The sequence below is a fragment of the Caretta caretta genome, chromosome 21, assembly GCF_965140235.1.
Source record: "Caretta caretta isolate rCarCar2 chromosome 21, rCarCar1.hap1, whole genome shotgun sequence".
Lineage (NCBI taxonomy): Eukaryota > Metazoa > Chordata > Testudines > Cheloniidae > Caretta > Caretta caretta.
In genome coordinates, this window is record NC_134226.1 from 9219323 (window position 1) to 9349182 (window position 129860).

A 129860-nucleotide genomic window follows, 5' to 3' on the forward strand; every position below is an offset into this window, starting at 1 on the left:
CTATCTGAACTCAGGCCCCGCTGTGGGCCTCAGTTTACCCATCTGTTAACTGAAGACTACAGCTGGTCAGAAAAACTTCTGATTCAACAATTTGCTGATTCAGCAAAACTACAACATTTCACAAATCTGGCCTGATTTCACCAAAGAGCCAACGGAACCAGGAAGGTGGAACTTAAGGGAACCCGGCACATTTCAAAACCCTGGAATTGGGGGCTTATTGGCCCCTAATCTCCTGCTACAGAATCTGAGTTGATGTCAATGGGACATTGAACTCCTGGGCAGAAACATCTAGCTGCTCCTGATGAGCTACTCCAAGCATTGGCAAATCTAGGGGCCAAATTTTGCTCTCAGGTATAGTGCTCTCAGCTGCAATCAGTGGGAATCGCTCGTAACCTGTCTTGGGGTAACGGTGCCCCAGAATTTCAGTCCCGGCTCTACTGCTGACATTTGATGTGACAGAGGGCAAGTCACTTTCACTCTCTGCCATTTGGGGATAGGAACACTTTCCTCCTTACTTAATTTACCCTCACAGCCTCCTAGGGTTGCCAGTTTTGGCTGGACATCTTCCTGAACATAATCTTTACTTAAAGATTCATCTTTAATTCCTGGAAACTCTGGGATGATCCTGGAGGGTTGGCAAACCTGCCGCTTCCTCTTTTGACATTTGTGAAAGCACTTTGAACTCTGAAGAGAGGATTTTTATCTCCGCTACACCCACATAACCTAGAATAATTTAACACCAGGCTGCTCCTTGCTGGAAAATTAAGTCACATTGGAACATGACGGTTGTGTCTTTGCTCTCTTCACAATGTTAAGAATATGTGGAAACCACACAGCCCCAACTGGGTTCCGAAGAACCAGGTTTACTAACTGCATGCAGATAGACAAAGACAAGCTCCATGGGTATGGTGCTGCTCTGGCAGGATTCCAGTGGCTTCAGCAATAGAAGACAAGGATCCTGACTGCAGCTTTGCCTCCCCACCCAGCTCTGGGGCTGGAGGGGCAGAAAGCCTGGGTGCTCAGCCTCCATGCCCCCTCCAGCTGCAGGCAGGATGAAATAAAATTGACAAGAGTGTCCCAGCCTGCCTGCCTGCCGGGGAGCTGTCACTTTGATTTTCTTGACAGGGAGTTGACTTTTTTTTTTTTTTTTTTTTGGCAAAACCTGAAAATTTCCCATGATTTTGCAAAACAGGGCGTTTTGCTTGGGAAATGGTTCAGACAAATAATTTCCCACCAGCTTTAGTAAGAACCTATGGTACTAAATGACCAGGCCCCAGAAGGAATGTAACCACAGGGCATGTTTTGTGGCTGGGTCGTGCTAAGGACAGTTTCAGCTTTCTCTTGTGATTTATGTAATCCTTCTTGGTCAGTGGTGTGGCCACAAGATGTAAGTAACTCTTTGAAAAGTTCACATTTCCCCTTGTTTGCTCTAAGCCCCTGCACAGCCAACCTCACAAATACCTTTTGGAGAGTCTCAAAATGCTCTTCATAACTATTGCCAGGACTAGTATATCGTCTTAGTAAAACCGAGTGCCAGGAATGCCCTATCATACCCAGCCCACGGCTCACTGCCAAATGGCAGGTGCACAAACTATTCCAAACACTAGCCTGTTATATTGGAGTAAGCCTTTATGTGTGTGAATTTGGAGATAGGGGTGGGCGAGGTTGATCATGGAGAAATGCTCTTCCCAACCGATGAGGCAAAAATCATCTCTCTCCCATGTAAAGTACGCTGATCCACGTGCAATACTGGCTTTATGGGATCCTGGAAATGGCCATTCACTGCATTCACTCCAGTTAACCTTGGATAGATTTCCAGAGCCCGGTAAGTGTGTCTCTGTCCCCGGCTGTATTGCAAATGGTAGTGGATGAGCTTGAAAAAATGTAGGCATTGCCCCCTGGTGAAGTTTTACTTTCATGTGTGTTACCTTGAAATCACCATAAATACGGACAGCCCCATTCTTTTCCTACTGATGCTATAAGGGGGCTCCATTCACTGCAGTTAACCTTGGATACAATTTCAGCATCTTGTAGCTGCCGCAGCTCTTCCTCTACCTTTTGGCCGTATCACAAAAGGTTAGTGGATGAGCTCCCATTATTAAGCACCATTTTTGTCTTTGTCTTTTATATTTGCTTTCGGAAGCATTGAGGAGCAGTAACTTAACAGAATTTCCATGATCTCAGCAAATCTTTCATCGGTTGGCTTAACAGGAGTAAGGCTGGGCAGCAAGTTACGGGTTTTAGTTGCCATTACGCTCAGTAAAACCACCAACCTTTTTTTCTCCTGGATATCGTTGGCTCTGGTGCACTGTTCCGGTCTCGCACTATGGTTGGCTCAGCCCTCTACTGAACAATCAAACAAATAAATGTCCCCCAGACATCCAAACATTTTTAAACTAATTTTTTATCTCCATGAGCAGGTCACTACCAGTCCCTGTGTTGCAGGCACCCCAGGATGAGGGACCGATCTTCATCACCAGTTGTTGTGATTTGCTCACTTGAAAAGATGATATGTTCTTACCTCAGGTTAGCTAACACATGGTAACTAACATGAGGTACAGTCCTAGTGGAGACAAGGCAATGTGTGGTTTTCATGTGTGGGAGTGTGATGTTATCTAATTAAAATATGATCATGCAAATCATTGTTGCTACCACTGTTATTTAATTGCAACAAATCTTATACAAAGTGTGATGTATGCCCAGCATCCTGCAGGATAATTGACCCAGAGTCAACCATTAGAGAGATGTTAGAACAGTATGTAAATGGTAATTAAGGCCATTCCATGGTAGATAGGCTAGAACTTTGAAATGAAAACCTATATTGTTACAAATTACTAATTGTATGTGTGGACTCATATTTTGTTTGATGCTAGCATGTAAACAGACAGTTCCTGTCTGTCACTATAGCTATTGATTCAGAGATCAAAAGGATATATTAATATTTAGATGAATTGTAAACATAGTAACATCACCGTGTTTGTCTCTTTGAAATGTATAGCAAATCACCTGAGAATGATGGAAAACGGGCAATTGCCTTCTGTTAATCCATATAGCTAATTACTGGTGATGCTTAGGAAATGGATCTACTTCAAAAGTCCCCATAATTGTCTGTTGCTCACCAAAGGACTCGGAGCTGCCACAAGAAGGCCTGAAACTGTATAAAGATGCCTTGTGTCCTAATTCGTTTTATCTCAGATCTGCTTGATGTTTCATGCAGGGGAAGCTTAAGCCACAAGGCTGAGATCTCCAGTCCTTCACCCTGAATATGGACATTGGACTATAACCTATGGACTATTTCAGAAAGCACTCTTTTCAGCTACAAAGCTCTATGAATCTGAGCTCAGAACTGTACTCCTGTCTGTTTGTATACTGATCTTTTAACCAATACTCTTGCTCTTTTCTTTTAAAATAAATTTTAGTTTAGTTAATAAGGATTGGCTGTAAGCGTGTATTTGGGTAAGGTCTGGAATATTCATTAATCTGGGAGGTCATGTGTCCGATCCTTTGATTGGTAGAACTTTTTTATATGATGAATAAGATTTTCAGTAATCCTCATCATATTTGACTTGGGTGTCTGGGTGGAGGCTGAACGCTGGGTTACTTCAAGGGAACTGTGTTGCTGGCTTCTGGGTAACCAGTGGGGTATTATAGAAGCTGTTTTGGTAAATCTAAGTATTGGAATATCCACCAGCTTTGGGGATTGCCTGCCCCATTCGTTGCAGTTCACCCCAATTGAGTGATCTCAGGTGGCTCCCCTGAGACTCCGGTCACAGTGAGCAAGTCTCGAGGTGAAGGCTATGGGGGAGCCAAGGGTTAAAACTATTTTCACTGGGATTTTACCTCAGTTAGTCACCACGTGCTAGCTAGGATGAGCTAAGAACTCACCTTCTCTCCTAGCGAAGATCAGGGCTTCCCGTGAAGACAACATCTGTTACGCCAGACCAGAGCTGGTTGAAAATTTTTTATCTCTTGTTTTTTACTAATAACAAATGGTGGTTTGACAAAAATGGAAAACGTCTCCCTCAAACATTTGGATTTCTTTGAATTTTTTTTGTTTTAACCCCAAAACACCTTTAAATTGAAATATTTAAAAGTTTGGGTGTTTTTTTAAGAAAGTCGAAGAAATGTTGATGGAAATAAAATGTTTCCATGTACATGGAAATTTTTTACAGGAAAAAAAAATGAACCGACCAATTCTATTGTAGGGCTATGTCTATATGAAAGACTTTACAGCGGCAGAGCTGTACCAAGATTTCTTGTGTAGCTGCTCTATGCCAGCGCGAGAGAGCTTCCCCATCAACATAATTAAATCACCTCCAATGAGCGGCGGTAGCTATGTTGGTGGGACTACCATTCATGCCGGTGAAACGTATGTCACCAGGATTGTGTGCTTTTTTCACACCCCTGAGCAACGTAAGTTTTGCCGACATGTGGTAGCATCGAGATGGCCTAGATTTACACAAGTGAGAGCAGAATCTAGCTCATATAACTACTCAGCTCCACCATGAGGATTGCTATGGGTTGGGTTAAACCTCTTTGAAGCTGGTAGGCATAACAGCGGCCATTCATTCAGGATAAATGTAATTCAGGATGGAACTCCTTTAAGGCATAAATACTTGAAATAATAGAAGCGTCCACCCAAAGCAAAACCACAGGCAAGACTGGAGTAGGAGCCAGCTCTGAGGCCCAAAGGGAGTTCTGTTGCGATCACAGCAGGGCAGAATTTTTCGGCTGAAAATTTTCCAGGAAAAATGCAGATTTGTTTCAGCCAAAACGTTTTGAAAATTTGTTTCAAACTCACCAAATTGTTTCAGTTGAAAAAACAAACAAACGAGTGTTTAGTTATGACATTTTATAAATGAAACTTTCTGAGCGATTCACGACAAATTTTGTTTAGAAATGTACTCCTAGTTTGTTCGTTTGTTTTTTATTTATTAAAAAGCTCAAAAGCAAAACCAAAGGCTTTGTTTTGGGTTGAACAAGGCACTTTGGCCCAAAATATTTTTTTTTTGGTACTTCCAATGATTTAAAAAACAAATCAGTTATTCACACAGCTCTAACTGTGATCCGATAAATTCAGGACCAGGGGATCGATTGGACTGGAGCGGTGTGTCTATGCGTGTGAGGGAAGAAGAGAAACACCACAGAAACAAATTCAGAAAAGGCCTGGGAGCATGGCTCTGAGACAGAGCCTAGAAAGAGGGAGATTTTGGGGCTAAGTGCTAGCTAGAAAGGGGCTTGGAACTGTGAGCAAAGAAACCGTCTCCTGATGTTTGATTCCTGTTGTTTTCAGGGAAACAGGACTTTGTACAGTCTTTGTAAGTGAACCAGATTGCATCAAAGAACTACCTGACTCCAACGTGACTTTCTTCTCCTAAGCAAAACAATCAGCTAGGCCTTGAATTTTGGCTAACCACTAGGGTCAAAAAGAGATAACTGTATCAAATTTCCATTCATTGCAGCCAGCGGCGGATTTCTTCATTTTTGGCAAGGAAGTTTTGAAGAAAACAGATAACGCGCCAGTGTGGTGACATTTTGACAACACCTTTCTTTTGCTGTGAGCAGAGGTTTGCTTCTGAGCAGATCTTAATTGTTTGATCTTGCAGCCAACAGTGCTAATTGCTTTACAATCTCAGCACCCGACAAAAGAAACGAATGTCTTCATACTTCATGGAGAAATAAAATACACCAAGTGTAGACGCTGGGTGAGCTCTGTGATATGGAAATTTGGGTGCCAGCAGATAATGGAGCAGGGGGCAGTGCCCAGGATATAAAAATAGGGACTGTTGATCAGATGTGTCAGCCTAGTTTTGTGGCAGTGACCAACGTGTTAGGATCAGGAGCTAGTTGATGGAGAAATCAAGCACCAGAAAGTGGCTCATCCTGGCTCTCAGAAGGGCTGGTGAAGTGAGTAGAGTATTCCAGAACAGATATTGTAGTGAGAAGTGCGTAGAAGTACCCACATAGTAAATAGATCAGCATTTCTGTATTCTGTTAAGTCATGTCCTTATGTTCCTTACAAAGTACTACTAATTGTATGATATTTGTAAATCTATTTCTGCCTCTGCTCAGGCGTTCCCACTTTGTGTGGTAACACACTGAGCTGTATGAGGAAGGAACAGCATTATGGCAGGATACAGAGGGGAACAACATGAGAGATACTTGGGAGGACGAACCATTTCCTGAGCTGCTCTTTTTCTGTGCAGAGTCACTCTGAAGAAAGGAAAGTCTATGCGAGAGGTGATGAAGGAGAAGGGAGTTCTGGAGGATTTTCTGAAGCATCACAAAGTTGATCCTGCCAGGAAGTACCACTTCAATAATTACAATGTCGCCTATGTACCAATAGCCAACTATCTGGATGTGAGTATTAAGGCTTTCTCTCCGTCTGTCTTCTTTCTTTATGTAGTCTTGCTAGCCTTCTTTCCTACCTTATTACCTAGTCAGTCTGTGTACTTCTGTGGTCACAAGTCAATGGATCCCTCTTTTCAATCCTTGGAAATCTGTAACTATTTTGAAGTGGTTTGGATGAAAAAAATCTCACGGAATACAATGAACACACAAGTTCTGCTTCAAATTATATTTCTGTTTGGAGAAAAAGCAGAGTCTAGGTTGCCCTGTCCCCCCCCCCCCCCAATATCATTCCCAAATGTTTGCTGTGTATTCCCTGGGATACATCGTGTGTCTTCTCCAGAGACTGGGCTTATGGTTATAGTGCAGGACTGGGAGTCAAGAAGTCACAGTTCTGTTCCTGGCTCTGCGACTGACTTGCTGGGTGAATTGGGCAAGTCACTTCTCTTCTTCATACCTCGATTCCCCCGTATGCAAAATAATGGAACACCCCTGTGGAGCTTAATTCCTTAAAGGCTATAAAGACCTTTGGCATCTTCAAATGGAAGATGCTAGAGAAGTCAAACTGTTGGAAAATGATTAAGAACACAAAGGAATCCACCTGCCCACACATCTTCTCTCTTTTGCAGTCCTTCTACTTTGGAGAGATCAGCATTGGAACTCTGCCCCAGAACTTCCTGGTTCTCTTCGACACTGGCTCCTCCAACCTGTGGGTGCCCAAACCTGCAGTGAGTACTGCTCAGCTGTTTAATATTCAGTAGATGCATGTCCTGTGTGCATGGCTCCTGAGAAGCGGAGTCCAATTCCAACTAGGCAAGAAGATATAGCATCTTGCAAACCAAAAATGATCCTCTCAGACAATATTTGTGAATGTCATACTAAGGTATCGGCTAGTCTCCTAGAGCTCTTTTCTAAGCCCTGAATACGGTATGGATCACTCTTTCCTTATAAAAAGGTACTACAATATTGTAAAATAGTAGTCCAAAGCTCTACAGCTGAGATACTGCACTGTAGAATACTGTAGTGTGTATACTAAAGTTTAAGCAGTCATGCTGGGAGGCAACAAATGTTATGAATGGCAAAACTATTACCCAGAGCTTTAGCTGGTATAAATTGGCTTCAGTAGAGCGACACTTATTTACACCAGTTGAGGATCTGGCCCATAATTCTTAAAGGTTTTGGTTTCGGGTACAAGGTAGGTAAATAAAAAAGATGGGCATTAAAAAAAGTCATATCAAAACTCCCAGGCTGACTCTTGGCCCTGTTCTTTCTAGGGTGACCAGATGTCTCGATTTTATAGGGACAGTCCCGATTTTTGGGTCTTTTTCTTATACGGGCTTCTATTGCCCCCCCACCCCTTGTCCCGATTTTTCACATTTGCTGTCTGGTCATTTCACTCCACGGGAAGTCAGCTGTTGGGAGATGCTGCCTCGTCAGGGCACTCAGTCCTCAGTGGGACTGGCTCAAATCACATTGCAGCCACCAAAAAGAATGACCATGATGTTGCAATCTTGTTTTTAATCTAGCCAATCATGCAAGGTTCAACCCCAGCCAGTCATCCACCTTTCCCGACATTGGAGTGACCTACACCCTGGACTATGGGTTTGGAGACCTGACTGTGGTTTTAGGTTATGACACAGTGACAGTAAGTGAAATTTGCGCCACTCCCATCACGCGTTGTCATTAGAACTGTGTCTCTGGCATCACCGGACGTCACTGGGATTAATGGGGTTGTGGTTAGTAATGTCTTGTCTTGAATGCAACTTACTGCAGCGTGTACCCCACATAGCAGCAGGAATAGGTGATACATCTTTCTAGTTTAACTGCAGTGGGCTTGGAAACATTTATCTGAGGACACTTTATGAGGTAAATTCCACTGGCCTCAATGTTGTGACAGTAGCAGTGAATTTGGTCCTGTACATTTGATTTTTATGTTGTTAATTAGACCCTGTTAATACAGGACATAATAAGGGCTTGTGTACATGAGAAACTTGCACCAATTTTGACTTAAGGTGTGAATTTAAACCGATTAAGTTAAATCCGCGCAAACCCCCGTGTGGATGCCCTTGTGTTGTTTTGAGTGGCTTATTTTGGTGTCATTAAAGTTGATCGGGAACATAAGAGTGGGTTAGCTTTGTTAAGCAAAGTGACATAAAGCCACTCTTAAACCGAGAGAAAAACTTCTATACAGGAGTTTGCACCAGTTTAGCTGAACTGGTTTAAAAAGTGATTTAAGTTAAACTCGTGCACCTTTCTTGTGTAGACAAGCCTCGAGTTAACCAGTGCATAGGTCAGTTAGGAATAATGCTAGCTATACTGACCATTACTAGGCACAAATTCTATGGCTATGTTTTTTTTCCCGATTTTGCTGTGCCTTGAATTTTCTTCTCTGATTGAGACACTGTCCTCAACTGACTCCCACCCCATATGGAGCATATGCAGCTGCTTAGAGAAGCATCAGATCTAACCCTAATGATGTGCTTTATCAGACTGTCTTGAGCGTCAGCCACCCTTGAGAATGAAATGGTTACTTGTTTTCGTTGTCAACATTTAGGATAAAATTCTCGCCGCGGGCAATGATTTTCTTCCCTGGTAGATCCAGAACATCACCATTGAACACCAGGAATTTGGTCTGAGTCAGGATGAGCCTAGCAGCCCCTTCCATTACACATATTTCGATGGGATTTTGGGAATGGCTTATTCTCCTGTAGCCATACCGGGGTACAACCCACTTATTCAGGAGATGCTGCAGCAGGGCCAGCTTACTGAACCCACCTTCAGTTTCTATTTCTCACGGTAAGATCTCTCTCTCACCTCTCCTATATATTTTCGGTCTATATTTCCATCTCTCTCTCTCACCATATATTTACCCCTTAGTCTGGTTTCTTACTGTCGATCCATCTCCCGGCCCCCCATCCACATGTATTTTATGCCCCATGCTCCAGAGGTCAGAATCTGATATTTTAACTATTTGTGTTTCCAGGCAACCAACGTATGATTACGGAGGGGAAGTCATCTTGGGAGGCATTGACACCCAGCTGTTCTCTGGCCAGATTACCTGGGTTCCTGTTACCCAAGAAGTTTACTGGAAGATTGGTATTGAGGAGTAAGTTTTGTTTGCAATCTCCCCCTTTATTAACATGGGTGTGAGCCTTTCTTCCTGGTTGTCCATGGGCAGCCTTTCCAGCTATAATTAATGAAGTCAGCTGCCTTTTGTGAACTCAACTTTTCTGTGCCAGAGGCTGAAAAAAGAAGGAATTCTGTGTCCTTCTCTAGCTAGCCTAGAGAGATTATTACTTACACAAGATCTGATCTTGGCCCAGGATAAAGGTTGGGTCTGGATTTCAGACACTCTCTCAAAAGACTTTGGATCCAGGGTTTTGGTTCAAGTACTGCTAAAACTGCCTATTATAGGCCCCAATTCAGCAAAGGTCTTAAGCATTATCTTTAAACATGTCCTGAAGTCCTGATGCTTAAGTGCTTTGCTGAAGAGAGAGGGAGTTAAGCCCGCACTGAAAGTTAAGCGTGTGCTGCCGTCCTTTGCTGAATCGGGGCCAGTGGCAGAGCTTGGCTCTGTAGAATATGGGTCTCTGAACTGCACGTTACGGAATATCTGAAGCCTTGTGCTCTTGGTTCAGCCTGCATCAGAGGCATTCTCGTGGCTGACAGACATGCACAGTGAAGTCTCTTGGGCTTCCCTCCTTAGGTTTGCTATTGGACAGCAGGCGACTGGCTGGTGCAGCCAAGGCTGCCAGGGCATTGTGGACACCGGGACGTTTCTGCTCACCATCCAAGAGCAGTACATGGGGGACTTCCTGGAGGCTGTGGGTGCTCAGGAATCCAACGGAGAGGGTGGAGCAAGAGGTGCCTGGCCACACTGCCGAGGACATCTGTGAGGGATCTTGCAGTGCCTGACATGAGGAATCCAAGACATAAGATGAGACTGATGGGTTTTTGGGTGATCAGACAAGGATTCCTACAGGAGCTCAGCGGTTTAAACCAGAGGTGGTGACAGCACTAACTCCATCTGGGGAAACAGAAAGTCTCCCCTGAGTTTGGGGGGAGAGCTTCTGATCTCCCTTTCCCAGTGTAAATCAGAAGCAATTCTGCCCAAGTCAGTGGGCCAGATCATTAGTTGGTGTAAATGGGCGTAGCTCTGGAGCGACGTTGACTTACACACTCTGAAGAGCTGGCCCAGTGTAAAGTCAGCATGAGATTTGAAGCAGGCCGGTTGGGCGTAACCTTGCAAGTGGCCACACGTCAGACAGAAAAGCGTGTGTGAGGCTGGTGAATTGCTGCCCATGTAATGGCAGAGTGCTGCAGAGGGGTTTCTACTAGAGCTGTGTGACTTAACTGGTTTTGCAGTTTCTCCAGCCAACCAAAAATTCGGGGGAAATATTTGGTTCTGTTCCAAAAAAGGTTAATTTTTTCAGCAGATTGGAAGAGTTAATGTCAGGCCATCATACCTGGTGTGAGCGTTTCCCTTGATAAGCTATAGCCCCATGGTTAGGGAATGGGAGAGCCCCAGGTCTGAATCACTGCTCTGGAGTAGGGACTTGAATTCAGATCTTCCTTTCTCCCAGGGGAGTGCTCTAACCGCCAGGGTCAGGCTATTCTGGGCTGTTACCTGCAAAAATCTAGGGCGCTGCATCTATACGCTACTGAGGGCTCAAGACGTGACCCGGTTCATTTAGGTAGCCCACCTTTTCCCTACCAAGGGCTTAAGTTGTAAAGCACCTACCCTTACTCACGGGGCTCAAGGAAAACCTGGTCAATTTAAGTACCCGCCCTTACCCACGGTGCTCAGGGCCATACGGGTCCGCAGGATCTTTTCCCAGTGAAGAGCCTGACACAGCTGTGCTCTGAACATCTATTTATTAGCAACGTACAGAGAACACATACGCCAAACCAATCTCTTATGCTTACCACTCCCAATATACAGACAAACTTCACCCCTTCAGGGTTCCCTCGCCTGGGGGTGCCGGTTGATGCCTCTGCACGTCATGGTCATGCAGAGGGGTCCGAGTTCTAGCTCTGGAGATGGTTCCCAAAGATCATGGCTTTTTATTTGCATTATATAGGTAAAACTAGTGACCGCCTTTAACTTCACTAATCCTATTACATTATACGATCCCCCTAGGCAGAAAAATTTAACCTATTGTGCACTGGCGCCTATGTTTCCTCCTCCCTGCTCAAATCTTTTTGTGCTTTATCTTTCATACCCGAATTGTAACTTATTTATGACTTTCTTTGTTTGTGCAGATGGTCAGCATAAATTCTCTGGTCAGAGCTTTTCTGATCTATTTTACCATTTGTTGGGGTCTCTCTAAAACTTCCCAACACCTGGGTGTCTCTCTTTTACAGCCCTTGGTGTTATAACTCTGGTTAGGGGCATTCCTGAGGTGGGGATGCTTTAAGCACTGGAATAATTTTTTCTCAATTTTAGTGGTGAAATCCCTGAGTTTCACTCAAGGCTAGTTTAGTATAGGGGTGAGTCAAGTCACAGGCTGACAGGGCTGGGTTGCTCTCAATTGCTTCTGTTGAAGCTGTTCCACTTCGTATAAATGCTTAAATATTTATAGTGCCAAAGAGAGAGAGAGAGAGAGTGAATGAGTGCGAATCCTCTATTGACGCTCATCTGATGGGTAAGAAGTGTGGATTTAAATCATTCTCTGCGTGATTCTCATGTTGAAATGGAACAGCTTCAACAGGAGAGACTGAGAGAAACACACCTTGCAATAGACTAGTGGTTAGAGCACTCACTTGGCACAGGGGAGATCTGCGTTCAAGTCCCTGCTACAGGGTGGGGATCTTAATGTAGATTTCCCACCTCCCAGGAAAGGGCCCTCACCAAAGGTTATAAAGAGGGAACACATGTGTGATCACTGGCACATGGTTTCCTGGCCCTGAGAAAACTTTCCCCAGCTGAAACGATCAGATCAAGTTCATGAATAGTTTTGGTCCATTTTTCAGCAAAACAATTCTCCCAGCTCTAATTTCTGCCCTCAGTTGGGTGGAATGGTAGATGCTGTATAGTGGCCATTCTCCTCTGTTGGGAGCAGCCTCTGCTCTAGGTTGTAACTGTCTCAACCCCCTCTTGTTCTTTTCTTTCACAGTACATGGCTAGCGGCAGCAACGTCCAGAACGTGCCGACCACCACCTTCGTCATTAATGGATCCCAGTTCCCACTGCCTCCCTCCGTCTACGTCCTCAATGTATGTATCACTTTAAAGGCAAAACCAACTTCTATCTTACAGAGACAATGAACCATGCACGGGTGTCAGACAGGGAGTCAGAGCTTCTGTGCAAAGACAGAGACCTTTCCCGCTCCATCCCACCACATTGCAGCTCTGTTTGCCTGTCATTTCTAACAGCACTCAAAAACCGATGGGGTGTTTGTGTTCCCACAATGCGAGCTTATGGGGGCCTGCTCCTGCTCCCATCAGAACCATTGCAAAGCTCTTAAAAATGCCACTGGCGTGTCAGAGTGCAGCTTATACATCCCTATAGACGTATCTATCTCTTTTTCCCCCTTACAGAACAATGGCTACTGCAGAGTTATGGTTGAGACCACTTATGTATCTTCTCAGAATGAGCAGCCAGTCTGGATCCTGGGTAACATCTTCCTTAGGGAATATTATTCTGTCTTTGATATGGCTAACAACAGAGTGGGCTTTGCCCCATTAGCCTAGCCAAACCAGGCCTCACCAGAACCAGATGAAGGCATTCCCTTTCCTGTCTAAAGCTTCTCTCCCGGACACTGTTGGGATCAGACTGAGTTCATATGGACAGATTGAATCATTCTTAATGTACCTTGCATACAAGCGGGGGAGGGATAGCTCAGGGGTCTGAGCATTGGCCTGCTAAACCCAGGGTTGTGAGTTCAATCCTTGAGGGGTCCATTTAGGGATCTGGAGCAAAAATTGGGGATTGTTCTTGCTTTAAGCAGGGGGTTGGACTAGATGACCTCCTGTGGTCCCTTCCAACCGTGATATTCTATGATTCATACAGCCTTAGCTTGCTTTTGGCTTGTGGGTAACAATCAGTGCTCTCCAGATGTATTATTGTGAATAAACTGCAAAGAGTCAAATTGCTTTTTGTTGCCTTTGGAGTTTGTTGAGTGAAGAATGAGCCCAGCTGTTTGTTTGTGGTATCACAATCTTATTAACACACACCAATTGCTACCTAGGTATAAAGGAGGAAATTAACCTTTCAGTGATCCATTTCTGCCCCAATTTCAAAACAGCTAAGCACATAGCAGCTCCCATTGAGAACAATGGATTAAATCCCCCTTTTGTTTCTATTAGGAAATCTTCTGTAGCACAGAATGACCTTTTCTTTGCACAGCTGTAATGGAGATGCTGATGCTTGACTAGCTGGCAAGGGGATGTGGGCAGCTTCATCCCCTGATGTTGGCAATAAGCTTTGAGATTCTCAGATGGGATGGGGATAGCAGGCCAAAATGTGGTTGCTGTGAAGAAGGTAGAGATCCTGTTTGTGCTCTGTATTTACATGCTATTACCATCACATAGATGTCCTGAGGTGCTGGCTCTGTTCCTATCCAAGACTACCCTAACCAGTGGAATAGTACATGGTAGGGCTCTCAAGCAATTAAAAAATTAATTGTGATTAATGCTGCCCATTTCTTGTTTACAATGTCACCTGAAAATAAGAACAGGCATTCACATGGCACTGTTGTAGCCAGAGTCACAAGATATTTACATGCCAGATGTGCTAAAGATTCATATGTCCCTTCATGCTTCAACCACCATTGCAGGGGACATGCGTCCATGCTGATGACGGGGTTCTGCCTGATAACAATCCAAAGCAATGCGGACTGATGCATGTTCATTTTCATCATCTGAGTCAGATGCCACTTGCAGAGTGATTGATGTGACTTGATGTGCAAGTGACTTGATTTTCTTTTTTGGTGGTTCGGGTTCTGTAGTTTCCGCATCAGAGTGTTGCTCTTTTAAGACTTCTGAAAGCATGCTCCACACCTCATCCCTCTCAGATTTTGGAAGGCACTTCAGATTCTTAAAGCTTGGGTTGAGTGCTGTAGCTATCTTTAGAAATCTCACATTGGTGCCTTCTTTGCGTTTTGTCAGATCTGCAGGGGAAGTATTCTTAAAATGAACAATTTGTGCTGAATCATCATCTGAGACTGCTATAATATGAAATACGTGGCAGAGTGTGGTAAAATAGAGCTGGAGACATACAATTTTCCCCAAAGGAGTTCATTCACAAATTTAATTAATGCGTTATTTTTTTAATGAGCCTCATCAGCATGGAAGCATGTCCTCTTGAATGGTGGCCGAAGCAGGAAGGGACATATGAATGTTTAGCATATCTTGCACGTAAATACTTTGCAATGCTGTCTACAAAAGTCCCATGCAAATGCCTGTTCTCGCTTTCTGGCGACATTTTAAATGAGAAGTGAGCAGCATTATCTCCTGCAAATATAAACAAACTTGTTTGTCTTAGCAATTGACTGAACGAGAAGTAGGACTGAGTGGATTTGTAGGCTCTAAAGTTTTACATTGTTTTGTTTTTGAGTGCAGTTATGTAAGAAAAAAACCTACATTTGAAAGTTGCACTTTCATGATTAAGAGATTGCGCTACAGTACTTGTATGAGGTGAATTGAAAAATACTATTTCTTTTATCATTTTTACAGTGCAAATATTTGTAATAAAAATAATATAAAGTGAGCCGTGTACACTTTGTATTCTGTGCTGAAATTGAAACCAATATATTTGAAAATGTAGAAAAACATCCACTTTTTTATTAGTAAATTTCAAATGGTATTCTATTGTTTAACAATGTGGTTAAAACTGCGATTAACCGCAATTAATTTTTTTGAGTTAACCACATGAGTTAACTGCGATTAATCAACAGCCCTAGTACATGGAGTTCCTGATTTCCCATGACTGCACTTAAGTAGCTTTAGTTCTGCCAAAGGCTGGTTACTGTTTCACATGTTGCCAGTGCAGAACCTAATATGGAAACACAAACTCAGCCTTAGAGAGGTGATGGACTAGGAAAAAAACACAGACAGCAGCTGTGCGAAACCTGCTCCCACTGAAGTCTGTGGGAGTTCCGCCATCGACTTCAGTGGGATCAGGATTCGGAGGTGCAGCCCAGGCCGGCAGAAGAGCTGCCAGGATGGCTGAGGACTCAGGACGGATGGGGGTTCTCTCATGTGATGAAGCTGATGGGTGTGGGGAACTGTCCACTGAAATGCCATCGTCCACCAGAGGTTGCCTTGCTCGCGAATGCTGCGTTTGCAAATCAGCCTTTGTCTACCACTGGAGAAGGGGAATCTGGGCAGGAGAGCGTGAGAGAGATTAGATACTACAGTCCACAGCATAGTTCAGTTCGTGTCTAAACCATGTTGTTGCTTAGTGTGCTACTGGAAGGTGCTCTGATATTATGGTGATGAGCATGGTATAAGAACCTGTTTAGACTAGACTAGAATTTCCAGGAAGATGCAATGCAGCCCTTCCAGCATTGTGTGTGTGTTTTACTATGTCTGTGGGTCCATGAGATAAGACTTTATAATCCATAGTTATTGGATTCCAGAGCACTTTTGTAAGGTTAAGGATTTACCCTGGAGCACTTGCTTATTATCATTTAATATTTATATTACAGTAGCATCTAGAGGCCTCAATTGAAACTGAGGTCTTATTGTGCTAGGTGCTGTATGGACATAGAAGAGAGAGTCCCTGCCCCAAAGAGCTGACCATCTAAATACACAAAGGGGGGGAGGGGAAACAGAGGCACAGTGATTTTTACAGCAGATCAGTAGCAGAGCTGGGACAATAATGCAGAGGTCTCCTGAGTCCCAGCCTGGTGCACTAGCCACTGCCTCTTGATCAAAATATCCTCTTTCCTCATAGTTGTGTATTGTATTCTGTGCTAATTAGCTGCTGCCATCCACCCCAGAAGCAGCTGCATTCTAGTAGTGCTTTGGGAGTCTATCTATAAATGTTGCTTTCCCAGCCCATTCTTCTTCAGCCCATTCTGTCTGAAGGAAAGGAAGCACATGGTGACCTCAAAGCCTGCGGGCTTGAATGCAAACAGTCAGCATAAAGGACCCAAAGGGTCAAATCCTGCTTTCATTTACACTAGCATAAAACCAGCAACATTCCACTGATGTTAGTGGGCTTCCTTTACTCACAGTTTTCACAGATGCAAGAAAGCCCAATTTGGCCCCATCATTTTACCACTGAGAAATGTCCCGGAGCCTCTATATTTGGCACAAGGAAGGGAATGAAAAGCTTTTAGATGTAGAAATGTGCCAGGGCAAGAGCTGTGAGCTGTTTCTTTGTTTCAATTCCCAATGCCCCTCATTTCAGATCCAACCGTTTGCCACCAGGGAGCATCTTGGCCCGTTGTGCTGGCATGCTGAGGAGCATGTGTTGCTGTGGCAGTATCTATAGGGAGCAGAGAGTTGGAAACTCCCTTGTCTGAAGGCTGGGAAAGGAAAGTGCTTCATAAACTAGTCAGAGGGCATGAATGTGCCAAAGCAAAACTGAGAAAGAGTGCTAATGTTGCCCTGGATTTGAGGGCGGGGGAAGGAGTGTACCCCAGATTTTGGTCATGCAACCATATTGTGTGCATTCAGCCACCATGAATTAATAAAACAGAACACCACATAGTTAAGGGTTAATTTGAATAAGCAGAGCTCCTGGAAGCAAGGTCAAAGTTACCTGTAGGTTTGCAGTTTCTGCTAATTAGAATGGGAGGAGAGGAGAAAAGAGTCAACAAATTGAGCCTGAAAGAAAATAAGTGGATGAAAACCTTGAATTTGGGCGTCTTTGATAGAGAAGCTTATTATGACTAAGATGGTTGGGAATGTTTGTTGATAAGTAGTTTACTGAAGTTAGGAGAGGTGATGATCCAGTAGAGGGTCACTGTGTTTTGTTAAGTTATAAAAAGACTAGATAATAGACCGTACTTTGGAGCAGTTCTCTGAAGCTCTCCTGAGAGACTTTTTCCTGACACCTTACTCCCCACTGAGGAAGCAACCGGCCATCATGGCCCTGCTGCAAATTACTCAATACCATGTTAGAATATAGATATTTAGGCCTGCCTGTGAAAGCCTATACCTTAAAAACTTAGGTGTATTTTTATCACTTAGCTAGTTACAGGGGTGTAAAAACAAAGAATCAAAATCACAGTCTGCCTGTGTATGGGCCTTCTCTCACTAGGATAGTCTGAGGGTATGTCTACACTACAAAATTAGGTCGAATTTATAGAAGTCGGTTTTGTAGAAAGCCTTTTTATACAGTCGATTGTGTGTGTCCCCACACAAGTGCTCTAAGTGCATGTAGTCGGCGGAGTGTGTCCACAGTACCGAGGCAAGCGTCGACTTCCGGAGCGTTGCACTGTGGGTAGCTATCCCACAGTTCCCACAGTCTCTGCCGCCCATTTGAATTCTGGGTAGAAATCTCAGTGCCTGATGGGGCTAAAACATTGTCGCGGTTGGTTCTGGGTACATATCGTCAGGCCCCCGTTCCCTCCCTCCATCCGTGAAAGCCAGGGTAGGCAATCGTTTTGCGCCTTTTTTCTTGAGTTATCTGTGCAGACGCCATACCACGGCAAGTAGGGAGCCCACTCAGCTCACCATCACCGTACGTCTCCTGGGTGCGGGCAGATGTGGAACTGCATTGCTACACAGCAGCAGCTCATTGCCTTTTGGCAGCAGATGGTGCAGTATGACTGGTAGCCGTCATCGACATAGTCCTGGGTGCTCTTTTAACCGGGCGCCTGGGCAAACATGGGAGTTGACTCAGCCAGGTCATTTCCCTTGTTTCGTCTCATGGAGATTGAGTCCTACCGGCAGTGCACTGTCTTTTAATCAGCAGCCAGCAGAAGATGATGGCTAGTCGTCATACTGCACCGTCTTCTGCCGAGCACCCAGGAGATGACGATGGCTAGCGGTCGTACTGCACAGTCTGCTGCCGGCAAGATGTATAAAGATAGATGAAGTGGCTCAAAACAAGAAATAGACCAGATTTGTTTTGTATTAATTTTCTCCTCCCTCTGTGAAATCAATGGCTGGCTAAACCCAGTTTTGAGTTCTATCCTTGAGGGGGCCATTCGATTTCTCGCAAAGCCACCCCCTTTGTTGATTTTAATTCCCTGTAAGCCAACCCTGTAAGCCATGTCGTCAGTTGCCCCTCCCTCCGTCAGGGCAACGGCAGACAATCGTTCCGCGCCTTTTTTCCGTGCAGACGCCATACCACGGCAAGCATGGAGCCCGCTCAGATCACTTTGGCAATTAGGAGCACATTAAACACCACACACATTATCCAGCAGTATATGCAGCACCAGAACCTGGCAAAGCGATACTAGGCAAGTAGGCGACATCAGCACGGTGACGAGAGTGATGAGGACATGGACACAGACTTCTCTCAAAGCACGGGCCCTGGCAATGTGGGCATCATGGTGCTAATGGGGCAGGCTCATACGGTGGAACGCCAATTCTGGGCCCGGAAAAAAATCACAGGCTGGTGGGGTGTTGCAGGTCTGGGACGATTCCCAGTGCCTGCGAAACTTTCGCATGTGTAAGGGCACTTTCGTGGAACTTTGTGACTTGCTTTCCCCTGCCCTGAGGCGCAAGAATACCAAGATGAGAGCAGCCCTCACAGTGGAGAAGCGAGTGGCAATAGCCCTGTGGAAGCTTGCAATGCCAGACAGCTACCGGTCAGTCGGGAATCAATTTGGAGTGGGCAAATCTACTGTGGGGGCTGCTGTTATGCAAGTAGCCAACGCAATCAAAGATCTGCTGATATCAAGGGTAGTGACCCTGGGAAATGTGCAGGTCATAGTGGATGGCTTTGCTGCAATGGGATTCCCTAACTGTGGTGGGGCCATAGACGGAACCCATATCCCTATCTTGGCACCGGAGCACCAAGCCAGCGAGTACATAAACCGCAAGGGGTACTTTTCAATAGTGCTGCAAGCTCTGGTGGATCACAAGGGACGTTTCACCAACATCAACGTGGGATGGCCGGGAAAGGTACATGATGCTCGCATCTTCAGGAACTCTGGTCTGTTTCAAAAGCTGCAGGAAGGGACTTTATTTCCAGACCAGAAAATAACCATTGGGGATGTTGAAATGCCTATAGTTATCCTTGAGGACCCAGCCTACCCCTTAATGCCATGGCTCATGAAGCCATACACAGGCAGCCTGGACAGTAGTCAGGAGCTGTTCAACAACAGGCTGAGCAAGTGCAGAATGGTGGTAGAATGTGCATTTGGATGTTTAAAGGCGCGCTGGCGCAGTTTACTGACTCGCTTAGACCTCAGCGAAACCAATATTCCCACTGTTATTACTGCTTGCTGTGTGCTCCATAATATCTGTGAGAGTAAGGGGGAGACGTTTATGGCGGGATGGGAAGTTGATGCAAATCGCCTGGCTGCTGGTTACACACAGCCAGACACCAGGGAGGTTAGAAGAGCACAGGAGGGTGCGGTGCGCATCAGAGAAGCTTTGAAAACCAGTTTCATGACTGGCCAGACTACGGTGTGAAAGTTCTGTTTGTTTCTCCTTGATGAAACCCCCCGCCCCTTGGTTCACTCTACTTCCCTCTAAGCCAACCATCCTCCCCTCCTCCCTTCGATCACCGCTTGCAGAGGCAATAAAGTCATTGTTGCTCCACATTCATGCATTCTTTATTAATTCATCACACAAATAGGGGGATAACTACCAAGGTAGCCCAGGAGGGGTGGTGGAGGAGAGAAGCACCAGGAGGGGTGGTGGAGGAGGGAAGGACAAGGCTACACAGCACTTTAAAAGTTTAAAACTTTAAAACTTATTGAATGCCAGCCTTCTGTTGCTTGGGCAATCCTCTGGGGTGGAGTGGCTGGGTGGCCGGAGGCCCCCCCACTACGTTCTTGGGCGCCTAGGTGAAGAGGCTATGGAACTTGGGGAGGAGGGCGGTTGGTTACACAGGGGCTGTAGCGGCGGTCTGTGCTCCTGCTGTCTTTCCTGCAGCCTAACCATACGCTGGAGCATATTAGTTTGATCCTCCAGCAGCCTCAGCATTGAATCCTACCTCCTCTCATGACGCTGCCGCCACCTTTCAGCTTCAGCCCTCTCTTCAGCCCGCCACTTACTCTCTTCAGCCTGCCACCTCTCCTCTCGGTCATTTTGTGCTTTCCTGCACTCTGACATTATTTGCCTCCACGCATTCGTCTGTGCTCTGTCAGTGTGGGAGGACAGCATGAGCTCAGAGAACATTTCATCGCGAGTGCGTTTTTTCCGCCTTCTAATCTTTGCTAGCCTCTGCGAAGGAGAAGATCCTGTGATCCTTGAAACACATGCAGCTGGTGGAGAAAAAAAAAGGGACAGTGGTATTTAAAAAGACACGTTTTATAGAACAATGGGTACACTCTTTCACGGTAAACCTTGCTGTTAACATTACATACATATCACATGTGCTTTCGTTCCAAGGTCGCATTTTGCCTCCCCCCCCAGTGCATGGCTAGCCCCTTCCCCCTCCCTGTGGCTAACAGTGGGGAACATTTCTGTTCATCCACAGGCAAACAGCCCAGCAGGAACGGGCACCTTATTTCAACCAGGTGACCATGAATGATATCACTCTCCTGAGGATAACACAGAGAGATAAAGAACGATGTTGTTTGAATGCCAGCAAACATACACTGCAGTGCTTTGTTCTACAATGATTCCCGAGTACATGCTACTGGCCTGGAGTGGTAAAGTATCCTACCATGGTGGATGGAATAAGGCTGCCCTCCCCAGAAACCTTTTGCAAAGGCTTTGGGAGTATATCCAGGAGAGCCACGAATGCCAGGGCAAATTAATCATTAAACATGCTTGCTTTTAAACCATGTATAGTATTTTAAAAGGTACACTCACCAGAGGTCCCTTCTCTACCTGGCGGGTCCAGGACGCAGCCTTGGGTGGGTTCGGGGGGTACTGGCTCCAGGTCCAGGGTGAGAAACAGTTCCTGGCTGTTGGGAAAACCGGTTTCTCTGCTTGCTTGCTGTGAGCTATCTACAACTTCATCATCATCATCTTCCTCGTCCCCAAAACCTGCTTCCGTGTTGCCTCCATCTCCATTGAAGGAGTCAAACAACACGGCTGGGGTAGTGGTGGCTGAACCCCCTAAAATGGCATGCAGCTCATCATAGAAGCGGCATGTTTTGGGCTCTGACCCGGAGCAGCTGTTCGCCTATCTGGTTTTCTGGTAGGCTTGCCTCAGCTCCTTAAGTTTCACGCGTATTGCTTTGGGTCCCTGTTATGGCCTCTGTCCTTCATGCCCTGGGAGATTTTGACAAATGTTTTGGCATTTTGAAAACTGGTACGTAGCTCTGATAGCATGGATTCCTCTCCCCATACAGCGATCAGATCCTGTACCTCCCGTTTGGTCCATGCTGGAGCTCTTTTGCGATTCTGGGACTCCATCATGGTCACCTCTGCTGATGAGCTCTGCATGGTCACCTGCAGCTTGCCACACTGGCCAAACAGGAAATTGAAATTCAAAAGTTTGTGGGCCTTTTCCTGTCTACCTGGCCAGTGCATCTGTCTACCTTGAGAGTGCTGTCCAGAGCGGTCACTCTGGGATAGCTCCCGGAGGCCAATACCATCTAATTGCGTCCACAGTACCCCAAATTCGACCCAGCAAGGCCGATTTCAGTGCTAATCTCCTTGTCGGGGGTGGAGTAAGGAAATCGATTTTAAGAGCCCTTTAAGTCGAAAAAAGGGCTTCGTCGTGTGGACGGGTGCAGGGTTAAATCGATTTAACGTTGCTAAATTCGACCTCAACTCCTAGTGTAGACTAATAGCGATATCTTGGAGAGTTCCTGGAAGCCTTACCCTTCCTATTATTTCAATTGGCAAGAAGAGGAAAGCTTACACCACACACAGTCAACCTCTGGAACTCTTTGAACTAGATAAGTTCATGGAGGATAGGTCCATCAATGGTTATTAGCCAGGATGGACAGGACTGGTATCTCTAGCCTCTGTTTTCCAGAAGCTGGGAATGGGCAACAGGGGATGGATCCCTTGATGATTTGCCTGTTCTGTTCATTCCCTCTGGGGCACCTGGCATTGGCCACTGTCAGAAGACAGGATACTGGGCTAGATGGACCTTTGGTCTGACCCAGTATGGCTGTTCTTACGTTCTCACAATGAGCTTTGACCTGAGATCCTGTGCAGATCTAGGACTGTGGGACTTCTTGGCCCCTGAGTTCATGTTACAGAAGGTGAGTTGGTATCAATGGCACTTACCTGTGTTGAAGTAACTCCTGAGGAAGTTGGGGCCAGATTGTGTTGTCAGGCATGGTGCCCTCAGCTGCAATCAGTGGGAGTAGCTCATATCCTGTCCTGGGAAAACAGTTCCACAGAATTCTAAGCCTGGGTTTTCCTGCCTCGTGTTTGCTGACAGGTGGTAAAATCCTCACGATGACAAGACAGTTAGGAGTTTTCACGTGTTGGAGCAGCTCAAGATTAAGACTGTGGTTTTTGGGTGGAGCCTATGGTTTACCTTTTCCTGGTCATGTGTTAAAATCACACCACCTTTTCTTTGCTAGATTTTACCTGAATTTAGGGCTTATCTACGTGGTAAATTACTGCATAGCAAGCGAGGGTGTTGATCTGCAGTGAATCTTTCTGCCACGCAGTAATGGCCACTGCTACAGTGCACAGAAAGTCTCAGGGTTAGGCTTGGTGTACTATGCTTTCAAATAGTGCAACGCCACACCACACTCTCGCACTTTCAGTGTGCCGGAGCAGCGTCCACATGGGATGTTAGTGCATAGCAAGTTGGGGCCCTGTAGCATCATACCCTGGCTGGCTGCTCAGTAATTTGCCATGTACACAAGCCCTTAATCCCACGTGTCAGCTTTTCTGAGGTAAGAACACACCTTTTCCCTAGTGGCGACAAGGCCTTCCAGCGGTAAGTGGGTTGGAGTGACTTCAGAGTAGAGCTGGTTGAAAAGTTTTTGTCTTAAGTTTTTTTTTTTTTAACGAGCAAATGGTTTTTTCACAAAAATTGAAGCTTGCTCCAAATAAAATTCAGATTTTTTAATTTTTTTAAAAAAAATTAAGAAAAGAAAAGCAAACACTTTACACTGTTTTTCGTTTACGTTTTTGTTTTTTGATGGAAGGTCAAGAAATTTTGATGCAAATTAAAATTTTTCCCTTTCATTAACATTTTTTGTAGGAAAAAATAAATTTTATATAAATGTATGCACTTTATATAACTGCCCCTTCATTAGTATTATCAATTTCCATTCATTCTAAAGAACGTTTTCCTTTGTTTTTGAAAAGAATGAGCTGGTTTTGGAAGCAAACAGATAATATTCCAGTGTGTTGATTTTTTGATAAGACATTCCTTTGTCAGAAGCAGAAGTTTCCTTCTTATTGGACCTCAGTCATTTGATCTCGTTATCGAAGGCATTAATTGCTTTATAATCTCAGCACCCAAGAAAAGAAATGAATTTTTAAATACACAGAAGGTGTTGACGTTGGATTAGTGCGGTGCTATAGGAAATTGGGTGTCAGTAATTAATGGAACATGGGGCGGTATCCTGGGTACAATGCCCACGGTATTAAAGTAGCGACTCCGTATCACAGACTTCAGCCCACTTCTGCTCCGGAGACTGACACATTCTGTACAGGAGCCAGCTGGTGGAGAAATCAAGCACCATGAAGTGGTTCATCCTGGCCTTGGTTTGCCTCCATCTCTCAGAGGGGCTGGTGAGGTGAGTATCCCAGTGCCGGCACTGGAGTGATGAGGACATAGAAGTACCTAGATAGGTAATAGACAGACATCCGCATTTCTGTATTCAGTTAAGCCATGCCCTTATCTTTCTTTAAACCTTCTACTATTTCTGTGATATGGGCAAATATACTTATGCCTCTGCAAGGGCTTCCTCACTTTGGTGGTAAAACATTGACCAAGATGAGGGAACAGCATCATGGCAGGGACAACATGACAGGTGATGGAAAGATGAACGCTTTCCTTGCTGATTTCTGAGTTCTCTTCTTCACTCTGTGCAGAGTCACACTGAGGAAAGGCAAGTCTGCTCGAGAGGTGATGAAGGAGAAGGGAGTGCTGGAGGACTTCCTGAAGAACCACAAAGTTGATCCAGCCAGAAAGTACCACTTCAATAATTACAATGTTGCTGATGAACCAATAGCTAACTACCTGGATGTGAGTATTAAGGCTCTCTCTCTCTTCTCTTCCTATCAGAGGCTCGTTCACCTGCACATCTACCAATGTGATATATGCCATCATGTGCCAGCAATGCCCCTCTGCCATGTACATTGGCCAAACTGGACAGTCTCCTATGTAAAAGAATAAATGGACACAAATCAGACGTCAAGAATTATAACATTCAAAAACCAGTCGGAGAATGCTTCAATCTCTCTGGTCACTCGATCTCAGACCTAAAGGTCACAATATTAAAACAAAAAGACTTCAAAAACAGACTCCAATGAGAGACTGCTGAATTGGAATTAATTTGCAAACTGGATACAATTAACTTAGGCTTGAATAGAGACTGGGAATGGATGGGTCATTACACAAAGTAAAACTATTTCCCCATGTTTATCCCCCCCCCCCCCACTGCTCCTTGGACGTTCCTGTCAACTGCTGGAAATGGCCCACCTTGATTATCACTACAAAAGGTTTTCTCCCCCGCCCCCCCCCCCCAGCTCTCCTGCTAGTAATAGCTCGCCTGAAGTGATCACTCTCCTCACAGTGTGTATAACACCCATTTTTTCATGTTCTGTGTGTATATAAATCTCCTCACTGTATTTTCCACTGAATGCATCCGATGAAGTGAGCTGTAGCTCACGAAAGCTCATGCTCAAATAAATTGGTTAGTCTCTAAGGTGCCACAAGTCCTCCTTTTCTTTTTGCAGATACAGACTAACACGGCTGCTACTCTGAAATCTCTCTTCCTTCACTATTCTATAGTTCTAACTAGCTATTCCTTCCTTCTTACCTACCTACCCACATAATTACCTAATAAATCTATGTACTCGTCTGGTCCCATTGGAGTAGTACCTATTTCTTCTTCTTTATGGTGATAAGTCAATAGAAGGTTTTGATCCCTCTTCTCGGACCTTGGAAAACTGTAAGTATTTGTAGAAAAGGTGGCGCTTGGCTTCTGCTGTTTATTTTCTGCTTTGTTACTCTCAAGTATTTGCTGTATGTTCTCTGGGACCTTTCCAGAGAACGGTGTTAGGATTGTAGTATAGGGCTGGGAGTGAAGAAATCTGGGGTCTGTTCCTGGCTGTGCTACTGAATTCTGGGTGAGCTTGGGCAAGTCACTTCCCCTCTCCATGACTCCTTTGTCCAGTATGCAATAGGGGAATAATGGTAAACGTCTTCTCTCACCCCTTGTGAAGCTTAGCTCATTAAGGCGCTAAAAACCTTTTGGATCCTCAGCTGGAAGTAGTTAGAGAAGTGCAAAATGTTATTTAAAAATTATTAATAGTGCAAAGGAATCCACCTGGCCACACGTCTTCTCTGTTTTGCAGTCCTTCTATTTTGGACAGATCAGCATTGGAACTCCGCCCCAGAACTTCCTGGTTCTCTTCGACACCGGCTCCTCCAACCTGTGGGTGCCCTCTACATACTGCCAGAGCCAGGCCTGCAGTGAGTACTGCTTAGTTCCTGAGCGTTCGGTGGGTGCATGTCCTGGGTGCATTGTTCCTGAGAAGCATAGTCAAATTCCAACCAGGCAAGAAGAACTGGTCCTCTCAAACAGGCTTGGGAATGTCATCCACCCACATCTGCTAGTCCCTTTCTGGAGCTCTTCACTAAGCTATGGCGACAATATGGATCGCCCTTTCCTTATGAACAGGTATTATGGCATTCTAAAGACGTGGTCGTCAATGTCAGTGGCGATGCTGCAGTGTATTCTGAAGTTCAAGGAGTCACACTGGTAGACAACAACTGGTTTGAATGGCGTAACTATTGGCCAGCCTTCAGCAGATGTAAATTGACATAGGTGGGTTGATTTCAAAAGAGCTACTCTGATTTACAACAACAGAGGATCTTGCCCAAATTTCTTAGCTACTCTGGTGATGGGTGCAATAGAGATAATAAGATAGATAATGTCGGTGACGCGAGCAGAGGGGGTCAGGCCTAAAGGTTAGACGAGGAGGTGGTAGTCAGGAATTGGAGGTCAGGGTCTGAACCGGAGTTAGAGGCCCCATGAAAGAACCAAGGAGCTAGTCTGCTGTCTTAGGAGCTAGTTTACTGCCTCTTCTTAGGAGCTAGTTTGCTGCCTCTTTACAGCAATCAGGCCACCTACCATAGGCCAGCTGCGCTCTGCAGGCTGGCTCTGCTACAGGCCCTGGCTCCTGACAGATAGATAGGTACAGAAGACGGACCTTAAAAAATGCGGTGATGCAATTTGTATTAGTGCTCTTCTCTGTTGTGCAAAACCACCTGGCCTAACTCTTGGATCTGTGCTTCCACCCCACGGGAAGTCAGCTGTTGGGAGGTGCTGCCCTGTCAGGCTACTCAGTTACCAGCTGGATGGGAGGCGGCCAAATCCAAGAGAGTCACCATGATCTTGTTTTTAATCTAGCTAATCATGCCAGGTTCAACCCCAACCAGTCATCCACCTTTTCCAACAACGGACAGACCTACACCCTGAGCTACGGGAGTGGCAGCCTGACTGTGTGTTTGGGTTACGACACAGTGACAGTAAGTGAAATACGCACTGCCCTATCCTGCATCATCATTCACACAGTCCAAGACCAGAAGGCACCATTGCGATCATGGAGTCTGACTTCCTGTATAACACAGCCCCTAGCACGTTCCCAAAATATTTCTCAGAGCAGATCTTTTAGAAAAACGTCCTGTCTTGATTTCAAAATTGCCAGAATCCACCACAACCCTTGGTAACATATTACAATGGTTAATTACCCTCCTGGTTAAAAATGTATGTCTTATTTCCACTCTGAATTTGTCTATCTTCAATTTCCAGCCATTCGATCGTGTTAGACCTTCCTCTGTTAGCCTGAAGAGTCCATCATTAAATATTTGTTCCCGTGGAGATACTTTTAGGGTGTAATCAAGGCACCCCTTAACTTTCTCTTTGTTAAGCTAAACAGATGGATCTCTTTGAGTCTATTGCTATAAGGCATGTTTTCTAATCCATTTGAGCTGCATCTCTAAAATCATCAGACTGCATTAGTATTAAAAACAGCAGAGGTCATTGATAAAACTTTTCTCTAGAATATGTGACACGTTGCTCTAGTTTTACTGCATGGGACATTTATTTGAGGACACTTTATGAGCTAAATGAATCCATGATTGGATTCCATTGGTTTCAGTGTTGTGACGCCAGAGATGAAATTGGTCCTGTACATTTGATTTTTAAGTTGTTGATTGGGCCCTGTTAATACAGGACATAATAAGGGCTTGTGTACATGAGAAACTTGCACCAGTTTTAACTTAAGGTGTGAATTTAAACCGATTTAGTTAAATCCGTGCAAACCCCAGTGTCGACCGTCCTATGTCTGTTTAAGAGTGGCTTATTTGGGTGTAGCTGAATTGATCAGAAACATTAGATGGCACAGTCATCTGATTTCGTTACCGTAACTTTGTGTGAGATTCCAGGTGACAACAATTATTTTCTTCCCGGCTAGGTCCAGAACATTGCCATCACCAATCAGGAATTTGGTCTGAGTGAAGATGAACCTACCAGCCCCTTCTACTATGCTCATTTTGATGGGATTTTGGGAATGGCTTATCCTGCCATGGCAGTAGGGGGGTCCTATACACCTATGCAGGAGATGTTGAAGCAGGGCCTGCTTACTGAACCCATCTTCAGTTTCTATTTCTCCAGGTAAGATCTCTCTCTCTCAAAACCCATCTCTCTGAGTCTATTACCATATATAGCACTCTATTTTTCCATTTCTCTTTCACATTGTATCAGTCTGTCTGGCTGTCTCGCTCTATATCATATACCAACTTATCCACCCACTCTTTATCTGACTCTATTTATCTATACATCTGCTCGCACACCCACCCACCCACCGCTATGTCTCTTCACTCACTGGGTGACAGGGGATGGATCCCTTGATGATTACCTGTTCTGTTCATTCTCTCTGAAGCATCTGGCATTGGCCACTGTTGGGAGACAGGATACTGGGCTAGATGGATATTTGGTATGACCCAGTATGGCCGTTCTTATGTCCTATCTGTCTGTCTGTCTACTACCATAAGTACCCCTCTGTTTATTTTCTCTCTAACCATTGACCCCCCCACACACACCACACATACCATCTCACTCCCCATCCACATATATGTTACAGATCCTGCTCCATAGGAGGGTAGTTTCTGTGTAACATATGTCTGACATGTGTAACCATGCGTGTTTCCAGCCAACCAACATATAGTTATGGAGGAGAAATCATCTTTGGAGGCGTTGACACCCAGCTGTTCTCTGGCCAGATTACATGGGCACCTGTGACGCAAGAGGTTTACTGGCAGATTGGTATTCAGGAGTAAGTTTCGTTTGCAACCCCTCCTCCCGCCCTTTCCTTTCCTCCTTACGGTCTGTAGGAAGCCTTTCTGGCTATAATGAGTGGATTCAGTTGTCCTGTGTCAACTCAAGCTCTCTGTGGAGGAGGATGAATTTGGATCGGATCTGGATTTCAGGCACCCTCAAAAGGAGTTTGGATCCAGGTTTTTGATTCTAGTAATAATAAAAGCTCCTAACCTAGGCCTCTATTCTGCAAACCAATTTGAACTTTAAACACATGAGGAAATCCCATTCTTGTTAATGGGACTTAAGTGTTTACTTAAAGTGAGGCGTATGCTTAAGTGCTTTGATGAAAGAGATGGGCTTAAGCTTGTACTAAGAGTTAAGCATGTGCGTCTGTGCTTTGCTGAATCGGGGTCAGTGACAATGCTTGGCTGTATAGAATAAGGGTCCCTGGGCTGCAGGTTATCGTGTATCCAAAACCTTGTCTCATCCTGCATCAGAGGCAGTTCTTTTTGCAGACAAGTTGCTATAATGATGTTTCTTGTATTTCCTTCCTTAGGTTTGCTATCGGACAGCAGGTGACTGGCTGGTGCAGCCAAGGCTGCCAGGCTATTGTGGACACTGGGACATTTCTGCTCACCATCCCACAGCAGTACATGGGGTACTTCCTGCAGGCTGTGGGTGCTCAGGAATCCAATGGAGAGGTAGGAGCAACAGGTGCCTTGCCATGCTGCCGAGGAGGTTTGTGAGGGATTTTGCAATGCCTGACACGAGGAATTTAAGACACAAGAAGATGAGAATGATGGGCTTTTCGGTGATCAGACAAGGGTTCTGAGAGGAGCTCAGGGGCTGGAGTCTTAAAGCTAAACGCTAACTCCATCTGGGGAACAGAAAGTCTCTCCTGAGTTTGCGGGCAGAGCTTCTGATCTCTCTTTCCTCAGTGTAAATCAGAAGTAACTCTACCGATGTCTGTGGGCCAGATCCGGCTGGTGTAAATCAGCACAGCTCTGGAGTTACGCTGATTTACACCAATTGAGGAGCCGGCCCAGTGTAAAATCAGCAGGAGATCTGAAGCAGGCTTGGTGAACGTAACCTTGCTGGTGTTCCCATGCAAGGCAGGGGAGCGTGTGTGGGGCTGGTGAAGCTGCTGCCCAAGCGAGGGCGGAGTGCAGCGGGGTGGTTTCTCCCCTCTGTTGGATAGAAGGGTCAATACCTGGCAAAGCTACTCGCCTCTATTGGAGGCCCTGTAAGGGCAGCTTCTGCTCTCCGTTGTCACAGTCGTAACCCTCATTTGTCTTTCGTTTCCACAGTACTTAGTGAACTGCAACAATGTCCAGAACATGCCGACCGTCACCTTCGTCATCAGCGGATCCCAGTTCCCGCTGCCCCCCTCTGCCTATGTCTTCAACGTATGTATTATTTTAACAGCATAAAACACCTTTATCTCACCCAGACAGTGGCCCAGCAGGGAGTCAGAGTTTCTGCGCAAATGCCGAGGCCTTTCTCCTGCACTGCCCCTCTGTTTTCCTGTCGTTCCTACCATCGCTGTAAATGGTGGGGTGTTTGCATTCCAACAGTGTGAGCTTGTAGGGCAGAGGTGGGCAAACTACGGCCACATCCAGCCTGTGGGACCGTCCGGCCTGGCCCCTGAGTTTCTGGCCGGGGAGGCTAGCCCCTGGCCCCTCCCCTGCCGACCCCCCTCCCCCGCAGCCTCACCTCGCTGCGCTGCCGGTACTCTGGCCCACCGGTGGCGTGGCTGTGAGCTCCTGCCGCTCTGAGCAGCGCGGTAAGGGGGCGGGGAGCGGGGGGTCTGGATAGGGGGTGGGGTCCGGGGGGGGCGGTTTGGGGCGTGGGGTCCCGGGAAGGGGCGGTCAGAGGACAAGGAGCGGGGGGGGGAGGTTGGATGGGTTATGAGGGGGGCAGTCAGGGGGCGGGAAGTGGGAGGGGGCAGAGGGGCGGGGGCCAGGCTATTTGGGGAGGCACAGCCTTCCCTACCCGGCCCTCCATACAGTTTTGCACTCCGATGTGGCCCTCGGGCCAAAACATTTGCCCACCCCTGTTGTAAGGCCTGCCCCTGCTCCCATCAGTCATTGCAAAGCTGCCACTAATTCTGCTGGGGTTCCTGTGGCTAGCCTACAGAGCCCTCTGCCGTGTCAAACAACAGCCCTGATGCGACCTCTCTCTGTTTTTCCCTCTGATAGAATAATGGCTACTGCACAGTGGGGATTGAGCCCACGTACCTGCCCTCCCAGAATGGGCAGCCGCTCTGGATCCTGGGAGACGTCTTCCTCAAGGAATATTATTCTGTCTTTGACATGTCCAATAACAGAGTGGGCTTTGCCCCATCAGCCTAGACAAGCAGTTCATCGACTTGAACCAGACAAAGCCTTTCCCATTCCTCTTTTCCGCTGGACACTGATGGAATCAGACGACGCTCATATGGACAGATTGCATCCTTCTTAATTTGCCTTCCGCAGCTTTTCTTTGGCTTGCTTGCACCAAGTAGTGCTCTCCAAATGTATCGTTACAAATAAACTGCAGTGAATCAAATTGTCTTATGTCGTCTTTGGAGTTTGTGGAGTGAAGATTGAGCTCGGCTGTTTGTTTGTGGGTCCCACAACCTTATGATGGCACACAAACTACTCACTGGGGCACAAAGCAGCACGTTAACCTCTTTGGGTCCATCTACGCTGCCATAAAAACCCTGCAGCACCGAGTTTCAGAGCCCAGCTCCGCTGACTTGGGCTGGGGCTGCAGGGCTACAAATCACAGTGTCGAGGTTCAGGCTTGGGCTCTGAGACCCTCCCCACTCATACGGTCTCAGAGTCTGGGCTCCAGCCTCTGTTATCCACCCTGGGCCAGACTTTTGAAAGAGCTGGGCACTTAGGGTATGTCTACACTGCAATGCAAGCCTGGGCTCAGTCCCAGACTTGAGCCCAAACCCCTTTCTGTCTACACACAAATCCCTCAAACTCGGGCCTGGACTTAGGGTCCTATCATCAACTTTCCTATTATAAATCAACCTGGGTGGTCTATGAGGGCCTGCTTCCAGACAGTTATAGCAACCTGCTTCTGGACTGGCAAGGCTGCCCCCTTGCATGTATTGTTACACTGGAGGGTTAGGCCAAGCTGCTCACAAAGTTCCAGAAATGTAGATTTCTTCATATGCAAGTTCTGGACCCACTGCTGGTCATCTTAGGTCAGCATGACAATGTGATTCCCCCTGCACTGTGCTTGTGGCCCTGCTCCATAGGGGGGTCTACATAGGGGGCATCAGCGGCTATACTGGCTGTATTGAGCAGCATCAGCTAGTTCATGTCTGCTGTGTCTGTGTCCTCCTCCTCCTGATTCATCCATAAAGTTTGCCAGGTGCCTTTGGTGGGTCAGGAAACGCAGTCAAAATGCCCACAGGTGAGTCATGGAAGCTCTGCCTATTTCCTGACACAGGAGTGAAAGCGCAAGCCACAAAAGCTCTTGAAAAAGGCACCTCCTCCATGTTGCTGGCACCGCACAGACCAAAATGGTGGCTCAGCAGGCTGTCTTGGTGGGCTGTTCAAACTTCCTGTACCATGCTGGGCAGACAGGCAAGATTTCCCACTCTATGCCAGGGTCAAAGGGCTAGAGCAGGCACATTTCAGTAGGGTGCTGAAGGGTCCGGGGAATGGTTGATTTGACTCATATCTGTGTGCTGCAGCGTGGGCACCAGAGCCCCAGGTTTGCACCCAGATTAGAAAATCCTTAACGTAGGGTTAACCATCAGTGTAGATGCTCAAGACCTGGAGTTTTTAAGCCAAGGTGAGCTGAGGTCCACTAACCTTGGGCTTACACTGCAGTGTAGACAGACCCTTAGTGGCTCCCATTGAGAACAATGGAGAATTCTTCCTATATTCCTATTGGAAACCAAATTTCCGAATTCTCTTTCTTTGCACAGCTGTGATGGAGAGGCTGATAGTTACCTCGCTTACACAGGGGGCTGGGGAAGCTTCATTCACTGATGTTTGTGATATGTTTTGAGATTCGCAGATGGGAGAGGGCGTAACAGGACAAAATGTGGTTGCGGTGAAGGAGGGAAGGACCCACTATGTTCCTTACCCCCTTACCTACGTACAATATTTACATGCTGTGACGCTGCATGGACCTCCCAAGGCTCCGGTTCTGTTCCTAGCCAAGACTAGCCAAACCAGTGGAGTGGTACGTGGTGCCCCTGCCTTCTCATCTCGGCACCAGATTTGGTTTTGCCTGAGACTCATTACTGTTTCACACATTGCCAGTGCAGAACCTAATATGGAAACACATGCTCGGCCTTAGGTGATGGACTAGAACAGAGGTGGGCAAACTACAGCCCGTGGGCCACATTTGGCCCTCGGGACTGTCCTGCCTGGCCCTTGAGCTCCCGGCCAGGGAGGCAAGCCCCCGGCCTCTCCCCTGCAGCCGCAGTGCCACCAGAGCTCTGGGCAGCGGGGCTGCGAGCCCCTACTGGGCTGAGCGGCTGCGAGAGCCCCTGGTGTAGTGTATTAAATTGCTCCCTGGAGGAATGTGCTACTTACTTACGCCCAGGGCCAGATTAAGACCTTTAGAGGCCCTAAGCACTGAAAAGATTATGATGCACCCCCATAGGTAATTCAAAATAAAAACAATACTATAACTTAAAATAAAATTTTATTTTTCGAAATGACACAAAATTTACATGTATACTGAAATTAAAATAGCTGCTTTCTAGATTTTCTGATTGCAAAATTCTGGTTAAGTTCATCGAAGCTGATTCGACGAAGCATGTCCGCTTCCATACACAATAGGGAAAGTGAATCAAGTCTGTCCTGACACGTTGTTCTCTGAGGGTTTTTTATTCTTTTCAGCTGAGAAAAGATTTTTCCCATGATGACTACTTCGATGTTTTTTTTGAAATATCAAATATAAAATTTTTTTTAAAAAAAATCTAATTTTTTTTGGTGCCCCCTGCTTTGCTAGTGCCCTAAGCACGTGCTTAGTCTGCCTATTGAGTAATCTAGCCCTGCTGCCAGTCCTAGTGCTCTGAGTAGCATGGTAAGGGGGTGGGGGTGGGGAGGAGTTGGATAAGGGGCAGGGCGTCCTGGGGAGCAGTCAGGGGACAGGGAGCGGTTGGATAGGTGTGGGAGTCCTGGGGGGGCCTCTCAGGGGGCAGGGTTGTGGATAGGGGTCGCGGCAGTCAGGGGACAGGGTACAGGGCGGGTTGGATGGGTCGAGGGTTCTGGGGGGGCAGTCAGGGAATGGGGAACGGGGAGTTTGGATAGGTGTGGGAGTCCTGGGGGGCCTGTCAGGCAGTGGGGGTGTGGATAGGTGTCTGGGCAGTCATGGGACGGGGGGGCTGGTTAGGGGCGGGGGGTCCCGGGAGGGGGCAGTCAGGGGACAAGGAGTGGGGGGGGGGCGGTTGGATGGGTCAGGAGTTCTAAGGGGGGCAGTCAGTGGGAGGGGGCAGATAGGGGATGCGGGGCCAGGCTGTTTGGGGGAGGCACGGCCTTCCCTACCCTGCCCTCCATACAGTTTCGGAACCCCGGTGTGGCCCTTGGGCCAAAAAGTTTGCCCACCCCTGGACTAGAAGAACTCATGAGCAGCAGCTGTGCAAACCCTGTGCCCACTGAAATCTGTGTGAATTCTGCCATTGACTTTAATTCACTCGGGATTTGGGGGTGCAACGCGGACAGACAGAAGCAGACAGCTCCGGTGGCTGAGGATTCAGGACAGAGGAGGGTTCCGTTATGTGATGAAGCTGGTGGGGGGGAGCTGGCTACTAAAACCAGCGGATGGGCGAAAAAATTCCATCAGCCATGAATGCTGCATTAGTTAATTGGCCTTTGAGCACCAGTGAAAAGGGGCATCTGAGCTGGAGAAAGTGAGAGAGATTAGATACCAGAGTATACAACATGGTTCAGTCTGTGTCCAAAGCCTGTCATCACTTATTGCACTACTAGAAGGTGTTCAGACACTATATCAATGAACATGGGATAAGAACCTCTATAGAAAAGAAATTCCTAGAAGGTGCAATGTGGCTTTTCTGGTATTCTGTTCCATTCAATGTCCTTTGGAAGAGACCCAAAAATCAGGGTGGTTTGATTCCAGGGAACTTTCATAAGGTGAAGGATTTGTCCTAGAGACCTTGTTGACATTATCGTTACTTAATATTGATTTTACAGAAGCACTTAGAGGCCTGAATTGAAACTGAGGCTTATTGTGCTAGGTGCTGTACACATATATAAGGTACAGAGCAGCAATTTAGCCCCTCTGAAGCAAAGAGATAACACTCCAGTGGTCTGACATTTTGATAGCAGCTTGCTTTGTTGTAAGCAGCAGTTTGTATCGTAATCATTTGACCTCGCTATCTTAGAACCATAAGCCTGGCTTAATTTGCTTAAACTACATTGAAATAAAACTCACTGTAAATCAAAACAAGAGCATTCACAGAGGGGTTTGCAGTGGTTTAATTAAATAAGTTTTAAAAGCTTTATAAGTTAAACTAATGCAACCTTTTCATGTAGACAAGCTCTGAATTAACCAGGGTGTGGGTCGGTTAGGAATAATGTTGGCTACACTGACCATTACTAGGCATAAGTTCCACGGCTATATTTATATAGATTAGATTATAGATATTTATTTGCTGTTTTTCATCTATATAGTGGCCTTGAATTTTCTTCTCTGAGGCAGTGTTTTCTCCACTAACTCCAGCCCCAGATCAAGTATATGCCGCTATTAAGAAAGGCATCAGATCAGCATCTAACCTTTGTGAGGTGCTTTATCTCAATTTTTTGAGCATTGCTTACCCTTAATAATGATACAGTCATTTGCGAATACAGACTTACACGGCTGTTACTCTGAAACCAGTCATTTGATTAAATTACCATCATTTTGTGTAAAATTTGAGTGTGGAGCAATTATTTTCTTCCCCTTTAGATCCAGAACATTGTCCTCAAACACCAGGCATTTGGCCTGAATGAGGATGAGCCTACCAGCCCCTTCTGCTATTCTTATTTCAGTGGGATTTGGGGAATGGTTTATCCTGGTTTAGTGATGACAGGACACAACACAGTTCTGCAGGAGATGGTACAAAGCAGGGCCAGCTTACTGAACCCATCTAGAGATTCCATTTCTCCCGGTAAGATCTCTGTCTCTCTTTCTATAATTCTCTATATCACCAAATGTTGTTTTCCTGTCTTGTCTGTGTCTGTCCATTCCTCACACACATCCATCAACTAACCCTCCATCCCCATGTATTTTATGCTCCCTGCCTCACAGGAGGGTAGCTGGGTTGGGAAGGAATTTTCCTTCAGGGCAGATTGGAAGAGGCCCTGGAGGTTTTTCGCCTTCCTCTGTAGTATGGGGCATGGGTCACTTGCTGGAGGATTCTCTGCACCTTGAAGTCTTTAAACCATGATCTGAGGACTTCAATAGCTCAGACATAGGTGAGAGGTTTATCGCAGGAGTGGGTGGGTGAAATTCTGTGGCTGCATTGTGCAGGAGGTCAGACTAGATGATCATGATGGTCCCTTCTGACCTTTATATCTATGAATCTATCTGATCCTTGTCTGATATCTGTTACCATTCGTGTTTCCTGCCAGCCAACATATAATTATGGAGGGGACATCATGTTTGGATGTGTTGACCCTCAGCTGTTCCCTAGTCAGATTACATGGACATCCATTACTGGCAGTTCAGTATTGAGGAGTAAGTCCTGTTGGCAAACCTCTGTTATCAATGTGGGCATGAACTTTTCCTTCTTATTGTCCGTAGGGAGCCTCTCCAGATGTCATCAGTGGAGTCAGCTGCCCTGTTTAACTCATCCTCTCTGGGCAGGAGGCAGAACAAAGGAAGAAACCTCTGTGCTGTCCTCAAGATAAGATGGAGGGATTACTGCTTAAAGAGAGATCTGAATTTGGCCCAGGTGAGCTTGGCGTCCGGATCTGGATTTCAGACACTCTCAAAAGGCGCTTGGAGCCAGGGTTTTCATTCAAGTAATGATAAAGGCGTCTATCCTAGGCCCCAGTTCAACAAAGTTCTTCAGCATGTCCTAGACTTTAGATACATGAAAGCCCTTAAAGTTAGCTGCATGCTTTGATGAACGGAGAGGGAGCTGAGCATGCATTGAAAGTTAAGCGAGTGCTTCTGTCCTTTGCTGAATCGGGGCCAGCGACAGTGCTGGCTCTGTAGAATAAGGGTCTCTGAACTGCCGGTTATCGAGTATCAGAAGCCTTGTGCTCTTGGCTCAGCCTGCATCGGAGGCATTCTCTTGGCTGAGAGACGTACACAGTGAAGTCTCTTGGGCTTCCCTCCTTAGGTTTGCTATTGGACAGCAGCCAAGGCTGCCAGGGCATTGTGGACACTGGGACGTTTCTGCTCACCGTCCCAGAGCAGTACATGGGGGGCTTCCTGGAGGCTGTGAGTGCTCAGCAGAACAACCAGGATGTAGGTGCTACACAGGCTTTGCACAGATGCTGAAGATATCCTGTGAGGATTTTTGCAATGCATAATACAAGGACTCCAAGACCATAAAGTGGGCTGTGGTGTGTTCAGACAAAGATTCCTAGAGGAGCCCAGGGGCTGGAGGCTTAAAGCTGGTGACAGCATTAACTACATTTGCAAGTAAGTGCAGCAAGTCCTTCCCTGAGTTTAACTTTGGAGAGAGAGATCCTGACCTCCCTTACATCACTATAAATCGAAAATAAATCTGCTGAAGCCAGAGGGCCCTGTCACTGACTGGTATACATCGACATAGCTCTGCTGAAGTCAGAGGAGTTATGTTGACTAACCTCAGCTGGCCCAGTGTAAAATCAGCAGCAGATCTGAAGCAGGCATGGTGAATGTAACCTTGCTGCTGTTCCCATGCAAGGCAGGGGACAGGGGAGCAGGTGTGAGACTGAAGAAGCTGCTGCCTGTGTGATGGCAGAGTGCAGCAGGGTGGTTTCTCCCCTTTGTTGGACAGAAGGGTCGACACCTGGCAGTGCCATTCTCCTCTGTTGGTAGGCACTGCAAGGGCATCCTCTGCTCTCGTTTGTTACAGACTTAACCTCTCTGTTTCTTTGCTTCCAGAGAACATGGCTGACTGCAGCAATGTCCAAAATGTGCCGACCATCACCTTCATCATTAATGGATCCCAGTTCCCTCTGCCCCCCTGTGCCTATGTCTTTAATTTTTGACTTAATGACATAACCAACTTTTATCTTACTGAGACAGTGAACCAAGCATGGGTGTCAGAGTTTCTCTGCAGATTCAGAGACCTTTCCCCAACACTGCAGCTCTGCTAGACTGTCCTTTCTAACAGCACTCTAAATGATGGGGTTAGTTTTCTAGCAATGTGACTTTCTAGGTACCTGCTCCTGCTCCCATCAAAGCCACTGAAATCTCCCTGTGCTTCAGGATTTAGGCTATGTAGTCAAACAATAGCATTGAAGCTGCCTCTGTCTGTTTTCTCTTTTACAGAAACATGGCTGAGGTTGAGATCACTTACTTGCCTTTACAGAACAGACGACCCCTTTGGATCCTGGGTGATGTCCTCCTCAAGGAATACTATTCTGTCTATGACATGGCCATCAACAGAGCGGGCTTTGCCCCATCAGCCTAGTCAAACAAGGAGTCAGCTGGACAAAACCACGCCATTCCCTCTCCTGTCTAAATCTTCTCTCCTGGATGCTGATGGAATCAAACTAAGTTTATATGGACAGACTCTATCATTCTAAATGTACCATGGGCACTGTGTGAACCTGCCTTCTGCTTTTGTATGTTTATCAGTGCTCTCTACATCTATCGTTGCAAGAAAACAGCAATGAGTCAAATTGTCTCTTGTCTTCTTTGGCATTTGTTGAGTAAAGATTTAGCACAGCTGTTTATTTGTGGGTCTTGCAGCCTTCTTGTTACATACAAACTAGTAAGTGGGTATAAAGCAGCAAGTTAATCCCTCTGTCATACGTTTCTGGACAGGCTTTCAAAATAGCAGAGACCTCAGTAGCTTCCCAGAGAGAACAATGGAAAATCCCCACTATAATCCTGTTGGGAATAATGGGTACTAGTCTGTGCTGAGCACTTGTAAAACTCCTGCCATTTCATTTAAATGCTTAAATAGGAACTGAGCTTTATGGAAAATATGGTCCTTCCTAGTCGACTTTTAATTAAGGGCCACACTTGCCAAAGCAGCCTCTGAAATGGCACTAACAGATTTCCAGGTCTATGTTTCTACATGCACAGATATCGGGTTGGAGCTTCAGCTAGTGTAAATCAACCTAACTGCATTGACTTCAGTGGAGCTGTGCCACTTTACATCAGCTGAGGATCTGGCCCTTGCATCTTTGCACACAAACTGGATTGGGGAAAGGGAAACCTTGTGGTTGAGGCACAAGATTGGGGCTCAGGACAATTGGGCTGTAGTTCCCTGATCTGCTGCAGACTCCCTGTGTGACCTTTAGGAAGTCACTTGAGATCAGATCTTAAACCTGTTGAATACCTTGAATTCACATTGAATTCAATGGGAGTTGCAGGTGCTCAGCTCCTTTCAGGATTTGACCCATTACTTATCAGGGCTTCATTTTCCCTCCTGTAAAACAGGGATAACACTGACTGACCTCATGGGGGGATTGAGAGACCTAAATGAGTTAAAGTTTGTAGAAAGAAAAGGAGTACTTGTGGCACCTTAGAGACTAACCAATTTATTTGAGCATAAGCTTTCGTGAGCTTATGATGAAGTGATGAAGTGAGCTGTAGCTCACGAAAGCTCATGCTCCAATAAATTGGTTAGTCTCTAAGGTGCCACAAGTCCTCCTTTTCTTTTTGCGAATACAGACTAACACGGCTGTTACTCTGAAACCTGTCAATGTTTGTAGAGTGCATTGAGATGATCAGCTGGAAGGCGGCTGAAAAAATGTCAACTGTTATGATGTGACTGCTCCGATCTGGGTGCAACATACAGAACTGTTTGATTTTCATGTGTAAATGCAGTCTGCACACACAAGTCCAGGTGTTTGCATGCACACACACAAAAACGTAGAGGTGAAAATGTACGGATACAATTTTAGGGGTTGTCTGAAGGTCTTTTGAAAAACTTCATCCTGAACAGTTGCTCTCAGTTCAAGATGAGTCTGAATTGCGGGAAGGGGTGTGGAGTGGAAAGTTCTAACCCACCCAGACCTTGGGACAAGTTGGCTTTGCTTATGAACTGCTAGCCTCACTCCATGACTCATCTTCAGTCCTCATATTCTATCTCTTTATTACTAACATAGAATCACAGGGTGGGGTGCAGGGCTTTACGATCCCTGCCTGAGATTACACTGTGAATCAGTGACAAAATGGGGAACAGCGCCCAGGTGTCCTCCTATCCCTTCTGCTACTTCAGCGTGTTACGTGAGTGTAACTGAAAGCTGGCTTTGGCTCACTGAGCACGCTCCTTCGAGAGACATATCGTGCTCAAGGCACCAGGAACAGCCTAACTGTTTATTATGCATAACTTGTGATTGTTATTACCATGTACCGGAAGGTTTCATCTCACATTACTATAGGGGGGTTTCCCATGTGATGCAATTACAGACAAATTCAGTATTTGTCATTCCCCTGACCCCTTCCACATTCAGCCACTCGCCAACCCTTTCTGGATGTGTTCCCAGAATCCTTTGAACTGGTTCCCATGCCTAATCAATGGAGGTAGCTGGGGTATCAGGGAAAGATGGTTTAAGAGATGCTTTTGAGGTCTGAGCAGGACCCAGTTGCAGCCAATAGGGCAAACCTGTTTCAGGAATGGAGCTGGTTCATGAACTGCTGAGGTGAGCAAACATTGTACTTCTTTCTCTTCTCTCACCTTCTCTTCTCTTGACCAAACTTTTATACTGAAGAAGTGTGTTAGAAGTGGGGAGCCTGAAGACTGAATTCCCTTCAGGTGATTTAATCTATCACTTGTCACCAACACTGGGCAGGGGAACCTGCAAGTCCTCAGTCTGTCCCTGGAGCACCTGCCTTGGCAATCATCATAGGCCCATGGAAATAACTTAAGACATTTCTATTTTTCAATATTTGGGGAGTGGTCAGGTACTATAGCGTCGGAGACCATGTTGGGTGAAGAGATGCAAGCCAGCTCTTTAACATAAACATAATGAAATTCAATTGGTGGACTGGAACTAGATGAATTTAGATTAGCAATAAGGTGCACTTGTTTAAATGAGTGTTAAATGAACCACTGGGCTAATTTATCTAGGGACGTGGTGGGCGCTCCATTGCCTGAAGGGTTTAAATCAAGCCTGGATGTCTTTCTAAAAGACGTACAGTCTATGGCTTGGGTTATGGCGGAGGTCAAACTAGATGCTCATCGTGATCCCTTCTAGCCTTAAAAATCTGACCATGTAAGCAGTAATGCAGGTAGACAGGCAGGCTGAGAGGGTGAATGAAAGGGGACATGAAGAAGCAAGAGGGGAGGCTGAAATGAAAATAGCAAGTTACCACTTTTCTGTGCCTCAGGACACAAGGGTTTGTTGGGCCCTGTAGACTCCATACCTGCTGTTTTCTGTTTCATGAGCTCTTAAAAAGCCTTCTTGGATTTTTCTTAAGCAAAACATACCTGGTAAATCGAGGTGAACCTTTGCCACTGTTTATTCAATTTGTGACTGATAACTTTCCTTGGAGTGAGTAAGAGGACAAATCTTATCTGTCCGCTCCCACTGAATAGCAGGGGACTGATAAACACAATTTCCAAAACTGCCTTTAAAAACTTAGTGTGGATTAAAATGTGTTAGTAGAATGCTGACAAACCCTGGTCATCAGCGGGCAGGATTGAACCTGGGGCCTCTGGAGCTTAGTGAATGAGTCTACAGCATAAGCTAAAGTCTGTTAGCTAAGGTTGTAGAGTAGACTCATTTTACCGCTCTCTCTTAAGTGGTCTTGGTGCCACTAAGTCAGTCAGAACACCACACCCAGAAGGTGTGCGGGTTACATTAGGATAACCCTTCTCCATGCTGAGAGCATGCAAACTCAACTATACTGGCCCAGATGGGATTAACAATGCGTGGACCCTGGTATATCGGCCTGGACACAGCAATGCACCCAAATACAATTGAATTGAATGCTTGTGCATTCAAATTACAAAACCATATATACATGTAAAGCATTGGACATTCAAATGAATATGTCAGTCACCTTATTTGTATGTGAAATCAGATGACAGGCGTTGGGTTGACTTTCTAGTTTAGAAACGCATGCTCTGTATGGCATTGTGGGATTGCCTTGGAGGACTGACTAAGACAGTCCTGTAAAGCCTAGACCATATTGTTTCTAACCCTACTTTAACCTTGTTCAGTCAAATCAAGATCAAGACCAGCAGAGGTCAGAGATGTTTCTTTAACAGTATTTAGAATCTGGAAACTTCAGCACCAAAGTACATACCCCGACCACTACTTGAGCTAAAGGAGTAACTTTGTGAGCAAATGACAGAAGTAGGCTGTTATCCTATACGTAAACCAGCCACTAGAAGAGGGCATAATACTTTACAAAAATTTTACATTAACACGTTAAAAAACATGTTATTTTCATTTAAATGGTTTAAAAGCCACAGGAGCTGAATGCTCTGATTGAGGTTGTAAATCTGGTTGTAATGCCGTTGACTTCAGTGGCGTTATTCCAGACTCATTTTGGTTTAAATCAGAGCAGAATTCACCTCACAGCATGGACAAGGACTGAAATATTTAAACTCTGGTGAAGTGTCTCATAAATGAAATCCATTTTGCTTAATTTTATAAACACACCCACCATCTAATGGACGTTTTATTTTCTGAAAGAAACTTTAGACTGAGGTGACTAAAATAACTGAGTCTTTTGACTTCTTGATCACCCCAATTTTCTTCCTAATCTATCGGCAAGTTTGTTCCTCCTTATCAGATCCTAATCACCTCATGCTACTGTAACTGGCTATACTTGCTTTTACTGAAAGGTCAGTGGAGCTGTAAGGACTTTCTTAGCATACTTAAGGCAAGAAAACACACAGAAAGTTTTGACCTTGGGTGAGTGCAGTGATATGGGAAACTGAAGTATAAACAGATAGGGCACCATGGGGCAGTGCCCCGGGTATAAAAGTAGGGATGCTAGACTTCAACTCACTTCTGCTGCAGTGCCCAACGTGTATAGGAGCTGGTTGGTGGAGAAACCAGGAACTATGAAGTGGCTCATCCTGGCCCTGGCTTTCCTCCAGCTCTCAGAGGGCTGGTGAGGTGAGTATCTCAGCTTAGAGGCTACGGTGGTGATTGTGGTCAGAGTAGCTCACTAGCCAGCTAGATAGCTGGAGCAATGCACAAGTATGCGGCAAGGCCATACCTGGCTTTATCACTAGCAGAGTAGGTCGTGTTAGAACTCACCCTCGAAGAGCCGCGGTAACTAATACTATGTTAAACGCTCAGTGAAGTCAAGGACATTCCAACAGCTAGTCATGCTTAACCCTAGGGCAAACTCTACAATTAACCATCAGCAGCTGACATGCTGCTAAACACAACAGTCCCTGTCTATAGTGAGTGCTAGTTCAGGGCTAACCTTTAATTGCCACAGCTTCTCAAGCTCAGTGAGTGGCAACATAATTAGCTGTGGGGGGACCTAAGTTTAGGGAACAGCATCATGGTTGGGTCCTTAGATGAGCAAATGCTTGAAGGATGAGCAATTTCCCTGCTGAGTCCCTGGCTTCTTCTCTTCATTCTGTGCAGACTGACTCTCAAGAAAGGCAAGACTATCCGAGAGGTAATGAAGGAGAAGGGAGTGCTGGTGGACTATCTGAAGCACCACAAACCCGATCCAGCCAGCAAGTACCGTTTCAATCAGTACAATGTTGCTTTTGAACCAATGGCGTATATGGATGTGAGTAATGGTCTTTCTTTCTTTCTTTCTTTCTTTCTTTCTTTCTTTCTTTCTTTCTTTCTTTCTTTCTTTCTTTCTTTCTTTCTTTCTTTCTTTCTACCAACACAAATCACTCTCTGTTCATCTCTCTTCCATGGACCCTGTCACCACAGGATACATTATCTTTAAGGGACATGGCTTATCCCATGTGCCAAAGGAGATGCCCCCAACTTGCAAGATCTTTGACGGGCTTCTCATCACATTTCATGTTCATTTGGCCAAGGGGTGCGTCTGGAACTCAAATGTCCCATTCCCTTTGTGAGCGCCCAGCCATCAGTGACCATCCTGAAGAATTAGGAAATTGATCTGATTTGGGGATTACTGTCTGTTCTCCAGAGTGTACAAGGGACCAGCGTTATTCCTGGTGTAACTCTCAGGCTGCATGGGGAGTTACACCACAGCTCAGACTGGCTCACTGTCAGAACCTCTGTTGGAATTCATATTGCAATATGCCCTTTCTAGGCATCCTACTTCAGGGAGATCGGTATTAGAACCACGCCCCAGAACTTCCTGGTTCTCTTCGACACCGGCTCCTCCAACCTGTGGGTGCCCTCTACGTACTGCCAGAGCCAGGCCTGCAGTGAGTAATCCATCCCGGCTGGCTGTTAAAGAATTTTGCTTCTAGGTGATTAGAGCCTGCAGTTAATGCACAGAGATACGTCCTCAGGACAGCTCGATTCCTAAGAAACTGAATTCATACCGAATTTTCATCAGTCAAGAAGCCACAGCCAACTGGATTCTGAAGGCCGATCTACATATAAAATAGCCCCTATAACGAATCATGAATACCTGGCCCTTCTGTTGAGCCTTTCACCAGATGATTGCAACTCACTTTCCAGGCATCATTTAGGCCTCACAAACTCCGTGGTTATTCAGGAAGTGTTACTGTCTCCAATTTACAGATGGGTAACCGGAGGGATGGAGCCAGAGATAGAACCCAGGAGTCAGGGATCCTAGCTCCCCGACTTCAGCTAGGGTGTCCAGGTGTCTGGTTTTCGCTCGAAAAGGGACCCTTGTGGCTCCAGTCAGCACTGCCAACCGGGCCATTAAAAGTCTGGTTGGCGGTGCTGTGGGTCTGAGGCAGGCTAGTCCCTATGTGTCCTGGCACCCACTGCGCCCCGACCTGACCACTGGCTCCACACTCCCATTGGCTGGGAACCACGGACAATGGGAGCTGGGGGAGGCAGTACCTGTGCGCGAGAGCAGCAGTCGGAGCCTCCTGGCTCCCCCGCCTAGGAGCTGGACCTGCTGGCTGCTTCCGGGGTGCAGCATGGAGCCAGGACAGGCAGGGAGCTGTGTTGCTGACTGGGAGCCCTCCGAGGTAAGCCTGTGCCCCAACCCCGAGTCCCAACCCCTGCCCTAACCCCCTGTTCCAGCCCTGAGCCCTCCCCCCAAACCCGGAACCCCCTCCTGTACCCCAAACCCCTCATCCATGGCCCCATCACAGAGACTGCACCCCCCATCCCAAAGCCCTCCCCGCCACATACCCCAACCCCCTGCCTCAACCTGCAGCCCCCACCTGCATGCCAAAATCCCTCAGCCCCACTCCCCAGCTTGGAGCCCCCTCCTGCATCCCAAACCCTCATTCCCAGAGCCCACACCCCAGCCGGAGCCCTCATCCCCTCCTGCACCCTAACTCCCTGCCCCAGCCCGGAGCCCCCACCCACACCCTGAACCCCTCATTTCTGGCCCCACCCCAGAGCCTGCACCCCCAGTTAGAGCCCTCACCCCATCCTGCACCCCAACCCTCTGCCCCAGCCCAGTGAAAGTGAGTGAGGGTGGAGGAGAGCGAGCCATCAAGGGAAGGGGAATGTAGTGAGTGGGGGCGGGGCCTCTGAGCAGGGGCGGGGCCAGGCTGTTTGGTTTTGTGCGATTAGAAAGTTGGCAACCCTAACTTCGGCCCTTCAGAGGTGGGACTCAAACCCAGGACTCTGGTTTCCCACTCCCATCCGCTAACTCTGAGACCACAGAATATGTGAATACATATTTATATGGAAAGCAAGATGGGGGGACAACTATTGGTAAAATTGCATTGTATTTCTAGGCAACCACGCAAGATTCAACCCCAGCCATTCCTCCACCTACTCATCCAACGGGCAGACCTTCTCGTTGCAGTACGGCAGTGGCAGTCTCACCGGGTTTTCGGCTATGACACCATGACAGTAAGTGTTGTCAGTCTAGTGATAACTAACAATCATTAGGATCTTTCTGGCCAAAACCTACTGACACAGAGCCCTGGGGCGACACTCTGCCACAAATCCCTAAGCCCTGCCTCCCCTCTCACAATGGAGTTGTTCTGAGTGAGAGGAGAACCAGGCCCTGGGGCAGATTGTGGCTACTAATCCGAGGCCTTTCACGGTCCCTTAATACTGGTGTGAGTCACCGCTGAGGAAGCTTCCCTTCACCTTGAGGGCTGTGGTAGCTGCTCAGCTCCCTGTGCCCCCGCCCCCCACTCGTGGAAAGGGTGACAAGGAGACCCTTGAATGGCATAAGTGATGCCACTCGGCCATATGACAGCCATGAAGCATTCTACCTCTCCATGCCTCAGAGGTTGTATCAGTGGGACAAGGTGGGTGAGGTGAGATCTGGTGTTAGATCAACTTCTGTTGGTGAGAGAGACAAGCTTTCAGCCTACCCAAGGCTCTTGTGTAGCTCGGAAGCGTGTCTCTCTCACCAACAGAAGTTGGTCCAGTAAAAGCTATTCCCTCCCCTACCAGGTCTCTCTCATATTCTGGGACTGACACGGCTACACCACTGCTGCAAACAGGCTTAGTGACACTTTCCCGCCCTCTCTTTAGCTCCAGAACATCGCCGTCACCAACCAGGAGTTCGGTCTGAGTGAAAACGAGCCTGGCACCAACTTCATTTATGCTCATTTTGATGGCATTCTGGGTATGGCTTACCCTAGCCTGGCGGTAGGAGGCGTTACCACGGCTTTGCAAGGGATGCTGCAGAAAAACCTGCTTTCTCAGCCAATCTTCAGTTTCTATCTGAGCAGGTAACGGAGCAATGGATCCATCCATCGATCCTATTATTTATTTCAGTGCCACGAAATAAAGGCAGTCCAGGCCCCAAAGAGCTCACACTGGCTCCTCTCTCTCTGTTTTCTCACGTCTCTCTCCCTGCTTTATCTTTGCTTTTCTTTATCTTTCTTTCCCCCTCTTTTTCTCTCTGCCTCAACTATCCACACTCTCTGTGTGTCTCCTTTCTCTTCTCACTGGTAACATAATCAGCTGTAGAAATTCTAGCTGAGGACGCCATCACTTTTGATAGGTTTCAGAGTAGCAGCCATGTTAGTCTGTATTCGCAAAAAGAAAAGGAGGACTTGTGGCACCTTAGAGACTAACCAATTTATTTGAGCATAAGCTTTCGTGAGCTACAGCTCACTTCATCGAATGCATTCAGTGGAAAATCACTTTTGATGTAACCACTGTCGGTTGTGATGGCCCGTGTGGTGCTCCCTTCCTTGCACTCCACTGGTCTTGGCTGTATTGTGTTGTGAATGTAGGTAATGTCAAGAGCCAGAGGGACACGCTTCCTTTGTTTGCGTGTTTACATTTAATTTACCTTGAGTTAAAACCCCAACCCTCACCCTGTGTTAACTGTCCATCTGTCTCAGACCCATGTGCTTTGTTGAGAAACCAAAGACAATCAAGAAGGGGCTTTTCTGTATGCTGACAAATCCTCATCACAAGGCAGGGAACGATGTTCTTGACTTTTTAAGTCTGGAGAGCTACTGAAAGTCTCTAATCCTGCCGGATATACAGTGTCTTTGGTAGATCATTTAGAGATTACTGTGTGTAGCTGATACTTTCCCTTTGTGCTCACAGCCAGCCAAGCTCTCAGTACGGTGGGGAGGTCGTTTTTGGAGGAGTAGACAGCAGATTTTATTCCGGACAGATCCACTGGGCTCCTGTCACTCAAGAGCTGTACTGGCAGATCGGCATTGATGAGTGAGTTGAGTTTTCGATCCCTGATTTCGAAATCATTCATTGTCTGTAGTGGGCTTCTGCAATTGAACATGTGGGGCCATATCGCTGGGTCTGACCCTTGCACGCAGCTCAGGAGCGGGCTTTATCATCCTCACTATAAAATGCATTGATGCCCCCATGAGCAAGGAAAACTCATGGCTCTAGGGGTTCAAAGTAAGGACCTGAATTCTGCCCTTATTTTGACTCATACTTCCCCACAGAGCTCAGTGGGATTGCAGGGGTGCAACACAAGGCATAACTTGGCCCAAGAGCTAGCACTGAAGCCTGGCTTCCTCGCAGGTAGGCAATGCTGAGTAAGGATCCTTAAGCCATTCGTTTATACGGGGAGCCTCGCACCCTTGGCTCAATGTGCAGCAAAGAGAGTGCATACCACGTTTTCACCGTGAGCCCTGCTGCATTTATCTCCTCCTTAGGTTCATTATCGGTGGACAGGCAACAGGCTGGTGCAGCCAGGGCTGTCAGGCCATCGTGGACACCGGAACCTCCCTCCTCACCATCCCACAGCAGTTCATGAACTACTTCCTGCAGGGTGTAGGTGCTCAGGAAAATGAGTACGGCGAGGTAGGTGGAGCAGCTGCACTACAGAGTCGCTGATGATATCTCTATGCCAGTGGTTCTCAACCCGTGGTCCACGGGCTGCTGGCAGCTCAATCAGCACACAACTGTGGCCCTTGTGACGTCCTCTGGGTCATAGAGGTAGTATATATATTGTGTGGATGATACCCACATAACACACAGAGAGCTGCGTATGCGGCCCACAATGGTAAAGAGGTTGAGAACCACTGCTCTATGCTCATGGAATGCCAGGAATTGAGAAGCACGGCACAGTGGGCCTGGTGAGGCTGAGTACGGCCCCCTAGGGTTTATGAGAGCCTGGGTGGAGGAAGGAATGAGGCTGATAATCAGCTTTTCTATCTGCTGAAAGTGCCGAGTGCACTGCGGAGGCCGGGGAACCTCCTCATGGTCAGTGCTACAGCATCCCTCCCAGAGTCCCAGCTCTCTGCTGGTACAGGAAGTTCATGTGACCCTGCCTTTCCTTTCACAGTATGTGGTTGACTGCAGCCGTGTCCAGAGCTTGCCCACCATTTCCTTCACCATCAATGGAGTTTCATTTCCTCTGCCTCCCTCGGCCTACATCCTCAGCGTATGTATTATGGGTTTGGAAGGGATGAGCTCCTCTGACGTCTCTTTATAATCTGATCGGCAGAGAGGAGAGCCAGGATTCTTAGCCAGTAGTGGGACTGTGTGGAAATATTTCTGATGATATGATATCGTACAGTGCAGTGCACTGCAGTGCCACATAGCTAATCACTAGGAGAGGGAGAAAAATGAGCAGATACAGGCAAAAGAGAAAAGGGATGTTTCCAGTTGAGACTGGGCTTGAGATGGAGAATCAGTGAAGAGCAGGCACAAAGAGTTAGTTCCAGACTACAGGACTCGGGGCTGCAAAGAATCATGACAGGTGGAACAGAAGAGTAAGAATAACAGATTTCTTTGCACCCGATCCTCCGCTGGTGTAAACTGGTATAGCTGAATGGACTGCAATAGAGACTTTAGATAAGCTATTACCAGCAGGACAGTGGGGTGGGAGGAGGTATTGTTTCATGGTCTCTGTGTGTATATAATGTCTACTGCAGTTTCCACGGTATGCATTCGATGAAGTGAGCTGTAGCTCACGAAAGCTCATGCTCAAATAAATTGGTTAGTCTCTAAGGTGCCACAAGTACTCCTTTTCTTTTTGCAATAGAGACTCTGACTCCTTGTTTATATAAAATAGACATTTGTGGGCAGTTCAGATAAAGCAATGGTGAGTGTGGTATAAATACCTAGATTGAGAGATACTTGCACTTTTGCCAACCGCAAGCATATAAAGATCATGTGTGAGGCTGTAAATATAATGAAATGCACTTACAAATCCTGAGATCTTTAAACCAATACATTTTGGGTGCTTTTTATTTGCCTTTGAATTCTGAGCCTTTAAGACACATTTGCTTCACTTTTTCAAGCTTTTCTTTGCAACCAGGAGAACTAGAAATGTACTTTAGAAAAAAAAAAAGCTTAGACTCTCATGTTTTCTCCAGATTCCAGCAGCTGAGGCTTTAAAATCCCCCACCCATATTGAGAGAGTTAGTTAGTTACGGTGCTAGATGGCTGGAAGGATGGATACAAGTGGCCAGGTTGTATGAATAGCTAGAGAGGAGGCTGATGCTATGCAAACAGTGGGTATAAAGAAGGCAGAAGTTTGAGATCTTCTCCCCTTGTGTGTTTGGAGTATGTGGAGCCCCTTGTAGGTGCTGTGGCAATATAATAAATAAATAACTTGTCAGGCTGGCAGCAACAAGCCTGTGGCGCATTTTACAGATGAGGGGGGCAGCTTTGAGCTGGCTCCTGCAACGAAGCGGGTGTCAGCAGAGCTGTATGGGCCTGGGGACGCTGCAGTCCCGTTTTTCTTCTCCTTACCCATTGTGTAACAGCCCAGCCTGTCACTTGCATTCTCACAATCCCCACAGAGGGCGCTGAAGTAGGGGGGTGTTTACGCGGGTTGGATGTAATTTGTTCAGTTTCCCATCCACCTTGTGCTCATGATGCCCCAACCCTTCTGAGCCTCATTCATCATGTCCTACCTCCTTGGTTCACAGAACAATGGCTACTGCTCCGCTGGGGTTATGCCCACATACCTGCCCTCCCAGAACGGGCAGTCCCTCTGGATCCTGGGAGACGTCTTCCTCAGGCAGTACTGCTCCGTCTACAACATCGGCAACAACAGGATCGGTTTTGCCACCGTTGCTTAGACACCCTGACCATCACTTGAGCTGGGCTGGGCAGCTTGTCTGTTTTTTCCACATGCTTCTGTTCCTTTCAGTTCCTGTGGACGGATTCTTCTGAACTAACCTTCCTCTGGGCTCTCTTTTTCTTTCTTTCAATCAGTAATAATAACCTTTGCTGCAATAAATTGTTAAAATCAATGTATACCTCGAAGTCTGTCTTGATGTTCCTGCCCAGGGAGTGCGAGAGAGCAACACCTATTGCTACAATGCTCAGGGTCTACCTGTAATGGTCCTGCAAGGTCAGATAACAGCAACCAAGCTGACACCCTGCATCTGCCACAAAGCCTTTGGGGGAGGTTATTGGGGTCTCTATAGCTTCAGTCTCTCCATGCTGCAAGCTCCCCTTCCTTTCCCTTTCATGCTCTGCCTCAATGTACCATCTTCTCCCCACCCCGTGGATCTTTGCCACCCCGTTGTCTGGAGGAAGGAGACTCTGCTGCCAGGGTCTCATCAGGAGGCCAGTGAAGAGTACAGAAACCTTTGCTTTGCTATCACAGATCAATGATCACTTCGCTGAGGCAGCAGTATGACGCACAGAATTGCTTTAAGACCCCCTGCAAACAGCAAAGTGTTCAAGCCCATGCTAAAGTCCCACTGAGGTCCATGTTCACGCCTGGGCTTAAATACATAGCAGAATTGGGACCTCAATGCAGAATTGAGCTGCAAACAGCTTGCACAGCCTCCTCGAACACCTGAACAGTCGCTGATTGTTCACTAGCCTACGGGAGTGTCTGTTGCTTTTTCACAAATACACAGGAATAATCACGAGCTGTTCCTGAACATTTCACTAACTGTGCCCAAAGCACACCCCATTCGAGCGCACGCATGAATGTTTTCATGAATCATTCATGTATATTTGCAAATAAATTGGAGAGCAGAGCGGGGCAGAGCTTCATGACTTGACTCTGGATTCGAACGTTCCCCAAAGTTTGGAGGTATTGGAATCCATCCCAACCTGCAACCCCACATCTAGATGTTGCAATGTCCAGATTTTGTCCTATAGAACAAATGGAGATGGTGATAGTTGTAGGCAATGCCTTATGTAAGGTGACATCAGTGCTGCTATATTGCCATCTAGCGGTCTAACTGATACTCTAGAAGTAAGAGAGACAAGGTGGGTGAGGAATTATCTTTTTATTGGGCCAACTTCTGTTGATGAGAGAGTAAAAAATATCCCCCCGCTCCTTGTCATTGTAATATCCTGGGACCAACAAGGGTGCAACAACACTGCATACAACCTAGTGGCTGACGAGAAGTAATCCGGACAGCAAAGACTGCAATACCAACCTGGGGAAGCTGCAGACAGTTGCAGTGAGATCTGGCCCTGTAGTCATAGCAATATTTAGGGTAAAGATAAGACAAAAATTCCTTTAATTTCACTGGGGTGTGAAACTGAATCAGGTGACCAGAAATCCAACACCTGATGCTTCACATGATGGGGAACTCTCCCAAACTGCTCTCGGCCAGGGTTACACGTGGGAGGAGGAACGTCCTTCCAGCACCCTGCAGTGATCAGTTTAAAATGAGATCTTATCTGCATAATGATACACATTAATATTGGTCATAAAAGTAGCCCAGCCTTTAAAAAAAAATCTAACCACTGGTATTTGACTCTATTACCTCCTATGGCATGGAGTTCCAGAGGCCAACTACACATTATAGACCAGATTTCATAGTCAAAGAATCAAAAGTCTGGGAAGGAACCATCAGTTCATGTTGTTTGACCTCCTAGATAGCACAGGCCACCATTGGGTGACCAGATGCCCCGCTATTAGGTGCTTTGTCTTATATAGGACCCTGTTACCCCCTGCCCAATTTTTCACACTTGCAAGCGGTTCTCAAACTTCATTGCATCGTGACCCCCCCCTTCTGACAATAAGATTACTACATGACCCCCCAGGAGCAGAGACCAAAGACCGAGTCCGCCCGAGCCCCACCACTCCGGGCATGGAGGGGGGGTAAAGCTGAAGCCCAAGGGGGCATGTATCCTTAGCCCTGGGCATTGGAACTTGGGCTCGAGACTTGCTGGGGCCCAGGGCCAACACCAGCCTTGGCGATCCCATTAAAATGGGGTCCCGACCCACAGTTTGAGAACCCCTGCCATAGGCCACCAACACCACCCACCCACTGAAATTAGACCACACGTGCTGCAGGTAGGGAACAGGAGGGACTGAGGTGCGCCCATGTCCGAGGCTCTGCAACGGCAGGGAAACGATTCGAAAGAGCTCAGCACCCACTTAGACACCTAATAAAATACTCAGGCCAGGGCTACACTACAGACCTATATCAATATAAGAGCAGCCGCCAGCCTGTGTCTCTGCCCCCCAAGGCACGCTGCTGCTGGTGGGACCCAGGAGCGGGGACTCCAGTCCGGCCTCCTGACGCCTTCCCGGGGGCTGCAGACACGCTCTATGGGGAGAGGAGGCCCTGCCCTGGCTGGGAGGCAGTGGGGAGCCCCAGGAAGGTCACAGGCAGCAAGGAGCTGGACAGGGAGGGCTTTTCCAGCACAGTTCCCACTGCTACTGTCCCAGCCTTAGCAGCCACCGTGCTCTGCCCAGGCTCGCTCAGTGTGTGCACCCGGCTTCTGGCCGCCCACTGCCAGGCTGCCCCCCCACCAGGTCCCTCCTGCTCTGGGTGACAGGCTGCCCTCACTGCCGGATGCATACTGTGGAAACAGCCTTTAAGTTGCCACCAGACTCCTCGTTGTTGTTATTAAGTGTTATTATTATTATTTTATTTCATACTGCGGTCGCACCTAGGAGCCCCGGTCTCAGATCCGACCCCCCCCTCTGTGCTCGGTGCTGTACAAACCCCGAACAACAAGAGGCCTAAATACCTCTTTAAACTTTCCCTGTATAAATCAATCAGGGGTGGGGGGGAAATATAGTAACGATGAAACATTTAAAAGAAAAGCGATGTGTGGGTGTGGGTGTGTGTGGAATGAAATAAATAATTAACAAGTCAGGCCTCTATGCTGCGGGGTGGGAGGGAAGAAAAAAAATGCCAGGGGACAAGGACAAAACTACAAGTCCCAGCATGCAACGGGCGCGGGGGGTTTGCTCTGGGAGGGCCAACCCCACCCCCGCCGGCCCCGCGGGGGGGAACTACACGCCCCGGCATGCCCCGCGGCCGCGGCGTGGGGGGGAAAACTACACGCCCCGGCATGCCCCGCGGCCGCGGGGTAGGGGAAAACTACACGCCCCGGCATGCCCCGCGGCCGCGGAGTGCTGCCCTCTTTTGGGTGCCGCGAGGAAGCGGGCGAGAAGGTGCCTGACAGCGGGAGGGGGGAGCGCTGCCCGCCCGGGGTCCCAGGGGTGACGAGCCCGGCCGGAGGCGGCAGCGCGGGCGGCGCGGGGCGGGCGGCAGCGGCCGGAGCGGGCCCCCCCGGGGGAAGCGGCCGGGTGCCCGGCCAGGCGCGCGGGGCCGCCGGGACTTGGAGCAAGTTGGGGAAAGTCTGCGGCGGGCGCTGACCTTCACGGGAGGGTAAGTGCCGGGGCGGGGGCGGCTGCGGGAGCAACACAGCCCGGGGGGCGAACGCAGCTGGGGCGGGGGGGGACACTGCCCCCCCCCCCCGAGTGGGGCTGGAGAGCGGCCCTGGACCCACAACCGGCAGGGGGGGCTCCCTGCTCGGGGAGGGGGCGCAGCCGGTGGGGGGGGGGGTGCGCATGGGTCTGTAGCCGCTCAGGGAGAGAGGGGGCAGGCTGGACTCCGGGGCCAGCCCCAGGCACGAATGGGCAGATGGGGGGGCACACACTGGACCCGGTACCAGAACCGGGGGCTGGGAGCTGAGCGCAGCCGGGGGGGGGCGTTGCCCCTTTCCCCCAGCACACCCCATGGCTGTGGGAGCGGGGAAAGCAGGAGGGGGGTGTGTGTGTGTGTGGGCGGGGGGGGGTGTCTGCTTTCGCAGCCGCGCACAAAGCCGATTAAAAGTGAGCCTCCTGCATCTTATGTAACTGGTTACGGTGGGAAGCCAGCGCTGGTGCGCGCGCGCCGGGCCGGGCCGGGCCGGGCCAGCCGAGCTTTGTGCTGGTTCCTTTCGCCCTCTGGAAATAACTCCCCGGGGCTTTCTTTAAAGACGGACTCAACTTTGGAAAGTCCTGCCCGGTGCTTGAAACCAGCTCGCGAAGCCCTGCAGGGAGGAGCTTCCAGCTGTGATTGATCCTGGCCAGTGTTTGGGGCATATTGGGTGGCCAACTCCCTGGGGCGGGGTGGGGGGGGGGGGTTGGCGTGTGATGGCAAGTGGGGCGTTTAGACTGAATCATGACTCAAGACTCAGTGCTCATCGGAGAGCCCGGCTGGCAGCGGGCGCAGGATGGGTGCAACAGCACGGCGTGCCTTGAACGCACTCTGCAACCAGGGCCTGTGCTTTGTTATTTACGATCTAAGGACCGAGCGCGGGCGTTTGGTGCTGCAGGCTCGACACCAGATGTTTATAATCTGAGGCCCTGATCCTGCCCTTGTATCTGGGAGGCGAGCGATGCCCGTGCAGATCCCGTTTCAAGATTAGAACCTTGAACACACGCCCCAAACCAGAGCCAAGGGGCTGTTAGAGCTGTTTTTTAAACCCGTGAGTTCATTATTAATAGCATTCATAATCCTAATTTAGCACTGCTATTACCCTACTGTTTTATTCACATTGTGGTAGCTGCAGGCACTTTCCGGGCACAAAGGAAGATACACTGTCAGCCTTAATCTGCCTGCAGTATTAACATGTTTTCAAAACATGTTGCGAACCTTAACTAGCTAGTACTCACCAACCCCTTCTGAAGTAGAAGGCCCCAGTTCTGCTTTGGGATCCATTAGTGTGAGCCCCTATGTTTGTACTAAGAAAAGGAGTACTTGTGGCACCTTAGAGACTTAACAAATTTATAAGCTTCCGATGCATCCGATGAAGTGAGCTGTAGCTCGCGAAAGTTTATGCTCAGATAAATTTGTTCGTCTCTAAGGTGCCACAAGTACTCCTTTTCTTTTTGAGAATACAGACTAACATTAGGGACCGAATGGCTAGGCAGCAGTTCTGCGGAAAAGGACCTAGGGGTGACAGTGGACGAGAAGCTGGATATGAGTCAGCAGTGTGCCCTTGTTGCCAAGAAGGCCAATGGCATTTTGGGATGTATAAGTAGGGGCATAGCGAGCAGATCGAGGGACGTGATCGTTCCCCTCTATTCGACATTGGTGAGGCCTCATCTGGAGTACTGTGTCCAGTTTTGGGCCCCACACTACAAGAAGGATGTGGAGAAATTGGAGAGAGTCCAGCGAAGGGCAACAAAAATGATTAGGGGTCTAGAACACATGACTTATGAGGAGAGGCTGAGGGAACTGGGATTGTTTAGCCTGCAGAAGAGAAGAATGAGGGGGGATTTGATAGCTGCTTTCAATTACCTGAAAGGGGGTTCCAAAGAGGATGGCTCTAGACTGTTCTCAATGGTAGCAGATGACAGAACGAGGAGTAATGGTCTCAAGTTGCAGTGGGGGAGGTTTAGATTGGATATTAGGAAAAACTTTTTCACTAAGAGGGTGGTGAAACACTGGAATGCGTTGCCTAGGGAGGTGGTAGAATCTCCTTCCTTAGAGGTTTTTAAGGTCAGGCTTGACAAAGCCCTGGCTGGGATGATTTAACTGGGAATTGGTCCTGCTTCGAGCAGGGGGTTGGACTAGATGACCTTCAGGGGTCCCTTCCAACCCTGATATTCTATGATTCTATGGCTGCTACTCTGAAACCTTTGCTTGTACTGATTGTCATTGACTTCAAGGGTTGTTAATCCCCATTTTATTGGTGGGGAAACTGAGGCAGGGAATCCATATTTGCTGTTGCTGCACCTTGCTGTTTACACCAGTGTAGAGTGGATGTAAAATGCTGCCCTTTTGATTTGGTGTGGTTTTCATATCCATGATGCGCTGGTGTAAATGACTCCACAAAGTACAGGTCAGCCGTGAGTTGGACCCAGGTCACTCGATAAGCAATTCATTGTGTTAGTGTCAGAGATAAAACGCAGGGATGCCTGGCTTCCAGTCTTGCGCTCTTAGTGGTGAGAACGCACTGTGCCAAATTCAGATTGGGTGCAACTACAGCCTCTGATTAATTCATTGTGAAGCAGGAAGGATTGCAACAACCCTCCGGCATGTTTCCTGATTCCACTGAACCTCAGCAAGTCAGATGATGGGGAAATTTCCCTTTAAAAAAATGTGTTTTTTTTTATTACTGTTTCTTTTAAAATGCAACAGATTCTTCATGTGACCAGGGTGCTTCTCCTTGAATTGTTTGCAGTGATTTTGGGTTGCTTCTTGCCTCTCTGAGGGCCTGGAGACTTTATTGAAGAGAGTTGAACAGATGGTAGATGGTTAGCTTTTTTGCCTTTTAATTTCCTCTGCCTTGTTTATTTGAGTTCATGCCACAAGGCTCCTGTGCGTGGGGGCTTGGAATGGGGATGCGTGGAAAGATCCCTGCTCAGTGCTTCTCTTTGCACTTTTTGTTTATGGTTGCTGGATCTACACCTAAACATGACGCACGTGCGTGCTCTCTCTCTCTCAGGTGGGTGGATCTAGGAAATAGCAGTAGTGGCTTGCTTTATTTCCAGAGCATTTGCCTCTCAGATTCAAAGACATTTAGAACAGGACCACTAAGGCCCGGATCCTGCAATCAGATCCATGTGGGCTGGACTTCCATGCTTAGGGCTCTGGCTGAGTGGATCCAACTGCAGGATCAGGGACTTACTGGTCAACTGATTACTTGTACGTATGTAGAGTTCATGTCGGTGAAAGGGGCTGGATTGACAGCCCTGCAGGCTAACCACAGAGCAGGCAGCAGGGGAAAGCCCTATACTTGTAGGGCTATGGAGTGACCATTGTTGAAAGCGCTTTAGGTTTTGGGAATAATCCAATTGGACAGCAGAAACCATGTGACTTAGGTGACCAATCGTGCAGGACCAAAAGCAAGCGATGAATCCCAAGTGCTTGAAGCAGTAGTCGGGGCGCAATCCTTAGCAAGCGGTTCAGTGACGTGTTTAGTGGTGAATAATCTGCAAACGCAAAAAAGGGGCTGAGCTCTTGCAATGAATTGTTAAGAACATAAGAATGATGAGACTGGGTCAGACCAATGGTCCATCAAGCCCATAGTCTGTCTTCTGACAGTGGCCAGTGCCAGATGCATAGAGGGAATGAACAGAACAGGACAATTTGTCGAGTTTCCCATCGTCCAGTCCCAGCTTCAGGCAGTCGGAGCAGAGACAACCAGAGCATGGGGTTGCACCCCTGACCATCTTGGCTAATAGCCATTGATAGACCTATCCTCCATAAACTTATCTAATTCTCTTTTGAACCCGGTTATACTTTTAGCTTTCACAACATCCTCTGGCAATGAGTTCCGCAGGTTGTGTGCTGTGTGAATAACTATTTTTGTTTGTTTTAAATCTGCTGCCTATTAATTTCACTGAGTGACCCCTAGTTTCTCGTGTTACATGAAGGGGTAAATAACACTCCATGCCATTCATGGTTTTATAGATCTCTGTCCTGTTCCCCCTTAGTCATCTCTTTTGTAAGATGGAGAGTCCCAGTCCTTTTTAATCTCTCATTGTATGGAAGTTGGCCCATAGACCTAATCGCTTTTGTTGCCCTTTTCTGTGCTTTTTCCAATTCTAACATATCTTTTTTTGAGATGGGGTCACCAGATCTGCATGCTGTATTCAAACTGTGGGCATGCCATGGATTTATATAGAGGCATTATGATATTTTCTGTTTTATTATCTCTCCCTTTCCTAATGGTTCCTAATATTCTGTTAGCATTTTTGGGTTCTGCTGCACACTGAGCGAATGTTTTTCAGAGAACTATCCACATTGACTCCAAAATCTTTCTTGAGTGATAACAGCTAATTTACACCCCATCATTTTGTATGGATAGCTGGGATTGTGTTTTCCAATGTGCATCACTTTGCATTTATCAACATTGAATTTTATCTGCCATTTTGTTGTCCAGTCCTCCTCTTTTGTGAGATCCCTTTGTCACTCTTCACAGTCAGCTTTTTGAACTTATCCTGGGTAATTTTGTATTATCTGCACACTTCGTCATCTCACTGTTCACCACTTTTTCCGGATCATTTTATGATTATGTTGAACAGCACTGGTCCCAGTACAGATCCTTTGGGGACCCTGTTATTTACCTCACTCCACTGTGAAAACTGACCATTTATTCCTACCCTTTGTTTCCTGTCTGTAAGGACCTTCCCTCTTATCCCATGACTGCTCTCTTAGCTTAAGAGCCTTTGGTGAGGGACTTTGTCAAAGGCTTTCGGAAAGCCAAAGTACACTATATCCACTTAATCACCCTCCTCCACATGGTTGTTGACCACCTCAAAGAATTGTGATAGATTGGTGAGGCATGAAGAAAAGGAGTACTTGTGGCACCTTAGAGACTAACCAATTTATTTGAGCATAAGCTTGATCGAGGCATGATTTCCCTTTACAAAAGCCGTGTTGACTCTTCCCCAACATATTGGGTTCATTCATGTGTCTGATTGTTCACTACAAATGGCTTGCCCATCTCTAGTGCATGTACTCAAGGAACTTGTTGCATTTATACCCGTCTCTGTATTCGCACGCAGAAATGTATGTGTGGATCTTTCTACTTTATTATTATTTAATTATAGTACAGAAAAGACATTCTCTGCCCCAGAGAGTTCCTCCTCTCCAATCATCCCATGATGATTGCTGTGGTATCTGAACATTGTCACTGCTGCTTGAGCTCTTTCTGTAGAGGGTCCTGCTGTATTAGGGACCAGTGTGTGTGCTGTGGGCCAGTCACCTTTTGAGAGGGTGAGCAAAAGGGCAGCAGGTCAGCTTGTGTGTCTATAGACACACAACTGCAAAGCGCACACTCTAACATCAGGGGTATTTGCAGAGGAGGTCAGGGATGTTTTCAAAGGGACACTGGGCTTGCCTGATTCCAGGGTTTGCCCTTATCAGTAGGAAATTGCACCAAGGTGTGGCTTGTGGGACAGCGTGAGTCCAGTTTCCGGGTGCTTTGTTTGAAGCCTCCGTTTTTCGATCCAGAGCAGCAGGTCCACTGCGCACGTGTCCCAGCGATTGAAATCGGGCTCCGTCTCCTACCCTGCAATGAGCTTTGCAAAGCTGGCCAGGGGAGACAGCAAACTCTCTGAAACGCTGTCTGGAAAGGGAAGAGAGAGCCCTGCATTTCCTAGGAACTGAAGTGATTAGTCATAGTGTGTGTGTTTGGGGGTGGAGGTCAGCCGCAGTGCTTGGAGGATGTAATGGTAAAGCCTGACCTGCACCGGCAGCAAAACCTATTGTATAATTTAACACCGAGAGGCTGTGGAGGCAATGCAAGGGACTTCCCCAGCGGGTTGAAGGGCCACTCTTGTAAATGCCCTTCTGCTTCCCTTGCAACCTTTCCCCACCTGCCGAGAAGTACCCTGCTGGGGCTCAGCCTGGGAAACCCGGTGCTCTCCTGTCATGGCTTTGGCTGTGGCATGTGTTGGTTGACCTCTTGTCTCGTGGCATGACTGTGTGTGGTGTGCTGGGAAGCTCTGTGCAGCGTTGTGGTGCCTTGGCCTGGCTCGTTGAGTCATGTGGTGTGATGCCAGCCCTGGGCTGTGCGTGGTGCTGGGGGTGCTCTGACAGTTAAGATGCATTCAGCTCTTTGCGGCTCTCTGGAGCGCTGGCTCAGCATGGCTTTCCCAGGGGTTTTGTTATTGCTTTAATGACATGATTAGCTGAGGTTTATAGCGTCTCTCAGTACCTGTAGCCGACAGGGAGGCTCTGGAGAGGAGCCTAGGTGGTGAACTGCAGACTGATGTGTTCTCTTATTTCTTGTAAGCTAATTTAGTCCTAGTGAAAGTTGCTAGAATGACAGCCCTGGAGAACAACCACTTCTAGTTCAGAGTACAGCCCGGGCCGTGGCAGGGCAAGCTTCTCCATCATGATGCATCAACTGGCTTTTAAGGGGGCCCCTAGAGAGCATGGCCTATTTTGTTGTTTTCCCTGCTGACGAGGCCAGGTACAGGGGTGGAACAAACTCCCACAGGAACAAAGGATGGTCACAGACCTCACCATCTTCCTCTTCCACTGCAAGATGCGTTTCTTCAGCCTGCCTTCTCTGATGTGAACACAAAGCAGGGCAGAGGTTTAAAAAAGCTCATCCTTCCCCAAAACAAAACTCTCCACTCTAGGCACAGTTCTCCCTATTGGGTAAGGATAAGAGAGTGAGCGAACCACACCTGTTAGTCATGTCATTTAATGCCCAGCTGGAAGGCGCCCACACACTGCTGTGAGGAGGGCAATAAAGGAACCTGTTTGGAATAGAATTGGAAGGGGGCCCGCAAGGCACTGGACTGACACCACCAAACTCATTCCCTCTCAGGGCCATCCAGCTCCCCCTTTCCATCAGTGTCTGTGTTGCTAGCTCTTGGTCACTTTCTCCTTGTTTCCATCCAGAGATAGGGCTTATTTGTAAACCCTCCTCCCCACCCCCCGAGACTAGCTGAGGGGCAAAGGCCTCCATTAAACACAGAAAACTAGGGTGAGTCTGACTTTCTTCATATAGATTTCCTTCAGCAACGCTGACAATCCCGATTTTGGTCTATCTTGGTGCTTATATGGCCAACGTTTGGACAGCATCTGAGTGTTCCCCAAGTGTGTTTAGAAATAATACTGAAAATCTTCCTTCTTCCCTCCTGGCCTGTGGGAGAAATAGCCTGATTAATTGTGTGTCTGAAAGTGGGTGTGTTGCATGTTCTTGTGGTTGTGTTGTGTCTGTCTTTGTGTGTGTGTGAGATATGTGCATGAGATGATTACTAAGAGGAAGCTGAGTCTTAGAGCCGAGTTTTGCATTTAGTTCTGAGCACAGTGAGGCCTGTGTGTCTAATCTCACTATTCTATATTATCTATATACTGTGGTAGTACCTAGGAGCCTGAGTCATTGCTCAGGACCCAGTTATACTAGGCACTGTCCAGGTGCAACAAGAAGATGGTCCCTGCCTCAAAGAGCTTACAGTAAAGTATAAGGCAAGAGACGACAGGTGGATACAGACCGACAGAGAGATTGGGGGAGTGCAAGGAATGAGGCAGTGAGTTCCACAGTCTAGGTTAATCTCTTGTGAAAGTTCTGTCTCCTGCGTTCATGAGCCTGTGGGTCAATCGTTGCATTGTTCTGATGGGATGTAGCCATTCTGGGCACTGGGGGTTCCAGCGAGAAAGAGACGACCTCTCAGGTACTCAGGACCAATCCAGCTGGAGTTCTCCACCAGTAATTTTTTTGGCCTCTTAGACTTAACAGCTCTCAGGCTTTTGATACCCTGCAACATGCTGCTGATAATTCATCAAAGGGTTCCCACAGAAATTCCCCCTCGAGAACCTACGGCTGCTCCCCCAGAAATTAAAAATCAATGGGAGTTTTGATATTGAAGGGCCAAGTCCTTAGTCTTTAACAAACCCCCTGTCCTGGGTAAGTGTGTTTCCCAGACAGGAGGCATCAGGGACTGGAGCATCCATCCCTTTGTTTCCTCACTTAACCAATAATGCTTTCTCATATTCGAGAAAGGAGGCAGTACCAGTTGGCAGAAAGAGTCTGCTGAGGGCACTTGCTGGCATTGATCCTGAGGAGGATCTGGATTATACTGGTAGGAGAGAATGTGGGCAATTGGAAGTCATGTCAGTGGGAGTGAAGACTCTAGGGTATCCTGGCCTATTCTTAATGCAGAGGCTTCCTTGTCATGGGTATATGAGCCCCAAGGGTAAGTTTTCTGTGGGTGGGGTAATCTAGCTGTATCCAGGGGGCAGAGATCTACTGTAATGTTTGTTATTGTTACACATATCTATTGTGGCAGCACCTAGAGGGAAAAGGGTGGGAGAGGAAACAGAGGGGAAGTGACCTGCCGGAGATCAGACAGCAGGTTATTGGCAGAATTGGGGGTAGAGCCTCGCTCTCCTCAGTCCCAGTTTGGTGCCTGAGCCACTAGCCGATGCTGCCTGTCAATGATACTGGTTACTTCATTATTTCAAGTCTGGCAAGGTGTCAGGAACTGTGATTTTTTTTTTTCCATGGCAGGACGCCTCTCTTTGTTGCAATCCCCAGTGCAAAAAGGCAAGGCTGGCTGGAGAAAGCATGGGATTGTGTTTTCCTGGGTCTGATTCATGTTGGCTCAGGGTCACTGTTTCCGGTCAGGGCCTGCCATGGCGCTGTATTTGCTTTTGGAAATTTACAAGGAAATTTATAGCTGCAGAAGCTGATATACTCCGTGTTTTACGGTATTGTAAAAGAGTGCCTGGTTTGAGGATTGGAGCACATCTAGCATAGCACTGCATTGCTGCTGGGCTATACAGCAGGCAAGCAGACGTGCCGGGGTACCAGCTCTTGAAGCTGTGGATGGTGTAGTTAGACAACACAATTGTCCCTGTACTCATGGTCGATATTGGTAAAGCACACTATGTCGGGGAGGGGAGAACCTAGGCTTGCATGAGCAACTGGATTTCTCTTGTGTCAGGTGTGGACAGTCCGCTCAGGTCATAGTTTAAGCCTGGTGTCATGTTGGGGGAAACAACATGGTTTCAGTGGAAGCCCAAGACTGGATGAATATGGAGACTGCATTTCCCCATGATGACAACAAGAGATGGCTCTGTTGCAGTTGGGGCCTCTCTGAATGGCACACCAGCCTCTGGAAGGCAACTGATGCCTACAGGGCTCTGTGCCAGCATGGGAAACCACGGTACCCCAACCGTACCGTATTAGCACCTTCTAGGTTAGGATTGTGTTGCATCAGCATGGAGAAGCTTGTTAGCACTTCTTCCCACTTTTGGAAATCACCAGAAGGCGATTCCCACTGCCTTGTCCCACTTCCCAGTTGGCTGAGGGCTGTTTCCCAGGAAATGTTTCTGGTGAGCCATGTAGTGACTGAGAGGAAGATGAAAGCTGGAGGGGGGCCATGCTAGAGAGTCCAAATTTGCTGTTCTTATTTTAATAGCAGGACATGCTTTCTGAAGTGCAGAAAGAGAGGTTTGGGCTTTAATGCGCTGGAAGACAAAGGGATTTTTTTTTCCTGATGTATCACAGTGACAAGAAGTATGAGTTAGCTTTTTTTTCTCCATGTATCTTCCTCAGTAAGATCTCCGGAAGATCCCCTGTGATTTATAATAATGTCATGCCTCTGCCTCCTGACAGATTTTGAGGCCTTGCAGGTTTCCTTTTGGAGGAGAAATCAGTGAGACAGAGACAGCGCGTTTTCATAATGTGACTTGTTTATTTACATATACACACACACTAGTCTGGGAACCCAGGTGGTCACAAACGGCATAAAGGCAATCCCTTCTTTCAGAAATCTCAGACCAAACACCTATGTCCTGTTCTCCAGAAGTAACCCTGCACTGAGAATTAACTCTAGAAAGAGAGAGATCAAAGCAGAGACCAATCCTCCTTGCTGTTTGCAACAGCTCCCTCCAGGTAATTTGCCTCAAAAAGCTAGTACAAATATAGCATATCTTCAAAGACACTGCACCCACACTAAGAACCCCCCACCCCACGTTACACAGTTTTACATTGCCATCTGCTGAGTGCCCCATAGCAACGATATCTCATGTTTATATAGCGCCCGTCTCCTTGAAAAATGCCAAAGTTCTTTACAAACTTCTTTGAATTTTTTGCATTTCAACATTGCTTTTGCTGATGTAAACAAGTAATGCACCTATAGATAGTACATTATAAAGAAAGAAAAATGCCACACAGTTTCCCCGTGAATAGAGGAAGAGAGAGAGAGAAAGAACCACATGTGATAGATGTTAGTCATATTGCTTAGTGCATGTCTGGGAAGCACTTGTATTATGGTGGTGATAATTATGCTAATTAAGTGCTCGTATTATGGCGATGATTGCCCGTACAAGAAGTTCAGTAGAATGTAACTTCAGAAAAGTTTAAGAGAATTTAGCATTGGCCACAGGTGCTGTCTTTGCAAAAAGAAAAGGAGTACTTGTGGCACCTTAGAGACTAACCAATTTATTTGAGCATGAGCTTTCGTGAGCTACAGCTGAGCTCACGAAAGCTCATGCTCAAATAAATTGGTTAGTCTCTAAGGTGCCACAAGTACTCCTTTTCTTTTTGCAAAGACAGACTAACACGGCTGTTACTCTGAAAGGTGCTGAATTGACTCCTGAATTCTTTTCCAGATTCTGTCATTAACTTGCTCTGTTTCTAACTACAAGACCATTAGAAATAAGGCATGCATTTTTAATGATGGTGATGATTCACAATTGGAACAAATTAGTGGTGAGTCTCCATTTTTTGGTGTCTTCAGATCCAGACCGGATGCTTTTCTGGAAGATGTGCTTTAATCAGACACACATTCTTTGAAGCCAGCCAGAGATTATGGGTCTACTACAGGAGTGAGTGGGCAAAGTTTTGTGGCCTGCAATGTGCAGGAAGTCAGATGGATGATCATGATGGTCCCTTCTGACCTTAAAGTCTATGAGTCTGTGTTACAGAAGTGTAATTCTGTGGCCTGTGTTATACTGGAGGTCAGATTAGGTGATCACAAATGCCTTCTGATTTAAAAAAAAAATCTGTGAATCTAGACCATAGTCCAGCCTTGAAATATATTTTGGGGAGGCCTTCATAGGCTGGGTAGGTTAACTCCAGGATAGTGCTCCTCCTTCTCTGTTCTGTCAGTTCCTCGGTTTTCTTAAGTGGGATAATAATACCATCTAAATAAGGATGGTAATACGTAACTGCGTCCCAGGGAACGTGTGAGATTTCATTACTATTTTTAAAGTGACTTGAGGATCTTGGCTAAAAGTTACTCTCGAGGTATTATTATTTATTATCAGCTTTCATCATATATATGATTAACAAGGGCAAAATCCAGCAGGTTTTGGGGGGTTATTAGATATGCTTACGCTTTAACTCAGGTTATGTAGTATAAAGCCTTACTTTTATGGACTTAAATGGTGTAGCAAACTTGGCACGAGGCTTTGGAGTAATTTTATTCTGTTTTAATTTTGGAAGCAAAACACCTGGTGTAGTAATTCAGTGATTTGTGGTTTTCCCCTTTTTTAAAAGCTTTTTTTAAAAATATATACTTAAGAAATTCGAACAATTTAGGGCCAAATGCAGTGCTGGTGCAGTGCCTACGGACATTGCTGTGGTCCCACGGTTGTAATGGAGAACTGCATGTAGGCGCCCAGGATTTAAAAAGACTTTGCCAGGGTAGCGTGTCCAATAGAAGAAGAAAGGTGGGCTCAAACCTAATGGAAATGCTCATGAAATGGATTTCATTGCATTTCTCTGCATCTCTCTATCCATGCCTTTCAAATGTCCCTCCTCTTGGGTCTTGTCTACATGGGAACATTGCACTGGTTTAACTTAAATCGGTTTTTAAACTACTATACATAACTCGTGTGAATGCCCTGGTTGATGGTCTTGTTTTGGTTTGAGTGGCTGAGCCTGATTTGTGTGAAACCTATTCCCAGTTGATGGAAGTGAAACTGAAAAAGTCACTTTTTTATTGGAATAAGCGTATTCACACAGGGGTGTGACCAATTGAACTAAATTATTATTTTTTGTATTGCGGGAGCAGCTGGGAGTCTGAGTCTGGGACCCAGCTCCCATTGTTCTAGGCACTGCACGGACACAGAACAAAAAGACAGCCCCTGCCCCAAAGATCTTACAGTCTAATCTGTTTAAGTTCATACCTTAAATTAAGCTGATGCAACTTTCTTGTCTAGATAAATCCCAAGACCCAGGGTCACTAATGTTTCATGCAGATTAAGTGTCTTCCCACTTTTATTATTGAAAATTTGCTTCAGTTATAAAGAATCCTGAAACTGAAGTTATAGGTAGTCATTTATGCTAAAGGAAGGAATCCCAGACTATTTCAGGATTCCTAAACAAAGATTTTATTGTATTGCATGCATCTAATCTATCCGTCGTCCTCCCCCATCACTGTGATGTGTGGGGAGCTCTGTTTTGGATTTAAATTGCCCCCCTAGAGTGCTGAAAGCTGAAACAAGGGTGCAGTTGTTGCATGAGAACCAGGAAGGGAAACTTAGCAGAAACAGAAAGTGAAACTGACCAGGCTGGCTTCACCATTGTACCTGGGGCTAGCTCCATAGATTTTACTGCCAGTACTTGTGCCATCGGTGGTGAAAAATGAGCCAATCAAGTGTTTAATGTGGGTGAGTTTTCGCTTGGGGAGGGAATTGCTGATTCATCCTTTGTACTTCTGAGAGCAGGGTGCCTCGCTGGTGCCTGCTGGAATCAGAGCAGCCAGTCACCTGACTGATTTGTCAGATTCCCTAGCAGCCTGGTGGGAACTCTCAGAAAGGCCTCAAAGCTGCAACAAGACTGAGGTAAACAGTGTGTTGCAATATTAGCAGATGATGATGCAAAACCACAGGCAAGCCAAAGGGCGGGGTGGGAGGGAGGGAAAAGGAACTGATATGCTCCCCTCCTGTGGCTGGAAGGACATGTTTACAGCCAGAGAACAGAGAGAGGACTTTTCGGAAAAGTGGGAGGGAATGAGAAGAGATTCCTCTAGTTTCCTGAGTCACTGAGAACAGCACTAGCTTTAGAGCATTTCCTCCTAGCATGAAGGCTGCTTTCCCCCGTCCTTTGAGGGAAGAGATTGGGTGTATGATGGGTGAGGTTTGGTGTCAGCATGGAGTGCCGGGCGGGGGGGCGCGGGACGCAGTGAGAGGAGACCCACACCCTGTCCATGGGGTGAGGCTCTCAGAAGATGCCCAATGAATCGGGACCGCAGAGTTGTGTAACCCAGTGCGGAGGGAGGTGTCCCATGCTATTGCCCTGCAGAGCTCTAGCTCAGGCCAGAGGGACGTGGGAAGAATGGTGCGAGCCACCCTGGGTCAGTCAAATTGCCAGATATTTCTCCAAGCCACTAAATGTATTTAATAGCCACTAATGTGGGAAATACAGCCCTATCACCTCATCTCTTTCCTCGTCTGAAACAGGTTCAGGGCACAGGGGCCTGATCCATCTTCTCCGTGCAAAGGCCCTTCTCCATTGTCTTTCAGGACTCCAACCTGTGGCCTTCTGTTCCTCTGGATTGTCCCTTTCATTGGCTCCGTCCCTTCATCCCCCAACCCTCTCCTCACCATACGCTCCTTGAGGAAGCTAAGCGACACAATGTGCTGACGATCAGACACAGGTGCTTGGGCCAGAATCGCTCAGCTCGCTAGTGATTTGAGTTGGCACCTGATGGTCGGAGCCTTGTGGTAGTTCCCAACCCCACCGTTGAGAACCTGGCTGAGAGGGTGCCCCGTTAGGGCTAGATCCCAATCTTGGTTGTGCCAGCATCACTTCATAGTTTTCCATGGGATTACTCTGAGGTCAGACTCAAACGTAACCTTCAATAAACTCTAAAATGCGGGGCTCGCACTGAGTTCAGGGGAGGGGGAAGCAGCAAAGCTGGTGTTGCTGATTTCTCCATTGTCACATTTACACTTTTACAGCTCAGAAATGAACACGCCTGAGAAGTGGGCTCGGGGCTGGGACAAAGGTAGATCCGGGTGTGAAAGCAGAGACAGTTGTGAGGGCTATTTGGGAAGTCAAATCACACTCTGTCCCTTTGACTTGTTTATTATTGGGTCTGAGCAACAGCTGCAGCTCCTGTGTCCAGAGAGGCCGAGAACTCATGGGGCGACGCAGGCACGGTACAATTACATGCAATCCACCGGTGGCCCAGTGGGGGCTGACTGATGCACGTTTATAAATACTACCTGCTTCCCAGCACTGCGGTGCATCTTCCAAAACAGCCAAGGTGAGGGGAGACGAGGGGGATGGATGGAGGTTTCATGTAGCTCCACCTCCCTTAGGAAGGGGTTCAGGGTCCCTTCAACGACTGGATGCTTTGTCCCTTTCGTTTGAGATCACCAGGAGCTTACAGGTATATCTACACTTTGAGCTGGAGCTGTAATTCCCAGCGCAAGGAGTCATAATGTGAGCTCAGAACTAGTGTATTGATCTGATTCTGATCCCCATTACCTCTAGTTTACATTGCTGTATCTCCTTTAACCTGTCTGAGTTGGAGCAGAATCAGATTTTGCTTGAGTACTGGTCTTCTGTGCTAACTACTGGACCATGATCCTTCTTCTTTTTCTTTTTTTTTAAGTTCCGCTGCCCCCACCCCCCAGCTCTCATGATCTGTACGGGGATCATCCCTACAGGGGTAGCCATTAGAAAGTGCGGCCCTTGCTGAAATTAATCTGAAGAGCTGCCATTTCCCCCATGTATGTGGGGAGAGCCTTTCCCAAGGGTTTGGCCAAGGTCATTCTGATTTTCCCTTTGCCCCTTTGCTCAAGGGTAAAAAGGATGGGGGTGGGTGGGAGTGTTTTTAAACACTCAGTCCCTGGGTGTTGCTGGGTTCCCTTTGCCTCGTTTACTGGGTCACTGAGCTCGAGTTGATTTATCTTAAATGAAGGATTGATCTCTTGCTGTCTCCAGAGTGTGTGGTCTTGTGACTTGGTTAGGACAGAGTTTTAGTGAGCTTTGCTCACTTGTCCCCTTCCCTCCCCCTCCCCTGTTGCCTGGCTTGTGATGTTTAATTCTGGCGGGGGATTGCCTCCCCTCCTTGTGAGCGCACCGCGGGCCAGGTGCACTAGGGAGCAGTTCTCTCTTTGCTCTGAAGCATTGTCTGTCGGTGTCCGGATCCCCAGTCAGAGCAGAATGCTGGGTTGATCTCCTACGGTGATCCCTGTCTGTCTTTTCCATACCCCCTTCCTGCTCCCAGCAACTTGCGTCTGATTTGCCTTGAGTGTGTACCCAAAATCCTTTGCAGCAATTGCAAGGTTTCTAAGTCAAGGGGTGAGGGGACTGAGTGCAAAGGCACCCAGTGTTTGAGGAGGACCAGATGCCACGGACAGGCCTGGGACCAAGCTGATCATACTCCTTCCCCCTCCCACATACCCGTACCTTAGAGGCCACGACCTCCAGCTGGGCTGGGGGCCATGCTTTGAAGTGTGGTTGATCATTGATCTCTCTGCCCGGGATTTGCTTTCCCTCACCTAAGATGAGGGTGAGGGCACTGGCAGGTTTAGAGAGCTGCTCTTATTAACCCTGTCACTGCTGCCACAGACAGCAGCCAGGGGCATGGCGGTTTGTCCAAGGGGATGGATGTACCTGGCACCGTGGGTCAGAACCAGATCCTACTGTGTGCTTGGCAACACCAGTCCAGTTCAGATGGTTACAGATGCTCCGGTAACCCTGGCACAAGTGGAAGGGCACCCGGGATAAATGGGGGGCTTGCGTGTCCCCCTCAGCCCAGGTCCTGCTGTTGCACAGGTTTTGCTGCCTGCCTGCCTGGAGGGGTAATGTTTTCACTGTGCTAAATGTCTGGGCTGCTTCTGACTGTGGTATTTAAAGTAAGGAAGGGAAAACATTTGGCCTCTGACCCAAGTGCCTGTTAACAACACAGCGGTCCACGTTGCTGAGATGCCAGAGCTAAAAACAGGCCCTGTGATTCAGTCTCTCATTGGCCTCCTGCCCTTATTTGCTAAGGTTTCCCCTCCTGGGGGGCTCCGGGGGGGCCTGCCATGCCTATTAAAGGACCTCTTCTCCCTTTCAAGGCTGCATGTCCCCGGTGACATGAAGGGGGCCCAGCCCAGGATGCCGTCCATGCGGCTGTGGGTGGTTGTCTTCCGTCCATCTGCCTAATCGATCTGTCCGCCCCTGCCTGCTTCAGCTGTGAGGTAGCGAGGGCAGAATTTCACAGTTTTCCACCGGGCTTACGCAGCCAGGTGCCAAGGATGTTTGGAAAAGACGACGTCAATTAGCTCTCCCCCTTGGTCTCCGTCCCCCTTCACAAAGCCAAGTGAATGGTTGGCAGGTTTCGTGCCTGTTCCATCTACGGGCGAGCAGCAGGGCCTTGTTTCCACATAGGTGTGTCGCCCATACTGTGCCCACATCGCTTAGTCTTGGGGCCTGCACTAGATGGGATTGGATTGAACCGTCCGGTAGTGCCCACCATGAAATGTCATGAGTGTGACAATAATAATATGTTGGTGGTGAACCAGGAATGCACAGTGAGTGTGCAAGTGGTGCAGAGCTCGGACAACAGTAATATACTACCAGTGCACAACTGGTTTGCCAGTACACGGCTAGTACCTCTGCGGTGCACAGCTAGTGAGCCAGTAGTGAACTGGTGGTACATAAATAGCATACTAAGGCTACCCTGCCAATTCACAACCTGTATTCCAGAAATATGCCGCCGCTGCTCCTCCAGTGCACCAGCAGTCGTCTCTTTCACTATTAGTGTGCCCAAACTACGCTGCTGGCTCCCCAGCATGCCACTAGCTCGCGAGAGGGACCCCAGCGATGTGCGAGTGCAAACCCCTGGCCTTTCTGGGGTTATGGAGGGCTTTCCCGTGACTGAGAAGCACCATAAAGATGGCAGGCGCTATGGAGAAGATACTAAGGATCAGTCCTAGAGTTTAAGGCCAGAAGGGACCGTTAGATCATCTAATCTCACCTCCTGTGTCTCACAGGCAGCCCTCCCTTCAGTGTTCAATGTGTGAAGAGACATAGCCTCGCGGGAAGCTGCCTGAACCACAGAGATGGCTTTCTGATGATACAGCCTCCCAAGGCCTGCCAAGGGCTGTAAATAACCCGAGCGTCAGCAGCTAGCCATCATCTCAGTGTGGGCTCATGGGATATGTCTCCTCAGGTTTGCCCTATGCGCCCCCACATAAAACAAGACTTCCAGTCCTTCGGGGACACTAGCCTCTTCTTCATAGTGCCCCTTTTGTGCCTGCCTGGGGTGGGACATACCTCTGGTGCTATCTATTTTGACCCTTCTGTTTCAGAGGGCTTGGGCGAGGAGGCTTTCGGCAGATTTTGGTCTCTTCTCTCTGCTCATTTTGTGCCTGATCCTGGAAATTGCAGGGCATGGCTGTTGGGAATCGGTCAGGATCAGGCTTTTGGAGAGGTGGCAGGATTAGCTGGATCAGCCCCTTCATTGCCAGGTGCACTGAGAGATGTGTGTTGCGGCAAACCAACTGGCTTGGGGATGAGCTACGAAGCCTGGCACTGGTTCTAATCCCACCTGGGTCAGGAGGGACCGGAGTTGTTCCCGTCTGGCCATTCGACGTGATCGAGGTGGGAGTCGGTCTGTTGGGTAGCAGACAGGTGCCCAGGTCACATAGGTCACCATCACGTGGCTGGGGGCAGGGAGGGGGAAGTGTCGCCCCTTGCGTCAGTCTAACAGGAGGGGCAAGGACTGCAAGGGCTGTGGACACTGAACTCCTCACTCTTGCCCCACAGGGTCCCACCAGGGGAAGGCTGGGGCCAGTGCGGGAAGCTTGCCTTGAGGCTGCTGGTGCTGTCCTTGCTCTGTGTGCACAGCGGGGGACTCCATTCTCCAGAACCGTCAGTCTGGCGCCTTTCACCAGCACTAAACCAACTTCAAATCAATAAGGTGTATCTGATTTCCCTGACCCTGCAGGCGACTTTGGGGCTGCTGCCATCACCCAGCTAAACCCTAGGAGGCCCCCCAGCCGAGGGGGGCATAGGATGCCTGGGAGATCTGTGCCCCATACGCACGGGGAGAGAGCTAGCCCCTGGCATGTGGTTGTACGTGCCCAGTTCTGATCTGTTTGAACGGGACCTAGGAGGAGTACTGGTGAGAAGGGTGCTCAGCTCCGCACCCCCCTCCAGCAGTGTGTAGACAAGGTCTGTACGCATTAACTGGTAAATAAACAGAGGCCTTCCGCCCTCCTAGCTATTTAAATCCACAGACAAGTGAAAAGATAAAGATAGGCCCTTCAGTTCAGCTGGCCTGGGAATACTGGCAGCCGGAACCCTGCCGTAGGGGCCTCTCTGGCCCCAAACACAAAGGGGGGAGGTGGTAAATAGACTCTCCACAAGGGAGGGTGTGTACTGGAGCCCCGGGCAGTGGAGCCAGCTGTGTGAGCCTTCACACAGAGTCCTTGTCGATGTCCCCCTCTGAATCGGACTCTCGCTCCGGGGGTTCCCGCCAGTGCCAGCTCGGAGTGAGAGGCTCCTCGAGTCAATGCCGCATCTGTCTGAGCTACCGTTGTGTGTCTGGAGTGTTCCAAAGGCACCGATGGCCACAGGGAGCGGGAGGCTCCTGCTATTGAAGCCTGGGCGGTGGCAGATATTATTGAGAGTGTAGCGGGGGGTTGGAGGAAAAGGGGAAGGAACAGCTGGCTGTGTGAGTGCAAGAGCCATCATCCCTCTTCCTGAGTATGGGAGCCAGCTGTGAATGTCCTGCACCATTACCTGGTCACTGTCCGCTGTGGATGTGCCAAGGGGCAGGGGAAATGCTGCAAATCACAAATGGTGGGTGGGTAGGAGAACACCAGGCCCAGGGAGACCAAAACATCAGAGACAACCTATAGGCTTGTGTGTTCAGAATGGACAGGGGCTTGGATTGTTAGGAGCAGAGATGAGGCGAAGCCAACGCCCTCCCACGTCACGGCACCCTGAACTTGGGGGCCAGTTTGGACCCGAATCCAGACATTGTACCTGTCAGGTTGGGAGCTGACAGCCGTGCCACTGTAAATTCTAGGATCTGATTCTCCGTGATCCCAGCACCTTGTGCACTCAGTCACTCCAGTGCAAAAGGGAGCGTAAAACACTACTGAGTGGGAGTGGCAAGGATTTACACCTGCTCTGTCCTGGTAGAAATGACTCCCCAAGGTGTAGGGAGAATCAGGCCCCTGGTGTGGTCACTGACACCTGTGCAAGGTGAGCGTAAAACTCTAGCATATCTGAGCAACAGTCAATGTCCTCTTTGCGCAAGTGGCTTTGAGTCTGAAAGCTGCAAAGCAGGGCTTGGCTCGGGGTGTTGGCTTGGCTCTACGTTAGCTCCTAACCACCTCGCCGGGGACCCAGCTCATGTCCTGATCCTCAGCCGGTGTAAATAAGCACTGCTCCCTTGAAAGTAGTGGAACTATGCTGACTTACACTTGCTCAGGATCTGACCAAATATGCCCAGCCACTGAACTAGAATGCGATTAATTTGCAAGGGCAGACGCAAATAGCAGAGCTCACTCATCTCTGAAATGTACCTTGTTTCCCTTTGAATTCCCCAGCAGGTCTGCCGGGAGCATCGCTATGACTGTGTGCATATTAGCTGTCTTTCCCTACTGCTTCCCCATCATTGCTCCCACTGGTGGTAGGACAATCAAGGGTAGACAGGACTCTGGTTGGCAGCTCAGAGCAGGTCTAGGTGACGCACGCGTTAAAATGCTGTCACCGTGTCTACTATAGGGCCCCGCTGGTGATAGCAAGGGGGAGTTGTAGGGGGAAATCAGGGGAGTTTTACCCGAGAAGGTAGCGTAAGCAAGGTCTGTGTGAGAGAGGAATTGGTCCCATGGCTTTTTACCGGTTGTTGCCATGTGAGCTGAAACCAGCAGCCTCCGTTTCATTAACCCTGTCACTGACCTACTCTACCCAGAGTAACAACACTTGATTGCATCATATCAGAGGCTTCTCTGCTGCCAGAAGTGCCATCTTTGGGGTGAGCTGTGAAATCAAGGCCCTGACCCTCGTGGTCAATAAGGATCACATGGCATTTTTCGCAAGAATAAAGGTGTTAGTCTCAGAGTCCTGGGCAAATTCCAACTTGGGAGACTGGATCCTTCCTATTAAAATTCCACCCTCTCCCCTGCAGTTTCGGTTAGAGCCACGGTTCTTCCTGTTGCTGCTCGGAATTGCTATGCAGCTGTTAAACAAGTCTCTCCTTCCCCAGAGGCAGCTGCATTTCAGCTGTGGGAACTCCAAATTCATAAAGCGCTTTGTGTGCCGTTTGGACAAAGGGCAAGTCTAGTGCCAAAAGTACAGGTGTACGGGCCGGTATCCCACAGACTCCCCCTGGCCTTGGGTAAGTCACATCACATCTTTGCCTCAGTTTCCCTGTCAGTAAAATGTAGCTGATAATTCCTGCCACGCATGGGTGTTGCATGCCTGGGTTAATAAATGTCTGTGCAGTGCTTTGATATCAGTGGGTAGAAGTTGCAAAGGAAGGGCGGAGTATTATTCACTGAAGGCTCTTTAGCCTCTAGGGGAGGTGTGTGGGCCTAGTGGTTAGAGCAGAGGACTGGGCATCAGGCCTTGGGTCTGTTCTTGGCTCTGCCACTGACTTCTTGTGTGGCCTTGGGCAATTTCTATAGCTTTGCTTCATGTCTTGGTTTGCATATCTGTAAAAGGAGGAAAAGGACCCATCTTGTGGGCTGGGTTGTGAAGCTTAATTAATTGATTTTATGACTGCAAAGCACTGAGAGATCCTTGGATAATACAGTGTAATAGTTCCTGGCCGTTACGAGTGCCGTGATAAGACTATGCCCGGGTTGAACAGAGCTCCTGAAACCTTACGTGTTGGCAGAGAGGAACTATAGACATGCGCCCTCAAACTCCTGTTCCCATGCAAGGGTCATCTGAGTGTGACTGCAGAAGCTCTGCCCCTTCCTACACATCACAGGTGGCTGCTCCCCTCCCCTCCAGCTAGCGGGCAGCAGTTAGGAGGTGCTGGAAATGTGCGTATCTTCTTGGAGAGGTCACGGACCGTGCGGTAGGGGGACTGGAGATGTGGTGACGCCTCGTGGCCGTTGGGGCTATTTATTTATTTATTTTAGCTTGGCTTAGTAATTTCTTCGTCACGTTAAGGGAATGAGACAAGCAGTCCCGGGGGCTTTTTGCAACTTCCTCTCCCCCGCTGCTGCCGGGCGCTACATTAAAAGCGGGGCCCTGGGGAAATGAGGAAATGCAGGAGCGGTGTAAGAGTCAGACAGATTTACCCGGACAGTGAGGGAGGGATGCTGCTGGGTGTCCCCGTCCTAGTGAGGATCTGATCTCATCTCTCTACTATTCCTGGCTACGGGGAGCCACGCTCGGCATTCAGGTAATGAGAATCGTGAGCAGCGTGCGTGTTGCACGTTCCTCCGTCCCCACGCCCAGTGGGTACCAGATAGAGCAAAGCAAGTGGCTGTCCTTGCAAGACAGGAGGGGGGGCGCGGGTGAAGAGGGCAGCTGTGGGGCTATGTTATGACAGAGCTTGTTGGTTCTCCCATGCTGGAAGCAGGGCTGGAAGCGGGTGTGGTGTTCTGGGCTGTATTTAAAGTGCCAGGGGGCTCTGTTCTTGGGATGCCTTGTAGGAGAGTAGCCAGCTCTGGATGGGGAGGGAAAAGGCTCTGCAACTTGGTGATGCCCCCAGAGACCACTGTGATTGTGGGACTGGGGTTCAGAGGGCAGGGGGAGCTGTCCGGAGGAAGCTGGATGTCCGAGCTTTCGGCTATATATTGTCATTACAACTTCATAGTGGGGAAAACCAGAACAAACCAAAGCCACTGGTCACGGAGGGGTGAGGACAGGAAAGGCCTGGCACCTGTCGGAGCAAATCTCAACACAGAGTAAGCATCTCTGCTCTGCGCCCTGTCTCAGTTGCTGGTTCTTAGCTGCTCTGCATTCTGAACCAGACAGGCAGGCATTCGATTCAGAAGGGAACAGGGGCAATTTTGTCACGCCCACGTCTGCGTGCCTCCCTCGTTGCTGCTCCCCGTCCATCCCCGTGGTGCACCCCAGCACCACTGCAGTGCCCCCTGGGCACCCGCTGGGTGGTGCGGGGGTGCAGCTGGGAGCCCAGCCTACACCTGCTGTGCAGTGCGGCCTTCGCCGTGTGACGAGCGCAGCGTGAGTGCCTCCCTGGGTTAGAACGCGCCATGCCACCTGCGGCGCTTGGTCTGGGCTGGCTGGAGAGCGCCAGCTGGGAGGCGGTGCAGGGCCCGTTTGTTACAGCTCTGCAGCATGGCAGTGAGCTCGGTTTGGAATAACCAGCTGAGAGATGCAGCGGTGCAGTAACGTCTGTGCCCGCTGTGGGTGGAGCCCCCTCCTTGACTCTTCCTGGCTCCGGGATCCCAGGCGCCCATCGCTGGTGGCGCAAACCTAGAGCAGGGACGCTCGGATTGCCCTCTCCCACCCCGTCAGCCTGTGATGTGACCCCCCCCCCCAACTTTTAAACCTTGAGCTGGGGCCTGTGTCACTGGGCCCCGGAGTCTCCATGGGCCATCCCTATGTTTTAAACTCGAGGATGGTGGTGATCGCCTGTGCTTTGCTTTTTTTAGGGCCCTGCAAACAGGGTGTGGCTCTGAGCCAGTAGCAGCAGCTGCTTGGTTGGGCTGAGTTTGGGTGCCCCTGTTTTTTAGGCATGTCTGTATGTCTCTTGGGTCTGCTTCCTGGGCCTCTGCCAAAATCGTGTGAAGCTTTTGGTGCCGAGCTGAGCCAGGCCACCTCTTGGTGGGCACTGCCCTTTCCTTCCCTTAGTGGCATTCAGAAAAGAGAAACAAGGAAGGAAGATTGCTTTTTTTTTTTTTTTTTGGTAGTATAAAGAAACAGTCATTTTCATTTCTTTCTTTTTCTGTTTCCTTTCCTAAACACTTGTGTTTATCAGTGAAGCAGCATAAACTGAGTGTCAAAGGTCCGATCTCCCCCCACCCACTGGGCCTTCCCCACTCCCCGTTGGCTCCCAGTAACAACCTTTCCACTGCTTGGGGAGTCAATATTCTAATTGATCTTTCCATTCCTGAAATGCCATGATCAGTCACAGCTGGGTAGCTCAGGGGATTAGCAATGGGCCATTGAGCCTCCTCCTTCTTGGCCTCCAGTTCATATCTGTTTAGTGGGCCTGTGTGGAATGAGTTTTGTGGCTTGTAGTTCAGCTGAAAGGTGTCGAAGGCACCACAGTTAGTCCCTTGGGTTGGGGGTCTGAGCAGAGAGGCTTCCCTCTGCTCCCTAGAGATCCTTTGAGAGCAGGTTTGTGGGGCAGTATGTAGGAAGCTTGCCCTGCTGTACATGGCGCTGTGGATCAGTCTGTGGGGCGGGCACTCTGGCTCCCTGTGCTCTGTAATGCTGGAACAGGTTTGTATAGTGTGGGGGCTGAGAGCCATTGAACCAAACTGTAAACCTTGCATATGATGGAAACCACTTCAAGCCAGGGGGTGCAACAGCACCCCTAGTTCCCGCGCCTGTGCTCTAGGACTGTGGGACACTCCAGGCAAATCGGTTACTCCATAGGGGATCCTGTCCGCCTCTGCGTAGCATCCAGTGCCTGATGCCAAGGGATGTAGGTCAGAGAGACTCCTTATAAAGCTGATGTATCAGTGATACCAGATCACACAGCCTCACCTCCTTGTAACGGTGCAGCCGCTCTGCCCTGGGCACTCAGACTGTGCACTGAAAGAATGGTGCTGAGCGTCTGCCTTGGCAGCTGGACATATATTATCCATGGCAGGGACAGGCAGCCGTGCCCAGGATATTGCATCCAGGGGCCCTGTCACCAAGTGACTGCTTGGCCCATCTGCCTTACAGCTTTTCTCGGTGGTCCTTCTATGCATATATTATTTACAGTGCATTAAATGTGTCTTGTATGGTGAGGCCCAGTTTCTCCTCTGCTGTGCAGGACGGTGTTCCTGCCTGTGTACATCTCTGTCAGTCACTCACCAGAAGCGTAGATTGGGTTTGGAGAGGCATCATCCCCTCCTTCTCTCCCATCTGTCTGGAACGCCGTGCGCACAGAGTGAAATTCAGAGCAGAGGGGCCAGCACGAAGAACTGCTGAAGTCTCATATAAGCCTTGAAATTCACCCCCATGCAGGGAAACCCTGCATGAGGCCTACAGGGGTGCCTGTCATACCTCCTTTTCAGCCTCCTTTGAGTACCACGATAAGGCTGGCAGTTGGTTCCCCTTGGCTAGGGTGGCGGCCTGTAACCTGAGCCATCCTGTGTGCTTTGCATGTGCTATATCTGGAACCTGGCTCATTACGAGCTTTATTTTTAGCCCTGATTTTTATTTTGTTTGCTTCCACTGACTGTGGCTTAGACTTTCTTCAGAGTCATTCAGTGGCAAGGAGGGTCCCAGTGCATGGGAGATCTGGATGGTAGGAGACTGGGGGCGTCGGTAGATCAAAACGGCAGCACCTTGCTTTGTGAAGGAGAAGCTGAGCCATAAGTAGCGCTGAGTGTTAGGCTGCCATTCCTTCTGTATAAATAACTGCGGGGCATATTTTATAATGGCATGGGGCGTACTGAGCCAACTGAGCGATAATTAGCTTCTGGGCAAGCGCAGCGGTGCCTGGTAACAGGCAGCTCCACAAACCCGGTCAGTCGCTGAGCTATGGCTGTGTGCAACTTTGGAAAATACAACTTGTTGCCAAGCAACTGCCCTGATGCACTGGGAGTTGCTGTCCGTTGGTAGATACGTGAACAGTCAGTAAAAACGACTCCAGGGGTCTGATTCTCTGGTGCTTTCACAACAAGTGTCATTTGCACCTGTGCGTAAGGAGTGCAAAGTCCTCCCAAAGCACAGCCTTCCACTCTCACCACTGGTAACGTTTTTGTACCTACTTTGTATTCACTTTGCACAGGTGCAAGTGACAGCTCAGGTGGGGAATCAGACCCTGTGGGCTTTCGTCCCATGGTGATGTGCGCTGGATAAAACCGATCATAGACGGGTTCCAGTTCTGTCCTTGGTTACACCAGTTCTGTTCTTGGTGGAATTACTCCAGATGGACACTGGTGCAAATGAGAGAACAATAAGATTACGACCCCAGTGAAAATGAAAAAGATCCATCAACAAAATGTGCGTCAGTAAATAACAGTGAGATACTTTTAAGGAAGCTTAATTCTTCATTCTGGCACCAGCCGTTGTATTTCAGTCCATTAATTTAATTTACTGTGGATATCCGAAATAAGCTGTGAGCTCCCATGCTACAAACTTCCTCTCCCCACAAATCATAGTGGGCGTGATTGTCTCATTTACTCTGGTATAAAATGGATGAGATTGGAATTAAGTCTAGTAGTTTATGTCTACACAGCAACTTTCCCCCAAAGGATCCCAGAGCACTTCACAAACTTAAGGCATGGTCCTGCAAACCAGTAAGACTAGGGGCTGGTCTACACTACAAAGTTAGGTTGGCTTAGCTACATTGCTCAGGGCTGCGAAAAATTTCACGCCCTGTGCGATATAATTAAGCCGCCATAGAACCCAGTGTGGACGTTGCTAGGAGAGGTGGATTTACTACATCCGTGGACGAATCCCTTCCATCGCTGTAGTAAGTATCTATGCTGCAGCTGTGCTGCTGTCGTGTTTCTAGCATCCGTATACCCTAGATTTTCCAAAGAGCTGAAGGCCAGATTTACAAGTGCTCAGCACCCAGGATTGGGGCCAGGTTTTCCAAAGGGCTTAGCACCTAAATATGCTGTGTCTTTTGGAAAATATGGTCATTTATTATGCTACCTAAATGGGAGCACAGCTCTTCAGAAAAACTGACCCTTAGTGTAGCTGATCTCCAACTGTGATCCATGCTATATAAATCCAAGCTGTTGCTTTTTGTGTGTTTTCTTTTCTCTTTACTCTGGAAATAGGTCCTAAAGTGCTAAATTTGGATCTGAATCCAAATTCAGAACCATACAGATATTATATAAACCTTCCCTTGTGTGCGCTGTTTAAGAGTTGCAGCCTTCCACCCCAGAGACAGCTGCATTCGAGTGGTAAGTGAGGAGACCCCATGTAGAATTTAAAGATCAACTTGTTAAGCTCACTGGGATCCTTTTGGATTAATGGATTTTAAATGCAATGGGCCTGAGTCTGATTGTCCTTTAAATTATCCCTGTGTAAATCTGGAGTAATCACATTAGTATCGGGGTAAGTGAGGAGAATCGGAGAAATAAGTAAGATTCTCTCCTGCCATAACTCTGTTGGCCCAACGTGTTGTTCCTAGTGTCCCACCTGCCAGAGGGCAAATGCCATCATGGTATCAACGTGGAAATTCCCCAACAGGTGATAACAGCAACCTCCCTGCACCTTGGCTCAGGCAAGGAATATACCCCAGATTCTGCAGGGAACTAATCTTCCTCTCTTGGTCCGTGGCTGGCACCCAGTGGGTGATCAGCACTCTGTTAGCGTGAGGTATGAATCAGCCAGTCCCCACCCCGATGTGGCCGATACAGGCCCTGCATGCCGGGGAGGAGCAGCTCTCTGCACTGTCGAATTCCTGGCTTGACCCCCAGCTGTGGCTCTGCGAGGCTCCCGTTTGTAGCTCAAGGCTGCACACACAGTGCCTTTGTTAGCCTGAGCTCTAGCCAGTGGGGTTGGGACGCAGAGCACGTCGACTGCAGAGCATCGCTTCTGAGTGGGCCACTCCATCCCCCAGGCAGGGAGCAAATTCATGGATGCCATTGGAGACTGCGTAGGGGAGTGAGCAGCCCTTTAGCTCAGGGACATCTAGCACCCTGATGCAAGGGGTTAAGATACCAGCCCTCAGCAGCGTAGTTAGGGACCAGGCCCTGGGTGTCGAGTTCCTAGTGCACATTTGGCCCACTCCTGCTGGTCAGGACTCTTTTCCTCCTCCATCTCCCTTACCGCTCTGCACCTGCTTCCCGTCATCCTCCACTGCCCATGCTGCTCTGGACCCATCTGAGTTTAGGATCCACCCTCTGGTCACCGTTCGCAGGCTGTACAGTGTCTGTAGGGGTGAGTGAACAAGACTCCAGCTTTCGAGATCCCAACAGGACTCCAGTGCAGGTATTCCAGCCCCACAGCTGACCAGACCTCTCCGTCTCCCGTCCCTACTGCTTGCCCTCTGCATGACTCCATGCTTCCCTGAGGCATAGGCTACCTACCGGACGCCTGTGAGGCTGAGCCCTGTGAAACAGCTCGAATGCAGTCTGGCTGGGACAGCTGTGAGGTAATCTGCAGAATCTGATGCAAATCCCCCACCCCTATTGAAAGCTGCTTGTGCTGTCTCATCACCAGGTGTAAATCGGCATTGCTCGATTGACTAGAATCTACATCCGCTGAGGATCTGGTCTTCTGTGAAACACAGACCGTACACCTGCATGATGGGCTCCTGGCCCCTGACTCTCTCCCTTCTCTCTATTTTCTTCTTCCATTCCTAGGTGCTGTTGTAATACCCACAATAAATAATAATTCATCGTGGTGCAAGAGATGCAGTGAAGCTAGGGGAAAGGGGAAGTTATCCTGTGTCTGGCGTGGGGTCAGACCAGACATAGCAACACATGCTATCTAGCAAAGTTCACAGACCGCATGGGTGTGGGTGTATGTCCGGTAATAGAATTGCCCTGCCAGTATGGGACAGATCAGTGACTGTAAGGACCAACCCACAGGTAGTGACCCTAACAGGACAGGAATAGGGTGTTAACCCCTTAGTGCCTGCCGTGTAACCAAGAATGTGTTTGGTGGTAAGTTAAAGGCACCAGGAAGAATGTTTCCCTGTAAGCAGCATTGTCAGCCTTCCCCTCCCTTTAAAGTGGTCTCCCATCCTGGGGCCAGAGGTACCTGATAATGGGGAGGGGAGTGGTACTGGTTGATCCAGCCCCAGGTACCTCTACCACTGTGTGGGTGAGTGTTCTTGGGGGCCCTCATATGACCTCCTTCCAGCCCTGGCTGCCTCTCCCTCGCCCCACTGTTGACATGAAATCCAATGTCTTCCTAAATAGAAGCCTGGAACCCAGGGAAGGGTCATCCAGGGGCACAGCACGAGCCGAGTGATTTATAGAAGGCACCTGGGCTGTTTGCTTTGGTCGCAGCTCCCCATTTGTGCCATTCGGGCTCCAGCAGTGCAGTGGCAGATGCTGCTGCAGGGAGAAAGCATCTCTCCCAGAAGCATGGTGGGTCCCTGCCTCTCCTCCTCCACTCTCTTCTCTGCCCCTGGAGCCCACAGCCTTTAGAGCTTCCCCAGCTCTCCCACCCTGGGGCAGCCACAGGACTCCTGGAGGCTGACCCCTCTGAGTTCCTTCCTCTCCGATTCTCAGCCCCAGGTCAGCAGCACCAGCCCAGGGTCACTGAGACCCAGTGTAATCTGAGAACATGATCCTTGCCAGGGTGGTGGAGAAACTGCCCAGCTTGCTGGAGCCTCCTGCCCTGAGCTTCCAGCAGGGAGGGTGGCTTCTGGGGTGGGTGTCCAGAGCTCTGTTTAAGATGATCCTGTCCTGGATTCTGGGGCAAAGGGCAAAGAAATTCTGTTCTCTTCCTCCTTTTTCTCTTCCTTTCTTTCCTTCTCCACTCCCCATTTGTTCTCTTTTGTCCCCTCCCTTCCCTCTCTCCCTTCTCTCTATTTTCTTCTTCCATTCCTTTCTCTCCTCCGTTGCCTAGACACTCACTCTCTCCTTCCTGCCTGCATTCCCCCCTCCCCCCATTCCCCTCTTTTGTTTTGCGAGTCCTCTGCCCTTACCTCCCTGTGACTGACAGGAGGCACTGTTCCAAGTGGGGCCAGTGGGAACAGGTGCTCCGGTCGCAGGGCTGGAAGGAAACCCAATCCCATTGGCAGGGCTGCCTTGCTGGCTGACTGCTGATGCACCTTACCAGCCCCGAGGACGGGCCTGGGGGCTCCTGCCCGAGACAGAGCAGCCAAGTGGTGCCTTTCTGTTGGGGACTTGGCTTGGTTGGGAGGCGCATTTGCTTAGAGTCATGTCAGGCCCTGTCTAACCGGGATGGGCCCTCCCCCTGGCCCTTGTCCAGGTTTAATCTGGATTTAGACTAGGATGCGGTTACGGTAGTGCAGGTGAGACCTTGCACGAGGAAGGGCCCTTTTTCTCTCCGCCTTGCCAGGGGCCTGCACCTCTGCGAGTCACTTGTTTCCTGCTCCGGGGTAGGAGCCAGTCAATGAGATGGGCATGGGCTCTGCCCTCTGGTATCACATGGTAGCTGCAGGGAGAGGTGGAGCTAATAGAGATAGGGAAGGGGTTACAGAAGTGGGGAATTTGGCTGGAGTGGTGGAGTGAATGGGGCAAGGTGGCTGGGTGAGAGCTGGCACCTGAGAATGGTCTGAGCTGTAATCTACCTTGTCTCTCTATACTTCGATCTAGTTTGTCCATGGCTATTTGTCTCTAGATCTAATCTCTCTCTTATCTCTGTATCCTGCATCCGTCTGGGCCAGGCCCCCAGCTGGCATAAATGGCAAAGCCAATGGGACTATGCCAACTGTCTCCATCAGAGGATCTGACCAATACCATTTGGATTACGATAGCACTCCGAGTCCCCAGTCAGGATCGGGACCCCATTGTGCTGGGTGCTCTATGCACGCAGTGTCCCTGCCAGGAGACTTTCTGTTCTAAGTTAGTGGGTTCCCTAATGGGGCCTGCTTTTCCATTTCCCTGGGATCCCGTTCCCATTTAGCCGCATGTTGCATTACCCTAGCACCTATTCATGATCCTCAGGGGCTGAGATCTCATGATCGAGGGCGGTACAAGATGCAAGGTGTAGCAGAGGTTACATAGACTGGTTTTGTGCCAGATTTACAGGTCTCTCTCTGAGGAATGTAGGGAGCCAGACGGTACTTGCTGTGGATGTTACTGGATGACCCTGAGGCTAATGCCTCTCATCTTGCAAAGAATCACAAGAATCTTTAATGGTCCACAGCTCGTGGGGACCTCACTTGTGCGTCTGGCCTGAAAGAAAGCACTGCTATGGGCCAGTGGTTTGGTTCACTCTCGGAGGGAAGAGCGCCCCCTAGTGAATCACCATCACCACATCCTGCAGCACCCTGGGAAAGACCCCCCCCTTTTCCCCCCGCTTAGTTCAGGATTGTTCATGAGAGCCCAGTCTGTGGTGGCCATTCTCCAGGCTGAGCTTGCTGCCTTCAGTTTTCATGGCCCTTGTGACTCCAGTGGTTTTCATTCTCCTTCTGTCAGACCTGTTAGCCTCCCCCCACACTGCGGGTGAGTCAGAGCGAAAGCAGAAGCTGCTGAGCATTACCGAGGGTGAAGCCAAGCAGAACCGGCTGGGCTATTTTAAAACAGGCCTAATTTCCCCCTCCCCATTTCGCATCAGGGGCCTGCCCTCACTTTGGCTTCCCTTTTCCCCTCACCCTCACCTCTCCCTCTCTTCAGGTGATTGGCTGAGGAATTTCCTAAGGGGAAATAGCAGAATTCTCTGCTCACCGCCACCCCCTGTTTCTTGTAAAGCAAGTTCACAGTTAGGGGAAGGAGGGAGGCACTGTGTGGTGCAGATTTCTTGGTTGTCCTAGGCCGTCTCTGTGCTCACAGACAGCCCCACTGAGAGACCAGTGGCCAGCGATCACAGTCATAGAATCATAGAAGATCAGGGTTGGAGGAGACCTCAGTAGGTCATCTAGTCCAATCCCCTGCTCAAAGCAGGACCAACCCCAACATTGTTTGACTCTTGCTTGTTGTCTCTTATCTTGTATGTAGAGTGCAAGCTCTGAAGTGTCCACAGTCAGCCTCATTTTATTAGCTCTTTGGGGCTGGGGCTGCCTGTTTGCTCTGCGGAAGTACAGCCCCCAGCACAGTGCAGCTCTGACCTTAGTATAGGGCCTCTAGGCGCTGCTGGCGGAGAAATAATGAACAATGATGGTGACCTCTTAGGTGTCAAGACGGATATGCAGGAGTTTGCACCCACTGAGCTAATCAAGATCCATACCTGGTTAGCTCACTAGATGCAAACCCCAGCTTGCACTTGGGGGGGGGAGGGTGGATGGCCTGTGATATGCAGGAGGTCAGACTGGTGGATCTGGTGGTCTCTTCTGGGCTTAAACTCTGTTTATTTACTTGGCGTATGCAATCCAGTCATGCCAAGCTACAGCATTCTTATCAACATCGTTCAAGGCACGACTTGCCTAAGCATAGGGGTCAGCCCTGGCCCAACTACACCGACTGCTAGGCATTGATGGCTGACTCCGGGCTATTCCAGCATGTAAATAAGGTTCTCAGTCAAGATACGCAATGGATGGTTTTCCTGTCCCCTAGCATATTTTACAGTGGTGTGAGGTAACCGCCGTGCTACCTGCTCATCTGTGCATTGGTCGCCTGTGTCCGTGCATGTTTCTGTGTAGACTCCCCAGTGCTTCCAGTTGTCTTTGATCTGCCGATATTTCAGATGCTTTCATGGCAATCCCAAGCTGGATCCTGAAAGGCACTGAGTACCATCAGCCCCCCAAAGGGATGTAAAGGCACTCGGCACCTGACAGAGTTCATTCCCCCCCCCCCCCCTTGTCCTCTCTCTCTTTCATCTCTTGGTTGCTTCAGCAAGGAGGGAGAAATGCAAACCTGACCAGAAACCTGGAGTCAGGAAGAGCGGCTCCCTTGGGCATCACGTGGCAGTGTGAGGAGGCAAACGTTGCTGGGGGCTCTGATACTATGGCGACGAAGGGGCCGTGTGAGACCGTGGATGGAGAGGGGCCGCATTGTGCTCTGTTGCGATGCCATGAATCTGGAGTAACTCCACTGAAGTCAGCGCAGCTATTCCACATTTACATCAGCGTCGCTGAAAGCAGGGTCTGGACTGGATGGATGGCCACGTTGCTGGGCATGGGGACTGATGCCATCATTCTGTCTGCACTGCCTGGATCTGCTCCCGCGGGAGTGTGGACTTTGGGCTGCAGCGACATACAGCCTCTGCCTGGGGCAGGAAGGGAAGCAGGTTCTGGTTTACAGTGACTGTCAGGGACAAGCCTGTGTTGTAATTTGAGATGGGTGGTCATGGCTCGGCGCACATCACATGACCCCCTCCTCCCCAGCAGATAGCCTGTTCTGACTCTGAAGGGCCCAGAGTGGGCTACCGGCATCCTGTAGGACCGGGCCTCTGTTTCGGCAGAGAGAGGCAGACTCATCCTGGAGCGGAAGCAGAGCTTACTCAATGCCCTAGGCTGAGAGCCGTTCTGTGCTTTCATTTCCTACTCCTCCCTCTCCCATCCTGCTCATCTCTAGGTTTGTCCCTACAGCTTCCCCCTCTTTGGGCACTTCCAGCCCCTGCTGGCCTTGGACATGAGCTGGGGATGCAAATTCAGAGCCTCCAATGGCAGCTCTAACTCCTCCTATTCCCTGACACAAGGGGGCCACCTGTGCATGTGAGAAGGGAGTTGGGCCTCTCTGGTCCAGGCAGTCCTTGGCCTGGTTGCTGCTAGCGAGTGCTGGTGGGTTCTGTGCTGCGGATACCGGTTTGCAAGGAAATGGACCGAGGCCTACTCTCATCACAAAGTTGAGCAAGCAGCTTCACAAGGGCTGGATTTGAAATCCCTCACCTGCACAGCTGTTCTCCACTCAGCCTCCCCAAGCCACCCTGTCCTCAGTGGAAGGGATTATTAACCACTTCACTGCCAAAGCGTGCCCCGGGTATATTCATGAAATGTGCTCCTCCAGTTCAGGGTTTCATTTTCACTTGGTCTCCTGGCTGTGTAGAGTTGCGGAGTGGCTTTTAAACAGCTGCTGTTTAATAGAGAAGCAATTTCAAGACCGTTTACAAAGTGCTTTTGGGTGCCTCCAATATGGGCACATACGATTTGTTGTCATTGCTGCTTTACAAGGCTTTTCCTCTCACTGGACACTTGATGTTTATGATTATTACTCGTCACTTGCATTAGCTGGGACGTGTCCACAGTCAGCCTCATTTTATTAGTTCCAGGCCACTCTATCATCTCTCCATCCCTGTGGCGTTTATTTCTGCACTTCCCTTGACTCTCCTTCGCCTCAAGGCTTAGCATCATCTTACACATTTCACCATGTCCTCTGCTGTGTCTTCTAGCAAGTTTGCAAAAGTCATCTAACCAAAATGACACTTAATACCCCTCCCAGTGGGACCCCATGGGCACCTCTCACCACTCCCCCTCCCAGTGAGATGAGCCACCACGTATAATTAATTACCTTCCTCTTGCCGTTCAATAGCCAGCTTTTGATCCATGTAATCGTATTTCTGTCCAAGCCAGCTTGATTTAATTTCCCCCTTAGGATATCGCATGGCACTGTGCATCAGATGCCTCATTGAAATCCAGATATATTGTATCCACCACATCTCTTCTGTCTAACGTTATGTATTTTGTTTAAATAGGAAAAACCCTTCAGATTTGTCTGGCTACATTTATTCCTAAGTAAACCCGGGTTGTTTGGCTTCTATGTTTCCCCTTTAAATATTTCCTCATTCCTTTTGGTAGAGGATGTGAGTTAACTTACAAAGAGGGTCTTTACCCTCATTGTTCTTTGTTCCCTCTTTAAAAATTGGTATCAAGCTGGTACAGGTTGTGCCCTGGAATGAATGGAAAAAAGACCAAATAAGCTACTAGCTGGTGCGATTTTTTTTCCCTGTGGACCTTGGCCTCGATTTTTCAAACTGAGTTGTGCTTTTGGATGCCTAGTTAGAGACACCGTAAAGGGGCAGAGGGAGTTCAGCGCTGTCTGATAATCAGGCCCCTTTAAGAGGTCTCAAGTTGGGCCCCCCCAAAGCTCTAGTGCTGGTTCTCAACCAGAGGTAGGCAGAGATCTTCCAGGGGGTACACCAATTCATCTAGATATTTGCCTGGTTTTACAACAGGCTACATAAAAAGCACTAGTGAAGTCAGTACAAGCTAAAATTTCCTACAGACAATGACTTGTTTATACTGCTCTGTATACTATACACTGCAATGTAAGTACAATATTTATATTCCAGTCGATTTGTTTTATAACTACATGGCAAAAATAAGAATAAGTAATTTTTCAGCACTAGCGTGCTGTGACCCTTTTTGTATTTTTATGTCTGATTTTGTAAGCACGTAATTTTTAAGTGGGGTGAAACTTGGGGGTAGGCAAGACCAAGCAGACTTCTGAAATGATTATAGTAGTATGGAAAGGTTGAGAGCCATTGCGCTTCTGAAACTCTTGGACTGTGTCTTTTGCCTGATATGTAAGACTCAGGCCCTGCCCACCTGTAGGTCATGAGAGAGGGAGGATGGCCCAGTGGTTAGGGTACTGAACCGGGACTTGGGAGACCTTGGTTCTGTTTTCTCCTCTGCCACAGGAAACTCCTGTGAGAGTTTGGGCAAGTCACCTAGCATCTCTGTGCTTCAGTTTACCCATCTGCACTGCCCTGCCTCACGGAGGGTTGTGAGGAGAAATGCTTTAAAAAAAAGATTCTGAGGTGCTTAGATACTGCCCCGCTGAGGGCCATATAAGAGCCAAGGATAGATGATGATGATGATGCATCTCTCTCTTCCCCCATAGATCTCGGGTTTCTTATAACAGTGGGTCAGTATCATTGTTCCTATTTTACCAGTGGGAGACACTGAGGCACGAAGTGGGGCTGTGACTTGCCTGGCTGAGGTCACACCATAAGTCAGTGGCTGTGCCAGGCCCAGGCCCTAGAACTTGATTCTCAGTTACTCCATTTTCATGCTGGAGGGAAGGGGGGTTTAAGCCACTTCTGCGCTGCCTGGATTCTGGAACCGTGCACGGATCTGCCCAGTCCCATACAGACCACGGGAAGCAAAGAATAATTATAGCACAGTACACTCGGCCCATGCCTCTGACCCCCATGCCAGGGGCTGGGAGCAGCGTCCACCATATGGAGCCCCTTTCACTAACTCACACTTGGGCGTGCAGTGTCTTTTCTCAGGGGCCCTTTCCACACACGTAAAGCCCCTCTATGCTGGCAGAGTAGCACAGAAGGGCCTTGACGTCGCTGAGAATGTCCCACTGTCTCTTGATTTGTAGTCCAGTGCCCTATCGCCCCCGGGGCGTGTATGGCTCTTTTTGCAAGTGTTGTGATGTTAGTGCAGGTCTCCTGGACAAATTCCCTTTGAGCTAATTGCCTCCTGCCTCCACGAATACTCTTTGCAGTTTTCACTGGACCCATTTTCTCCCAAATGCAGTGCTGTTATTGGGCATACTTAAACAGCACCCTGTATTTTGCCTCAGAGGTGACTGCATTTTAGTGGTGTGAGAATTGATTGCTAATACAGCAGCAACCCTGTAGTGAAAGGGATGAGGCAGTTTCCATCCTGAGCCCAGTTTTGAGGTGATCCCACCCACTAGAATATTAAAATGCTTTGGGACCTTTCTGAATGAAAAAAACACTCAGTAAATGTAAGTCATTGTCTGGGCCTCTAGACTGGATTATTATCCAGAGCTGTTGACTGGTTTGTGTCTGTGTGTGCGTGTGTGTATGTATTGGGGAGTAAAGGTATGGTATTTAAAAACAATACATCTGTTCAGACAGTGTCTCCATGTACCCCACACCTTCCACATCAGATAGGTAACAATAGCCTCGCTTTGCAAACAGGGAGACTGAGACGCAGAGAACTTAGGGGACTTGCTCATGGTCCGAAAGCCACGGATGGAGCTCAGGAGTCTTGGTTCTGAGGCCTGTGCCTTAAACACAAGATCATCCTTCCTCTTGCTTCCTTGTTTATCAACATCATGGGTTCCCAGGTGTCTGAGTGTGCAAACCTTGGAGAAGAGAGAGAGAGGCCAAGGGTCAGAAGTGAATCGCTAACAGGACTGTGCGGGATGGGAGTTAGACAAGTCCTTTCCCCCTGCTGCACTTTTCTGCTCTGGATTGACCTCTGTAGGACACTTTGTAGTGTCACAATTCATGGGAGTGGCATGTCTTGACTGAGTGGGAAAGGTAACCCGGTCCCCCTGATCACTCTCAGTTCCCTAAATATACAAGGAAACATCCCTTCCCTGCATTGCCAGATTCACTGCTCCTGCTGCTCAATTGTGTACCTCCTGCCTTCTTCATCTCGAATATCTCTCCTTCCCCCCCACATGTCTTCAGACACAGCAGTCTGGAGAAAAAATTCTGCTTTGAACCACCTGCCATCTTCCCCAAGTTACGGATGATGGGCTATCCCAGTATGAGCTAGCAATTAGAGTAGTGGACCGGGAGCCAAGACCCCTGGGTTCAGTTCCACAGTCTGCATGGGCGGGTGGTTCCCAAACCTTTTCCTAAGGTGAATCGCCAACTGCATTTTGTCTTATTTATTTTTGCGACCCACCATTATGTATATGCACCCTCTGCCCCGGCACTGCAACCCTAACCCCCGTGAGCCTTGCCTGTACTGACCAAGCAGCTCCTATCCCGCAGGGCTGGGCCCAGCTCTGGGCTCATGGTGGGCTCACCCCACCCCTGCAGGAACTCCCTTCTGTCTCGGGCCAGGGGAAGTGTGTGTTTGCTTAGGCAAAGGACCCGTGATGGGTTAATGTGGCCCTAGATGTGGTGACCCACTTAGAACCTTCCTGCGACCCATCATTTGGGCAACACTTGTCCAGAGGATAGAGCAGATGGTCACAAGTCAGGACTCCTGGGTTCTATTCGCACTGACTCCCTGTCCCCATCTGTAAAAAGGGGCATCATGACACTGAGCTGTACCTGCCTCGCAGGATGGATGAGTCCGTAACACTCAGTACTTTAGAAACGGTATGTCCCAGGTAGGGCGGCTTCCTCTGGAGCCCCCTCGTCTCTGCAGGCTTCTTTAGCGCTGCTTCACTGCACCTGAATGGGCTCCCATCCCCTTTGTATGGACAAACAAGAGCCCTGTCTGTGTCTGGCTGCGTCGCTCTCCGTCACCTCGTGCTGCTTCTCTCGCCTCCAGACTCTTGTATGCAGGCTCGTGGGACAGAAGGGGCATTGTTTGCATTGTTCGAGAGTTAAGGTTTCACTCTGGCTTTGGGTTTAATGACTCCTGACAGTCTCCCCACCACCAGGCTATGGGGAGCACCTATAGGTTTAGGGGACAAGGGAGACTGGGTGTGGGTCATGCTAGGTAAGTTAAGAGACAGTTAAACCGTGTCATTCCACTTCCTGTGCAAGGCTCTTTTCTTTCTTCCTCTTTCTCTCTCTGGCTGTCTCTTTTTTTTTTTTAACATGTTCTTTCTCTTCACAGATCTTTCTTTTGGCTCCCACCAGCAGCACATCAGTGGGATTTCCCTTGAAATCCAGGAATAACTAACTGGCTATTACCCTCTTTCTTCTCTATCTGGCCTATTCTCTTGTCTTTCCCTTTGTGCTCCCATCTCTGTCCACAGCTGGGTTCCTGGCCCTTGGGTTTCTCTTGTAGCAATAGAGACATCACCTGGAAGCTCTCCATGGAAATAAGAGGCAGTCTTGGGTCTGGGTGGGTGGCAGAATGTCTGGAACCCTGACTGGTCCCTTGTCTCAGAGCTGGGAAGTGCCTCAATCCAGGGCATCGATTTCCAGCTTCCAGGAGAAACCAGCACATAAAGGTCAGTGAGCGCTGGGGTCTGGATTCGCCTCACTGCACAGATTCCATGCATTGCTGGTTTTCCTCACCCACCTGCTTTCTCTCCCTCTTATCGGGTTCTGGCACTGATTTAGGAGCTCTCTCTCCTTCTGCCAACTGGCCCTGGTTTGACAGCAAGGCAGAGCAAGTTTGTCATGAAAGAGCCTGGCATCCGAGTACAGGCAGGGTCCAGACCTGAATCATTTCCTCTCCCAGAGCAGGGACAGCAGCTAGTCCAGGCACAGCAGGACCAGAGAGACGAAGGCGAAGATTGAAAAGAAATGGAGGGGCCTGAACTGAGGCTCCTTGGCTCCAATTAGATACATGGCTGTGTGCAACTGCTATACCCACAGGACCTTCTGGTACCTGGCATTTCTGAAAATCAGGCCTTGCTTATCTAGGTGCCAAAACATCGACCAGGGCACCCCATTTTAGACCCCCTATTTTTGAAAATCTTGGCTGAATTTCCAGTCCCTCAGCAGAAGATGGCCTACTGAGGTCTGTGGGGTGGAGAACATCAGGCCTGAATCACTGGAAACTCATCTTGCCCCCTTCCCTAACAGAGGGTTGTGCCTTTAGTCCCTTGATATGGCAGCATGCCTGGGAAAGGGGTTTGGCTCAATGAATGGGGAGTGTGCAGCATGGCCTAGTGGTTAGAGGACTGGGCGAGGACTCAGGAGACTTGGTTCTATTTCCAACTCTACCACTGGCCTGCTGGGTGAGTTTGGGCAAAGTCTCATCCTTGCCCAGTGCCTCGGTTTTCCCATCTGTTCAGTGACCTCCTTTATAAAGTGCTTTGAGCTCTCCCGATGAAAAGTGCCAGATAAGAGCTAGGGATGATTATTTTTTCCGAGTGCCTGCAGTGGGTCATTCCAGATCAGTGGCTGAAGGTGGAAAGATGAAGTCTTTGAAGCTGTCATGGGAAACAGTTGATGGCTTTTTTGTGTATCCTTTCTTTTGGGGGTTGGTTTATTGCTGTGGCTGTTTTTGTGGTGGGGCCCAAAGATCAAAGCCCTGTTCTGCTCGGTGTTGACTGGGATTCAGAGGGTCTTTCCCTGACTCGGGGAGGCAGTTTGACTTACTGGTTAGAGAACTGACTTCCCACACTTCAGTTCTTTGCACGACCACAGGCTGGCTGCAGGTCACTCAGCCTTTCTGTGCTGCAGTTCCCCAGGTATAAAGCAGGGATAATAATCCTTTCTTTGCCTCCTGTATTTCGATTGTAAGCTCTTCCGGGCAGGGACTTCATTACATGTACGTACAGCACCTAATCGCCTCATAGTTAACCCTTATATCATGCTTTTCAGAGTGATCGCCCAGGAAATAATCACAGGCTGGTGCTGCCTTGGTAGGACTGGTCTTGCCATCCTTACGGCATGCTGGGGCCCTGATATTGGCTGGGAGGCCACTGGTGGTAGAGGTCACTTGGCTATGGATGCAGCTGTCATACAGAGAAAATACTCTGTGTGGCCACGGGCAAGCCCCTTTGCCACCCTGTGCCTCCATTTCCCCATCTGTAAAATGGGGATAACGTTACTGACCCTCCCCACATGAAGCATGTTGAGATAGCGAGGTGGCGGGCACTCCCCAACAGTGCTGCCATTAGAGCCAGGGCCCTCGGGCTTGACTTAATCCTGTTGCAGCCTTTGCTATGGTCCAACCCATCCCATGTCTCTCAGGAGAAGCTGTGACCCGCCCCACGCGAGCGCCATGGCATCGCGCATCGGCCTGCGGATGCAGCTTATGCGGGAGCAAGCGCAGCAGGAGGAGCAGAGGGAGCGGCTGCAGCAGCAAGCGGTGATGCATTACATGCAGCAGCAGATGCCGCTGGCCCCCACGCCTGCCATCAACACTCCAGTCCAATTCCAGTCCGCGCCGTCCGTGCCGGGAGAGGTCTTAAAGGTACAGTACAGATTAGTTTGTTTTCTTCTCTCCTTGGGAGGCGGGGGGAGGGGGCGGGGAGGGAGTCTTGGTCGTGTTGAGAGCTCTAATAGTTTTTCCCTGCCTGGGGGTTGTGTGGATTTTTAGGTTCAGTCGTACCTGGAGAACCCCACCACGTATCATCTGCAGAAGTCACGGGACAAGAAGGTCCAGGAGTATATCTCTGAAACCTACGGGAATAAGTTTGCTTCTCACATCAGCCCCGTCCGGCACTCTCCAAAGCCTCCCCCGGCTGCCTCCCCGGGCGTCCGGCCCGGCCATGTCATGTCCTCTTCAGCTGGCAACAGCGCTCCCAACAGCCCCATGGCCATGCTCAACATCAGCTCCAACCCGGAGAGGGAGGTAAGGAAATTGCTTGGCTTTATAGAGCAGCAGGATGGAATAGGGGAGAGGAAGTGAAGGATTTAAAAGTGGCATGTGATCAGGATCTCTCCAGTCCTGGCTTCTCTCAGCAGGAGGCGCTATAAGGAGCAGAGCGGAGAGCTGGGATTTCCCAGCAGGAGGCACGGTGGGACATAGGATATAAATATTTAGCTAGATGTAGCGCATTTCATGGACAAGGCAGCTCATAGCATCAAAAATGAAACCATGGAACTGAGGAAACCCTCAGCTGTCTTGTTTTTGCCCAGTGACCCTGCATCTCCAGCCGTGTGCTTTGTCAGAATGCAACTTTCTCTTCCAGATAGACGAGGTCATTGATGACATCATGCGTCTGGATGATGTTTTGGGCTATATTAACCCGGAAATGCACATGCCCAACACCGTGAGTGTCTCTGATTGACTTCTGGCCTGTTATCCTGACTGTGGAGGGAGAGGAGGAGCCTGCATTTGACATGTGCTGGCCAGGGAACTGTTAGAGTATATGTGCTCGAGGGTATGGGGAAACTGAGCTCTTCCAGCAAAGGGTAGCCGCAGGGAGAGGGTGACTGTGCTATCCATACCCTCTGGGCTGGATTGTCCGTGGCTCTCCGCCCCTTCCATTGATGGCCGAGAGCCAGGGTAACCGCTGTACGCTAGTGCGGTCTAGCCTCGGGGCTGTGGGGAGCAGAGTGTAAGCTAGAGCAGCTACTGAGGCTGCTCTAACTCACACTGGGGGTCAGACAGGCTTTTGGCTGGTCTCAAAATATAGGGAGGCTCACTGGAGGCATGAAGCCACCTTTACCACCTGCCCCCTCAATTCCTGCCCTGAGCGGAGTTCGGCTGGAACTGAGAAGCTGGCAACTGGGGTGTCCCTGCATTGATTGTTGCTACTGACTGTCAAGGCTGCAACCTGGGATTTTGCTGCACGCTCTCTGTATGTCAGCCCAGCACCCGGCAGGCAGTGGGAAATCATGCGTCATGGTGTGTACAAACTGGCTGAGCCTCTTTCCCCCTGCCCAGCCCCTAGAGTTGTAGTGATTATTATTGCCTAGTAAGTCAGCAGCCAGTGCTAGTCTGAGCTGGCTGCAGCCTGACCTAGAGACTGTAAACATCGGGTTGGCATTGCTGTGTGTGGGCTGGGGGAGGGGAAAGCAGTGCAATAGCATGACTGACTGCTATGAGACTCCACGAGCCCTTTCCTTAGGCTTCTGCTTTTAAATGAGCCCCAAAGGGCTGGGAGGGCGTAAGAGATCCGTGACTGTCCCCCATTGTGCAAACTCAGCAGGGTTTGAGGCCTGAACTCCCAGCACAGGCTGCTATCACTTGAACTTTTGGCCTGACTGTGAGGATTGCAGTCTGGTGATTAGAGCAGGGGAATTGGGAGTCTTGGTTTCAGTTCTTGATTCAGCCACTGCACGTCCATGAGCGAGTCCATTTACCTCTCAGTGTTGCCATCTGTAAAATAGGGCTAAGGATATCTAACTCCCAGGGTGTATGGTGAGGCTTTCTTGATTGTGCTTTGAGATTCTGTCACTGGATGGAAGGCACCATAGCAAGGTGAAGATTGATTGATTGATTTTTAACACCCTCCTCCCTTTCCATCACTTAGCGTCCCACCGTGAGAACGTATCATGCGGCAATGAGGCTACTTAGCGCTTTGTCAATGTTTATAGCTGGGATTTTCAGTGGGGCTTAGAGTTAGAGCTAGGAGTTAGAGCCTAGTGCCCAGTGAAAGTCAATTCCTCCCTTAGAAAATCTCAGCTTGATGGATTCAGTGTCTAAGCCATCACTTCCCTGCCCCTCGTGAATTAGGTCAGTAGCCTTGTCCTCATTTTGCACATAGGGAAACCGAGGCACAGAGGGGTGAAGTGACTCACCTAAGGTCCCACAGAGAGTCAGTGGCAGAGCAGGGGAGTAGAAACCAGCAGTTTCCAGCTCCCAGTTGCATGCTCAACTGATTGTGGTGCCCTTCATGCCAGGCCTTGTGATTTGGAATCTTACTGGAGAGCCAGCCCTGAGCCAGCTTTCTAACCCCCTGATCCCATCTCCCGCTCCTCCTCCTCCTAGATGAGAACCATACTAATCATGTGCTTCCTTGTTTTTCAGCTTCCAATGTCCAGCAGTCATATGAATGTATATAGTGGTGACCCCCAGCTGACGGCCTCCCTGGTGGCTGTCACCAGCAGTTCATGCCCTGCCGACCTCACTCAGAAGAGAGACCTGACAGGTAACGCATGTGAGTTCTGACTGCAGCTTATGTGTGTGTCCGTGTCTGTCAGGTCGGGCCAAATCCTGCATCAATGCTCGTGCCACTGATGGTAGCGAGGGTTACGCGGGGTGCGGGTCAAACAGAATCCTGCCCACTCTGTTTGACGTTACGTACTGAGTGATGCTGGGAGAGGTGGGGAGAAAACACAGCTTTGTAACGAGCATGGTGTGACCTCTTGGGTCTTTCTTGTAGATGCCGAGAGTCGTGCCTTGGCTAAAGAGCGTCAGAAGAAGGACAATCACAACCTGAGTGAGTGGATGGTTCATTCTAGCTGTATGGCTGGGTCTCCTGCCCTAGTTCCCTTCAGCCCAACCCCCATTCTTTTCCTGGAGGCACCTCTGTCTGTATCGCTGGTTTCCCTTTCACTCTGCCTTCATCCTGCTCATCTGTCTGAACAGCCCATTCCACCTCGCACCTCTTGTGCATGGCATACAGGGATCCCCACAGCATCTCCGAGCAGAGCTCCACCTAACCCAGTATCCTGGCTGACAATGGCCAGTCCCAGATGCTTCAGAGGAAAGTAAAAGAAACCTCATTATTGTGATTATTTTATTTTTATTGCAGTAGTGCCTCAGGTCCCTAGCCATGGACCAAGCCCCCATTGCGCTAGGGGCTGTACATATAGAACAAAGAGACAGTTCTTGCCACAAAGGTCTTACAATCGAAGTAAGATCAGACAGTATCTTCTGGACAGTTATGGGATAACCTGTTCAGAGGGAAGTTTCTTCATGAGCACTGTCAGGCCCTCACCACTAGCTTGCGGCCTGAAATATGAGGGTTTGTATCCCATAGATATTGGTACCATGTCTAATGTAACTCTAATGTTCTCTTTCTCCATCAAAATGTCTCATCCTTTGTTTGAATAGTGCTAAGCTCTTGGTCTCAATAACTTCCTATGCTAAATAGCATCCTAAGTCTCTCCCACCCCACCTCCAAGCCCCCTTGTCATACCCAGTACCTCCTATGACACCGCATGCTACCTTCAACCACTTCTCTCCCATCCAATATGGCTCTACACTACCCCATCTCTCCCAACAGCTCTTGCAACCCACCCTCCTCTCTAAACTGTCCCTCGCCCACTGAATGTTTCCCCATCTAGACTTTTGCCACCCCACCTCTGACTGCCCTGTGCCTGTGAAGTCGATCACATGTAAACTGCAGTCCTCCAGAATTGAAGGATGCATGTTTGGGTGACGAGGACAGGCCAGCTTCTGAATGGCTCTCCTAGTCCCTCGGTCCAAAGCTGGGTAAGGAGAACAAGGGACGAGAATCTCTCTGGGGAACTTGGTGATTTCCATAATCCAGGTTGGGGACAGTGGGGACTGAGAGTGGTACAGGCTGCAGAGAGTTGAGGCTGGTCCCAAATTCCTAAACGTGGGTCAGTTTCCAACTCTCTCTTTCCCTTCCCTCTCTTTAGTTGAGAGAAGACGAAGGTTTAACATCAACGATCGCATCAAAGAACTTGGAATGCTGATCCCAAAAGCCAATGATCTGTAAGTATCACTGCAAGCGGTACAAGTCGCCTTGTCTTACATATCCCACGTGGATTTGATGGTGCGTGGCAGAGGAATTGTTAAGGATGGTCCAAATGGTGTGGCCCTGGGGGATGAACCTTATTCTGTAGATCAGGAGAAAACTTTCTAATTGCAACTGTTGAGTGTTTGTCCCGGAGAAACAGTGGGAGTCCCGTTGTTTGACCTGTAAAACTTGACTGGACAAGGCACCTGAAAATTTACTGTGGAGATCAAGCCTGCTCTGGCCAGGGATGGACTAGATGTAGATGATTGTCTGCTGTTTCCTAGTAACGGGTTGTTCCAGTGCTGAGCCAGATTCTGTTTCACACATTGAGAATTTTCATTCCTTCATCTGATCTTCCAGCTGGGCAACTGCTTTGATACTAGCCGGTCGGGTGTCAGTGTCTGGTCCCACATCGGATTCCCTAGGAGTCTGGTGCTTGGTGTTTTCAGAGGCTGGGATAATGGCGTGTGTGTATTGACCCAGGCCAGTGCCATTCCCTACATGAGTGTGTCCAGGAGGTAATTCAGGGCATTACATTTGCAGAGAGGCATTTCAGTACAGCAGTGCTCGTTAGAACTTGTCCGGGCCTTGGAGTTGGTTAGAAGGAGCTAACAGCACAGATTGTAATGACTTCTCCCATGTGGTACCCTAGAGATGTTCGCTGGAACAAAGGGACGATCCTGAAGGCCTCGGTTGATTACATCAGGAGGATGCAGAAGGACCTGCAGAGGTCACGGGATCTGGAGAATCACTCTCGGCGTCTGGAAATGACGAATAAGCAGTTATTGATCCGTATCCAGGTGTGTTCCCATCTTCCCCCTGTCCCTCCATTCTAACCCAGCCTGAGGATGTATCCACACTGTAATAAGAGACCCACGACACGGCCATGGGTCACCTGGGTCAGTTGACTTGGGCTCACGTGGCTAGAGCTGCATGCTAAAAATTGCAGTGTAGCCATGCAGTCTTAGGCTCTGAAACCCTGTGCAGGAAAGGGCATTGGAGGGCAGGCTCCAGCCTGACCTACACTGCTATCTTTAGCTCCGCGAGTCTGATGCCGTTGACCCGGACTCTGAGACTAGGTGCCACAGGTTTTGGGTTTTTTTCTTGGTGTAGACGTACCTTAAAACACCTTCAGGGGCTCAAATCTTGTTCCTGCCCCTTCACAGGGGGTCTGGGCAAGATTCTGTTCTCCCTTAAGGCTGTGAAATTAGAGCATCTTCATTGACCTAAATGGAGTCCGTCCAGACTCTCACTGGCATCACCTGAGATTCATTTCTGCCCCTTTGAGATGCTCCATGCACACACTGGGCCAAAACTAGTGAAGTCTCTGGCTAGGTTCCCATTGACTTCAGTGGGCTTTGCATCGGGCCCCTAGCAATGCTGTTTGCACAGCTTACTTATTGCAGACATGCAGGTCCTTTAGGGGCCTGCTCCTGCCTACCCTCTTCCTCACCTGGGCCATTTCCATTGACTTGTGAGTGCTGCTTTGCAGATCAGGCCCTCCGCTTGCAGCTGACCGGTTCCCACCAGTGGCAGGGACGAGCTAGTTTGGGAGTGCTTCCATTCAAAACAAGGAACACTTGCAACTCTTGGCGTTCGCGTGGGAGCCAGGCTTGCTGTGTTTGTAGCTGTCCCTGCCGTGGGGAGGCCTGTGCTTCCCAGGCTGTGGCACTTGGGCTAACACTTTCAAACCTATTTGCTAATGGCAGGCTCCAAATCCATCTCTGGGCACCTAAAGAGAGGTTTTTAGGAGCCTCAGTGTGGATTTAGGAGGCTCACTAGGCCGCCAGGTTTGGAAAGATTGACCTAGGGTTTATGGTACCTGGTGCTACCTGGATAGGGATGCTGACGCCAGCTTTAGCCAGGGATTTCATGTAGGTTAGCGAGCAGCCTGCTTGCACTAAAGCACTGAGCCTGCAATGTCCGCCTCACCTTATCCTTGGGTCGCTGATCACTGGAATTCAGCCTACGAAATAGAAAACCTGGCAGGGACTGGGGACTTTATGGATTAAAGTTTGAATTGCTGTTTTCTTCTTTGCCTCTTCCTCCTTCTTTATTTCCCTGGGCATCCCCTGTCTTTGTGTAGTTTGCTATCTTTCTCTTCCGCTGTCTCTCTTGGAATCTCTTCACCCCTCTCCCAAGGCCCCTGTCTGTCTGTCTGCCTTTTCCATCTGGCCTTGTCACCAGTTCAGTCCCCTGAGAAGGATGTTCGAAAGGGGTGGAGCTGCTTGAGGATTTGAAATGAACCATGCTTAGTGGCCATGGGGAGAGGTGGGAGTAACCACAAAAATGCTGTTAGGGCTTCTGGGAGCCGTGGTTCTTATTTGCCTTCTTGGAGTGGGTGGCGGCCAGGGCCAAGGTGGTCAAAAGTGCCTGACTTAAGACATCTGGAACGGTCCTGATTTTCAGAGGGGCAGGTGCTCAGCCCTGTCTGAAAATCAGGCCCCTTGAAGGCTTCTCAAGTTGGGGGCCCAAAATCATCAGTTGCTTCGGACAGTCTTGGCCTGTAGCGTCTGCACTTTGTCAACCCTCTGGTCCTTAACATGACCCTGGTGCCTTTCACCCATTGTTTCTGGCTGCTGGATTGTGTCAGTTCAGCTTTCAGGCTGGGGGAGGGTTCCCCACAGAGCAGTTAGTGGGGCGAGACCATCTTGGCTCCCTCCTGCTCCCTGTTATGGTGGTGTTGGTGCCCCTCGTAAGGACTCCTGGTTTGTGTGCTCTGTCCTACAGGAGTTGGAGATGCAGGCGCGCCTCCATGGGCTGCCTGCCGCCTCGCCCTCCGGCGTGAACATGGCAGAACTAGTTCAGCAGGTCGTGAAGCAAGAAGCGACTGGAGAGGACGGGTCGATGGAGCCTCAGCAGCCCCAGCTACCTCCAGACCAGGAGACGCAGCAGCAGCTGCCGTTGCTACCTCCGTCTCCCTACCAGCTGGACTTTACCCACGGCCTGAGCTTTGACGATGGCTCCAGAGGGTTCCGCGACCAGCTGGACCCCAGCCACAATGTCTCTTTTCCCTCTTTATCCAAGAAGGAGCTGGACTTGATGCTGATGGAGGACACCATGTTACCTCTGGCTTCTGACCCCTTGTTCTCCGCCATGTCCCCTGAGGCCTCCAAGGCCAGCAGTCGCAGGAGCAGCTTCAGCATGGAGGATGCTGACATGCTGTGACAACGAGCCGTTCGCAGCCTGGGGGAAAGGACGAGGAGTGAGGCTTGTCTGTGAAGACACACATCCCCCCCACCCACTCACGAGGACCCCAACCCACACTTGAGCCTACGTAGAAATACATTTCTCTATGCAAGCGTTGTCACAGTCACTGGGAAAGTCAGACCCTTGTTGCTACAACTTGATCTGCAAACTTTCTTGCTTTGCCATGAACTGAGCGGAGCTCCCTGGCTTGGAATGACCCTAGATTTACAGCCCAGCTGCCTTGCCTTTCAGCTAAGCTTCCCACAAGCCGCACGCAGTGCAGGAGTGGAGGCTGGAAGCCAGGCCATCAGGTATGAGAAGGAGCCTTCAAGTCCCAGCGGAGGCTAACAGGGGGCTTGTCGCTCAGAGCGCCTTGCTGCAAATGTGCATCCAGCCAAGCTTCACCACGTGACCCACGTTCCCTCAAAGTCTTCCCCAGCCCTGGCGCTATTGCTCTGAAGACGTCGGCAGAGGCTGCCTTGTACCATGTTCCCGCATTAGGCTTCCCCTTCCCTTTTTGGGCAGGGATGTGCAGCTTTCCCAAGGGAGGGTGTGGTGTCCCTAGTCGTCATGGAGTAGGGGAGGTGTGTTTCTCAAGGCTCACTGGGTAAGAAGGCTACAGGGGGGAAGAGGAGGAGGAGGAGGGCAATCTGAACAAATTATTTAGTGATACCAGAGGGACACTTTCAAAGCTGGGAGCAGGAGTGGGATGCAACAGCCTCATTTATTTGTCACCGGGGTTTGTAAAGGCACCGGCTTTGAGAGTGGACCTACTGAGTCCCACTCAACTTCCGCCCCGTGAGAGATGGGACCGAGCCTCCAACTTCAGAAGTGGGTTCCTAACCCTCGAAAGCGTGGAGGGGGTTGGGATGCCGTTTTGGGCCCATCTCTGCTTCCTCTCACTCTGTTCAGATGAATCCCAAAACTTCCAAGTGATATTCAGTCAAAACCATCAGTGTGCAACTAAACCCACACTGGTGTTTCCGGACACCAGCTTCTGGCTTTGCACCCTCACTTTTTGGTGCTGGCCATTTTGCACTATTAAACACTTGGGCGGCTTTTTCAAATGCACCTGAGGGTGACCAGAGAGCGAGTGTGAAAAATTGGGGTGGGGGGTAATGGGCGCCTGTATAAGACAGAGCCCCGAATATCAGGACTGTCCCTATAAAATCAGGACATCTGGTCAACCTTGCCGGAGCGAGCCTCCCAGCCGAGGCAGACGTGCTAGCTGGGCTCACACTAGCAGGAGCTAAGAACAGTAGTGTGCTGGTTGCATCGCGACCCAGGGGTTGAGACGAGCTTGTACTCATTGCTGCTTTACCGTGCCATTTACACTGGTTTTTAGTGCACTAGCTGGAGCAGAGCGAGCACATGTTCGCCTGCCCAGGCTGGCAGGCGCACTCCCATCTGCACCCTAGACGTGCCCTGAGTGACTTCTGACTACCGAGTATCGCGTTGGGCTAAATCTGAACCTGAGACCTGGAGGCATGTGTGTGTGGGAACCTCCTCTATGAACCACACCTGGAAAGGGGGTTTGAATGCGCCTCTGTACACTGAAACCTCCAAGTTGGGACCCTCACACCCAGCATCCCCAGTGCCTGAACCTAGCAAATCAAGCTCATGGAAGGCACCCTAAATAACTGATTCAGTTATCGTCAGGGTGAGCTTAGAGCCCGTCTTCCGTTAAAACACTCAGTGGGCCAAATCCTGGCAGGCTTTGAGTGCCCTCTGCTCCCAGTAAAATAAGTGAAAGACCTGACTGAGTTGTTTTCTTTCTCAGTCTTTACTCAGGCAAGCCACCCATTGGGGCCAGTGGGAGGCTTTGCCTGAGTTAAGGGGTCTCTGGGTTTGGCTCAGCGTGTTCAGTGTCATCACGAACGCGTGGAAGATGGCCACACGAGGTCAAGTGATCTGGATCAAACGCTTTCTGCTGAAACATCCATGGGAGGGAATTTTTCTGCCCTTTAAAGAGCACAAACCCAGCCATGGATAGAAGCTGGGAAAAGTTACGTGGGGTGTGGGGGGAGGGATGGAGGGGGAATCTGAGTTCACGGCTCCGTGAGCTTGGCTCTGAAGAGGAGGAGAACAAGGTCTCTGTTCTACAGAGTTCTCCGGCAGCACTGAGGAGCTCAGTGATATGGGGAAACTGGTGTTCTAAATCTCTCGTGTAGGTGCTCCTCCAACCCATGCCACCCTGTCTTGAGGTTGATCCCAGAACCAATATCCATTTGACGAGGAACTGCCAGGGAACATTAAAAACAACTTCTTCCCTCCAACAAGTCCCTCTTCGACTTCCTGTGTCTTCATATTCAGGTTGGAATCTCTCTTGCTGGGCGTGGTGTCCTAGAAACCACGGAAATTAGCCCTGCTGAGCTCAAAAGGAAACAGTGAGGAGTTATACTGTTTCGGCAAAGGGCTGTTCTGTGTCCTCATTGTGGCTCTGTCTTCCCCCTCGCCCCCAGTTGCTTCCATGTCTGCTTCCAAGTTTCTGGCAACGCAAGCCATGTTCTCGCTGATTGGAAGAGGATATTTCCATCCCTGACCAAAACAAGGTTTGGTCCATTAAGAGAATGGAATCGAGAACTCCTTCAAAATGACCAGCACTGGCTCCTGACCCCATTCGTGTCGTCATAATTCGGAGCTGGGGCTTTTCAGACAGAAGGCAAATCGGTCTTTATACCGTGTCTTTTGGATCCTTAATATAAACCTGTATCTGGGCCTACGCGTAGAGACTGGGTAACAGGGCAGCCACCCTGGTGTGAAGCAGGAGGATGATTGTACATTGGTAACGATTGCCAGAATCTTAGCCAGGGCTCTTTGGCTTCTAAGAGTCCATCCCTCCCCCCCCCCCCCCCCCCCCCCCCCCCCCCCCCCCGAGGAGTTTCTTTGCACAGCTTTGTAGCTGAATTGTTTTCTGCTTTCTCAGTGCTGTTGATGTCGGCACAGCCACAAGGGGAATTGGGGTGGGGAAGAGGAGGTGGTTGCGGGGGGGGGGGGGAGATCACTTCTGTTTAAAAGAATAGACAACAGTATTCTACAGTAAGAGCCTAAGGGGCATGTGGGGAAGATGGGGAAATCTTTAATAATGATTAGGGTTGTCAAGCGATTAAAAAATTTAACCGCATAATTAATCATGCAATTAATTGCACTGTTAAACAATAACAGAATACCATTTCTTTAAATATTTGTGGATGTTTTCAACATTTTCAAATATATTGATTTGGATTACCACACAGAATACAAAGTGTACAGTGCTCACTTGATATTTATTTTTGATTACAGATGTTTGCACTGTAAAAAACAAATAGTATTTTTCAGTTCACCTAATACAAGTACTGTAGTGCAATCTCTTTAGCATGAAAGTTGAACTTACAAATATATAATTATGCACAAAAAATACCCTGCATTCAAAAATAAAACAATGTGAAACTTTAGTTTAGAGCAGAGGTGGGCAAACTACGGCCCGCGGGCCACAACTGGCCCGCGGGACCCTCCTGCCCAGCCCCTGAGATCCTGGCCCGGGAGGCTGGCCCCCAACCCCTCCCCTGCTGTTCCCCCTCACCCGCAGCCTCAGCTCACTGTGCTGCCGGTGCAATGCTCAGGGCGGCGGGACTGCGAGGTCTTTCCGGGTAGCGCAGCTGCAGAGCTGCGGGCTGACCTGGTGCTTTGTGCTGCACGGTGGCGTGGCTGGCTCCAGTCGGGTGGCGCAGCTGCTTGTCCTGGTGCTCTGGGTGGTGCGCTGTAGCCCTGCCAGCCATCGGCGCTCCAGGCAGCGTGGTCGGGGGCAGGGAGCAGAGGGGGTTGGATAAAGGGCAAGGGAGGTCGGGGCGGTCAGAGGGTGGGGAACATTGGGGTTGAATGGGGGCAGGAGTCCCGGGGGGTCAGTCAGGAATGAGAGGAGGGGTTGGATGGGGCTGTGGAGGGCAGTCAGGGGACAGGGAGGGGTGGATGGGACCAAGGGTCCTGGAGTGGGGCCATCAGGGAACGGGGGGGTTGGATAGGGGGCAGGGGCCGGGCCACACCTGGCTGTTTGGGGAGGCACAGTCTCCCCTAACTGGCCGTCCATACAATTTCGGAAACCCGATGTGGCCCTCAGGCCAAAAAGTTTGCCGCCCCTGGTTTAGAGCCTACAAGTCCAATCAGTCCTATTTCTTGTTCAGCCAGTGGCTCAGACAAACAAGTTTGTTTACATTTGCAGAAGATAATGCTGCCTGCTTCTTGTTTACAATGTCACCTGAAAGTGAGAACACGCATTTGCATGGCACTGTTGTAGCCGGCGTCGCAAGATATTTACATGCCAGATGTGCTAAAGATTCACATGTCCCTTGATGCTTCAGCCACCGTTCCAGAGGACATGCGTCCATGCTGATGACGGGTTCTGCTCGATAACGATCCAAAGCAGTGCGGACCGACACATGTTCATTTCATCATCTGAGTCAGATGCCACTAGCAGAAGGTTGATTTTCTTTTTTGGTGTTTTGGGTTCTGTAGTTTCCGCGTCAGAGTGTTGCTCTTTTAAGACTTCTGAAAACATTCTCCACACCTCCATCCCTCTCAGATTTTAGAAGGCACTTCAGATTCTTTAATCTAGGATCAAGTGCTAGCTATCTTTAGAAATTTTACATTGGTATCTTCTTTGCATTTTGTCAAATTTGCAATGAAAGTGTTGTGGGCAGCAATATCTCCCATACATGTTAACAAACTTGTTTCGCTTAGTGATTGGCTGAACGGGAAGTAGGACTGAGTGGACTTGTAGGCTCTAAAGTTTTACACTGTTGTTTTTGAGTGCAGTTATGTAATCAAAAAAACTACATTTGAAAGTTGCACTTCCACGATAGAGATTGCACTACAGTATTTGTATGAGATGAATTGAAAAATACTATTTCTTTTATCATTCTTACAGTGCAAATATTTGTAATACAAATAATATAAAATGATCGCTGTACATTTTACATTTTGCATTGTAATGGAAATCGATATATTTGAAAATGTAGAAAAACATCCAAAAATATTTAATACATTTCAATTAGTATTCTATTGTTTAACAGCGCGATTAATTTTTTTGAGTTAATTGCATGAGTTAACGGCAATTAATTGACAGCTCTAGTAATGATACCACATTATACCCCAGTAACTGCCCTAAGTGTTGCAGGAAGGCTACAGCAAATGGTAGTGTTTGGGGCCATTACTGGAGAATGATGTAATATCTTTCTTTTATTAGTAATGTCTGGATCCCAATCCTCAAAGTTCAGGAGTGCTGAGATCCAGGCTGTATAGATCAGGCCCCATCTCCAGCCCTGATTCTGCACTGAGAGCTGCGCAGGTGGGACCCCTGCGCGCACGCGCACACAGCCCCCTTGACTTCAAACCCTGGGGACTGGTGCTGGGCCAGGACCTAAAATCACAAGGGAAAACTCAACCTGCCAACTCCCTGAGAAGGAAAGAGCTCGTGAATTGGATCATAGGGTGCTGAGTGTGAACGTGACCATAGGGTACAGCTCTGGGGCAAGCGCGAGTCTGTGATGGGAGTGAGATGATCTCCAGGGTGTAGGCAGCTCCCCAGCTGACAATGAGAAGTGCCAGTAGGAAGTGACATTTGCATGTGATGGTAAAGAAAGCGAGTGAGAGAAAGTGGGGGAGAGAGGGCAGCACCTCTTTCCCCTTTTGAGATGGGTGATCCCCAGCCCCTGGCAGTCAGGAGAGTCAGTGAAGAACAGGGGAAAGGGATGTCCCTAGCCCATGTTCCCTTTCCCGTATATTTGGTAGCAGGAGAGGGAACGACTAACCACTGCCCCGAGATAGCCGTCCAGCAAGGGGAGCTCTTGCAAATGTCAGTGGCATAAATGCAGGGTCTCGGGGGGAGGTGAGCGGCCAGGATTTTCTGTGGCTCTTTCAGTGAGTGGGGGCTGCAGGACGAGCGATGGGAGTGTCCGTTTTGCCATGTTAAACCAAGGCGAGGGCTGCCTCCAAGTAACCATTATTATGTGCCTATGAACAGGAATAGTCCTTCAGAGCAGGGCCCCTGGAGCCCTATAGACTTGTGTTAAGTGCCTGTGGATATTCATCCTCCAATACAGCCATTATAGACTCCGTTACGCAACACAAGTGTCTATGTGGACGCACTGTGTCCCTGTACACATTTGAACAGTCACCCGGAGAGTCTTGGGGACTTCTGCTAAGTGCCTGCAGGCAGGCAGCATGCATCCTCTGCAGCAGAACTTGTAGAACCTTATAGATCCATGTTAAGTGCCTATGGATACATGGCTTGTCTGCAGAGCCTCACACATGTAGACCTGCAGGATGTAGGCTAAAAATCCAGCAGATACTGGAATTGGTGCATGGTCCGAGCCAGTCTAGGAAGAGCTGGTGACGTTCTTGCCAGTGAGCTAGGGTAAGGTTCCAGGAAAGGCAGGTGGGAAGCTGTGCCCAGTGGGATGAGAGTCAGATTCTTGGAAGTCCTGGTGGAACCATAGCCAGTGGGCTGAGAGGAACGTACCTAGACAGGCCTAGTGTGCTTTGTTGCTCAGACGTTCTCATAAGGAGAGTCCCTTAGAGGAAAATAAAACTGCCTGGTTTGAATCCAAAGCTCTTTCTGAACCCACAGCAGGTTGATTCTGTTATAACTGTGCACTATTCGCGGCATGCTTCAGCAAACACAGGATGCAGTATATCGTGTGCATTATGCCGTGTGCTTGAGTGGCTTCAGGACACGGTATGTACTAGGGATGGGCACATATGTAACCTTCACTTAAGATGTCAGCTTGAATCACTTGGCTTTTTTGTTCTTGAGGTCTGAAACCGTGGCATGCCTTTACGCTTCCTGTCTGTTGGTGGGTGGGACAGGAAGTGATGTCATCTAGTGGAAAGATTTTCCTGGTCTGTTGCAGCATCTGCAATCTGACCGAAACCAAGATTTGTGTGGGAAGATCTGACATCATAAGATTTCTGATAGGATGCGGGCCCAACCATCTCAGAAAAGCATGTGAATTTGGGAGGGCAAAGCTTGGAAGCCATGTTTTGCAAAAGAGACTAGTGACTTTGGGTGCTGTATTTTCAGACAGTGCTGAGCACCCCACCCTCTGAAAATCAGGCCCCTTTAAGATGCCTTGAGTTGGGTACCCAGAATCACTGGTCACTTTGGAACATCTTAGCCAGACATTTCTTGAAGTGCTCCTCCTCAATAGTATATACCGTAGTGCGGCATGCTTCATGGACTGTGAGTTGTGGTGTGTGCTGTATGCAGAATGGGGTCAATGTCTGTCAGATACAGTATATACTGCGCTCGGCTCATGGCTATGGGATGCAGAACATGCCTCATCATTATCCCCTGCTCCAGCCAGCGTGAGAAGTGGGGTGCTCCCCATGCCATGAGAGAACAGTCGTGGATTTTTTTATCTTTTGTGTTTTGTTTTTTAATGCACTGTGCTCTGATTCAAAAATTTTACTACTGTTTTATAAATAAATGTACAAAAGAATGAACTGGAATGGGAAAAAATCATTAAAATATATTTATTTACAGCGTATCCGTGTGTAGGGGTTTATTTGTGTGGGGTGAAGGACAGCAACCATGATGATCCCATGCATTTCCACAGTGGCTGTCATCCCAGAGATCTCAGTGGTTTATGAAAGCAAATCAGTATCACTTATCCTTATTTTACAGAGGGGGAAACTGAGGCACAGAGTAGGGAAGTGACTTGTCCAAGGTCACGTGGGCCAGAATTTTCAGAAGGGTTCATATCCCGTAATCCGGGACAGATTTTTCCAGAGAGTTCTGGTCACCAGATTTGGAGTCAGGAAGGAATTTTCCCCCCAAGTCAGATTAGCAGGAATCAGATTTTTTTTTTTTCACCTTTCCCTGTGGCACAGGGTGTGACTTGTCTGCTGGGATCACCTGGGCATTTTTCACCTAGTCAGTTCCCTGACATTGCAGGGGTCTTGGGTGCACCAGGCAGAGACGAGAGACCAAGGTGCCACCAGTGCCCAACAGTACAGTTGCCTGAGGACTAAAATGCTTCAGTTTACTTGAAGTCTTAGGGCTCAGCATAGGGGTATTAAGGGGAAACTGAATGGCCTGGGATATGTAGGAGGGTCAGACTAAGTGGTTTGGCCTTAATATTCTGTGAAACTATTTAGATGCCTAGATATGTAGCCAGGTTTTTGGAAGAGCCCTGCATGTGCTGAGTTTTTGAAAATCTGGCCATGAGTGTCACAAGGGGGAGCTGCTGTGGGCTAAAAATCTGTTTTTTAATTGGGTGCCCGAATGAGAGGTGAGCTCTGCTGAAAGCCGGTCCCAGGAGTCAGTAGTTCTGGGACACTTTATGTGACCGGTGGACTTAGTGTTCGAATCCTGACTGCCATCAGCCACAGGTACTTTTGAGTTCAGTGGGATCAGGATCATCCCCTTCAATTTGTCCTTCCATTTGTCAGATGCTTTTTTACACACCTCTCCTCCCATGCATGTTTTCTCAAATGATGCTACAGTCTTTATGCACGCATGTAACCCTGACATCCAAATATGCCTAGTGGTAGAGAAATCTGTATTCGTATCTATAATTCAGGATCATTTCCAGGATGTAATTTTTGCCCCTTGATGCTTGTCACTGAGAAAAACCGGATCCTTATTTATACAGGTGCACGATTATTGCATTTGAAACATACTGCACTTGTGACTTAGGAGCACAAGATGGTGCTGTTGGCACAGCTGTTCCAGAGCTTTACATTCCTCTGCAGGTTTTGATTTTGAAGCTGGAGCTCGCTAGCCTTCTGCAAAGAAATCAACGAGAGGAACTGGACTATAATTATTGCCCTTTGTCACGGGTGCTGAATAGTGACTGTCAGAAGCCCTGTAAAGACACACCAAAACACCCAATTTTTGGGGGGAATTCAGACTATTTTGATTTATTTTTAAATGTTGTAGAATTTTGTTTGCAGTGGTGTTGCAGCCATGCTGGTCCCAGGATAGTAGAAAGACAAGGTGGGTGAAGTAATATCTTTGTATTGAGCCAACGTTGCTGGCGAAAGAGACATGCTGACCAACCTGCCTGGGGGGCAGGGCTATTATATCCAGTGTGCAGATGGGGAAACTGAGGCAGGCTCTGACTTGCCTCAGGTCAGGGAGTCTGCAGCAGAGACCCAGGCCTTGTGTCTGAGGCCAGTGCCCTCACGAGGTAGCCATTCTCCTTCTGTAGTTGTTTGTGTCCCACTCTCTAAAGTACACTGGCTCTGTGGTGTTATCAGCTGCCACCCATCCTCAGTGGGTCAGTTTGGGAAGATCTCCGATACGCACGTGCAGTGGGGGTGGCGTGCGAACTGAGAAAGGAACCCTGAATCCACGGTGTGTCCAGACTCTGGCACAATGAACGTGACAAGTCTGGCTGGACTCTGTTCTGCGGCACGCTGGCAATGTACTCCTCTGGGTGATGGACGCATGCCATACGCTGTCCCTGCTGTGGTGTAGGGCCTGAGTCAGTGGCATACTGCCAGCCTGCCAGAGATGGAAGATAATCATCTCTCTCTACCTAAAGCACTTCAAGTAGTTGTTGAGCAAGGGACCCTTTCTAGTGCTCTTGGGGGGAGGTGTGAGTCCCACCTTCAGCCTCGCTGTAATTCGCTGGTTGCAGCTCTCAATCTGAACTTTTGCGCTCTGCAGGTGGGATGCAGGGACTGGCCTCTGAATACATTCAGGGGTTCTCCCGCAGTGTGGTCAGGTTTCCCTGAGGGTTGGGGGTGTCTGAGAAATTAAGGATGAAGGGAGAGAGACAGCAATGCCAACGTTTCCCTTGAATCTCTTGGGCTATGTCGACACTACAGCCAACGGTGCGGTTCCCCTGCGTATGTCCACACCCTCAGCTGTCTCTCCGCGGCTGTACTGTGCTGCTATTGATGCTCACACAAGCTTGATGGGAGCTAATGTAGGCAGACCCGAGCAGGGCACTCTCGCCCCTCCCTTGTTGGGTCAGTGTAGCCTTGGTGCTCATGCCCTGGAGCCATGACCCAAAGGGGCCTCTGTCGTGGTTAAAGGTGAGGTTGCGGAGGCAGGACTCCTGGGCTCCACTCTGAGCGCTGGGGAGGGACGGACTAGAGCTTGAAACACACTGTTTTTATGGCTGCCTGTGGAAGGGAATGTGGTTTAGTGGATAGCCCGCTGGCCTTGGCTTTAGGCACCCTGGGTTCTAGTCCTGGTTCTGCTGCGTGCCTCAGTTTCCCCTATCTGTAAAGTGGGGATGATGCTGACCTCCTTTGTCAAAGGCTTTGAGGTCGACTGATGGAATGTGTTACGGAAGAGCTGGGTGGAGCTTTTAGTGGTTGCAGCAGAGGGGTTGGGAGTCAGGACTCCAGGGTGCTGCAGACAGCTCCTGGCTGGAGCATGGTCTAGCCATTACAGTGAGGAGCTCGCAGTCAGGGTTCTCTGTCCAGCTATGCCGCTGTGTGGTCTTGGACCAGTCAATAAGACCAACAATGTTCATACTGGGTAGCGAAGGCTCGGCCCCTAAGCAAATGGCCTGGTTTTCAGAGGTGCTGAGCGCTAATGGCTCTCATCAGCTTGACACTGGTTGAAGATCAGAATTTGGCCAACTTAGTGCTAAGTGCAAATGAAGCTCCCCCATGGCTGTGAGAAATCCAGCTTGGCCCACAGGGCTGCCGTGGGTGGAAAAGCAGAATTTCCCCAGCCCCTCCAACCCCCCCTCCCACCAACCAGCCCATTGGGCCCATTCTGACGTCCTGCCCTGTGTCTGAGGGGCTGTGTGCCTGGGCCCGGCAACCATGGTGACACCTTGCCGCTGCAGGCCTCTGATTAGCAGTCCAGCTGGCTAATTAAATCCTCTGGGAAGGTGGGTGCATGTCTCACAAACAAGCCCGATCCTACCTGAGGAGCAGTGCCTGCACCTTTTAGAGCCTGCAGAGAGGGCTGCCTTTGACTTCCACTGAGGAGCAGGTATTTTTTATTCCTATGTTATCATGCAGGGGCACAGAGTTCGAGTTTGCCTCTCCCCACCCAGCCAGCTTCCCTCAGTCAGGTTCCCTTAAAACTCCTCGAACTCCTGCATGCGCTGGAGATGGATTCAAGGGCCTCCCCTGAGTTGACCCAGCAGCCTCCTTTAGTGAGGCTCTTGCCAAGTCCCTTTGCTTCCATGGCTGGGGGAACGGGTCTACAGCTGGGGAACATGCCAGCCCTTCCAACCAGGCTGCAAAGTTTAGGAGCACAGGTGAGATGAAGCTGCCTGATTGGGTGATCTGAACAGCTGGAAGTTCACAGGAATGGTTCAGAGCCGGGCGTTTGGTTCCAACAAGATGGGCCGTTTTACAAAATTTTCATCTGGATCTGGGTGCAGATGTCTCGTGCTCTAAAGTTCAAGAGAGTTGGATCTGAGCCCATTTATCGGCAGAGGGAAGTGAGGAAACTAGCTTATTGGATCTTTTTCTCCAGGCTTTTTGGTTAAAACTGAGGGCCTGATCCAATACCCATTGCAATCAATGGGCCAGATCTCAAGTGCAATATTGATGTAATATCTCATTTGCCCTCTGTTAGGTGATTAGCTGCCAGAGCAGGGAGACAAGCTTGCTGATGTAATCTGCCTTTTCCATATTCCTGCAGGTTGACATTTTCACAAGTGCCTAAGTGATTTAGGGGCCAACGGTCTTGTCTGTGCGGCGCCGCAGTGCAGACTCCAGGGGTGTGACCTTGCTGGTGTGAACTAAAAGGTGCTGATGTAGTCCTGTTTCAAACACGACTATGGTAATGTGCATGAGCTACCTCATAGTTTGCACCAGCATGGTCTAAGTTGGGTAGTTAGCACAACTCGCACCCGCGTAGTCTGTAGTGAGGTGTCGTGTAGACAAGCCCGAAGTCTCCGAGGATTTGAGTTCCTCAATCACTTTTGAAACTGGAATTCGTCTCCTCCGTCACTTTGCTTTTGAAAATGTTATCCCCTGGTTTTTGAGGCCGGAGATAGAGGATGGCCCAGGGATTAGGGTGCTGGTCTGGAACTCAAAAAACCTAGGTACAATTCCTTGCTCTGCTCTAGGCTTTTTGTGTGACTTGGGCAACTTATACTCTGTTCACGATCTATAAAACGCAGATAACAGCTTTTCCCAGGTGCATTGTGAGGATAAATCCATTCAAGGACCGTGAGGCACTCAGATACTACAGTAAAGGTGGCAGCTAAGTACCTGAGGGAGACAAGTTCTGTTTAATCATGAACTACCCCAAAAATCAAACCAGAATCAAATCCCTCAATATCAACCTGCTGCACCATACAATCCAGGGGTTGAGCATCTGCTCACCAAAACTCCTCACATGTCTAAAGCTTCAAGCGTCCTTGCCAGTGAGATATTTTAGGGAAAAGCTACTGGCCCAGGCCCCTCCGCTCATGTGGAGCTGCAGCATTTTTGTCTGTCACTCGTGAAAAGTTCCAGCTGTGGGTCAGCTCCCCACAGATGCCAGAATTTTAAAAATAAAATAAAAAAAAATACTTTAAAATAGACTTCTGGGATGGAAAAATCACACAGGCTAATCTTGGAAACTTTGTTAAAGGGTGGGGGGGGGGTGAGGAGAGAGAGAGAGAGAGAAAGTAGTTTGACACTTACAAAAAAAAAAAAAAAAAAACAACCCTGATTTGATTTATCTGGGGAGTGTGAACACTAAATAGAGAACAGCGCCTGAAGTGTGAATTATTTCCTATATTAACACAGAGAAAAACTGATAGCCTTTTCATGTCAAGAGAATAGCGAGGCGGGGAGGGAAGAAGGGGGGGTGAATGACATTGTTCAATCTCTGGGTTTGCTCACTCTTTATCAGACTGAGATCAAAATTTATTCCCAGGATGAGGCCTGCGGCCCGGCTGAGGCCCTAGAGATTTTTAAGGGCCTAATTAAGAAAACAGGATGAAAATGGCGAAATAAGAGGGCAATTTACTTCTTGCAGAATAGGGAGATCAAATCAACTTATGAGCAATTAATGTGCACAAGGAGAGAATAAAGGGATGCCGGGATATGGTAGAGGGCCTCATTTTAATGACATGCTCTGGTGTTGGCATAGAGGATTACTCTGAAGGTCACATGTAGATTGAAACGACCTTGCAGATTCTTAACCCTCCTTCCAATTAATAGAACCAACTCAGAAATGCAAAAGACCCTGGCTTGGAGCGCTGTCATCCCTTTACGTTCAGGAAGGTTGGGGGGAGAGGGGGAGAGGACGAAAGGGGGTTTCCTTCAGTTAAACAACAGCTGCCAAAGATGGGGAACTTGGGCAGGCGGGAGAGAAGGGCTCTTAATTACAGCATACGAGCCATCCAAAGGAAAAAAAAAAATCGGTGTCAAGGCTCCAGCTAGGATATAAAAAGGCAGGAGCGTGCTAGGTGGGGTTGCAATTCTTATTAACTCCCCTGCAGGGATAACAAGCACATGGCTGGTGTGCTGGGTTGGAGTCATGTTGCTGTTCTCTTCCTTGGTGGGGGGGACTCTGGGACCAGGAAGCAATGCTGACAGGATGAGGGGGGTGGTAGTGGTGGGCTTTAAGCCAGATCCACAGTTGCTCCTGTAGCTTGTGTAAGCTCTTTGCACCCGTGCAAAGTGTGTGCGAATCACAATGGTCCCCTTTTGCACAGGTGTGTATGACTGCATGGGGCAATGGGGAGCAGGGCTCCCTGATCCTGCCCGATGGTTCATTTTCAGCAGTCTCTTGCACCAGTGCAAAGCGGGTGTGCCTGTGGGTGCTATGATTTGGGGGTGTTTTACCCCTACTGGGTACAGGGGTAAATGCCCATGCAAGGCACCGGCCAGGGAGAATCAACCCAATATGTCTTTTGAATGATGTCAGCCCCATTTCCCGTATTTTGTCTGTCGGTGGAGCCTAGCTCATTGAAGCTCTTTGATGGTCGTGGCTGAGGCCTCAGGGAGGGACTGCAATCCAGTAATCGATAGAAAGAGAAGGGGGACCCGAAAGCTGATGTTTGGCTCTGACTTCTGGGGTTGGGGACCCCCAGCCATCTCTATGAGCTGGATGCATGTCACCTGGCTATAAACTTCCCTTAGTTACTCAGCTCCTTTGGACAACTAGGGACAGAGTCTCAAAAGAACCCACATAGGCATGTGAATAAATAGGTCAGTTTCCAAAGGGCTATAACAGCATCCCAAAGCTCCCACTGAGAACCATGGGGAATCCCCTCCCTACCCCCGCTGAGAACAATGGGGAACACCCTCCCCAGAACCATGGGGAATCCCCTCCCTGCCCCACACTGAAAACAACGGGGAACACCCCTCCAGCCCCCACTGAGAACCATGGGGAATCCCCTCCCTCCCATCCCCATTGAGGGCAGTGGAAGCTGTTGGGTACTGAATGGGTAGTGACTGCAAGGACACACCTCGTAATGCTTTCTTGGCCCCTTGTTCTTGTGCTGGGCAGTGTCGCACGGCGACAGCTGCATGCTGAGGCCAGATGTGATGAGCTGAACTGGAGGTGGTCTGGGCTTTGTGAAATAGCACCCTGATCTGTGAATATAGTTACACGGCAATGTATGCCCAGGGTTAATGGGACTTGAGCCTGTGGACCCTGGGTTTTCCAAGCCCAGGGCTTGAGCATCCACATGACATATTGACCTTGCGTTAAGAAATTTGGATCCCAGGCCCCACCAGCGTCCGCCCTGTGGTACGGAGAACCGAGTTTAGCCAGCCAGATCCCAGACTTCTTAGCGCCCTCCAAAACCATGGCTGCTCTAGCCCTTTGTTGATGGTGCAGTGTGGGGAAAACTGGACAGTCCTCCCCCGCATGACACATCCCAGCTGAGATTAGGGCCCCACTGTGCTATCCGCTCTATACATACAGAGTAATACAATCCCTGCCCCCAAAGAGCTTACAGTCTAAATAGATCAACTGTACATTATTTTTATTATTGAGTCTGCAAAAAAACAACAACCCTACATAACAATCTGGACGTGTATCTGTGCACATTTATTTGTTTTTCTTAAAGTTAATTAAGTATTTTAGAAAAAATTCTCAGAGTGGCCACCAGCAAGAGCTGGTGGCCGTACTCTGAGGCCACCAAAACATATTGTGAGAACTCCTGTCCTAGAAGCTGTGTCTCCAGATTGCAGTAACACCCTGCAATGAATGCAGAGGGGTGCTGCAGGTAAGGGTGATGGGGCAGCATCAAAATTTTACGGGGTCCCAGACCTGGAACGATCGGCTCGGCTGAAAGATACCGCTGTGGTGCCCACACAGAGCTGGGTGTGGGAGGTCCGGAATCACAGCTGGCTCATGCAGGACAGAATTGAGGTGCATTGGCAGAGCTAAGGAGGGGCACAGGACTAGAATAGCTGGGGTGTTAGGTTTGGACTGATATGCTCTGAGTGATATACATGAGGGGAAACTGATACAGCACTTACCTGCTGGGGTGGGGGTGGGGGGGAGCATAGGCTAGCAGTTGGAGAATAGGACTCAAAGTCAAGATTTCTGGTTTCTATTCCCAGCTCTGCTACTGGCTTGCTGTGAGACCTGGGGCAAGTTACTCGATGGTTCTGTGCCTCAATTTCCCCGTCTGTAAAATGAGACTAATAGTACTTGTCTTGCAAGGACAGTTGGCAGGTTTCAGAGCAGCAGCCATGTTAGCCTGTATCCTCAAAAAGAGAAGGAGGACTTGTGGCACCTTAGAGACTAACCAATTTATTTGAGCATAAGCTTTCGTGAGCATTGGAATGCATCCGATGAAGTGAGCTGTAGCTCACGAAAGCTTATGCTCAAATAAATTGGTTAGTCTCTAAGGTGCCACAAGTCCTCCTTTTCTTTTTGAGGATACAGGCTAACACGGCTGCTACTCTGAAACCTGACAGTTTGTATGGCAACTTCCAACTTACCTGTGTGTGTGTGTGTGTATATATCTATATCTATATCTTCTTATTATATGTTCCATTCTATGCAACCGACGAAGTGGCCTGTACCCCACGAAAGCTTATGCTGTAATCAATTTGTTAGTCTCTAAGGTGCCACAAGTCCTCCTGTTCTTTTTAAGGGTAGTTGAGAGACTTTTTGTTAACGACATCCTCAGCTGCTCTCTTTCAGGGTAGGATCGTACGTTCTGCGATATCGCACCCACCACCAAATGGAAGGGTCACAATGATGGGAGGTGGCAGAGAGCTGGCCATGGAGCGAACACTGTCCTGTTGATATCTAGGACTAGCTCTGCGCTGGGGGTTCAGACCGCTTGAATGATATGTTACAAAATCAAGCTTTGTCATAACTCTCCTAGTGTATTATTGGCACTAGTAGGGTACCACCTGGAGGCCCCAACCAAGGTCAGGGCCCCATTGTGCAAGGTGCTGTGCCTACACTTAGTAAAAGATTGTCCCTGCCCTGAAAAACTCGCAGTCTAATTAGAGAAGAGAGACGAAACCCAGGAGAGGAAAGAGGCACTGAGAGGGGAAGTGACTTGCCCGCTGTCACAGGGCCGATCTGGTTTGCACCCCTTCTTGGAGAGAGCGTGTGGACAAAACAACGGTAATGCTTAGGTGGGGAAACAGGATAGACCCTGGTAGTTTGCATGACCGTAGTGCATTGACTTTGCCGAGGGAAATGCACACTAGCCCAGCATCAGAGCCCCTCCATGCAGTTCCTAATCTGCCCCTACTTAGGTAAGAATCGTTAGACCTGGTCTACACCAGGTTAGTTTAGCTATCCCACTCTGTGTGTGTGTGTGTGTGTGTGAGAGAGAGAGAAAAATTCACAAATCCCACTGGAAGGCAGTGGGAGCAAGAAGGTGCATGACTGTCCCCAAATAAGTGCTGAGAAGTGGAATAAAACCAGAGAAAAGAAGCTACGATTTGGCCCATTATCCTGGCTGGATCTATAAGGTCAGTCACCTCTCAGTTAGTGACCAGCCTAGCCCTGGTCGATCAAGGGCACATTTTCTCCTGTATCTCTATTCCTCTGTTCCCTTTAGGCCTAGCCCTTCTCTCACAGTGCTGTACTCTCTAGAGCAGGGGGGACTGTTACCCTGGTAGGAGCTGGATTAGGCCTATTGAATTCTGAGCTAGCCCTCTTAGTGCTGGGACAAGGACCATGGGGGGCATCCCAGATGGGGCATCTCTCTGGGCCCTGCCACCAAACCTGCTCGCTGTCAAAGGACTTTCCTGCACTTGGATTCTCTTGAACTGAAATCGCGGCACTGTTACGAACCCCTGGTATCGAAAATGACTTGTACGGGTGCAACACGTCCATGGTAGGTGTTTGCACTGAAGGGTTCAGCTAGCAGTGTATCTACATCCTGCCCATCCAACTCTGTAGTGTAGACAAATTCTTTGTTCCTTGGTGCAAGGCAGCTTGCCCCCATCTTTCCCTGCTTCAGGGATTGTGGGTTTGGTGATGACACGGATGCTATGCCCACCAGGTACACCAGGGGGCAGCATGTCAAAGGAACAGTCCTGACATGAGCCCTGCAAGCACTTCAAACCATGCTGTACTGAGATCCTTAAGTTCTCTTCCGTCACATACATTCCCTGCACCACCCCCCAGCAAAAGCCCTTCTCCTTGGCCACTCACCCAAATTCAGTGTCAGCCTGTTGTCCGCGAGATGGGTCTGAGGTCACCACAGGTAGTGATGGGGAGGAGGAGGACGTCACAATATGAGGTCGAAGTCTTTCAAGAAGGATGTCTCAGCTCTGGGCTGGTACACGGGGAGAGCAGCTCCCAAGTTTAGCTCCGAGTCACGGGTCACCAGCTCAACCTTGAATGGACACAGGATTGCTGAGGGTTTGAGACAAAGGGCTCGACCCTAACTTCCCAGGCAGGAGCCGTGGAGGGGAGAAGGAACAGTAGTGGTGGGGTGCAGGCAGTGAGAAGAGAGATTGAGGTCATTGCTGGTGGAGATTTGGAAAGCCAGGTCTCTGTGCCAGGCCAGGCCCTTTCCCAGAGAGCTGTGAGAAGCACAGGTAGGAACTGTATTAGAGGCAGGGACACATGGTCCAGGAAAGAGCAGAGCGGTTTCTGTTGAGACTGTCCCAAACACCCCTATTTCTGCAGCTGCTTCCTATGTGCTGCCCCTTCCCCTCCCAAGGCCAGAGGAGGTGTTAGGATGGGAGCCATCTATTGTAAAGATGGGAGGGTTAAAAATAAACCTTACTGGAGACGACAGAAGACGAAGAGTCTGAATTTATTTTCCCCAGCTGCAGCTCCTTTTGGAGTGTGGGTACTTGGCACCTCTGAAATATCAGACTTGGATAAGTTTAAAAATTGACATGTGTAAGCTGCCAGCACAGCTAGGCAGGAAAGCACTGCTCCTGAGAGATACCTGGTTCTGAAACAGGCCAGAAGGGAGCCGAGGACAGGAGCCCTAGAAGCTGGGAGTACGAGCTCAGCCGCCCTTCCTTTGAACGAGGGGTGGAAATGAAATGCTCCATGGGCTACGTTATTGTTGGATGACAATGTCACTCCTCCAGGGCTGGGATGCCACCCAAATGGGGCCCAGGAAGGAAACCCAAGGAGGCGGCACTCCTCCTGCAATCCAGCGTGATATGCTGCTTGGCTAGGCACACCTGTACTAGATTTAAGCTAGTTAGCATGGCTAAAGAATAGCAGTGAAGGTCCAGCAGTATGGGTTTTAGGGCGGATTGTACAAAGCCATCCCTGGATATATCCTTGGGTTGCTAGGCCTGCACTGGGATCTACGGCAAAAGCACTCCCCTCTCCTTGAGTTCTGGTGGCTGAATCCCTACACTATCTCCCCCTCCCCACTGCATTTCTTCAAGGCACAAGTGTGTAAATCACATGGCACATCACTCCCTCAAACTCTTTACTCTGCCAGGGAGTTATGCTGTTTGCCCTTGGGCATGTTTAGCCTAAGGGGAGCCTCCTCTTCCTCCTGGCACACAAGGGGTTATGATCTGCTTTTAGGAACATAAGACCGGCTATACTGGGTCAGACCAAAGGTCCATCTAGCCCAGTATCCAGTCTTTCGACAGTGGCCAATGCCAGGTGCCCCAGAGGGAATGAACAGAACAGACCATCATCCAGTGATCCATCCCCTGTCGTTCACTCCCAGCTTCCAGCAAACAGAGGCTAGGGACACCCAGAGCACGGAGTTGCATCCCTGACTATCTTGCCTAATAGCCTGGGGAAGACAGAGTCTAAAGCATACAACTATTTGTACGCTCTAGGACCTCTCCCTAGCTTTGATGGGATCTCTTCTGTAAACTGACAACAGGTGATGGGCTAGAAAGTTTTCCTTCGTTTTTGTTTCTGAGATCCCAGGGTCTGCTTGTGCCTCACACTACACAGGAAGGTGTAGTATAAGGGGCCCGATTGTGAGATCACTGATGTCAGCTCTGCATCAGTGTAACTCCTTCAGTTTCAGTGAAGTGACTCTTGATTTATGCTAGGGTAAGAGAAGGGTAGGGTGATCAGATGTCCTGATTTTATAGGGACTGTCCCGATATTCCAGGCTTTTCCTTAAACAGGTGCCTATTACTCTCCACCCCTGGTCACTATCTGGTCACTCTAGGGGCTTTACCTCTAGAATCAGCCCCCTCAAAATCTAATAAAATCATGCTCAGGAAACTGGAGTGGACAAAGCAAAGGATAGTATCCTGGTGGCAGCAATCCCACAGCCAGGGGACATGGACATGACCTAAGAGGCACTTCAAATCTCTGATTCTGTGGGCCAAACACTGAGGTCTTTGAAGTCATGCCTGAGTAAGGACTGAGAGACAGGACCTCAGGTGTGGGCTGCATGGCTCTGCAATGATCTTGTATTTAGGGAAGACCAATATTATCCCGAGAAAAAGTCACTGTGGAGTTGGCCAATCCACTGGTGACATGGTTGGGGGCTGGTTTTAGAAGGGGCTATCTCGCTGAGAGCTGATGGATCTTAGGACCCGGGTTTGAAGGGCCAGATATGCCTTTGGGAAGCCATTCTGCTTCTAGGTCCTGGGGTATTTCTGTATTTCGCCCCCCTTCACCCTCCTTTCTTTCTGGCTAAAGATGAGCGCCGTTAGCTGCCGAGTAAATCTGCAAGGGCTGCTCCTTCCCTGCCTGAAGTCATAATCCTCCGTTGGTGACATCACTGGGGGTTGTTGTGGAAACAGTTGCAATGAGGTCACAAACTGGGGATTACATTTTCAGGTGGGGAATAGGCAGCAAAGCCGGCCTGGCTTTGAAGAAACAAGAGTAGCTCTTTGCCTGTAAATCTCCGTGGGTAATAAAGAGAGAGAGAGACGAGAAAATATCTGATCTCAGTCCAGAATTGCTTCCAAAGAGAAGGAGTCAGGTTGATTCTCTGGGTGAGTCCAGTGGAGTTATGCTTCAGAGGCATTTGGCCCAGTGTTTTACCATATGTGGCTTTTTAAGGCATTAGGATTCTGCTAGCGACCATGAAGCCCTTGTAGACAGCTTAATTACAGCCAGGATTATTGAAGAGCTAGGAATAGCATGCGGAGTTCCACTAGCGACTTGTCACCAGCCTGTGACACCGACAGAGCCGGAGACTAAAGGATTCTGACTCATCAGGCAAAGGGCCGTGAAGGCTGCAGTAGAATTGGCACGGACAGAAAATGAGGCCCAGGTAAGGAAGCCAGGGCTGCTAGCCCACTGGAACAGCAACTCACGTGAACCTCTCTGGAGCAGAAACGGATGAAGCCAGAGATGGACGAGCATCCGTCTGAGACTGCTTCCGGCGCTACGTCTGGCCGAGACTTAGAGAGCAGGGAATGTACCACCGGTGGAGGTGCCAGCTTGACACCCCTGGAGAGTGTAGGCATCTGTCCGTCCACAGAGCCGTACGGTGTGGCTGGTGGTAGGGCAAGCTTCCCCGTTTCCCCCATGGTCCTGCCAGTGCACCTCGACCTTGACCTGAAGACATCTCCTCTGGGTAGGTGGGATATCGTCTATAGCACATTCAGTCTTTGGCCCCTTTGCTGAGGCTGCCATCACAGAGGCCAGCTGTCTTTTGGTAGGAATTGTTTAGACCTAGATCAGAGCTCTCTGGCTTGGGTCTGTTTCTTACTGCAGCGCAAGGAGGCCTAGGGATGCCACCTCTGTGGTACAAAAAAAAAGCAGGATACCTGGATGATCCTGAGCCCCTAAAATTGGATGCCTGGCAATGTGTCCTGAGCACCCTGATGGGTTTCCCAGGATAGCTACCTCCAAAAAGGGATGGTCTTGGGAAAACCTGGACGGCTAGCAACCCTCTGCAGGCCATGAGGAAAAACCCCATCTCAGGCCAACAAGCTCATCAGTTCTGAGGTGCTGGACGATTCAGTTCCCTCGGAGCCTGGAATTACACCAGTGGAGATGTGAAGAGAATTGCCTCTTGCTGCGTGCTCTGGATTCCCTCCCGGGGCAGGAGGGTAACTTTGAATGGGCCCATCCACCCCGCCATGACATCAAACCAGACCTGATTTTCAGTGCTGAGGAAAGCAGCAGATGCAAAAAACAGCCAGTGCTGCATGGGGGCTCAGTGACAGCTCTGGGCCTATTCTGGCACCCACAGTCTGGTTCAGCAGCCCAGAACTTTGAAGCCCCAACTACTGCCCCGAGACTCTAGTTAACCATTGCTCTGCTCGCTGTCCACCAGTCACTCCTGTACCTTCCATTGCAACCCTTGCCACATGCCTGATGCCTTCTGAAACAGAGCAGCTGCCTTCAAGCAACGTCTCTGGAAAGTCTGCCCGTAGCTAAGCAGTTAATGCTGCTCTCTTACGGAGATGCCTATATATACACACTTCAGAGGGCACTAAAAAGAGGGAGCAGCATGTAAACCAAGGAAGGCTCAGGCTTAACAGTGCAGTTAAGAACACGTCAAGACACAGAGTAAGGATGACCTGGTGGAAAAGACATTGGCCTGGGAATCAGGACCTCTCCCTTCCCCGGGCCCTCAGCTCTGCCACTGACTCACTGTGCGATTTTGGGCAAATCCCTTAATCAATCCGTGCCTCAGTTTTCCCATCCATAAAATGAGGATTATGATGATACTACTGACAGGGAGGGTAAATTAATTGCTATTTGACTGATTAGCACCTGGAGCTCCTCAGGTGGAAGAGGCTGTAGAATTGTAGAGTGTTAACATTCAGAATGTCCTGATCCTGCTTAATCTATCAGCTCCTCTGTGTGACTTCTGGGGCTGAGTCTAGTGACAATTAGAAAAGGGCCCTGCAGTGCCAAAACCATCAGACCTCAGCCAACCTTGCTCTGCCTTGCCTCATGCATTATGAGCAGAGCTGAGTGCTAAACTCAGACTGGGGACTCCTGAAGAGCTAGTGATGCTGCAAGAGGCTGGGCTCAGATACTACAGTGATGGGTGTAGTAAGAGAGACACACAAAGCCAGACTGACAGCTGGCGAAAACAGCACAGCTCCATTGGGGTCAGTGGAGCAATGCTGATGAACACCAACGGAGGATCTGGCCCAGGGATTATATTTGATGATAGGCAGAAAGAACTCAGCTGGATTTTCGGACCCTGGGCTGGGGGCTTACCACACTGGCCTCTGGAGAAATCACTTGTTGGCTTGTCAGTTGAGCAAAATGGCTCTGGAATTACTGAGAGAGAATGAACAGAGGACCCAATGATGCCGTCTTTACAGTCATTTTCTGGCTGCAGAACCAGAAAATCCAGACACTGGACTTCGGCTTGGAGTCTTGGAAAATGGAAGCTTGGTATCCTCGGCTCTCGGGCAAGCTGAGATCCCAAGATCCAGGATCCTTGACTCCTGGGGAAACAAGGTCTCAAAATCAGTTGTTTCTAGATTATGGTAGCACCTAGAGGCTCCTACTGAGATTGGGTCCCCATTGTGCTGGGTGCTGTGCAAAGGTAGCAGAGACAACCATTGAGGTCCCAGGACATTTGTCCCCCTACCAAGCTGGGTCACTGGCCCCCGTATCCTTGGCCCATAGGAAAGCTGGAATTCCAGGAACCTTGTTCTTGAATTTGCACTGGAAAGATGGGTCTTGGGGTCCCAGGATCTCTGACCCACCAACTCTTGGGAAATTGGGGGCTTGGGGCATAAGATCCAGTGGATTCCTTGGCCTAAGGTCCATGGGGGAGGGTGTCTGTCTATCCCACAGTCCGAACTGGAATTCTTTCCTTCTCTTCCCCCACATTCCAGAGCCAGTTTAATCAGCCTGTAGTTTTCATTTCATGCCTTTCTCCTTTTTGAGGGGCCAGTGAAATTTATACAATATTTAAGCAGCATAGCGGAGTCCTGGAAGATATTATTAATGTAAAAGGGACAGGCTGGAAATGCACTTGAACCTGGTTACAATTAGAGGGTGATTTTTCTAAAGGTCAATGAATTCAGATAATATCCACAGGGGGGAAAAGAAATTTAATACCTTTTTAGTGAATTAATTAATTATAATATTATATCGGCTTGGGGTTCTTTTCCAGAGTGATTAAGGGAACGATCTGTCTTCCGAGAGGTTGGGGGAAGGCAGCGAGCGAACGAAAGACTGACAGAGAGAGAGAGAGTTTAATGCAAGAATAATGAAGCCTTTTCTTTCCTTTCAAAACTTACTGTATTTCAAGGCCGCACATTCCTGCTTTGCTGGGCTCAGACCCTTTCATTATGGTCCCACCAAAGCCATAGAAGGTAGAGGCCATCCTTATTTTTATCTTTTAGGAAGTGAATTTGGAGGGTTTATATAGAATAAAAATGTGTGTATGTCTCTGCAAGTGGCAGAGAAAGCAGTAGTGAGGGAAAAGCATGCTGGAAGCAGGGGGCATGCATGTGTCCCGTCCCACCCCAGGCAGCTCAGTCCTGCCCTTTGCAAGATCCTGTTACTCACGTCCTGTTCCCCCCAACCCAGCTTTGCCGTTGCACCTGAATCCTAACCTGCCGCACCCCCATCTATTCCACTCCTGCCCCAGCTCTGTGGATGCTCCTCAAGCCTGACCTGCAGCCCCCACCCACAGCTGTCCCAGTTCTGGCTCCAGCTCTACCAATGCACCCGTAATCTTGACCGGTAGCCCCCACTACTCCTCCAATCCTGCCCGACCCCCTGGCAGCTCTGTCCTGATCTCCATCAGACCTGTTATTCCAGCACCACTCCCCTCACCCCCATCTCTGCCACGGCATCTCCGTTGTGATCAGCACCACTTGTAATCCAGCTCACCTCTCCCACTCTGGTTACAGCGCAGGGATCTGTGCTGCGATCTCCCGACACTGCCCTTGCCCGTGACCTAGAGGGAGAGCATAGGCTGTGCTGAAAGCTCTGCACGCTGCCCTGCTGTGGGCTTGAGCAGCGGCATGGCCAGGAGTGGAAATTTGGTGAACTCCCAGCTTGCGACGCACAGGCGACAAACTGTCCCCGGGGCAAGTCCAGGGGGGTGAGCGACCAAACTTCCCTATTCCTGTATGGGGGAAGGAGGGTCTGTGTGTTTGTCCCGGGGCAGAGGCATGGGTGAGCTTGGGGAGGCAGTGGCGGGGGAGAGGGAGGAAGAGGGTATTGGGAGCAGAGAGGCAGTGGGGAAGGGACACGCTGCTGTGTGCGGAGGGGCTGCTCAGCAGATGTTGTAGCTTTTCCCTCCGCCCCTGGGCAGGACCCGCCTGGGAGCCGGTTGTACGATTCGTCCAGATCCCTGGAGTCGGACAGGCTATCTTCCCCACCCAGCCCCACGCCTGGCCAGGTGTGTCTGCCAAGGGGAGGGAGTTGGGATGGGCCAGGAGCCCTGATGACCCAGCTTTGGCTGCAGAAGGGAGCGGGCCAGGTGTGCCTCCTCCCACTCTGCCGGGCAGTGGGCATGTGGAGCTGGGCAGCGGGCAGGAGTGGGTGAACTTCACATGGGCTTGGGTAGGCTGTGGCCCACTCACGGCGATGCTCCTGCTTGAGGCTGCAGCGTGGGCATCTGCCCTGGACGTCCTCCTGGCTGCCCTGCCCCTGACGTGCAGGTACAGCAGGGGGACCCGAGCAGCTAACTCCCCCTCGCATCGTTCTCTGACCCCTGCCCAGGCGTCTCTGCCAGGACATCCTGCGCTGCGGGGAGCATTTCTCCTCGCTGCAGGTGACTGTGCAGGCAGCCGTGATGTTGGTGGCCCCGGCTTTGCAAGTGCCCTTCAAGTAGAAGCGGTGCTCAAGACATTGCAAAGGGTGTGCGGGTCCCTGTTAGGATGTTCTCTGGCGGCCTCTAGATAAACTCTCATCAGCCTTGGGTGCATCTTCAAACACCCGCCCTCCCCAGCTCAGCTCCCCCCTGCCCTTCCCAATTGGTAACATGGCTCACTGGACATAGACCTGGGAATTGGGACTCCGGGATTCTTGGTGCTGCCACTGGCATGCTGTGAAACCTTGTGGGGAGTTTCTTCCCTTCCCCTTGCCTCAGTTTCCCCCCCCCAATCTGTAAATCAGGGTTAATGAAACTTACCTTTTTAAAGTGCTTTAAGACTTCTCTAAACACCTTCTCGAACACCATCCCTCCTCCCCAGCATGTTTAGTGAGGAGGCAGCATGGGTTCTGTCCTGCACGATGTGACCTTGGGCAAGGCGTTGCCCCTCTGTGCCTCAGTTTCCCCTTCTGTCAAGCGGGGACAATGGTACTTGCAGCTGTGAAGCGCTTTGAACCCGCAGCCAGACGCCCAAAAGATTTTTATTCTCTCTCGCTGGCTCTAACGCCGATTGGCCCCTGGGAGCCCAGCAATAGCTTCAGACCAGAACCCCTTGCTCCATAGCCTTCCCCTGTGTTAGCTTATCTGCAGTCCAAGCTGAGGCTGAAATTTACACTCTCTGCTAATCCACCCAGCCCCCGAAATTAATTATAGCCTTGTCCATTAGAAATTACCATAACCTTTCTGGATATATGTTCTTATAGTGCAGGAGGGGGGCAAATTCCCACAGCGGCCTGTAATTGGAGTTGCTTTTTTCTAAACCCTTTCCTTCTTGTTTTTTTTTAAAAAGATGTGGACATTTCAACTCCTTAATCATGGATCCTGGTAGCTGGTAAAAAGTTTAAGAGGCCTGTAATTGCGTTCTGTCCTGGCAGTGTCGGTCTATGGGGGAGAAACGGTAGGTGTGTCTTATATGTCATGAATATTCAAGTTGGCATGTGTAGGGCCAAAGAGAGTGAGAAGGATGGGGTGTGGGGGGAGAAGCCGGGAATTAATCTGCCTTCTCTCTGGGAAACTGCAGTTCCTCTTGGCATGGGTGACGTGCAGAATGTCATGTGTGGGAGTGCGCTTGTGTGTGTCTGGGTGGGTGTGACCTCAAAGTATAGGCTGGGAGAATGCTTAGAGGTTCTTTTGGTTTTTGGAACCTGTTATTAAGAGCTTGTCTACAGGGGAAATGGACTGGAATAGCCCTTGCGGACTAAGCTGTTCGGCAAGAGCTACTCCAAAATAGCTCCCCGTATGGACGCTCTTCTGGAAAAATGAGTGCACTTGCAAAGCGATGTCATTATTCTGGAATAAAATCACCTTTATTCTGGAACATTGTCGCCACACAGGGAACTAAGCTGGAATAGCCCCTGCAGTCCATTTCCTCCTGGAGACAAGCCCTTAAACCAATCAGGGCCTGGAAGGAGCATTTTGTTCTGCAGTCTTAGATCTTGATGGCTGCACAGTTATAGATAGATTAAACACCCCCACCTCCCGCTATCCCTCCTCATCCCCTCTCCTCCTTTCCATCTCCGTGTCCACCCCTGCCCCCAGGCCGTTCTCTTTTCACATCCCCTTCCATTTCTCTTTGCTCCTTCCCCAGCCCACTCTCCACTCCCATCCTTTCCTTATCTGGTTCTTTGCATGTATCCATTTCTCTCTTCCATTCCTGCACTAGCTTTAAGTCACAGAGAAGAGGTAATTTAGTAGCCCACTTGGCCCTCTCAAAGCTATTTGTGGGTCTTTGGTACCTTCCAGGACCTTCCCCCCAGTATTTCACGGTGTTGGCTGGGCTATGGAGCTTCATAACTACCTTGTAGATGTTCCATTGGGTTGAAAGGTGGCAGATGAAGGCCTCAGAATTGAAGGCTTCATCATTTTTAGATACCCTGGCCTGGTGGGCGTAGAAACCAGGACAGTAGGTGCCATACTGGGGCTGTTGCAGTATTGTGGCTGCTGGGCTCAGCAGTGGCTTTGATCAACGTGCTGAAACCTTGGGAAAAAACAGGCCCCTGATCTGAATGCCGAGCACTTGAAAGCCAGGCTTGAGAAACTCTTGCCCACAGGCACCTTTGTGGTGGCTGAGAGATTAGCCCCCCGAGGGGGAGTCATGCGGGAAAGGGCATTAAAAAAGGCCAAGCTATTAAAGAGTAAGAAGGGGGCTCCTCAACCATCCCGATGAGCAGTGCCCTGTGGAAGGCCTAGGTTTGATATTTCCCAGCCCAGCCCCTGGCCGGCAGGAGTTTGGAGAGCTATGGAGACAGCCCGTTCAGCCTCAGGCCAGGAGGGACCTTAGTGACCCCTCAGATTGATTATGCACGTCAGTGCTCCCCAAGCGACTCTAGATGCCATCTGGCCCACCTTGGCACTTATGCAGCATGTCCATACATTTGAAGCACACGACAGACCTTCAAGGTTAGGGGCCACATCCTGGAGTCGCTCCACTGAAATTGATGGAGCTACACCAACTCACACCAGGGGAGCATCTAACTCAGCATTTTCACTAGTGGCTACTGATTTGTATTTATTTATTGTTTCTGCTTTTGGCCATGTGGCTGCATGTAATTAACCCTCACAAATCCCTGTGTGTGTAACAGTGCGGACTCACTGGCACAGTGCCTCCTGCTGGTTGCCTTGGGAATTAGCCCCTCAGCCTCAGAGCGCCCTCTGCTGGCCGGTATCTCGCCTGCCACAGGCCCCATGTCCCTCCTGGACCCCCAGTGCCCCTTACCTTGGGGTGCTGCCCCCCAGCAGTGCCCCCACACGCTGGGGCTCCCTTTCCAGGGGAACCCCCTCCCCCTATGCCCACCTTGCCTCAGTGGCTACTGCCAGTCATCATCTAGCCCCCCTTTCTCTGGCGCAGACTGCAGTCTGTCATGGCCATTCATCACTGGCAAGGGGGTTGGACCAGCTGCCTCTGCCTATCCCTGGGCTGCACCTCTGCAGCTCCAGTACCTGCTTAGGCCTTTAACAAGGCCTCAGCCTGGGGAGTTGCCAGGCTGGAGTGCCCCAGCTCCTCTTGCCCTTCCCCAGCACTGCTCTGCCCCAGGCACCCTGTGCTCCCAGGCAGCCAGGTCCTTCCCACTCCAAGGCTGGAGTAAGAGTGACCCAGCTACTCCCTGAGCCCTTATATCAGGGCCAGCTGTGGCCTGATTGGGTGTGGCCCTAGCTGTGACCCCTTCCCCAACCAGCCTACCTTTTCCCCCAGGAGCAGGGTAACTGCCCAGCTACAGTGGGGTGTGTGTGTGTGTGTGTGTCATTATTATTATCCCCATTTTACAGATAGGGAAACTGAGGGCACCAAGTAAGAGGAAGTGATTTGCCTAGGGTTACGCAGCAAGTTGGGGGCAGAGCTGGGATAAGGACTCAGGACCCCCTGTCTCCCAGCCCACACATCACTCCTCCGCTCCTTGCTTTCTGTTTGTGAAGTGTTTTGAGAGCCCCCAGGATGAAAGGACCTGACAGACTGCACCCCGGCATGCGTATCATTAAAAGGTAGGCTGTACACTGACTGGGTATGTACCGCAGCATAAGGAAAGCCAACACAGGACCCTGCCAAATCCTCATCGGTCCAAAGACATGTCCCTGCGCTGCGTCCTTAACTCACCCCCTTGCCCTTCTCCTCTGAACGACAGCTGCGTGAGGAGTGGCTGCTTTGACAGCCCAGACTTGGGGTTTCCTGCCTTTGGCGGAGGCCCTGTGGTCCTACCAGTGAAATGTTGGAGGGGGAACTTGTCCTTTATTTACCACGCTTCCATCTCCCCCGCTACTAATGTCCCTGCACCCCGGCAACATGTTCAGGGGAGCAGAGCTTGGCACAGTCCCTGGCGAGCTCTGAGGGGAGAGAGAGGCACCCTGCCCAAGCTGACCCAAAACCTCTCCAAAGGGGGTTCAGTGTTGGCCTGTTGATATTCAAGGGGGAATCCGTACCACTGAGGCCTGGAGAGACCATTCTATGGGGAACCTGAGGGCAGCACCGATGCCTTCAGCA

At 49.2% G+C, this 129860-nt stretch overlaps 4 protein-coding genes across 5 annotated transcripts; all 4 read left to right on the top strand.

The window, feature by feature from the left end:
* Positions 1–4356: 4356 nt before the first annotated feature.
* LOC142069770 (pepsin B-like) lies at positions 4357–13040 on the top strand. The gene is made up of 10 exons (XM_075122128.1): positions 4357–4369; positions 5871–5907; positions 6207–6360; positions 6978–7080; positions 7875–7993; positions 8945–9144; positions 9332–9454; positions 10055–10205; positions 12465–12563; positions 12888–13040. The coding sequence occupies exons 1-10, from the start codon at positions 4357–4359 to the stop codon at positions 13038–13040; spliced, it is 1152 nt and encodes a 383-aa protein (XP_074978229.1).
* A 10989-nt stretch (positions 13041–24029) lies between these two features.
* Positions 24030–31310, top strand: LOC125625268 (pepsin B). Its single transcript, XM_048827129.2, has 9 exons — positions 24030–24085; positions 24384–24537; positions 25872–25989; positions 26930–27048; positions 27996–28195; positions 28734–28856; positions 29397–29541; positions 30148–30246; positions 31039–31310. The coding sequence occupies exons 1-9, from the start codon at positions 24030–24032 to the stop codon at positions 31189–31191; spliced, it is 1167 nt and encodes a 388-aa protein (XP_048683086.2). The 3' UTR covers positions 31192–31310.
* Positions 31311–40585: 9275 nt separating this feature from the next.
* On the top strand, positions 40586–50638 carry LOC125625050 (gastricsin-like). Its single transcript, XM_048826597.2, is given in 10 exon segments — positions 40586–40611; positions 43525–43675; positions 44177–44294; positions 45759–45851; positions 45854–45876; positions 46513–46712; positions 47545–47667; positions 48120–48267; positions 48752–48850; positions 50346–50638. Coding segments are annotated over 10 exon segments (1134 nt in total). The 3' UTR covers positions 50499–50638.
* A 3220-nt stretch (positions 50639–53858) lies between these two features.
* On the top strand, positions 53859–103081 carry TFEB (transcription factor EB). Of its 2 annotated transcripts, none has more exons than XM_048826408.2 (9): positions 53859–54017; positions 93205–93427; positions 93554–93808; positions 94149–94229; positions 95933–96062; positions 96288–96344; positions 97513–97588; positions 98266–98413; positions 100344–103081. In XM_048826408.2, the coding sequence occupies exons 2-9, from the start codon at positions 93236–93238 to the stop codon at positions 100779–100781; spliced, it is 1377 nt and encodes a 458-aa protein (XP_048682365.1). In that variant the 5' UTR covers positions 53859–54017; positions 93205–93235; the 3' UTR covers positions 100782–103081. The 2 variants fall into 2 exon arrangements, with proteins under 2 accessions (XP_048682365.1, XP_048682366.1); XM_048826409.2 differs by having other exon boundaries at positions 95933–96053.
* The last annotated feature ends 26779 nt before the right edge of the window (positions 103082–129860 follow it).

Excerpts from the sequence above, each read along its gene's own strand:
- LOC142069770 (XM_075122128.1), top strand. Across the intron at positions 9,455-10,054 it reads TGGAAGATTGGTATTGAGGA|GTTTGCTATTGGACAGCAGG; the intron begins GTAAGTTTTGTT and ends TTCCCTCCTTAG. Across the intron at positions 10,206-12,464 it reads AATCCAACGGAGAGGGTGGA|TACATGGCTAGCGGCAGCAA; the intron begins GCAAGAGGTGCC and ends TTTCTTTCACAG.
- TFEB (XM_048826408.2), top strand. The coding sequence starts at position 93,236 with ATGGCATCGCGCATCGGCCTGCGGATGCAGCTTATGCGGGAGCAAGCG. Across the intron at positions 96,063-96,287 it reads AGACCTGACAGGTAACGCAT|ATGCCGAGAGTCGTGCCTTG; the intron begins GTGAGTTCTGAC and ends TCTTTCTTGTAG. Across the intron at positions 97,589-98,265 it reads ATCCCAAAAGCCAATGATCT|AGATGTTCGCTGGAACAAAG; the intron begins GTAAGTATCACT and ends GTGGTACCCTAG.
- LOC125625268 (XM_048827129.2), top strand. The coding sequence starts at position 24,030 with ATGAAGTGGTTCATCCTGGCCTTGGTTTGCCTCCATCTCTCAGAGGGG. Across the intron at positions 24,086-24,383 it reads CTCTCAGAGGGGCTGGTGAG|AGTCACACTGAGGAAAGGCA; the intron begins GTGAGTATCCCA and ends CACTCTGTGCAG. Across the intron at positions 30,247-31,038 it reads CCTCTGCCTATGTCTTCAAC|AATAATGGCTACTGCACAGT; the intron begins GTATGTATTATT and ends TCCCTCTGATAG.